The sequence below is a fragment of the Caretta caretta genome, chromosome 2 (assembly GCF_965140235.1).
Source record: "Caretta caretta isolate rCarCar2 chromosome 2, rCarCar1.hap1, whole genome shotgun sequence".
NCBI lineage: Eukaryota > Metazoa > Chordata > Testudines > Cheloniidae > Caretta > Caretta caretta.
Window position 1 is genome coordinate 117,308,616 of NC_134207.1, and position 103,979 is coordinate 117,412,594.

Genomic DNA, 103,979 nt, shown 5'->3' on the forward strand with positions numbered 1-103,979 from the left:
TTTTCCCCTTGCTACTAGGTTATATAGGTATATAGTTATATTTCTATAGTTCTTAATAATATTAACGTAATAATATTCTAAAATATTGAGTCTTATTGTGCATTATTTTGTGAGGTAGGGAAGTATTATTAGCTCCATTTAACAGATAGGCAACTGAGGAAGAGGGAGATTAAAAGTAATTTGCTAAAATTCAGAAAGGAAGTCTTGAACAGAGCTAGGAAATTAACACATCTACTGAGTTCCAGTTCCGTACCTTAACTACAAATTCATTACCCTTCCCTCGCAAGAAATGAAGGGTACATGAACACTGCACAAAAAGACCCACAGGAGCAAGTCTCAGAGCCCAGGTCAGCTCGCTCGGGCTTGCAAGGCTCATGCCATGTAGCTAGAGCCAGGGTTCTGGAACCTGGTGAGAGGGAAGAGGGGAGGGGGTCTTGGACCTCAGGCTCCACCCCAAGCCCAAACATCTACACTGCAGTTTTCACCTTGCAGTGTGAGCGCCACAAGCCCGAGTCAGTGGACCCGAGCCCTGAGACTCACTGCTGTGGGGTTTCTTTGCCATGTAGATGTACCCTAAGTCAGAGGTTCTCAACCTTTTTCTTTCTGAGGCCCCTCCCCCCCCCAAACATGCTATAAAGACTCCATGGCCCACCTGTGCCACAACAATTGTTCTGCATATAGAAGCCTGGGCTGGCATTAGGGGGTAGCAAGCAGGGCAATTGCCCGGGGCCCACGCCACAGAATGCCCTGTAAAGCTAAGTTGCTTGGGCTTTGGCTTCATCCCCACACGGCAGGGCTTGGGCTCAGGCTTGGAATTTCTGCCCTGGGCCCCATGAAGTCTAACGCCAGCCCTGCTTGGCGGACCTCCTGAAACCTGCTCGTGCTCTCCTTAGGGAATCCCAGACTCCTGGTTGAGAACTGCTGCCCTAAGTAATCATGGAGTGAGAGTCAAAGTGCTGCCATGGATAGAAACTTGCTAAGAGAAAGAAAACAAAGAGAAGGTCAGTTTTCAACACGGCAAAAGTTACCCATGTGGGCCCTACAATTCTGTGAGATAACTGGTGTTATAGAAGGTCATTTAATAGTGAAGTGGCAAAATGGGTAGATGACACAAAATTATTTAGATCAGTTAAGATTTGAGAATATTGGGAAATTTCAGAGGTCCCTAACAAAGCTGGGTGAATGGGCAGCACAACAACAGATGAAATTTAGTGTTGTGTGAAGTAGCAACAAGGACAACCCGTATACCTTGCTGCGTTCTGAAGAAACTGTAACCGCTCCAGGAAAAGATCTGGGCATCATTGTGGGCATATATTATATTAAAGTTAAATTAATACTTCTGGCAGAAATATATTGGTAAGAATTTTTGTATAGAGCATTTTTGCATAAATTATTATAATCTTCGCTGTATTATGGTGTTGAATGACCCATTAAATTTTATCTTAATTTATGCTCAGTCATAAATAAGTAAATGCAACTTTTTGGTAAAGTTTCTGTATGTATTGATACATCAGGCAGAAAAAGGCAGACAGAATGACTACTTTTCAGCTGTTATAATCACTTGTCTCAACCTGGTCAGATATGGAGTCTTAGCTGAAGCCATTTTCTATCAGAGATTTTATAAACAATGGCAAATGCAATACTGAGAAATGGATTCGAACTTGTTACATACAGCCACTATACTTACATACACTCACAAAAGCATCCCTGTTCAGGAAGGGCACTTAAGTACTTGCTTAAGTGGTTTCCTGAATCAGGGCCAAAAGCAGCAATGGAAGTAAGCTTTTGCACTTGCCTGTTGGTTTCACAAGCTGGAGTGAGCAAACCACACATCTGTCCAGTCCTTAAAGCAATGAACCCTTCTTTTGTGCAACTGGTGTTTGCAGAAGCCCCTCTGCAATATTTTTTTTCCAGTGTGGAATGTCCAGCTTTGCTGGCAGTTGGTTCTTTTTATTCACACTCCTGACTAGACTCAATGATTAATAATTCTTATAGACTGGGGAAAACTTGCTCATTTCCTCCTCTCCAGTTACATTTCTAGTAGCGCTTTCATTGGAGACACCCGTTTCTTTGGCATTTTTCATAATTGCCATGAAAAATTAACTGGGCAAACACAGGCTTAATCCAAGAGGAAAATTGTGGTGGGCTTTTTAAAAATAAATATTCCAGCTAATTTTTAAAATGACTATTTTTAGACATAACATTAAATAGTGTGAATGTAATGGAATTAAGGTTCTATTTTTTAAATTAAGGCCCCAGTTCTGCCAATGCTTGGCTTGTGCCAACCCTCCAATCCCTTTGTTGCATGTATTTCTCCCACACAGTAGCTTGCTGGATATGTGATTTTTCATTCACACACTGCGTGGTACAAAATTTCTCAAGCTTTGGCCAAATTCAGGAAAGAATCCCTGTTCAGAAAAGCACTTAGGCATATGCTTAACTTAACATGGGTTGAAGCCCCAGAGCAGGAGAAGGACACTTTCTCTGCAAAGGAGAAATGCATCCTGGTGGTGTAGAGTGAAGCATTTTATGTTTTCTCTGAGGAAGTGTGTGGATTTGGAACAGTGTATAATATCAGGGATGTAAGTAGAACTGGGTGCAAAACACCACGTTTTCTTAATGTGATCAAGTCCTGTCACTGATAATTATGTACAAGTTTATGCACAAAAGGCAAACCATGCTGTATTTTAACAATTCCAATCAGTTAGTTTTATAACAAAGAATTATGTAGTGGTAAATTTATCTTGTAACTAATCTTTTCTTTCTTTCTTTCTTTTACTCTTCACTGCAGTTTGCTATAGTACTATCTTGCCTCGGTTTATAACATAGTCCGCTATGCTGCAATGTAAATTGACAGGCGTAGTGGCTGCAGCATCTCCACAGAGACCCTGTTGTTTTGCCATAAGCTGTGGCTGACTTTTAGTTCTAATCATGTTTCCTGATTCTTTTTGCCAGATTTCATCTGTGCCAAGGAACATAGCTGGGACATGGGTACTTGTCTATGTCTTTCTTGCTATGCAGTCCTTTCTTGTCAATGGACAAGAGCACTCTGGATACCATTCAGGTACAAGCTGATAAATCAATTAACTTCTCCAAAAACAAATATGATAAAAAAGTAAATATTTTACCAGAATGATTGCCAATGACCTCGACGACACCTTTTCATTTGGTTCTTTGATGAGCTATTTGAAATTTAATGATGAGCACAGTGCTGAAAAATTACCATGAGCTGGTGAAGCCAATTATTTAAATACCCGTTGATTAATTGGGAAAAGCACAATAATATCTGTAGATAAAAAGCAATAGAAATGTAGCATGAAAGGGGCTGATGCAACATTCATTTGTGTGACTGAGTCTATGTCTACCCTGTAATTAAACACCTGTGGCTGGCCTGTGTCAGCTGACTCAGGCTTGCTGGGGTTCGGCTGCAAAATTGTGGTGCAGACATTTGGGTTCAGGCTGGAGCCCAGGCTTTGGGACCCTCCCTGCTCATGGTGTTCCAAGATCCTGGGCTTCAGCACAAGCCCACATGTCTACACTGCAGTTTTACAACCTCACAGCCCAAGCTCTGCCAGCCCAAGTCAGCTGACATGGATCAACTACGGGTGTTTAATTGCAGTGTAGACTTCCCCAGTGTGAGCTATGAACCCATTAACAGTTTTCAAGTACATAAAAGGTTGTTACAAGGAGGAGGGAGAAAAATTGTTCTTCTTAACCTCTGAGGTTAGGACAAGAAGCAATGGGCTTAAATTGCAGCAAGGGCGGTTTAGTTGGACATTAGGAAAAACTTCCTAACTGTCAGGGTGGTTAAGCACTGGAATAAATTACCTAGGGAGGTTGTGGAATCTCCATCATTGGGGATTTTTAAGAGCAAGATGGACAAACACCTGTCAGGGATGGTCTAGATAATACTTAGTCCTGCCTTGAGTGCAGGGCACTGGACTAGATGACCTCTCTAGGTCCCTTCCAGTTCTATGATTCTCCTAATCCTGCAGTTCTTGAATACCCATTGGGAAACTGCAGGATTGGGTCTTATAGTAAGACAAGCTATACAGTAGCCCCTATGAGTAAATAAATTCCTATGTCTATGCAACAAAATGCTATTTACATGCAAATATATTAGAAATGAAAATAAAACCACTGCATGGCATGACAGCATTTAGAGTTCATCCAATTTCTAATAGAAGTAATACACAAAAGAACACTGTACACCTAAAAGCGAGACGCAAGCCTTTAGTTTGTTCCCACACCTCATATGCGAACATGTCAATGAAATAGGAACAAGCTGAATACTGAGATGCTGATACTACTTCATGAGTCCAATGTACAGTAGTGTTTAGGCCTAAACCCGAATGCCTGTGTTTGCATACATAAATGTGATTGTCTAATTTTAAAATTCAGGCTCCAAGTGGCTCAGGCTATGTTTACACTTATGAAATTATACCAGCATAATTATGTCGGCATAGCCCAGTCGTGTAGATGCCGCCTACAACAAAGAGATTTTTTCTGTTGGCGTAGGAACACTACCTCCTCGAATGACATTAGCTATGTTGACAGAATTCGTCTTCTATCGACATAGCTGCATCCACACTGGGGGTTATGTCAGAATGGGTCCTTCAGTCAGGCGTGTAGATTTTTCACACCCCTGACTGACAGAGCTATGCCTATAACTTTTTCAGCATAGATCAGGCCTAAGAGAGATTCAGTGTCCTCGGTCATGTTCCAAAATGAGTCAGAAACAGCTATGATAACATCTGTGGTGGCTCAGGTCCCACCTAAGCAGCTCGACAAATAGAAAATAAATATAAACTTGATGGGGTTTTAAAATTTTTGTTATTAGCCTCCCTGTATTTATTCCGATCACTGTTGTTTGCTTTTCAAAAACCTCAGACTGGTGATATGATTGGCTAGACCCATCTTTTTCATTTATGGCATTTATAGTTATGGCTGTACCCAAAAGCACTGGACTGAGAATTTAGGCCCAGATCTTGAGAGAGAGCTAGGTGCCTAATTCCCACTGATACCAATGAGAGCTAGGATCTGGGCCTTAGTATAAAAAGTGCTTTATTGTGCCTGTGTATGTGATTAATGTTTTATTATTATTGGTATCTCAAAAATGTATTAGGTGACGAAGACACCTATAGGAAAATCGCGGCAGAATCATACCCTTATTTGCCTGAATTAGGAAGTATATCTTATGATGGCTATAAATCAGGAGATGATTTCAGGATGCCATCCACAAGCATCCCTTACCTCACAGACTACCCTGGTAGATATTACTCAGAGGAAACCACAGGTGGATATTATGAGTCAACATCTTCAGGTTATTACCCGGACAGAGAGAAACACACTTTCCCAACAGAGTACTATGTTGATGCTAGAGATGATACAACTTTCATTCAGTGGAGAGGAAAATCTTTTCCCAGTTCCTGAAGTCTCAAGAGAAGCACAAGGTATGTATAATCTTTATTCTTCCCTTACTTTTCCCTCTATAACACATAGTATGCTACAGCAGTTGTATACAATATCCATATCGCAGCTGCATGTTCACATACAAACCAGTTTGGAGTGAGAAATGTCTAAGGCTGAACAAGCCAAAGTATATCTTAATTCACCCAATTTCTATCCCAAGCTCATTTCCTTATTATGATGTAATATTTCATTTTCTTCCTATTTTTTTTTCTGCTCACTCTTATGTTACTCCTAGGTAATAGGACATTAGCTGTGGCCAACACTACTTTTTCTCCAGCTCTACTTAGTGAGAAAGGTTGGGAAAATCCCCCTTCCCCTGTTGGGAGCATCACCATCCATTCCATATTTTGGTGGTAGCTCCTTATCCAAACACGTGATGACTTTTTTCACCATTTTCATGTTAGTCATGTTGACCGCTGTTCCATTTTAGTCACTGATCTATTAGAAGAACTAGGAGTACCCAGGGCTTCTGGAGTCAGTATTGTTCCTGGATCACAAAGCAACCTGACAGCTTATCAGCTTGGACCAAGCGTGCAAGTCAGAAGAGAAACCAGGTATGCAAAATGACATCAACAAACTATTAGGCCTTTAAATTGGGATTATGTAAACCCATTAATCCTGTTAACCTCTTAATTTTTTGTTTCAGTGAACTTCAGTATATGCATTGAAGTATACAGTCAATGTGTCAGATGCTCAGTTGGTTTAAATCGGTATAGCTCCATATAAGTTAATGGGCAATGAAGAGTTCCAAGTCTTCCTGAATCCTCATCTACTGTGGCATGAGACTATAACATTGTCCCCTGACTGTCTGTAATACTTCACTCCTCACTTCCAGACATACGGTCTTCTTTAGACAAAAAGGCCCAGTCTGCACTAGAGATACAGCTGTGATTTTGAAACCCCTGCTCTATAGTTAATCCCTTTCCATTGAGAGGGATACATCAGAGGGATAAACCCCTGGGAGAGAAAGGAGTTATTTAAGTTAAGGGACAATGCTGACACAAGAAAAATGGATATAAACTGACCATCAATAAGTTTAGGCTTGAAATTAGATGAAGGTTTCTGACCATCAAAAGAGTGGAGTTCTGGAACAGCCTTCCAAGGGGAGTAGTGAGAGCAAAAAAACCTAACATGTTTTAAGACTTAGCTTGTTATGTTTATGGAGGGGATGGCATGATGAGGTTGCCTACAGTGGTGTGTGGCCCATATGCAACTGTTAGTAGCAAATATTTCCAATGGCCAGAGGTGGGACACTGGATGGGGAGGGTTCTGAGTTACTACAGAGAATTCTTTCCCAGGCTGGTGGGTCTTGCCTCTATGCTCAGGGTCTAATGAATCCCCATAATATTTGGGAGCCATGAAGAATTTTCCCCCAGGTCAAATTGGCGGAGACCCTGGTGGGGTTTCAGCTTTCTCTGCAGTGTGGGGCACAGGTTACTTGCTCGTTTGAACTAGAGTAAATGGTGGATTCACTGTAATTTGAAGTCTTTAAATTAAGACTTGAGGACTTCAGTAACTTAGCCAGAGGTGATGGACCTATTACAGGAGTGGGTGGATGAGGTTCTTTGGCCTGCAATGTGCAGGAGGTCAGACTAGATGATCATGATGGTCCCTTCTGGCTTTAAAGTCTATAAGAGTCAGTATTGCCCATGACAAACGTTGTTAATGGAAAATAAACATTTTCAAGGGGACTTGATGTTGAACATTGATGCTAAGGCGTAGAGTTTCTTAGGTTTTTCATACATTTCTTTTCTAGATTTATTCTCCCATATGGGTTCCCCCAGGAATTCTCTATAGTCTCCACCTTCAGAATGAGAGAGGACACCTCAGAGGTGGTCTGGGATCTGTGGGAGGTGACGGACAGAGAAGGTGCTGATCAGTTCAGGCTGCGTCTGTATGGTGAGAGCTATGCAGTTGACATATATAATGCAGCAGGAGCAGCAACAGGTAGTGAGGTCACCACCTTTGAGAACCTGGAGAAGATTTTTGATGGGGCATGGCACAAGCTCGCTCTGCATGCCAGGAAACACCACATTACTTTGTATGTAGATTGCCAGCAAGTGGGCACAGCCCCTGTCACTCATGATGGAGCAATCAGAACAGATGGAGATAGTGTTTTGGCCAAGAGAGTAAAGGATGATGTTACTCCACTGGCAAGTACCAAGCCATGAAGCTTACTACATATAGATTTATCCTTAACCTAGACTGTTCAGGGACATTCAAAAAAGGGATCATACATAATTCTGACTTACTGGAAATATGGACTCATGTTGGTATATGTGTCTGTGACATGAGCCTTTTACTTCACTAACCTTTCTTCCAATGTGCCCAGCCTGCCTAGGATGCCACTGAAATCAGACTTGCACTCCCCATTCTGAACTGAGGATCAGGAAACAGGGTTTGTTCAATTTCATTTGCACTGTACTGGGGCTGAGGTTCTGGCCTCTACTATCTAGCAATGAAGCCACATGTCCTGGTACAAAATGCTTCAGGCCTTCACCTTAACATGAGAAGTTGCTAAATATATCACTCCCACAATCCACTCTCTGCACTGTTTCCCCGCTGAATAGAGGGTCCACTTCAAAGTCTCTGTCCTGATATTCAAAGTAGTCTATGGGATTCACTCTCACTATCTGAGTTCTCCCTCTGTGACCATTACTGACCATAACAATGACCTACCACTGGAGCAGTGAGACTGTCAGCCCATAGGGGGAGGCTCAGTCGTACAGGAGACAGAACTTTTACAGGGGCTAGAGTTATGGAATTCACTCCCGCAAGAGAGAAGAAGGATTTCAGACCATACCGCTCTCCCAGCTACATCCATACTGCTTCATTATAGTTTTCCCTCAGTAAGTCCTTCACGGACAGACACCACAGCACAACCCAACCACTCACTCACACACAAACACAAATGCAAATTGAAATGCCAATAAACTTATCAAGCTCTCTCTCCCACAGGCTGGGAAGAAAATATTACTGCTGTGCCAACCGTTCAGTATGTGGAAGGTGTTTAGATATTGTGGTGAGGGGGACAGACAGACAGATAGATAGTAATGCAGGTGAAGCTTTACTGGAGTTTCAGAACATTTTTCCATTGATTCAATAGGTTGATGTGCAGCAACTTCAGCTTTACACAGACCATAACCAGGCAGTGGATGAAACCTGTTGTGAAGTACCTGGAGTGGTGAGTTTCGACTTGCAGATAATACACATGCTTTCTCAAATTACAATTAAATTCTTGTCCCCATTTTTCACTTTTTTTTCTTTTTGTCTCTTACAGGAAGATGACCGGGTAAGTTCCCAAAAGCATATTCAATGGATTTATAAATACGGAAATCAGATGTAAATGTTCTCTTCCACCGTAAATGCAGAAGGAAAATACAGTTCAAATGTGCATTTGTGTTTCCCCCCAAGTGTGCTAGTTCAGGACTTATGGAAACGACAAAGGATTGCAACTGCCAGCCTGGAGAACCAGGTTATGCTGGCCTTCCTGGTCCAAAGGTAAGAAGAGAAAATTATTATTAACTAATGTAGAGTTAGCTTTAAATGGAGAGTGAAGTGTAAGGATTTCAGAAAATATAAACAAATGTGTAATGTTGGCTGTGACCAGAGGCCCAGGGGAGCCAGCTGAGGTCACTCGATTAGGATGAACTGCAAAGAATGGGGCAGGCAATCCCCAAAGCTGGTGGATATTCCAATACTTAGATTTACCAAGCCAGAACAAAACAGCCTCTGTTATACCTCACTGGTTACTCAGAAGTCAACAACACAATTCCCTTAAAGTAACCCAGCCTCAGGCCTCCACCTAGACACCCACGTCAAATATGATGAGGATTAAGATTTAGATAAGCTATTACCAGCAGGACAGTGGGGTGGGGGGAGGTATTTTTTCATGCTTTGTGTGTATAAAAAGATCTTCTACACTTTCCACAGTATGCATCCGATGAAGTGAGCTGTAGCTCACGAAAGCTTATGCTCAAATAAATTGGTTAGTCTCTAAGGTGCCACAAGTACTCCTTTTCTATTTCCTAAGCATCACCGGTAATTAGCTACATAAATTAACAGAAGGCAATTGCCTGTTTTTCCACCATTCGCAGATGCTTGGCTATACATTTCAAAGAGAGATGAATACAGCAATATCCTATGTTTACAGTTCATTTAAATGCTAAGATGTTCTTTTGGTCTCTGAATTAACAGAATACAGCATAGACAGGGACTGTTTGATTACATTGTTGACCTCTACCTATATATATAAAACACAAACATTATCTCCCCATATGTTTTTAAGGGTTGAATTTGAGTCATTTATTCTGCAGGATGCTTATCCTTTTCTGGTCATGTGTCACATTGGGCATTTTAGAAAAAGTTTGTTTAAGTTTCTTTTTAAAGCCTTAAAGGCTAGGGGTGAAATCTTGGCCCCATTGGAGTCAATTTGATACCTTCCCACCTCACCAGATTTCAGAGCCTGGGCGCCAACCTGAGAGGGAACACCTAAACTGCAATTTTTAGCCCCACAGCCCAAGCCCAAATCAATCTGAGACTCGGCACTGAGGGTTTTTCTTTGCAATGTAGACATACCCAATGGCAAACTCCCATTCATTTAACTGGAGCCAGAATTTCATAAGTACTTGTACCATTTCTTGCCTTATTTGTTCCTGCCTTTGAATTGTGGTGTAAATTTCAGCCACAGCTCTCTTGCGGGTGTAGCTTTTGCAGGATCAGGTTGTTCCCTGTCCCCACAGTGGCTGGGCCATTTGGAAATCTGAGCCCTAAATTCTGTAGTATTTTCATTTATGCATGTGATTCTAAAGCAAGCATGTATGTTTGCATTTTGGAGTCTGGCACTGATTTCACTGGGTTTTTAGACGATTCATTAAAAAGAATTTTAACATACTGTTGATGTGGGTGCTATTCATATAACAGACTCTGAACTTTCTGATTCATATTTTGGAGCCAAATCTCCCTCTGCTCAGTATAAAGCTGTGTGACATATGCTGCATTGTGCTCCTCTCACTGATCCCATCTCAAGCACTGCAACATGAAACCAAACCTCTACAGGAAACCCAATTTGCTATTAAAATGATTATTTCTGCTTTATGGTCTTTAAAGTTGTGGTGCTGAGGGTGATCATAGGATAGTTCCTCCCTGTGAACCTGACCCTGAGAATAGCTCACTTCCCAGAAAATTCAATGGATGTTAGGGGTGTTCAGCATCTCTCAGGATCATGTCCTATCCTCGGGAAATGTTTGTGCCTTAAATCTAAGACGGGCAAAGGGCGGGCACCTAGATGCTATGAAGACGACAGCCTTTTAAATGCTGCCGTAGCAACAAATAATTATCATTTTATTTTTGGACTTTTTCCATCCTAGGGATTAGTGGCTTGTGACTTTCACTTTAGACATTGAGGCCACTATAAGAGCCACTGTCTCATGTTTGGATTTTGGTAAGCAAAGAGACATCAGACAGTAGGAACTGTTAGCAGAGTGACCATAGAATAATGCAAAGAAACTCCAGTTAGGAAATAAGGAGAGTACCACCCTTCAGTGTTTTTAAAATGTGGTCTCTTTCACCGATTGCAGCTGCCCTCACATAATGCAACATTTTCTGTGCATTTTCTTATGCTTCACTTTGCAGGGTGAAAAAGGTGCTCTAGGCTTCCCAGGATTTCAAGGAAGACAGGTAACTGACCATTATTAATTTGGTGAAGGGATGAGTGGACATGGATGAGAGTAGCAAAGCAAAACATTCTTAAAACTGTAATCTCAGGGCCCAATCCAACTACAGTTAAATCAAGCATAGTCTTTCCATTGGCTTTCATGGGAGTTGGATTAGTTCTGTGTTAGGGAATTAGAGAGTCTTTTGTTCCATTCGTTCCTAACAGGACAAGCTCAAAATCAAAAAACTTTAAACCTGATCCTACCAGGTACTGAGACTCCTCATCCACTATTGAAATTGCAGGAGTTGTTTAACTCATCTCAGAATTGGGCCCATTACTTTGTTTCTTCTGGAAAATATGCTACAGACTATCTACCAATATACTGTGAAATATTCTTACATTATTAACACTAAACTACACCTTTCAAATAAATAAAGTACATCTTGTGATGCTGTGATCCTTTTTAACTGTATGTTGTTCTCTTGCTAATTCACAAACTTCCATAATTCACAAATCCTCTCAGCTTCACTAATAAGAATGAGGGAGGTTCTTCTGCAACCCATTATTCCCCACTATACCCTACATGTTAAGACAGTATCCTTCCTGTATCTCTTTCCCTCTGTTCAGTACACAAGACCTTTAAGGGTAGATGTGGAAGAGTGTGTGTGAAATATTGGTAGGTCAGATCCTGGGTATAGCAGAGACAGCTGTAAAAAAAATAAGAGCATTCTATTTGTCTTTAGAAGTAAAGTCACACAGTGAAATATTTCCATAGGGAGACAAAGGAGCAAAAGGTGCTCCTGGAAGAAGAGGTGATCCTGGACCAAGGGTACAGCCCCTATGAAACTCAATCAATAAATTCGTACAGTTAAAGTCCCAATAACCAGATCAACGCACAGCATTCTTAAATTCTTACAAAGCAATCTCTCTTCTGCCACAGATGGCTAGTACCATCTTGGGGTAGCAGGTGTTTTAAAGCTACATGTGGCAGAAACAGCTTCGTTCTTCATTTATGCATGAACATGGATCACATAAGAGTAATGTCAGCTTGAAAACAGGGTGCCAGTATTGTGTACATTTATCTGTAATGCACTAGAGACTTGTAATAAAATATCTACACAATGTTTGGTAGGGTGAGCCAGGACTACCAGGTTCTGAAGGGTCCTCTGGATATTCAGGAGCTATGGTAAGTGGGCAGAAAGTAAACAAGTCCAATGCATTTTTACATATGCTGTGTGAGGTATTGCAGGGAATGGGCAAGAGTTTGATTAGAATCATCTAAGTATAATAGATTCAGAATAAATACCGATCGGTGTTTTCTTTTGACGTCTATCATTTGTTAACTACTATCTTTTCTGCTATCATATGACAAAATATGCAAATCAGTTGCAGATATTTTTTAACTTCATTCTTATACAGTTCTGAAAAGTGAAAGTAATTTAAAAATTCTGGAAAAGCAAAACATGAAGGTGCAAAACTATACTGCTTTTTCTTCTTTCAAGGGTTAAATGAATAACATTGCATTACTCCCTCAGGGTTTCCTTGGTGTGTCTGGAGAAACAGGTGAACTTGCCCCCCCAGGGAAAAAGGTAACATGGAAATATTATTCTGTTTTTATGCTAAATTTTGCTTGTTTTATTGTTAGTTTGTCCTCCCAGCTCCCTCATCCTTGCTTACCTGTCTTGTCTTACATCTAGATTGTAAACTCTCTGGGGAAAAGACTGTCTTTTGCTATTTGTTTGCTTAGGGCCTAACATAATAGAGCCCTGATCCTTGAGTGGGGTTCCTTGGCACAATAACAATCATCAATGATTTATCATGGGGAAAGGATCTGAGCACAGAAGAGAAAATGAGCCCATCTGTTAATCAGCAGAATGAGTGGTATGTCAACAGCAGTACAGACCCTTTCTAAACAAAGAAGGTAACTTTGTTCCTCTGTCATAGGGTGAGCCTGGTTTGCCTGGACCTCAAGGTGAATCAGGAATAGAAGGAGAAATTGTAAGTGATCAGTCTCTCTCTTTCTGTGCTTGTCTCTGGAAGCTTCTAGATGCTGTAGAGATGCTGAAGCCAGAAGTAGCAGCTGGTTTTGCATTTCAGGGGGATGCTGGTGGGAGTGTGAGGATGGTGGCTCTGGTGATCCAGGGGAGAAGGTATGAAATGGCAATTTATTGCAATCAAGCCGTGTCTGTCAGGCTTTGTCTTTTTGCACTGTCTATATAAGCTGAAAAATGAGGTCCAACAATGTGAATGTTGTAAATAACCACATTCCCATGGTACCAGGTGTTCAAGCATAACTTTTCACTGTGTAATGTTAAGCCAACATTCAGTTCGGTCATCAATGTATTTTCTCTTTTGTCGGAATGACTCTCGTTTCATGTTTAAGTTCCTGTCTTCCCCTGTTTGAATTTCTTTAAAAGCAACAATTAAAATCTAACACTTGTTCTTACTATCCCAAGATTCTTTTGTTTTTCCCATTTTATCATAGAAATGTAGAGCTGGAAGGGACCTGAAGAGGTCATCTAGTCCATCCCCACACATGAAGGCAGGAGTAACTCTACCTAGACCTTTCCTGACAGCTGTTTATCTAACTCTAACCTGTCTTTAAAACCTCCAATTACTCCTTGTCAACCTATTACAGAACTTAACTATCCTTATAGTTAGAAAGTTTTTTCTAATATCTAATTTAAATCTCCCTTGTTATAGATTAAGCCCATTACTTCTGGTCCCACCTTCAGTGAATATGGAGAATAGAAGAACACTGTCCTCTTTGTAACTGCCCTTAACATATGTCAAGATTATCATCAGGTCCCTCCTCATTCTTCTTGTCTCGAGAGTAAACAAGCCCAGTTTTCTTAACCTTTCTTCATATTTTCAGAACTTTTATTGTTTTTGTTGCTCTCCTCTGGACTGTCTCCAATACGTCTGCATCTTTCTTAAGGTGTGGCACACAAAACTCAATGCTGAATAGAGTGGAACAATTACCTCTTGTGTCTTATGTATGACATTCCTGTTAATACACCCCTGGAATGATATGAAGCTTTTACACATCCGCATCACATTGTTGACTCATTCACTTTGTGATCCACTACAACCCGCAGATCCTTTTCAGCAGTACCTCTGCCTAACCAGTTATTCTCCATTTTATAGTTGTGCATTGGATTTTTCCTTCCTAAGTGTAGTACTTTGCCCTGGTCTTTATTGAATTTTATCATTTTCCATTACTCTAATCCAGAATCACAGTAAGCAATATCATGGCACTTGCTTGACTAGTGTGGGGAGAAACAACAATCCTTAGTTCCTGGGATGCTAGTGTATCTTCAGTGTAAGCAACAAGCTTGGGCTAAAATAGGACTTCAGCTTGAATAGACCCCCAAATTCTATTTCCCTCAATTTACTGGGACTTTGATACATCTATAACTGGGACATAACTATGACAGGGCCACAGATGCCTAACAGAGCTCACTATTCCAGGCCTCCTCCACAGAGCAACAGGAGCACCCCACAGGAATGTCCCTGCTTGAAGAACCATTTTGCGTTCGCTGTGCTCAGAGAGCCTGAGTGCCTGAGAGTAGTGGCCCTGTGCTCTATGGTAAAGAATGTCTCACCTCACTACAGCCAGAAAACCTGATCTGAGCCTGCAATAAGCCTTTCCCAATAAGGTTCTTTGATGCAAATAATGCATTAGTGGCCCACTACTTTTAAACCAGAAATAAGCCAGAATAAAAACCTGGTACCAGATAATAATACTCATTGTGGCAGATCTTCAGTTGTCATAGCACCCTTGCCTTGTCACAGAACTCTGATGGTTTACACCAGCTGAGGATCTGGCCCGTTAATACCAAGATGCATATGAGCTCTGGGTGAGTCAAGCTGCCCTGCTGCAATGTCATTCTCAAAAGTAGCATCCTCTGGAAGGCATGTCATAGCTTGAATTGACATCACAATGTTAGCCATTGCTGCATTATTTTCCGGGTACGATATAGAAGGAACCAAGATAAGTGTCTGAACCAATTACTGTGGTACAGTAGTGATGGGGTTAGCAAAATACTCACAGATTTAAGTATTATAGACTCATTATGTAAATTAGAGATGGAAAATACTTAAGTCATGTATTGTAGCTCATCTCCCTTCAGTACAATATACACAGATTCATGCTGTTTTATTCCAGTCTAGTTTTAACAAACCATGAAACTTCTATCACTTACACAGTTTTAAACACCTCACTGTCAGGAAGTTTGCACTGATATTCAGCTTAAAATGTTTCCCCCTCCCTCCTTAATTTCAATCCATTATTCTTAGGGCTCGTCTACAGAGAGTTAGAGCACGGTAAGCCAAGGTGTGAATCAACAGCACATTAGCTTGCCAATCACTAACCGGCTGTTATGAACACTGCTATCATGCACTGTGCTCCATGTTGTACTTTGACATACTCATTTGGAAATCTGGATCAAATTTCAAATTTTATAGCTGGAGCCCATTTCTATCCATGAGTCAATTCCTCAAGTGCCCCAAGTGTTTCTGTTGCTCTTTGAACAACAGAAACACTCGTTTATACAACATGTTTATACAACAATCCACATTTTCCGAAACCCTTTCAAGCAACCTTTCTTTGAAGCACACTGTTCAAAAGACCCCTTCCCTTTCTTTGCTTGATAACTTTTTACAGCTTTCAGAGTAACAGCCGTGTCAGTCTGTATTCGCAAAAAGAAAAGGAGTACTTGTGGCACCTTAGAGACTAACCAATTTATTTGAGCATGAGCTTTCGTGAGCTACAGCTCATTTCATCGGATGCATACCGTGGAAACTGCAGCAGACTTTATATACACACAGAGAATATGAAACAATACCTCCTCCCACCCCACTGTCCTGCTGGTAATAGCTTATCTAAAGTGATCATCAAGTTGGGCCATTTCCAGCACAAACCCAGGTTTTCTCACCCTCCACCCCCCCACACAAATTCACTCTCCTGCTGGTGATAGCCCATCCAAAGTGACAACCCTCTACACAATGTGCATGATAATCAAGTTGGGCCATTTCCTGCACAAATCCAGGTTCTCTCACCCCTGGATTTGTGCAGAAAATGGCCCAACTTGATTATCATGCACACTGTGTAGAGAGTTGTCACTTTGGATGGGCTATCACCAGCAGGAGAGTGAATTTGTGTGGGGGGGTGGAGGGTGAGAAAACCTGGGTTTGTGCTGGAAATGGCCCAACTTGATGATCACTTTAGATAAGCTATTACCAGCAGGACAGTGGGGTGGGAGGAGGTATTGTTTCATATTCTCTGTGTGTATATAAAGTCTGCTGCAGTTTCCACGGTATGCATCCGATGAAGTGAGCTGTAGCTCACGAAAGCTCATGCTCAAATAAATTGGTTAGTCTCTAAGGTGCCACAAGTACTCCTTTTCTTTTTACAGCTGTTATTCCAACTTTAGAGAGTCCAATCTCCAAGCTACTATTTTCTCTATTTATTCTGCTCTCTTTTTTACTGAATATGGCACAGAATTATGCCATGTGCACAGAATTATGAAGTTACACAGGCAAATTTCTACATGTTGAACAATGGCCGTGTCTAACATGCTTCAGCAATTGTGTACAATCGCAATTATCTTTATTACTGAGGACTATATATGTTGATTCCCCCCCAAAACTCCAGACAAATTCAGCATGTAATATTACTTCTAACAAGGTAGTGTTTCCAAAACTGAATGCATGAAAATGTATTTTTAAAACCATACTAGATGCACTCATTGTTCATTGTTATTTTCCTTGTTTATATTAAAATAGCGAGACATTGGCTTTGTTTTGTTTTGTTTTGTTGTGGAGTAAGGTTCCCGAGGAAGACCAGGAAAACAAGGACCTCAGGGGCCTGTGGGACTCAAGGTAATTCCACACTGTGCTGGTGTAGAAAAACCCAAGCAACTCCAACTAGCCATGAATATATTAGGCTTAAAATACCATTTTAAGAAAAAGAGGGAAAGAGAGGGAAGCAAGGATAACTCCCTAAAATGGTTAAAGGCTGGATTAGGAGGGAGCAAGATCCCCATGAAACCCCTGCACCGACTATCTGGACATTGGATTTTGGTGCACTGGGATAAACAGCTAATTTCTCTTTATCCCAGTGTAGATGCAGATGCAGTGTAGTTGCAGCCATGTCGGTCTCAGGATATTAGAGACACAAGGTGGGTGAGGTAATATATTTTATTAGCGATAAGCTTTTACAGAGCTCTTCTTCAGGTCTGGGAAAGGTACTCCCAATCTCACAGCAAAATGCGAGGTGGAACAGATGGTTTAGCAGAAGTAGTTAGCACATATTGTATAGGACCAGTCAAGGTAGAGCAGAGGTGGGCAAACTACAGCCCACAGGCCACATCTGGCCCACGGGACCGTCCTGCCCGGCCACTGAGCTCCTGGCCGGGGAGGCTAGCCCCCGGCCCCTCCCCTGCTGTCCCCCCTCCTCCGCAGTTACGCCACCGCGTGGGCAGTGCAGCTGGCTCCGTCCGGGCAGCAGGGCTGCAAGCTCCTGCCACTCTGAGCGGCATGGTAAGGGGGGCGGTGGTGGCACGGGGCGGTGGGTAGGGGGTCCCGGGGGCAGTCAGGGGACAGGGAGCAGAGGGTGGTTGGATGGGGCAGAGATTCTGGGGGGGGGGGCGGTCAGGGGACAGGGAATGGGGGGGTTGGATAGGGCGTGGGAGTGGATGGGGTCAGGGCAGTCTGGGGACACTGAGCAGGGGAGGTTGGATGGGGGTGGGATCCCAGGGGGCCTGTCAGGGGTTGGGGGTGTGGATAGGGGTCGGGGGAGCAGTCAGGGGACAGGGAGCAGGGGGGTTGTATAGGTGTGGGAGATCCGGGGGGCTTGTCACGGGGCAGGGGTGTGGATAGGGGTTGGGGCAGTCAGAGAACAGGGAATGGTTAGATGGGGGTGGGGTCCCGGGGGGTGGTTAGGGGTGGGGGTGCTGGGAGGGGGCGGTCAGGGGACAAGGAGCAGGGGGGCATTGGATGGGTTGGGGATTTTGAGGGGGGCAGTCAAGGGGTAGGAAGTGGGTGGGTGCGGATAGGGGGCAGAGGCCAGGCTGTTTGGGGAGGCAGAGCCTTCCCTACCTGGGCCTCCATACAGTTTCACACCCTGATGTGTCGGCCAAAAAGTTTGCCTACCCCTGAGATAGAGGATGGTGGGAAGTGGATAGACTGGTCAGGGACAGGGAATGGGCAGGGTTTTTATTCTCCCTGCCCCCTCACTTGCCAGATTAGCTGAGCCAGTGTGTGTGGAAAAGAGAATATAATAATTTACAACTGGTAGAACCCCTGGGAGCAAGGAGGAAGCAGAGGAAGAATTGGGACCCAGAGATGTGTCTGAGTTACAATATTTCCCAGGCTACTCCTGAGTGGTGCTGTTTATGCACCCCCCTTAGCTCAGAGCTGTGCCTACAGTTACCAATCTTTTCCCAATGTGATATGTGAACATCACTGAAAAGGAAAAGAACCAGATTGTGCTTTTAAGCCATTGCCCAAGGTGTGTATGGGGGGAGGTATTGAAGGATACACACTGCAGGGAGGGCCTCTGGAGGAAGTGTAACTGATTTATCCAGAATTCCTCCATGTAGAAGCAGCTTTGTCGCCCAGCTGTAGTATCCACTAGTCCCTGCGGTCAGAGTGACCCAGCTACACAGAGTTGCAGACTTTACATGACTGTGTATTCCCTTCTACTGTATATTGTGCAGTTTAATATATTTTAGAAAACACCACGTTAACATTTCTGCCTTCCGAATCATTAACTAACATGTGGCTTCAACTGTATTTGGATCCAAAATGGAGATTTTCATGGGTCCAATTTTAATTTATCCTTGACTATTTCATTTCCACACTAGGCTGGTTACCAGTTTGAGAGATGGTCATGACTTGGAACTCAGAGAGAGGAATTCTTTGAAGAATGGATTTGGAGGATTTAGAGATAGTTTAGTTAGTGAAGAACAATAAAATGCACTGGAATAACAGCTGTCAAAACTCTATCCTAGGGCTTTGCTGGTGCCAAAGGAAACAAAGGAGATAACGGAGAACAAGGATATAGGGTAAATTTACCAAACCCTACGTCTTATTTCTCTATCCGAGCTGAGGGTAAGGGCCTGATCACACAACTTCTCAGTGCGCATAAGTCCATTAAGGTCCCTGGGAGTTTTATGCACAGAGGTCTTGCAGAACTGAGTCCTAATGTAATAGTGTAGACTTAGCTCATAAAGAGCCTGATTGTTTGGAACTCCTATTTGCATTAGTGAACACTCACACAAGTAGTCCCATTGAAAGCAGCAAGACTGTTGGCAATGAGAAAGTGCTCATCAAGGGACGGGCCCACAATGGGTAGCATATCCGCCAAGTAGTCCTGCTGCAACCAGACTTCAAATACAGGGACAGAGTCTGCTACTTTTACTCACCTAGTGTAATCCCTTACTCCAGAAGCAGTCCTGTTGATTTCAATGGAACTACTCAAGGAGTAAGGTACCACTAAAGATAAGAGTGACAGAATTTGGCCCAGAGCAGTGTTACCATTACTAGAAGTGGTAGGCTGAGCCCATAGAATTGGCCTATGTATTAGTTCCCAAGTGTTGTCTACTATTTAAAGTTGTTACTCCCTCAAAAATGAAAAGGGAATTCAGATAAAAAATGTCTTGAAGCAACCAAACAATCTCTCCTAAACAGCAGAGGGCAGGTCTCTGACTTAGGTCTGCATGATAGATAGACGTGTGTTCAGCCCTCCCCCCATGTGGATTGCATGTCATTATCTACATATAACAGGATTCACTCACGCTGGGTCTGGGGGTCAGCTCTCATCCAGTCTAGTGCCCCCTTCCGTCACTTGCTCCATGGCCCTTCTCGCTCTCCAGGACTCACAGTGCTTTCCTTGTGACTCAGCCCTCCAGCCAGGTCATTATATAGTTTTCCCCCTTCTGGGGTATCAAAGTCTCTCTGGACCAGGGGTGGCCAACCTGTGGCTCCAGAGCCGCATGCACCTCTTCAGAAGTTAATATGCGGCTCCTTGTACAGGTGCCGCCTCCGGGGCTGGAGCTACAGGCGCCAACTTTCCAATGTGCTGGGGGTGCTCGGTGCTCACTGCTCAACCCCAGGCTCTGCCACAGGCCCTGCCCCCACTCCACCCCTCCCCTGAGCCTGCCGTGCCCTTGCTCCCCCCCACAAGAGCCTCCTCCATGCCACAGAACAGCTGATCGGGAGGTGCGGAGAGGGAGAGGGAGGGGCTGATGGGCGGGGCTGCTGGTGGGTGGGAGGTGCTGGGGGCGGGGGAACTGATGGGGGCTGCTGCTTATTGTGGCTCTTTGGCAACGTACATTGGTAAATTCTGGCTCCTTCTCAGGCTCAGGTTGGCCACCCCTGCTCTGGACCAACTGTCCATTCACAGTCCCTGGCAGTCCTCTGTGCCAACTCCCAGTCTGTACCACTTCCCCAGTGGCCGATAGGGGAACTTGGCCCCACCCACTACTCTGGGTTCCAGCCCAGGAACCCTATCACCAGCAACCAAGGTCTTCACAGTCTCAACCCTTGCAGCATTTTCCCTGGGCTTCTTCCTACTCAGTCTTCTACAGGCTTTCTTCCCCTCAACTACTCTAGGTAAACCTTTCCCACAGAGCTAGGATCCCAGGGCTGTTACTGTCCCCTGGCTTTATTCCTACCCACTCTCTAGAGAGTGACTGTAGACTCATCCTGCAGCTTTATTTGGCTTGCAACTTCCAATCTTTTTATACTAACCAGCCTGCTTTTGCCCAGCTGGGCTTCATGTTGAGTTAAGCGTGGCTCTCCTCCAGGTGCAGCCGGATACCCTAATTGGCCCTTCAGGCCCACACTAACCCTTCCAGGGCTGTGTGGGGTGCATATCCTATGACACTGCTGTAGGTTTTTAATTCTTTTCTTAAAATGATTATAAAGAGCTGCCATTCAGGAAGGGCCTTATAAAAGAATCAAAGTGTAATGGAATTGTAATTATTAAAGGAAATTACATCTGACTGTATGTTTTTCAAGAAGCCAACCGCATGGTCTATGTCTAATTTGAAGCAATGACTGATCAGAGGTGAAGGCTATAATGTCTGTCAATCAAAGAATCATGATCTTACTGATGTCCTTCACTTTACATAACATAAATGTTTGTATAACTCTATTATACGACCATTCCTTTAATTTTCCTTCCACTCAGGGTTATCCAGGAGCCCCAGGAGAGACTGGAGAAGATGGGCCAAAGGTATGAAAAAGGTCTATTTTGCTTGGATTAAGTGCTTGATCCTGTACTACAGAAGTCAATGGGAGTTTTGCCATTGCTGTCAGTGAGCACGGGACCAGATATTAACTGAACACCTATGCATTAAAAAGTTTGAACAGTAAAGAAGGTACAGGATTTTAGGAATGCATAGTGCAAATGGTTTATTGTGCCCTATCCGAAGGATGCACATTTTGGAAGCCACCAGTATCTCACCTACAAAACATTACTTTATTCCTACTATCAAAATGATTTCACTCTATGTTATTCTTTAGCTATATTATTTCAAACTATGTATGAACTTCCCCAACCACAGCGTCACTGTTTGTTGAAATGTTAGCAAACCTTTCCTTTGCTGGATGAGCTGGAGGAACACTGGGAATGTAACAATTCCACTCTCCTTGGAATGGGCGTGGAAACTCAGTGATTCTCTCGACCTCGGAGATGGTCACACTGAAATTAGGGCATTATATGGATACTTGAACGTCCAATGTCCATGCTGTGCCTGCTCTGCGGTTCGATAAAGGCTACAGGGCTGTCAAGCCAGACTCTTTCATGAGTACTAAATTCAGTCAAACATACAGACAAAACCAGAAAACTAGATCTTTTGTAATATCGCTGGGAAGAGTAATGGGACTTAACCACCATCACCTACAAGACATGGGAAAGAACTCCAGTTAGTCATGTTTCTCACCTGGGGGGTGATTAACTAATTCCCTCCTGGCTAGATAATTTATAATCTGACTGAGGCAACTCACTTGGAGGGAGGGATTGCAGAGGATGCAAGTCTCTCTGGTAGGGTGAAGCTCTGGGATAGGGTTTAACAGACAGGAAATAACAGAGGAGGAACACTGAAGGAGTGAGTTAGACTCCTGTAGGGGTAGCCCTGAGGTAGAGACAACAAGGGAACTACAGTGAAGCCTGAGAGTGGTGGAAGGGTTATTAATTTAAAGGTTTGTTTGGACTTTTATTTGGATTTGGTCATGCTATGCCAGAAGAGTTCTAGAATTTTATGTGACTTGGCCAGAAGGCCTAGTCACAGAACACTCAAAGGAAGAATCGGGAGAAGATGCAGGCAGTAAAAGGCCATTGAAGGTCCAAGGGAGAGCCCAATGTAGGTTGGGGGAAGAGGGAAGCAGAGAAAAGGATGCTGTGCAATACTGCAACTGGAGATGAGGGGTACCCATGAGGTGAGGGTGTGCTTATAGGGAGTTATGAGGTAGTGTTGCTATTTTGATTATATTAATATTATAATTTTCAGGGCAATGAAGGATCTCCAGGAATACCAGGCAGTGATGGCATTCCAGGAATGGATGTAAGATCTAGTTCATAATGCTAAACAAATCCATTTTCAGGCAATAAAGCCATATCCTAAGAGAGATTCCGTTGTCTCCTAGGGCCCTCTGGGAATACCAGGATTAGAAGGCAAGATTGGACTCATGGGACCAAAGGTAAAAAAAAACTTGATAATTAAATGAAAACAAGAAAGCCATGAGCTGATCATTTGCAAATGGTCTAGAAATTTATGAAGTGAAGATGACAGCAAAAAAAGAGGCTTGATCCTCCAGCACTACAAGACCCCATGCTGTCTTAACTCACAGATGAAAGTTTGTCGAAGCAAAATGACACTGCAGGCTCAGTAGAGTGTTATTATGTGTAATGACGTTAAGGTTATTGACCAACGTAGCAGTGTTCCAAGCTCTAGCTTTCCTATTGGTTGTGTGCTCTGTTTAAAAAAAAAAAAAAAGAAAAAAAGAAAAAAAAATTATCATTTAGAAAAATGAGGATTACTGGTTTTTTTCACCACTAAAAAAACGCTCCCATGTGTTGCAACATGGGTAAATTAAAAGCCCTCTTTTGGAAAGGATCATCTTAACTGTGGGATAAGGGTACTAAACTAGATCAAAGTCTGCCACCAATTCCACTTTGAAAAAGGTCATTGAAAGAGGCTTTCAACTGTCTTTGCAGGGAGCTAAAGGCGAGCGAGGTCCAAGAGGCCCACCTGGAAGGCCAGGTTCCATGGTAAGGCATATGCTAAAGTATCCCCAAGAGCTGCCCTATTCAGAAAACTACGTATGAAAAAAATCCTTCTGTAAGCAGATGTGATCCTTTTGGGCTCAGTCAGGCCTAGGAGGTGCATCACTAGAAAGCATAAGAGAACTTGCGGAAAGCTGGTAAGGATTTTTCTCTTTTCCATACAGGGCACCAAAGGTGAAATGGGGGATCCTGGCCTACCAGGTAACCCTGGCTCTAAGGGAATAAAAGGCCAAAAGGTAAAGTCCCATGTTAAAGGTGAATAAGTAAAATGGTCACTTCAGTCTTCTATGTGAGTCATGTCAGTCCCTCTCCTGTCTTTCCCACAGGGGGCTCAAGGTGAGACTGGAGATGACGGCCCAAAGGTATGGCTTGTTATTTGCTTTTGAAGTGCATACTTGGGAAAGGAGATTATAAATCTCCTAATGCAGAGCTGCATTGTAATGACTTTATAATGGGACTGGTGTGCATCTCTGGCCTATGAATGGGATTTACCACACACAGATCTTCCTGAGTGTTCCAAGAATGAGTGATTTCAGTTGCGATTCGTATGGTAATGGAGCTTATGGCTAAGAGGTTCTGAGAATGACTCGGATGTCCTTATATTCTCCACAAACCTGACTCACATATTTAAAACCACCAGGCTGCTTCTACTGCCACACAGCAGGTCAGAGTTCATGTCCCAGCCTTGGGTCTGTATTCCCTGAGGTGGGAAGGAATGGAAGGAAGTACTGTGGAGGCACTAACATCAGTCTTTGGAGAGGAGGGACATCTTGTGTCTCACCTGACTACCCTCTGTGGCCAATGAAGGACCAGTACTGGTGGACTCTGAAGGGATCTGTTTTGAGCCCTTCTTGGCTGCAAGAAGGGCTGTCATGACACAGGCTCCTAAGGTTGGCGGCGGGGTGTGTGTGTGTGTGTGTGCAGGAAGTGATGGTGGAGAACAATGTGTTTTATCCACGGATCTCAAAACACTTTAACAAATAATACCCCTACACTGCTGTGTGATAGGAATTCCCAGTGTACAGTTCAGGAAAATGAGAAACAGAGAGGTTGTGCCTTTCCCTAGGCCACATAGCAAGGTAGTGGCAGAACAAGGAATAGGGCACAGGAGTCCTGATTCCCAGTCCCCTTTTGCCCTCTAACCACTAGGTCATACTTCCTACAAGAGTCCCCGTTCTTTCCTAGCACTCCTTCCAGGGCAGGTAGCGATGAACATCCTCCCCACCCGCAGGGCTGAGCCTAAGGGTTCAATAGGGCCCTTAGTGTTTTAGTCAGAGGGAGCAGGAAATGCAAACAATAAACACAGGAAATATTTCTCTAATGAGAGACTGTGCAAAGCTATAAACTGTATTTCTCCTCTACAGGGTGATGTGGGAAGAAAAGGAAGCCGTGGGGATGCTGGACCCCAGGTACAGCCCATGCCCTTTGAAATTAAAGATGATGTCTAAGTACTTGGTGAATGCTGAGCTTCATAAACCTGAATTTTTAACCTATTTTCAATTACTCTCTGACAGGGGGATGATGGAGACAGAGGAGACAAAGGACAAGTATGTTTGTTTGTTTGTCCATTGTGGGGGGGGGGGGCAGGATTAGGAGAGTTCATGGCTGGACCTGCACACCGCATAGGCCATGTAGCTCTGCCCCATGCCCCAGCACATAATGTGTTTGGAGTGGGCTGTGGGTAGCATGAGCCAAGACAGGTGGGCTCCATGACTTTGTGGCCATTGACTTCTGAGCAGCAGACCAACCATCCAGATTCCTGCAGCCCTGAGATTGCAGCAGCAGCAGTCACAGAGCATCAAGGTTGCTGCCCACAAACTGGGCAGGTTGTTCCTTCACAACTGAGCAGCCACAGTGAAGTCCAGTTACTCATGCTGTGTGCTGGGCAGAAGCGTTTCCCGTTCAGGAGAGCAACCTAGAGTGTTAACCTTCATTAGAACTATCTGATTACTACTTCAACCCCCTACTTAAAACTCGCTCCGAACCGACTTGTTCTCTGTATATTTAGAGAGGCTTTCCTGCCTGTCTCCGGAATCAGAAAATAAACTCAGGCACTGGTTGGGTGATACCAAGTTCTGTGAACATTCAAGTAGGTGGAGTCTGTTGGACAGGGAGGGGGAGATGCACAAAGGCCAGAGAAGTGGGGACTGTTGGAATGTCAAGGGGGTTGGTGTCTCTCGTGTTCTGATAAGCTTTGGCTCGCCACCCAGACTGGTGAAAGCTTATCTGAAATGAACCATCTCCCTATGAAGAAAAGGAGGACTTGTGGCACCTTAGAGACTAACCAATTTATCTGAGCATAAGCTTTCGTGAGCTGTAGCTCACGAAAGCTTATGATCCGATGAAGTGAGCTGTAGCTCACGAAAGCTTATGATCCGATGAAGTGAGCTGTAGCTCACGAAAGCTTATGCTCAAATAAATTGGTTAGTCTCTAAGGTGCCACAAGTACTCCTTTTCTTTTTGCAAATACAGACTAACACGGCTGTTACTCTGAAACATCTCCCTATGAAAACCCTTCCTTTGAGAGTCAGAAAGGCCAAACAGGATGAATAAATGTGTCCACAAAGAATTAATACATGTGCCATGCAGTAAAACTCCTCTAATGGTAAGCCACCATGGTGCATATAATTGATAAAGAAGTTGAATGGCTGAACTGAATGGAATCTGCTACTCAACCTTCCCTGATGCTCTGGACTCAAAACGTCACACAGCAGAGAAGACCTGGATTAGGTCTTGGTGGTCCAGGATGTCCAAAGCTAACTATTCATTGTCAGAGTTTAAGCAGCCTCTCTCTCCTGCATGCTGGGGGAGGGTGACATTAAGATTTGGGGCTATCAAGCACAGCCTCCCATAGCTTCTGGGCAAATGATGTTCTACCACAGCCCAACAGGAACCTAAAATCATTCTCTCTTATAATGCTCACCCTGCTAGGTATAGAGTTAGGCCGAATGAAAAGGACCTACACAAACCCCAAGGAGAAGTAAGAATTGTGCTGCGTGAGCTCAGATATGATGGTGGTGGGCCCTTTTAGACTGATGGGGCTGGACAGAGGGAGGAAGGTAGATGAAGGAACACAGGCGCCTCTTTGTCCATGCTTATTGCTATTTTTCTCCCTTCAAACTTTTCCTTTCATCTCCTCCCATAGCAAGGAGAACGTGGCTTTCCTGGCCCTGCTGGTCCAAAGGGACAAAGAGGGGTCCCCGGATTACCTGGTCCAAGAGGCTTCCCTGGCCCCACTGGAGAGGATGGAGCAACTGGACCCCCTGGCTCTCCAGGGTCCTGGGGACCTGAAGTATGTTCCAGCTCCTTCTTTTTCTTTGCATTTTCCTTATTTGGTTATTGGAGTGCTGGTGGTTTTGCTTGTGAATATCCACATATTCTCTCGCTGCTGCTGCTTACAGATCTTCAGGGACAGCTGTTGACTATGCACCCCCCTTATTTCTCAGTCATCGCACCAAATGTATTGTGTAAACGTTAAAGAAGTTAATCCTGTGGGGTGGTAATGGGATAAAGAGCTTTTCATCCTTAGGTCACTAGTTCAAATCCAGCTCAGACTGGTGGGTACTGAAAGCTTTTTCTATGTGATGGCTATATAAATGCTTGTCCAGAATGAGTTTGTTTATCAAAGTTCAGTTTTGCTTGGGGACACATCACAAATCATCCTCAGATCTGGCACAAAGTGATGTCTTTGCTGTTGTCTAATCGATGAGACTGTACAATACTATGTGACTTAGGTGACCTATCGCACACGGAGCACAGTTAAATCAAACAGTTCATGAGCAACCCATAGGTGGTAAATTGTTCCTCCAAACTATGTGGTGAATGTATATAGCCTAATGAATACCCTTGGGAGATATACAGACAGAATCCCAATGCTATTTCTGTTGTGTTTATAAATTCATACTTGCATCCTAGGGTCCAGGGATGCCTGAGGAGCAGGTGTATGAACTGTGTCGTAATGTGGTCATAGCTCAGATTGCCCAATATGCAACTGCTATCAGATACAGATGTGCCAGCACCTGTCCTATTGCTAACATGACACTAATTGGCCCCCCAGGGCCTCATGGAATGGCAGGACCACCAGGGAAAAAGGTGAGAACTCTCTGATACAGAGATAGTGTGCATGTGAATATGTATGCAGGCGTCAGTGGAAGTATGGCCATTCACTTCAGTGGGGCCAGGATTTCAACCAGAGTGTGTATGTACACTCTGTGTCAGGTCCTTCTTTGTTTGTACCCCAGTGTCATGACTGATCGTGACATAAAATAGTGTGCTCTTCCCTTCAAATTACACACACCAGGTATTTGTCCATGTCAGTCATTACTTGTATGACATCTAACGTGGATGCCTGATAAGCATTGATACCAGCAGAAACTGCCAGCCAGGAAAACCACTCTGGCACTCACAGGCATGTGTGACCGGGTGCCCGGAATGCCACACTGAGAATGCCACCTTCAAGGCAGACTGAAAGAAGGCTGTATTAAAAGTGCTTCTGGTTAACCGAAGCCAAACACAGTCCGCTCTGGGCATTCCAGCCCTTGGCTCCTACCCAGACAACCAAGCCTATATAGTGAGAGGGTTACTGAAAACCCATTTCACCATATGTGAGGTTTTTTCTAATCCCAAAGGACAAGACACATTGCGTCACCAGGTCAATATGAATCTCAGATCTTACCCAAATATCATGCTATCAGCCAATCCTCAGTAAGATAACTAAAGATTTATTAATAAAAGGGGGGGAAAAGAGAAAGTTATAAATGGCTAAGGAATCATATACATACAAGTGATTGCAAAGACCTTATATCAGGTTTGCAAAAGTCTCTGTAGAATCACCCAAACAGTTTGGGGGTCATCAATCCTTGTTTAAATCTCCCTTGTTAGAAATCCAGTCCAGAGAAATGAAACAGGAAATGAAGACAAAATGGAGATGTTTCGGGGTCTTTTATATCCTCTGCCATGTGCATGGGAAAGTTACAGTCCCAGACAAAGCCCACAGTCCCTGTTTGTGGAAAGGTACTGGCTCAAGATGGAGTCCAGGGTCACATGAGCATATTACATGTCCTTACCTGGCTTGCTGCAGCACAGGGGGTGGTCATTGGTTCCTTGACATCTGAGGAGGACCTGTTGGGCAGAATGAGTTTCGTCTATGGCCCACTGTGAGAATTGAATGTCCTTGATGGGCCATCAACACAACTGTCTAGCCTTGATGTAAATCTATTTGAGAGGTTTCACACAGGAACAAACATGTTTGAGATACAAATACATATCTAGTGTTCATAACGTCATATCCAGAGATGATACTTGGATTTTACCAAGATAATCCTACTCAACACATTGTAACTTTTCCATTGACACCTTACATGATCCATTTTGTATAAGACTAATGGAAATTGTATAACAGTGATATAAATGGTCACCTTTCTTATACACAACATTGCACCCTGGAGAGCCTTCAATAAGAAGAGATGGCAACAGCTGGAATAAGTTTGCACTGTGCCTTCAGTTCCCAGCAGTGCTTTTCTAGCTGACTGGAGCAGAGCTGATGCAAAGCATAAGTATACTCAGCTCAGGGCTAGACCTGGACAATTTGATCCTGAATTTCTATGGTGACGCCTGGAGACTTCCATTAAGAATAAGCATAGGAGAGTGGGGTAGGAAAAATGTATAATCAATTATTTGATAGCTCTGGTTGGGTCCCTACTGGACATGTAATGAGAAACTCTGCTCTCATTGTATCTCAGAACTGCTGCTTTCAGGTGAAATTCTGAAGTCCTGAGATTCCTTGGCCTGCTTGTTTTCATTTTCTTAGAGAACAGATTTCTCAAAATTGCCATTTTTTATGATGATGGCAAACCCCCTGGTTTGTGCCTTTAAAAATTAAAATCACTTATATCATTTTAATAGGGAAAAACAGGTCTTGATGGATTTAAAGGTGAGCCTGGTCCAAAAGGATCTATTGGATTTCCTGGAGCTAAAGGAGCAGCTGGGGAACAAGGTAGGGACATACACACTCCTAGATTAAGAAAAGGAGTACTTGTGGCACCTTAGAGACTAACCAATTTATTTGAGCATGAGCTTTCGTGAGCTACACAAGTGCCACAAGTACTCCTTTTCTTTTTGCGAATACAGACTAACACGGCTGTTCCTCTGAAATCTGACTCCTAGATTAATTCACAAGCAATGTTCCCCTATAGCCAAATCCAATGCGCAAGCTGGTTTCTTTATGTGCTTTGTGCCATGTAGGAGACAGAGGCCAGAAAGGTGAGAGAGGAGATTCAGGCATGGGACTCCCTGGCTCAGATGGACCTCAAGGCTTTAGAGGTAAAGAGAATTTCAAGGGATGTTTTATCTGAGGTTTTAACTTCCTTGCTCTATATTTTTTAATTATTCACCATAAAACTGTTTATAGACTCAGCTATGAAACACATATGTGCAATTTATTTAATAAAGTCGTTATTTTTGGTACAATGATTGCCACTGAAATATTTACAACTCTCTGTGAAAATACTGAACTTTGTTCATGAGCTTCACAGTTTTCCTACATAATCGCTATTGTAAGTATGGGGGAGGCCACACTGCTAGTTTGATCACTGTGCAAACCTGTAAAGATTTTAATGGCACCTGATGTGTACACTGACAGTGGTGTGTGTCAGCAGGATCTTTGTAAAAGAAATGTCGAGAGAGAATCACTGGTTGGGAATTCAAAGAAAGGGTCACAGAGAGGACCCCCCCCCCACTATTTTTTCCTGACCTTGATGAAGGAAAGAAATCAGATTTCCTACCCCTAAAATGGTGTGCTAATAATATTGGAATAGTTAATGCTAGATCTGGCTGGAGGATGATAATTCTCACAACAACTTTCAAGGTTTCAGAATTTGTTTTCATTCTTCACTAGAACAAACCCAAAACCTTTTGAATGTTTTTGTGAAACAGAAGTGTGGAAACATCCGTTTTTAGATTGAAAACATTGGTGTGTCTCTCTCTCTGGTCAGAAGTGACCAAGGAACCATGGACTTCAGAAACCTTCTCATCAACATTGATATGGCTCCATAAAACACTCCAGTTTCAGCAAAGCATCATATGTCAACAAAAATATATTAAATTTAAAATGTTCCAATCAGCTCTAGTTAGCATCTAGTGTCAGGATGACCCTGGCACAATTTTTACTGTGTTAAAATGCACTTGCCCTTATCAAGTATCTAGATTACACTGAGACTGAGGTCCTTTGTACAGGTTTAGCAAGGTCCTGTGAAGGGGATTTATTTCATGTAGATTCATTCCGTACAGGGGGAGGGGAAGAACACATGCAGAGGAATTTAACAGAGATGGTACGTGCCCCTAGACTAATTCACTAGATAGCTCCCTGTTGACCTTTTTCACCCTCACAATTTGCTCATGTTCTTGAATTTCTACAAGCCATGAGCCTAATTCTGACCTCTCTTAGATCAGTTTTGCATCAGTGTAATTCCAACAGCAATAGTGGAGCTATGACTGATTTACACCAGTATGAATAAAAGGAAAAATCAGGCCCCGTTTTGGGGCAAGAGGACTCAGCTCCATCGAGTCTCCCCTTTTCTTTATATAATTTCCTTGTTTCGTTCTTCTTCTAGGATTCCATAGACATGCTGCTGTTGCCAAAGATGGTCAGCCAGGCACAGTAGGTCCCCCTGGCTACCATGGTCCTCCAGGTCAGCCAGGGTTTCCTGGCCCTTCGGGTGTCCCTGGACTTTGTGAAGCAGCAGACTGCAGGATCTATGCTCCTAACTCTCTGTCAGAACAGGGATTAGTAAAGGGGCCATCTGTTTAATTATAAAATAATAATGATGCCAGGATAGATGTGGAAAAATATCCTGATGGCACTCATTTCCTGTTGGAATAACACCACTGCCTGATTCTTCATTGGTGGCCTAGTAATGTTATAGTGGGCTAATGGGACACTGATTTTAGGCATTAAACCCCAAATGTTGTGATTTCTTTATTACATTCCCCAGTTATATTTATGCAAACCTGTGCAACTGGTGTATTGTGGAAGTACCCTTTCAGCCTCAAATCATTGGTGCACGAACATTAAACAGCAGATAAGTAAACATCACAATGAGTCCAGCTAAAAGAATAAATTTTTAGCCATCAAGTACTACCCCATTTTAATGGTTCTGGTTAAAGTTCTTGAGTGTTTGATTATCCATTGAGAAACAAAGCTGCTTGACTTTTACTTAAAATGTATTCTGGGTCTCTTATAAACCAAGTGAATGTTGAATCTTGCAGATAAACAAGAAAGGACAAATTCTGCTCTCAGTTATAATGGGCTAAACCCAGAGCAACTTCAGCCAAGTAAATTGTTTTTCTGGATCTACCCGAGACAGATGAGCTGAATTTATCTATCAGATTGAAAAAGTCTGTATGTCAGGATGCGTTTTTAAAAGAAATCTCTACATAGGCAGCCACAGTCTATTAATTCAGCCTGTTTTATACTGAACTGTACACTGGCTATTTTATAGTATTCCTGCACCTCATTTTGTAATTCACAAAGCTGGCTGACTAATCAGACCTTGGCATGTTTATATTATCAAACAGACGACGACAGACAAAATCCTTGTTTGAACTTGGCTGTTGTTGTGGAAACAACACAGTGCTCTATGGACATAGAGCCAAAAGCTGTAATCCTTTCTCAAGCCATTGCCTTCAATAGGTGTCTTGTCTGATTAAGGCTGGCAGGATTCATGCCACTGTTTGTATCTCTAGATGACTAGTTCAGTAAAGAAAGGTTTCAGCAGTTATTCCCAATTCCCCTATTAGCAGAAGCCTGTTCTCTATGGCAGTGGTTCTCAACCAGGAGTCTGGGGCCATCTGTCGGGGCCGTGAGCAGGTTTCAAGGGGTCCACCAAAATAAACCAGAGAGCAGGGCTGGTGTTAGACTTGCTGAAGCCCAAGGCAGAAAGCCAAAGCCGAAGCTCCGCTGCCAGGGCTGAAAGCCGAAGCCTGAGCAACCTATTGTTGTGGGTCCCTGGGCAATCACCCGCCTTGCTACCCCCTAATGCCAGCTCTGGCTTTTAATTTACTGGATATGCAGAAAACCAGGTGTTGTGGCACAGGTGGGCCATGGAATTTTTATAGCCTGTTGGGGGGGGGGGGGGAACAACATCAGAAAGAAAAAAGGTGGAAGTGGCTACCTTTAGTGCTCATAACTAAAGACACAATTCTGCTTTCACTGAGGCGATGGCAAAACTCCCGTTGGTTTCAGTGGTGCAGAACTGAACCTTAAAGGCCAGATTCAAAGCCCATTAAAGTCTATGGAAAGTCTCCCACTTGATTTCAGTGATCTTTGTATCAAGCCCTATGTGTATTCAACAGCTGACCCACCACTCTTCACCATTTTGTGGGTTTGGCTTTTCACTGGGAAAGGCTGTGGCACCCCATTCAAAGCTTTCTATGTTTTTATTTATCAGCTACTGCTGTTAACAGTTCAGAAGCTGCTTGTGGGGTTCCCAGCCTGTGTTCTGTCCCATGCTATGTACTGTAAACTGTCTTGGGCTTGTCTGTAAGGTGCCTAGCACACATCCAACGGAACTCACATGGATAGAGATACTTGTCAGGACTGAGGGGGAGAGGAGGGTGTTAACAGTGGGGCAGGGTTTCATGTTTGAAGTTTTACATTTTCTGCACAACTGTTGGTTATTTGCAATTCACTCATACTTCCCTGGATCTTGTAGCCTCCTGTCAGCTCGACTAAAATGACAGGCTGAAATGCTACGTTTGGACTCTGTCACGTTGAGCTACTGCTTTGAGCATTTTGGTTTCTGCATGTTTTGCTGCTGCCACCAGCAAATCTTTGTCTGACAAAAAAAATTAAGGGCTAAATGTGACCAAGGCTACAAGACATCAGAGGGGACTAATAACCCCACCATATACCTAGACTTGTGCAACCTGGATACCGGGTTTGGATGTGCAGGAGTGAGTGGGACTATTTCCTATTTACTCCCTCCCCAGAGCACGGGGTGGGAAGGAGCAGAAACTGGCCCCATCCTGCCTTACTCACTGGCCAAAGTAACTGAGCCAGTGTGGGAGGTAGTAACCTCCTGGTGGTGTAGGCCACCCCCATTTCCTACCCACCCTAAGAAGCAAGCAGGGGGGGAGTTATAACTGACAGGTACCACAGTGTCTCCTAGAGATATTCCTGGGTTGGTGCAGACCTTGTCAGGGATGTGCCTAAAGTCTCAATCTAGCTCTGAAGGTTTACTCTGGATTCCTAATGGTAACAGTGTCTGTGGACCAAGAATCAGTTTGATGGGTTCCTTTCTATAAATAAATTTCCCTTCACATTCTTCTTTCCAGAAGGGAATCAAATAATACATATGCAGATTTGTTTTTCAAATTACAAATCTTTTCTTGCTTAAAAAATAATGGATTTATCTTTCACCCCTCCCTCCACTAAATCCAACCAAGACCACTTTTTCCTGGTTCTCTCTCTCGTGGGGGGTGGTGGTGGTGAATAAGTGGTGATTAAAATAAAAGTACACAAAAATTAATGCATTGAGGGCTTAGCCTATGCATCCACACTAAAATGTTGCTTCATAGTTAAAGTGTTTTTAAATACTCAAAGTTCTAGTTGGGGGTGTGGTTGCACTGAGGTACGGAGTACAGGGAGTGTGTATATACAGAACCAGGCCAAATCTGCAGTTGTGCCTTGATTCTACCAGTCCTTGAGACTGTAGAAAGGGGTGCAGGGCTGCTGTGATCTCAGGCAACTGTGAGAAGAGATTATTGCAGAAATTTTCAAAAGGTGGTCTCTCTCTAGGTAGTGAGAAGGCTTCCCACTACCGTGGTACCTGATGCAAATAGTCTGTTGCATGCTCCAGCTGCAACTTAGAGCATGTTTGTGTGCTCAAGAGATTTTCAGAAGTTTAACTGCACCCAATGTGCCCTGGGCCTGAGCTCTCCCCCTCCCTTCTCTGTCTTTCCACTCTAGTCTGTTCCCCTCCTCTCCATGCCCATGACACTAAGCATGACAGAGGGATCCATCTCTCGCCCCTGATTGTGAGGGTCACGCCTATTCTGAGTTCAGCAAGGGAGCTCCTGAAGAGCACTGCCACCAGCGAGATGTGTTAGTCCATTCATTCTCTCAGTTGTCCTACCCATGCTCCACCTGAGGGCTGGATTTTAATACCCAACAGCCTCCACAGAGCAGAATCGTTTTGACAAAAGCAAAACAAAATCTCCGCTTGTATATACTCTTCCAACGCTTCAAAACCAGAGCCATGTCTCACATGGCACAGCTCAGTACAACTTTAGCTGCCAGGCAATATCAAAGGAGGATTCACAGCTTGGCTAGAGTCTTTAGCTATCCAGGTAAAATGTGCAGAATGCCATTCTAATGCCTGGTGTACAGGATTGCCCATCAAAGCCAGGTTCCATTTGACAGCATTATTATAAAACTCTACTGATCTGCAGGGAGTATAAGAGGGGCTCTAACCAGCCGCAGGGGAAAAGGAGCTTTAAGCAGCCCCACAGACGCTTGCCTGACAAAGAGAACCCACAATGCCTAGAACTGCTCCTGCAAAAGTGTACTTACAGTACAGGGGCAATTCTGCCTCAGCAAGTGCACATACAGCTCCCCTTGATTCCAATAGGCATTGCTCACACACACCCCATGGCAAAATTTCACTGTGTTTACTGAATTCAGGAACCCCTCTCCTGTAGCCAAAAAGATTGAAATCCACTTAAAACAGGGGATTCTGAACCATTTCTCATGTCTCAGTAAATGTTACAAAGCTGCATCTCTCTAGTGGATGGCAAATGTCAGTAGAAGCTATTTTGACATTGGATCATCCCTTCAGCTTAGGGCACAGCTGATGAGTTTCATTTATAGAGTCCAAGTTACAAAACTCTGGTCTCTCCCAGGGGATTCTTCTGTGCAGGGTTCACCTTCTCAGCTACTTGAACCTTTCACCACTGGTGCCTGGGGTCAGGATGGAACCACTCAATTTATCTTCCTAGGTCTCAGTTGAACAGAGCATGATAATTTGGATTGTGCGCGCCTGGTGATTTTATATGTGGATTTTTATCTCCCGATAACATATGAACTCTTGAAAAGGTTACAGGCTAAACTCCAGCTGGGGCCAAAGATACGAAAGTCCATTTGTGATGCATGGCTAGAAAGGGTTAAACATCCTGCAAAATAAATAACCCTCAAAAGACATGTGGGGAGATAATGTTTGTGTTTTTGTGTATTTACATATGTATGAGTAGGGTCAACAATGTAATCAACAGTCCCTGTCTATGCTGTATTCTGATAGTTCAGAGATCAAAAAGACATCCTATCATTTAAATGAATTAAATACCGAGATATCCTGTGTTTACATCTCTCTTTGAAATGTACTGTGAATGGTGGAGGAAAAAGCAAATAGCTATACGAATTAACATAAGGCTAAGTACCCTGATGGATCTCTTTCAAAGTCATGCTAATCACTTTTATCAGAAGATCCCCTTGTGCTGGGTCATCATCCTGTGTTTGGCTAAACTGGTCTTTGGTGTGCTGGCTGAAGGCTACCCTCAGGCAGGGGAGAATCTGATCCAGAGTCTTCTGCTTGTAGTTGCAAACAGGTGTTGGATCACTAGTGGGAGAAAAAAATTCTTCTGTCCTTAACTGCAATCAGATGTGAAAAGTGGCCTTCTGCTTATGGGGCCATAGTTCACGTTGTCTCTATTTTCTTTTGGAAAATGCAGGCTTAGTTTTCTATGCTCATGAAGATAATAGGACTGACATAAACAAGTTCCTGAGACTCAGAGTTAACGTCATGAGTTTGTACAGTAACTGTGGCACTGGAAACATTTGTTCATTTTTGGCAAAGAAAGGCTCTTTCTATTTCCCTTCCTTCCAAGGCTGTGTTCATGTCTAAATTTTAAAATAAACCACAAATACTTTAAAAGTTTAAAAGTTTATTGCCAGAATGCAGCAGTCAGCCTTTTTTGATGTTACATGGAAAATGAACAAGCAAAATGAGTAAAAAATATAGAGTATGGTGAAAGAAAAGTACATGCTAATAATATCCCCCAATAATGAAGTTATAATTGAACAGTCAACCAAGTACATTATCTGTGGAAGAGGATACAGCTTCTCATGTTACAGTACAGTATCCAGATTGATAAGGAAATGCGTTTTCCATCCACAATGTAACTACTTTTCTTAAAATAAAATAAAAAATAAAATAAAAGTGGCTAGGCTGGGGAAAAAAGGAAACTATTACAATATTTGCAGATCTTGGTTATCAGCTTACAATTTTGAGGGTATGGAAATGGGAGAAGCAAACAATAGCCCATGCAAAATATACAGGAAGAGATTAATCAAAAATCCAAACATTAAAAAAATATGAAACTCATAACTGTTGCATTTTGCTGTCCTGCAATCTTCTCTTCAAAAGTCTACACCCAAAACATTTTACAGATTTTTTAAGAGTAGAGAAGTTAATCACACCCAGAAAAGACTTTATGATTTATTTTGGGCATGACTTTATTTTCCAGCAAGGTCACTGCACCCAAGCAAATAATAATATGACCACCAGTTTGTTTTGTTTTTAAGTGAAAGTAATACAGATTCATCTAAATGAAATTAAAATTCAGATACACTTGTTAACTGACTACTAACGCCCAATAGAGCTGCTGCTGAAGGTTGAATAGGAATAAGAATATGAAGCATTTGCTGATGCATCTAAACTTCCTCTCCTGGATCCACTTTGTGAGCCTGAGCGGGAGCCTGAGCGGGAGCCTGAGCGGGAGCCAGGGGCAGAGGAGACATTATAGGGACTAGAGATGCCTTTGGACGAAACAGAAGCAGCTTCCAACAGTCTCAGCCCAGTGACGTCCTCCACCATTGATCGACTCATTGCATCTTTGTAGGATATTTTCAGCTTGGTCTTGGGGCAGGTCAGAATTTTGGTATAGCTGTTAGTGTCTTGCAATCTCTGAGCATTCCGCCCATCAATCAATCCTTTCCTAATGGCTTCCTCCGTACTTATTCTTCCACGCACTTCTGGATCGACGAGGCCTCCAGTGAGGTACTGGAATTCAAGAAAGCGCTGACCAGCCTCATAAGGCAGCCACTTTTCCTTCACGGCCTCTGCTGCTGACATTCTACTGCCACCCTTTAAGCCTTCAAACCCTAAGAAGGCCTTCTGAGCTGGCTTGAGCCGTGTGGCCATATCGTGATCAATGATGCCTTGAGCAACTGCATCCTGAAGTGAAAGCCTTTGGCCTGTGGTAGGGCACATTATGCCTCCTGTGCAAGCCTGAGCTTCGAGCAACCGCTGTCCTGTAATGCTGTCAACAATGCCCCGTTGTATAGCTTCTGAAATGGAGATTCTTTCTAAGTTTTCAGTATCAAATATGGCTGCAATGGGGCTGCATTCCTCCAGGGGTGCTGAAAAAGAACCACTCTTTCTCACTGAAGAACTCCTGACACTCAGCACTGTGGGAGATTTAGTTACTGACTCATGCTTAAATACTTCATCGCCACCATTCTTGTAGGAAATCATGTCTGCAAACTGCGTAAGGCTCAAGTTTCCAGAACGGTACTGGTCAAAAAATTTCCTTTCGACAAGACCCGTATCAATAGCCTCCTGAATGTCATACTGATTGCCTGTTTTCCTGTCCACAAGGACCACTCTTGTGCTTCCATCTGACCCTGTAATAGTTATTTCTTCCCACTCACACTCCTGTTCAGAAAGTTCCAGGTAGGTGTCATAATCTATGAGGCCTTTATTGTATGCCTCCTGCACGGACATTTCCCGGTCTGTTTCTGGATCTACGATGACAACCCTGCGTTTCCTAAGTGTGTTCTTCTGTGAAGTTTGCACCATCTTTTTCTTGTCTCTCAGGGGGAGAAGACAGAGCCCTGTTGCATCATCCTTTATGCACCTTTCTTTCAGCTGCAGGTAGGTCAGATTTTCTTCGGTGTTAGGATCGAAAAAACCCTTTGTATCATCACTCGGGTCTGAGAGAATTAAGCTGAGCTCTTCATTGAAGTAACCACGTGTATATGCCATGTCAACCGGCAAACGGTGGCTTTTTTGGGGGTCAATGATTCCCCCAGTGGCAATCTGAGCCTCTAGCAAACGAATGCCATGGCCTCTCTCAATGAGCTCCTTATTCATTGCCTGGAACAAGGAGATGATATTTCCTGTTTCGGGGTCTTTGTACCCTGTGACCGCTCTTTCAGCGGAGAGAAGTTTGTCTTTAAATTCAATTCCAACAAGGCCTCTTTTGTAAGCTTCCTCAACCGGTAGCCTTGCATTGCTGACAGGATCCACTATGAAACCAGTGGCTGCTTGGGCTTCTAGAAGTTCAAGGGCTGTACCCGGTCTAACCAGGCCTATTTTCATGGCCTGGTAAATGCCAAGCTTCTCTTTAGTGGCCTCATTGTAGATCCCTGCTATGCAACTAGAGCCCTGGAGGAAATCCTTAATTCTGTCACTGACTTCTTCCACACTAATTGTGCCTGCTTCGAGATCACAGGCTGTTGATTCCTGAATAATTCCAGAGCTGACCAGTTCACTTATGGGGACGGGCTGCCTAATCCCTTGAAATGACATGCTTCTCTTATGCACGGGAAGGAGAAGTAAACCAGTGTGAGGTTCAATCCTGCATTTTTCCCTCAGCTGGATGTAACTGACCGCCTTCTTGGTTGCAGGGTCAATAAAATTCTTTGAAGCACCTTGAGGGTTATTCAGGACTCTGTACAGGTCTTTGTCAATCAACCCACGAGACAAAGCAACATCTTTTGGCAAGAAAACACTGTTGACAGGGTCAACAATGCCTCCTGCAGACATCTGGACTTCGAGCAGGCGAATACCAGTTTCCCTGTCAATCAGATTTTTCTTGATGGCATCAGACACTGGCACTGTTTTTCCTGAGAATGGATCTTTAAATCCCGTAACAGCCTTCTCTGCTGTATAGATTTGTTCTCGGTCATCAAAATCAATCAGGTCTCTCGCAATCGCACTGTCCACAGTCAACAACTCATTTCTGTGCAGGTCAATCACGCCTCCTGTAGCTGCCTGGGCTTCTAAAAGCAGGACTGTGTTTTCTGGGGTAAGAAGCTGCTTCCGTTTGGCCTCCAACAAAGTGTACTTCTCCTTTGGAGTAAGAGATGCTCCAGCAATAGCCCCTGCCCCTCTAAGATAAGGTTCAATGTCAGCAGCAACTTCTTCCACTGACCTTTGCCCCTTCAGGAGCTTATCTAGGGTGCTTTTGTCTATCAACTGACATTCATAGAGCTGAATTGCTGTAATTTTCTTACGCAGCCCATTAAACAGCAATTTGGAAGGATCAATGGCAAAGTCCTCTTCCGTCTGAGTACATCTGTGGGACCCACATGGGCGATACTTAAATTTCTCAATCTCCCTTTGCATTCTGAGGCGCTCGGCATCCATCTCCGATTGGCTTTTGCAGCTGATCTCTTCCAATCTGCACTTGTATCGGTCTTCAATCCTCTTGATCTCCATCTGTAACCTTTCAATCTCAATCCTCAGGGCATTCTTCTCCCTCTCGCTCTTTTCCCTCTCAGATTCAAACTTTCTAATGGTCTCTTCATTTCGGGAATACTGGCTCTTCCACTGATTTAAGTCATTCAGGATTTGTTGTTTCTCACTTTCCAGCCGTTGTTTCAAACGAGACTCTGATTCCAGTGTAACCTTTGCACGGTTCAGCTCTTCTTCTAATCTCTGCAGTCTTGCCCTGTCTTGTTCTAAGGTACTTATTTTTATCAGCAGGGTCTCCCTTTCTTGCATAATGTGAGTATACTGACTTTGGGATTCTTGAATCCTGTTGGATGCCTAAAATTTAAAAAGCAAAAAATTGAGAGAGAAAAATGTTATAATTCCCACTTACAATGTTCTTTATCCTCTTCCATAATTTAATCTATCATATATTGGCACTGGAAAACCTTCGGAATATCCCTATGCTGTATCCAAGACTATGAATATGTTTTAATATACATGGATACCTTCTCTGAAAACATTCCTGTTACCACCTAGCACATAGTGCCTCATACCTACTTTTCGCTTATAGACTGTACTGCATCCCCTCTTAACCGTCTTGTTTTTAATTCTGTCTGTGGGTTAGGGAAGCCTTGGTTTTATGGTGATCAGTTACCTTCTGACTACATTTTTACGGCTACTCATACTATATATGTACAGTGTACACAGACACATCAAGGGCCTGATCCTCAGCTGGTGAAAATGGGCATAGCTCCATTTACTTATGCCTCCTCTTCTTGTCCATATTTTTTATTTTCTTCAGTTCCAAATATTTTTACTTGAATTTCTTTAAATTTTAATGCATTTAATGCCACTTAACATATGCGTACACACATGCACAGATATATAGAATGCATACCCTATATGCATCAACTGTATTAAATTAAATAAACTATGTATGTAATAAATATGTGTGTGTGTGTGTGTGTGTTTCTGTCTAGAGAGAGACAGACAGATCGATAGATACAGAGACTCTATTAAAAAAAAGAGAGAAACAATATTATCAGTTTAAGAGAAAAACAAAGGGAAAGAACGATGCTGAGAACAGAATCAAAAGACAAATACCGAGGATGGTAATAGTAAAAGATTACAGAAAGTAAGCATAGGGAAAATCATGGAAGTAATAGAAAAATATTTTGAAGTAAGCACAGAAATAAAACTGCAAAGTGGCAGAGTTATGAAGGATGTTTTTATTTTGACAGATAGCATAGCATAACTATGTATTTCATAGTTACATATGCATGCATAAATATATCATGTAATATAGTGGTGTATACATAATATATTTATTTACACAGATATTCAACCATATACATAAAAAACACACAGATTGTAAGGAAGAATTACTTTCTGGAAAACAAAGTAAAACAGATGTGGATTTGTTCTGTTATATATATATATATATTATATATATAGTAATGTAACATATGTAGATTCAAACCTGCTCAGTAGATAGGGTTTCATAAATGCTCACTTGTACACATAATAAATATAAACTGCTCTTTGGCAAGTGACAAAGCAAACGAATGAAGGATAAAATCAGATCTTTTAAAATTTTCTCTGTAATCAAATATCATTGATATTTTGGGGAATATGGGCTCAGAATAAAATTTTCAGAAGAGCCTAAGTGGCTTAGTACCAAGTCCCATTGAAAGGCAATGACACTTAAGCTTCTAAGTCACATAAGCACTTTTGAAGATTTTACCCTTAATCCTTAGCTGCAGCCAAAGATATACTCAACCCACTTGAGAAGAGGGGGAAAAGTCTCTTAAGCCACTTTTGCAGCTCCTCAATTCTGGGGCTAGCAGCTGGTTCAGCACCTGCTGCAATTTACAACAGTCTCTGGACTGCTTTCACTTGTGCTGGATGAAACAGTCCCCAAGGAGTAAACAGCCTACAGGGCAGAGTTGAAACACAGTTGCAATCCAGGTACTCCCTCTTCCCCTGTGGCTGTAAAATGGGGGGATTAGTAGGGAGCTAGAGTTTCCCTCACCCTGGGGGAAATCCTCAGCTGGACAAGTAAGACTGCTTTATAGCCCATTGACACTGCTTCAGGGGTGCAGAGGAGCTAGAAAAGGGGCCAGGATCTGACCATTTTAAAAATCAAATGTAAAAGGGAAATTAATCTCCATTATAATTAAACGGCAAAGAGTAAATTAAATGGATTCAAAAAGCCATTGGAGTCAATTAGAACATTGGAGAAACAGTAAAGTCGTGATCAAATATTTGTGAATACCTCTAGAGCCTGCTTTTGGAATTTTTCAATTTCCTGTCTCAAATTTTCCCTTTCTCTGTGTAAATCAGTAATCAGCCCCTGAAGTTCCAGGGTTTGCTTGCTGCTTGTTTGGAGCTGATTCTTTAGTTCAGCAATAGTAGCATTTTTTTCACCATCAGCTTCACTTTTGTCCCTTCTTACATCGTCATATTCCAATCTTAAATTGCGCAACTCTTCCTCTAACATCAAGTGCTCCTTGGTAAGATTCTCAGTGAGAGACTGAAGTCTTTCAATTTCTATTTTGCACTCATTCAGGCTCCTGCTTTTGTCCTCAGTAGCTTTCTGTAAGTGCTCATTTCGGAGGTGAGCCTGTTTTAAGTGTTCCTGCTCTTGAACCAACTGGTGGCTTAAAGTTTCAAGCTCAGATGTGTATTTTCTTATCTCCTCCATGAATCTCTGCTTTTCTCTTACTTGACCATCTAGTAACTCTCTCTGGTGCTTAAGGTCATCCTCACTCCTTTTCTTTACAATGGACACTTCCTCTATCTGCTGAGTGAGATTGGTGATTTTAACTGACTGCTCTCTGAAAGATCTCCTCATACTTTCTAATTCCTCTTCTACGTGCTTCCTCTTGGAAGAATCCTCCATTGCATTTTTATTCAGCCTACAAAGTTCCTCTTCCAGTTTATGTTTCTGGAGCTGCAAGTCTTTTACAGTGCTTTGGAACTTTGCACTTTCTTGATCCTTCCCTTTTTTCTCATGTGAAATTCTTTCATATTCAATTTTCAGTCGTGTCAGTTCCTGTTCCTGGATCCTCAGTTTGTTGATCGTCTCTGTCGCACTGATGTTAGTTTTCTGCAGATCAAACTGAACTCTTTGTAATTGTTTATTTTCCTCCTCTAAGTCTTTCCTTTTACTTGTTTCCACTTCAAACAACTTTCTCAGTCTTTCAATCTCTTTGTTTCTCTCCTGAATGGTCTTTGCAGCATCATCAAGTGACTGCTTGTATCGCATGCTTTCTTCAGAGTGCATCTGAATGACCTGTTTTAGCTCAACCTCCACTTGATGTTTCTTCTGGGAGATCTCCGAGCTAGTTGCTTTCTGCTGTTGAGCACTTTCCTCTATTTTTCTAAGGTTCTCTGTTGTCTGACTTATTGTGTTTTTCAGTCTCCTAATTTCCTCACACAAATTCCTATTTTCTCGCATGGCATTGTCAAGCTGTGTTCGGTAACTATTTGTGTCCTCTTCTTTTTGCACAGTAATCTGGTGAATTGTAGTCTTGGTGATATTAATTTCGGTCTCGTACTTGTTTTTTAAACTAATAATTTCCTCATCAAAATTGTTCCTTACCTTAGCCAGTTCATTTTCAAGTTGCCATTGGCTTTTAGCCTCTTCCTGAAGCTGAATCTTTAATCTTTCTAGCTCCTTAGTTTTTTCCTGAATGGTTAATGCAGCCTCCTCAAGAGCCTGCTTGTACCTTGAGTTGTCTTCATTACGCAGCTGAATTATCTGCTTCAGCTCCAGCTCCAGCTGTTGCTTCTGCTGTGACACTTCAGAACCACAGGCCTTCTGCTGAAGAGCGTTTTCTTCTGCCCTCCTTCGTTGCTCTGTTGTTTGCAAAATGGTATCATTGAGTCTCACAATCTCATCTTTAAGGTCTCGGTTCTCCCTTGCCAGTCTATCCAACTGGTTTCTGAGACTTTTTGTATCATCTTCTTTTTGGGAAGCTAGCTGATGGATTGTGGTTGTCTTAATATTAATTTCAGTCTCATACTTGTTCTTTAAATTACTCATCTCCTCGTTAAACTGGTTCCTTACCTTAGCCAGCTCATTTTCATATTCCCTCTTCCGTACGCCTTCATCCTGGAGAAGAACCCTTAACTTTTCTATCTCGTACTCCTTCTCCTTGATGAACTTCTCAGACTCTAACTTTTGCCAGCTCAGGCTATCTTTCTCATTTTGTCTTGTTTTCTGCAGTTGGTCATAGTCATTTTTCTGCTGCTCGTATCTATCCTCCATCTGCTTCCTTTTCCTTTTCTCATCTTCAATCTCATAAGTCAGTCTTGTTATCCTGTCATTGAGATCCTTTATCTGACCATAGCATTTGTCCAGATTTTGCTTAGCAGAACTGCCATCCATCTCAGCTTGTCTCTTCAACTCCTCCAGACTCATGAGCTTTGCTTTGAGCTGGGAACAGTCCACCTGGAACTTCTGCAGATTCTGTTCCAGAAATTTATACTTGTTGCTATTATCGGAATTTGCATCTCTGGCAAGCCTGAGCTCTTCTTCTAACATTTCAATTTTAGTTGTTTTCATCTGTGGGATCAAAATTGAAAAAATGGGCTGTGATAACTAGTTTGAACCCATCCCATGAATTACACCTTAAAAAACCAACAACAACTGTAAGGGACATGCCCAACAATTCACAAGACTTTTATTTAATCACATCAGGACAGATTCAGATACCCATCTTCACACCGAGTAGTACCTTACTCTGTAAAATCAATAGGATGATTTCCAGAATAAGATTCTACCTGATGTGAGTATGGGTGGCAAAATTTGGCTTTTTGTTTTGGCAACATCAAAGCTCCCAATGCTACATGCTGTTGGGAATGAATGAAATATCTTAGCTTCAAACACATTTAAATTCCCCTCTACCCGGAATTTACTAGCTATTGACATTGTTCATACCTAAGGCTACAATTCTTTCATGGAGATCACGGAATCCGTCACTTCCAGCGACCTCCATGAATTCAGACCGCGGCGACCAGGAGCTGCAGGGTCCCCTCTGCCACCTGGCAGAGATACCCCAGAGCTGCCAGGGGCAGTGGGGGTACCCCAGAGCTTCCTGCTGCAGGCGTCAGCGGGGGGACCCTGGAGCTCCGAGCCCGCACAGGGAATGGGAGCCCCTGGAGCTCCGAGCAGGCCCGTACAGCTGTCTAGCCACTGGGGGTGATGTGGGAACCCCACACCTGATTTTGCCACGGATATTTTCAGTAAAAAAAAAAAAGTCACTAACAGATCACGGGCTTCCATGAATTTTTCTTTATTGCCCATAACCAGTCTGACTTTTACTAAAAATATCCATGACAAAATCTTAGCCTGATTCATACCCCCCTCTCCCGGAGGTGCACAGTGCCCCAAAAGAGGGGTAGGGTGGAGGTAGGATCCCAGCTGTCTGCACGGCCTGTAGAACAGGATTAGTATAGCAGAGTGAGTGGATTACATGCCGTTAAAGAAGCGTAGAAGTGGGCACATTCCCCGTGCTCCAGGGAGCTCCTTCAGAGATGGTGTACCCAAAAAGCACACGTGCCCTTAAATAAGCTCACTTTAATGGGCTCACTATATTTGCAACCAATCACTTTCCTACATATATCTTACAATCCTCACACGTGACCTCTGAATTGGGCCTGATTCTGGTCTCACCATGATGCATCACATCAGCAGTAAAGCCACTAAAAATCAGTGGAATCACAACACTGCAAAAAGGACATAAAATCAGACTCAGGCCCACAGAATGGGTGTGAGGTTTGCAGAAGTAGTCAGGGTTGACCTAATAGGCCAATGCTGGGTACTTTTGATATTACCACCTCACGTGTAAGTCTAATATACACCAGTTTCTACATCACCTCAAAATTGGCCCTGCAAGTCACTACCCCAAGTTGAAAACGGGGAGAATGGAATTTATTTACCTACTTCAGAAGTGTGTTGTGAGGATTAATTAGCTTGCTGTTGATATAATCCAGGATGCTTTTTCCTTTTCAATACTTTGTTTTGCATTTCACTAAGGGAAAAAGCTTTTGACCAGTGATACCTTGCTGTCGGATACTGTGGTGACAATGTAAAAGTACCAGAAATAAAACAAACAGGTTACCTTCAAATCCTCCATGCTCTTTAATATTTCACTTAAGAATTTATAATAATCCCCTGATCTTGTAAGAAGCTCTATGTACCGCGACTGAATTTCTGAAGCCTGGAAAATAAAAATAAAACTATGGTCAGTCTATATTAGAAAGCTGTATGAGACCAGAGAGGAGCTCGTGATTTTTTTTAAATGGTTTGAATATATTACAAGAAACATTGATTTAGAGAGTGTGGAGATAATTCTCTGCCTTCAAATTCCTCCCAATTACCCTAGGAGACTTTGGGAAGTGAAAATGCCCCTTTCTGAGAAGGCTATGCCTCTTTTTTCCAAGATCCATTTGCCCCACTGCAGATGTGGTGTGAAATCCTGGGTTCAGTTCCCCACATCACCATTTATTTCTTGTGTGACTGCGGCAAGTCACTTCAGGTAAAAAAGTGTCAAAAGCACCTAAGTGACTAATGAACCTAAGTTCCATTTTGAAAAGTGACTTAGGCACTTTTGAAAATTTTACCCTTAACCTCTCTGTGCCCCACCTGTAAAATGGAGAGGATATCCCTATCCTGCCCTAAGACCTGATTAGGGAGATTTAATGAAACAATACTTCTATATTTCAGCCACTGATCTCAGCTCTGCTCCTAGGATAAGAGAGGAAGGTTTCACACTTCTAATTTTATTTTAAAAAGCACGGATTCAAAAATGCTTTGTGACCACATTATCTATTCAGTGGTGACGTGCTGAAGTTAAACATTACAAACAGAACATCTTGGCGGCTTCTAACTTTTTTTGATGTATAATGGAATGTAACATTTCTTACAGTGAAGCAGTAATGATGTCAAAGAACTTGTCTCTCTCATTTTCTGCATCCAAAAGGGGGATTTGGACACAGTGAAACCGGTGCAGTTCCACGGCACAGGGGGTTCTCTACACAAGGGTGTGAAAGGAGATTTGGGGATTCCAGAAGGAAGAATTGGGATGTTGGCTCCATGACAATGTGGATCCATCAGCTACACAGACATGTGTGAGAGCAGCTCTGTTGCTGCTCCACAGGGGGATCCATCCACTCAACCCCCTGGAACGTTCCGGCACAAAGTTTGGCAAGTCAGGCATGGCATGATGGAAAGGATTTTCCCTTCAGAGTCTAGACTGGCTTAACAGAAATGCTTATAGACCCTAAACAACAGTAGTGCTAGTGATTAGGATTCAGCAGCGTATCTAGCAGGATAGTTTCAGCCGAAACAGCTCATGTGAATAAACAGAGTTTACAAGGATCTTGGGGGAAAAGGCAATGTACCTCTTGAAGAATCAACCCTGCAGGTGACTGAATTATAGTCTTCTTGATAGGTATGTTGAGCAACGTTTCCAGTCCTGAACCGTAGGAAGCAGCCAGTAATTCATAATCCTGTAAGGATGGGAACAGAATACAATGCATCTTTAATGAATGCCGAGAAACCTCTCCTGGTCCAGATTTTCAGAACTGTACACAAAGTATTTATTGCTGTAAAAGGCCACATGCTCTCCTCTGTTTATGGAGTATGGGGGAATCTGATCAGCCTGAATGCTGCAGAGGAGACTCAGATGAGCGTGTGCGCGTACTGCGCAGAGGGGAAAGGTGTTTGTCGCTCTGTGACTGAGGTGGCATGGTTAGTTAGGTGACGTGGAAGGACTCCTGGGCGTAATTGTTCTGTCACCTTGTCCCCTAGAACAGCAGTTCTCAACCAGGGGTCCAAGGCCCCCAGTGGGGCCATGAGCAGATTTCAGGGGGTCCTCGAAGCAGGGCCAGCATTAGACTCACTGTGGTCCAGGACAGAAAGCTGAAGCCCCGCCGCTCCAAGCTCTGCCACCTGGGGCTGAAGCTGAAGCCTGAGCAACTTAGCTTCACTGGGCCCTGTGTGGAGTTGGGCCACAGGCGTCTGCCCTGCTTGCTACCCCCTAATGCTGGCCCTGGCTTTCGCATGCAGAAAAACAGTTGTGGCACAGCTGGGCTGTGGAGTTTGCATAGCCTGGTGGGGGGACCGCAGAAAGAAAAAGGTTGAGAACATTAGAACACTGCCTTAGAACATTAACAGAACAACCTCCTCTGTGTCTTTCTTACAGCACAGAAAGGATGTGAACACTTGCCAGATGCAACAGAGCTACTACTGCACAACTGGAGATGGGGCTGGGAGAAACATGGAGACAAGGGCAAGCCACATAGAAAGATCACCAAAATTGTCCCCTGTGGACCTTTCTTGACCTCTGTGGCTATTCTATACTCCTCCTCCTCCCTGATCTGCACTGCCATTGGCCCTGCCTCCCAAAGCAACCCAGGAGCCCCAGATTTCTCATCCATTCCCACCCTTTTAATGTGTGACGTGGAAGGTCTGTATATATAGTGCCTTTGATCCTCCTTCAGAAATCCAGCAGACATCAGTGGGAGCTGCATGCCGGGATGAAAGGAAGGGATGGCCCTAAATATACAAACTGCTTTCAGGAAGCTCTGCTTCCCCCAAGTGCTTTACACAAGCAATTTCTTCACATACAGTCCAGTATAAAAGGAGCGAGTGTGGAAGTTTTGCCTGAGTAAGAGCTAAGTGAAAACTGCAGAAGGGGGTCCACATAGTGAAAAGCCATTCCTTGTTGAAGTGCTGGAGTAAGTGTACCTTAATTGCAGCTGCACACAGATCCGCTTGCTTGAGAACCTCCTCCACTTTGTCTCGTTTTCCTGTTATTTCACTATGCAAGTTCTGTCCAGGAAACAATAAAATAGATTTTAAAAAACTTACTGCACTTCCACTTGCCAAGAGTCTCCCTTGTTGAAGAGAGCAGCAGGTGCCTGTCACTTTCTTGAAAGGGTGACTGCAATATAATATGTTGGAAACATAAACGGCTTAAGCCTAAAATCTTCACTCTGATACTCAGGCCTTCCACGGACTAACTCCCATTGCCTAAGGACTTAGTAACAACTGAGTAAGGACCTCAGGATTTGGGAAGTGCCTGACTTTAGTTTACACCCATTAAAAACCCTCTTTTTACTTGATTTTCCAGCTGTACTTATCACGTAACTTCCATCAATTCGACTCCCTTGGACTACATTCAAAGGTGATGTGTAAGGAAGTGTCAGAAGGTGGGTGGGAGTCTAAGAGGGTCTGTGCTCAATCCTTGGCTGTGTGCTGCACAATTGTAGGGATGGCAATACTGCCTTGCGCCCTCCATTTATACAGAACTGAGGGCAAGTCAACACTACAGCGCTACGTCAGCGCAGCTGCACTGCTGTAAAGCATCTGGTGAAGACACACTATGCTGACAGGAGAACACTCTCCCGTCAGCATAATTACAGACACTCCCCGGTCTACGCAAGACCCAACTTATGCAAATCCGCACTCACAGAAAAAGTTCCGTAAACTAGAAATAGGGGGGTATTTTCTGTGTGGTTGGGTGGGTTTTTTTGTTTTGTTTTTTTGCATAATGGTCGTGTATACGTTTCCGCAAAATTCGAGTTATGCAAGGCGTTCCGGAACGGAACGATTGCGTAAGTCGGGGAGCATCTGTACTCCACTTCGGTGGGAAGCGGAAGCTATGTCAGCAGGAGAGCGTCTCCCACCAACATAGCGCCAGTGTGGACAGTGCAAAACTTGTGTCACTTAGGGGGAGGGGCTTTTTCATACCCCTAAGCAATGTACATTAGATCAACGTAGGCTGTAGCATAGACCTGCCCTGAGGCACAGATAGACTGGCGGTCAAACTGTGAAACCCTACACACAATGGTGAGCAGCTACTCACGAGTAGTACTGTGGATTTCAATGGGACTACTTGTGACAGTAAGTGCTCACCAGTATGAGGAAGAGCTTCATAGTCTGGCTGTAGGTGACTTGATCAAAGTCACATAGAAAATCAGTGGCAGAGACAGGAATTGAACCTAGCCTTTCTGAGTCCCAGTTGAATGCTTTAAGGACAAAACCATTCCTGACCCTGAATTCTATGAGGCACACTGGGCTCCAGGCTTCCCCCCACCCCCGAAAATAGGCTGGAAATTTTGAGAGAGCAAAATTAGACTCTACTTGAGCAGGGATGAGTTGGCACAGAAATACCTGGTATTTCTAAACACTCAACTCACCAGCGAGGACTCAGGTTGTGGCAATCACCGTATTTTAAGAGCTGGAGGACAGTACTTCCAGAATGGATTTCTGACCAATCTATATGTTCTAATGTCCTTTCTGATGGTCAGTTATCTACCTTATTTATAGGATGACAGTTACCATAAAAGTAACAACCCTAACAATGTCATACTTATGAATAATGCCAAGAAAATACACAGGTCAGTCTGATTCCCATGTTAGGACCTAAGAGTTATAGTGGTAGGATGGCCCTTGCAATAATCGCACATGGAAGACAACAGAGTGGGAGGCCAAAGACCCGGTACATGGACTGGATATCAGTAGACCATAGAGAGACCAACTTGCATGACAGCCGTGCATACAATCGCGAGTTTTGAAAGAAAGCTTTTGAAGTCACCGTCCCAAAGAGGGAAGTGGCAAGAGTTTGTTTTCCATATTTAGGTATAACACCATTTCAGAATAGTAATAAGTCACTTATGGGGAGCGTTTCAGGATGGTTGCTGCATTTCTCAAGTGGCTAAGTTTAATCAACTTTTCAACTAATGCCATACATACCCTGAGGCACCCTTTTGCCTGCGGCTTGTTTTTGGTTTTTTGCTGGTGCAAATATTTTCTAACTCAAAACAGGCTATTACTATGAAGACAACACTGCTGCACAATTATACATTTTAAAAATCTGGTTCACTGAAAACACTGCAGTAAGGTGCCACGTACCTTCTGCTCATGTGAATATCTCATGATGGCATTGCAATCTCCTAATTTCACAGATTCAATAGCACCTTGCCTACGCTTCGCATCACAGATCCATTTGTTCAGAGCCTGGTATAAATCACGGTAAGTTTTCAGCTGTTTGACCTGTCTTTCTAGATCCCATGATCTAGAAAAAACAAAGAAAAACCATCAATGTGAAGAGTACAGTCTCATTTTTTGCAAATTTTCAAATGTTTAAAACAATCCCATCTCTGTGTGCTCATTATTACAAGAGGTAAAACAACAGCAGCTGCAGAAAGAAGATTTAAGGTCAAAATATTCAAATTTGTATGCTGAAATTCACATCTAAACCCATATTTAGGTAACTAAATAACTGCTCTTATTTTCAGATGTCACTGCAAATTGTGAGTTCTCAGCACCTCTAAAAATCAGACCACTTATTTAGTTGCTCCATATGGATTTTGCTGCCTAACTGTTGTGCGAGGATACCATATAAGTGCCTGATCTAATTCCCACTAAAGTCACTGGAGAGACTCCTATTAATTTTTTTTGGGGGGGGGGGGGCGCCACGGGGAGGAAGCAAGGGTTTGATCAGACCTTCAGTATGACAAGAATCAGGACCACTGATGCAGTTACCTAGATTTACATCAGCATAAGCTTGTTTACTGTAATCGAGAGCAGAATTTGGCCTGAAGTCATCGGTGCTGGAACTAGGAGTGCTGGAAGTGCTACCGCACCCCCTGGCTTGAAGTAGTAACAACCACCACCCAAATACACGGTTTCCACCTTCAGTACCCCCACTGTAAAAATGGTTCCAGCACCACTGCCTGAAGTAACAACTTCAGGATTTGCAAAAAGAAAAGGAGTACTTGTGGCACCTTAGAGAAAAGGAGAACTTGTGGCACCTTAGAGAAAAGGAGTACTTGTGGCACCTTAGAGAGCTTTCGTGAGCTGTAGCTCACGAAAGCTCATGCTCAAATAAATTGGTTAGTCTCTAAGGTGCCACAAGTACTCCTTTTCTTTTTGCGAATACAGACTAACACGGCTGTTCCTCTGAAACTTCAGGATTTGACTCTAATATATTAAAAGTGAAATATTATTTTAAAAAAATGTAATTTCCTTTTTACTCCTTATGCTGTTCAATTTTTTTTTTCAATTTAATCAACCTAAACAATGAATACAGATTAATCAGTTTCATTTTTTCTAGTCAGTGTCATTTTCTGGCTCTCACACACTAGCACAGTGTTGCAGTATTCAAGTGGCAAAACACTATATGGGAATGTTTTAAATCCAAACAGTCAACTATTTTTAGTGACATTAAAAAAAAAATTCTAAAAACATTTATTTCCTTATTAGGTTATATAAAGTCTTTCCCTTCCCGCAACGAAACTCGACATTTTGGGCCTGTTCTACCCAGCAGTGTCCTTTAAAGTGTGCTTAGCCTATTATTTTGACAATTCTCCCATTGCCAAAAAACCAAGCTCTACGCAGAGACCACCAAAATTCCCAGAATGCTGGTTACATCAGCTCAGTGTTTTCCTTCTAACTACAACATGATGATTATCACAGTATCAAGGACGGGGGGGGGGGGGGGAGAAGAAGGAAAGAGAACCATTAGGAAATATAGACAAACCTGTGGTCTATCTATCTGTTTCTCAAGGACGGGGGGGGGGGGGGGGGGAGTGGGGAAGAGAGAAGAAGGAAAGAGAACCATTAGGAAATATAGACAAACCTGTGGTCTATCTGTTTCTCTACCCTGTGCCAACGGTCTGTTAGCTGGTTGACTTTGTCAGTGTACTTTGTCAGGTCCAAATCATAGAGGACATAAGCCTGGCTAGACTGCGAGTGGATTTGCATTGTTTTCTGCAGCTCAGATTCCAGGGCGTTCAGCAATGACTTTTTCTGGTTTAGGTCTATTTTCATTTTCTGGATGTGAGAGAAAACAATGAAACATTTAGTTCCCCACCAGGTCTTGACCTTCTATAGTATGTATACTGCGTTATAAGGGTTGGTTTTGGCATTTCGGCCCTGATTCAGCAAAGCACTGAACCATATGGATGTCAACAGGACTTCAGAATGTGCTTAAAAATAAGCATGTTCACAAGTACTTTCTTGAATTGAGCTCTCATTGTCTGTGACTACCATCTCGGCTCCTTTAAATGGTAAAGGGTGGATTTTAAATGTGAAGGGTCTGGCCTGCTCTTCCAATTATTCTACATCTGAAAGTCTCATTTAATTTCAGAGGACTTATCTGTACATGGAACCTCTGCAGGATCAGGTCACAATACCGTCAAATTTTTTCTTTTTTTTTTAAATACAGTTAGATAAAAAGTAACAACCTCTTTGCGGATCTTTAAAACAATGACCAGACTTTTTTCTTTAATTAGTTTTATAGTAGACTTTTGAAAAACCACTACAGAAGATCATGCATTAAAAATAAAAATCTAATAACAATAAATTTGAGGTGTCACCAAACTGCATATTGTTGCACTCCCCCAATCCTAGGGTTGCTCTATTCAATGGTGGTCTCTGGGTGAAAGTGCAAGTAGCCTTGGGGCTGCTCTAAATTACAACGGCTGCAAATGGCTGAAACTACAGCTGTGGATCGGTGTGGTGTAAGGGTACCCCAACTATGCCCCCTTTGCTCTGACCACAGCCTCTTTTTCCCACTACACCAGCAGTGGGACGGAAGAGCAGCATAGGAATGTATACTCTACTAGAAGATGACCTTACTGCGGGGTGATCATCCCAATGCCAGGTAAATTGGCTCTATAGCCAGATTCTACCCACAGTGAAGCGCAAAGCAGTTGCTCCACTTATGGACCTGGTCCACTGCGAGTAACTTAAACCTACAAAAGATATCAAATCCAAATAAATTCATAATAAAGGCTGCCGCTCCGTCCCTAGTTTGCACAATCATGTCTCAGAAGCGTAGCTCATCAGCTATGGACAAACATGCACTCTTCAGACATCTTCAGTTAGAAGACTGATTAAGAAGAGGTATTTGGGGAGTAAATCTAGGAGACCCTAACCCTGTTACTCAGTGAACCATCGGAGTCCCCTCTCACCCCACGCCCCCACAGGGTTTATTCCTGAAAGTCACCAGGAATCTAAAATAGAATTTCAGTGTGTGAAAAACATCCCTAACAGATACACCAGGATCCATACATATTCATAATCTCTAGCTGTAAAAGCATTTAATCAAACTATTTTCTGTCAAAGCCAACGATACCTATTCATTTAGGATCCAACCCTGCAGCTGAGGGGTTGCATGTGCCTAACTCTCAGTGGAAGAACTGAGGTAAGCGCCGTCGCAGGACCAGGTCACAGGCTAACACAACACTATGATTTAACTGGTCACATCTGAGATGTCAGGAAAGCTAAAATATCACCCTGTGAAGCTTTCTAAACACCACAGGACCAGAACCTCAGCTGGCATAAATCAGCATAGTTCCACTGAAAGTCAACAGAGCTATGCCGATTTACACCAGCTGAGGATCTCTCCTCTCCAGCGTCTTTGGAATTTCAGGAAATACAGCACTTCAGCAGGCATTTAACCTCTCACCTTCAGACAGGCTCGGTAAGCCTCCACTTTGTCAAGGTCCAAAGAAACCGTTTCCTCCTCGGTAAGTCTGACTTCAAAAACTTTGATCACATCTTCCGCTTGTAGAAGAACCTGGAGCAGCGATCTCAGTGCATTCAAACTGCAATAAATAAACGTGACCCAAAATAAATCCATTATAACTTACGCAGGAAAATTATGCTGTTTGGTTTTACAGGAGCAGAGTTTAAGGCCAGAAGGAACCACCAGATCATCTAGTCTGATCTACTGGATATCACAGGCCACCAGCATCACCCAGCATCCATGCACTAAACCCAGTATAATTTCACTATATCTTATTAGTCAAAAGGGGGAGCCTGTGACATAAAATAAAACCCTGCTACACCAGACTCTTTCAGAAACAGAGATGGAAGTCCACATAGGCGTATGGGCCAACCCACACAGGCCACTATGCAGGATCAAGACCTAGAATATTAATTCTAGGAAGTGCTTTGTTACATATTCATATGAAAGGCCCTACATAAAACAACTTTTTTACTGATAAACAAAAGCAGATTTCTGGACTAAGGGAATCTGTGGGATTTATGGGACTAGCTAAGAGAAAGAAAAATGTTTAAAGTTCATGATTTGCTGTTATAAAACTTATTTTCTCACCTGTCTAAGTAGCCAGCAGAGACACCATTAATATTTTCCAGTTTCTGAAACAAGTTAGTTATCTCCAACTGCAAATAGACATACTTTTCAGAGCCTCTGAAGTTGGGCAGCAAGTCCTTATGCTTGTTGAGGGTGTCGGCCATTGTTTGTGAATCATTCTGTATACCCTGATGAAAGAGACCGAAATGTCTGTTTTATGCAGATACATTTCTCGTGGCTAGATGAACACTCTGCATTGTATATGCCACTAATCTTCCCTCCAAAATATTTCACTTTATCGAATGGATCTGAGTGAGGACTAAAGTAGTGTCCTCAACCTGCATTAATAATATTCACCTATTACCTCTAGGCAGGGATCTATTCACTTTTATGCACAAGCACAAAGATTGTAGAACCACTGGCCACTCCTCCCCCAAGCCCTTCCTGCTCTACGTTGGGCTACATGAAGTTCATCTCTACAGGGACCAACAACAGTGCCTGCTTCGGCGCTGCCCAACCCTTACAGCAGCACTGCCATGGTCCTGCTTTTCTGGAGGCCTCTGCAGCCTCCATGCCCCTGGGGGATTTCACCCTTGAAAAATGGGTCCGTTCAGAAAAAGAAAACCAGCTTCTTTTCTTATCGCTTTCTGAGCCACTGCGGGATCTTGCATGAAGGGGACTCTGAAGTACAGTCTAGTACAATTAACTGAAGCGGGTCATATTTTTAATCATTACACAATGGGCCCAATTCAGGCTATGAACAGGCACACGACCAAAAAGTCATGGTCAGGAGCGGAACTGCCAGGGGTCGCTTTTCTGATTCATTCTCCCCTTCGGAGTTTGTAGCCCAGAGGTCTGCTGCAGGCAAAGCAATGGAAGGAGAATTCAGGGACAGAGCCTATAAACATGGAGCATGCAGTCTGCATTTCACACAGATTACAGCTGCCTATGGCCGGGATTATCTGTGCAGGAAGATGTTAACATTGCTTTTGCATGTGTGCAAAACATGAACTCCTGCTACGGTCCAGGGGGGCCTGCATCTAGTGCAACAGAGTTTGCTTCTCAGATTGTCATCTCTTTCTGTTTAATCCCGCAAGAGAAGAATGAAAATCCAATCCAGAGAACTATAGTTAGTTCCCACTCGAAAAATGTCTTCTCTCAATTACGCTCACAAACACTCAGAGAAAAGAACAGGATTTAGCTATTTCCTAGCTGATCTGGAATGCAATACAGCAGAGTCTACTGGAAATGTTCACACTGGGACTGAAAGGCTCAGGGAAAAAACATCTACACTTACCTCTAACTCATTTACTTTGACTGAAAAATTGTGGGAAGCCCCCTGATCCACTCTGAGCGGGGTTCGTTGCACCATACGCATCTCACAGATTTCTATTTGCCGACGAAGTTTCTGGAGTTCAGTCAGCAGCCAGGCCTCCTGCTTCTCAAGTTCCCGGTTTCTTTCATTAATTAGAACTTGTTTTGATGCATCCACCTGAGTGACTTCAGTTATCACTGTAGAACATATTGGGAGATAACCATTGGCATAGGAAACCTGTCAAAGAGCTAACATGCAAAGTCAAGGCAATGACAATGTCACCTAACAGTTAATTTGGCTTGTGGAATTAAGATCCCAATCCTTCATCTATTCTTATGCAGCCATAATAAGAACAAACCAAAAAATCAGGGGCCACAAAGAAAAGGCTGTATTAAAAAAAAAAAATGCAAGAACGAGGTTTTACTTTCTGGTCGCTGTAAATCTGCAATATGGGCTAACTTCTGCTCTCCTTTGTGCTGGTGCATACCCACAGCATCTCCACGGACTTTGCCAGGACACGTTCAGATTCACACCAGTGTAACTGAGAACACAATTTGTTCCTCTGTGCAAACTATTGCACATGCAGTTTTGTTTTCTTGGGGTAAGCAATAGAGGTTCTTAGGCACGCATCTTAAGGGGATTTTCTTAAATTACTCCTGTGCCTGTAGGGCCCCAATCCAGTGCCCAGTGAAGTCAACAGGAGTCTTTTTATTGGTTTTAAATGACATTGGATCAGGCCTAGCCAAAGAGGGAGCTTAAACATAATAAATATTTTCATGGAGAAAAAAAAAAAAATTTAATCACTAAAAAAAACCCCAGACAAACCTTGCTGTTGTTGCTGTTGCTGTGGCCGTTGTTGATTTGGCAGTTGTATAACCAAGGTTTGATAGTGCTTCTGAGCATCAGTGAACTGAGTCTGGATTTTCCGTTTGTCATCATCACCAAACATCTCTGAGCCTTGACTGTTCCTCAGGAATTCTTGGTAATGGATCTCCAGATCAGTTATGATTCTCTGATAATCTTCTGTGCGCATTGTTTTCAGCTACAACAAAGATGCAGAAATTGTTAAAAATGGAACCACCGGATCAGGCTAATGAGAAGTTAAATTACCAGGAAATGTTAGCCTAGCTGTGCTATGAAACCATGGCGGATGCACACTTTAGAATGAAGTTCCCCAGCCTCTCTATAATTGAAAGTGAGTGCTCTGTAGAGCAGATACCACCAAACTTTGGCAGCCAGAGAGTGAATGTAACTTAATGGGTCTGCTGTTCACACCTCAGCACCTGTCAGTACCAGCAGTACATAATGGAGAGGGGGCTATGAAAGGATCCACAAGGCAAACTTTCCCACTTGCTAATCTTCCAATATATCCCTTCCACAGTCAAATAGGATTGTGTTTTGCTTCTCCATTAATATAATGAAAGGGTTTCTCTCTATAGTCCCTTGCACAACAAGGTCATAAAGTCTAAGACAGTGGGTCTAGACATGACTACATGTGACACCAGTGCCAAGATAGTATGTGTGGTCAGTGGCAAGACCAGTATTTCAGGCTTCTGGTGACTGATTTTCTGAGCTTTGGCCCACTTTAATGATGAATCGCTGTTCTGGACCCCAGTCCTCCTACCATATGAATGTGCAGCGCTCTACAAATCTGTGTCTATCTGCTTTATATCCAAGGATATCTGTATTGTTTACCACCTTCGCAGTTCATGAATTTGATGTGGATCCAAATTTTTGTATTCATGCAAGGCTCTAACTAATGTGCATGCTGTAACCGGAGATAGAGTTTAGGCTGTTCTAAATCACAGTACTGGGAGTTCAGAGCTCCCCACATTCTAGTGTGTGTTAGAGAGACAGCTGAACCGGACATAGCGAGCACTGCTTGGCCTAGCAAGAAGTCTAGTCAACTGGCATAGCCGTACGGAAAGGCTGAGCACCACTGGTCCGCCACAGTGAAGGCCAGTTGAATACCCACCTTAGCAATAGTCATAGCCCTGATTTTCTCAATGTCAATCATGCAGTAGTGCCAGGACACCAGACTCTTCATGTTGATGTACAGCTGGTTCCACAGAGCCAGAATAGCTTCATAGTACTGCTCAATCCTGAGACGGGAAAAGAGATTTCACCATCAGTTAGAACAGGGGTTCTCAAACTTTTGTACCGGTGACCCCTTTCACAGCAACCCTCTGAGAGCGACCCCCCTTATACATGAAAAACACTTTTTTTAAATACTTAACACCATTATAAATGCTGGAGGCGAAGCGGGGTTTGGGGTGGAGGCTGGCAGCTCGGGACCCCCCATGTAATACCTCGCAACCCCCGGAGGGGTCCCAAACCCCAGTCTGAGAACCCCCACGTTAGAACTTCTAAGCCTCCTGCCCATCACAGAAACATAAGTTTGAGAAACTCCAGTCAGCCTGTCTAGCTGTGTGCTGAGACTGTCATGTTACTAGAAATGATCCCTGTCAATTAGCTTTGGCTTATTTTTAAACCAGAAAATACAAATTAATTTACAGGTAGTATATCAAGTTCTACAATGTATTTTAATCATAAGGACATGTGAAGCTACTAGTGAAAAGGAAGAAGGTTTTTACATATGATGAAGCAGCCAAAAAGGGGCACAATCCATTTTTCCCCCATCTCATGCAGGCCACATTAAAGTGATGTTGTTAGAAGTGTGACACAAACCAGCAAAGGCCACAAAAAGTTTTGGCTGAAGACTATTCAGACTCTCCAGGCCAGATCCACAGGACTACTCACTCCAGGAGTACTCAGTGTGGCTGTCAGAGGGGAAGTTCCCAATCCTACAGCTGCTTCACACCACACCAATCCCCGGCACAAGTTAGAGTAGCTTGTGGTCTACTCTAATCTGTGTCAATTGCCAATGGCTCCAAGGCAGCTGAGATTGTTAGGGAGCAAGGATGTAGACAGACAACATTTCTTTTTCAATTTGATTTTTAAATGGTCTTAGTATGCACCAAGTTTCACCCATGGGGTGAATTTCTACAAATAAGGGGCCTGATCCTTTACTCCTGTGCCTCATCGGGCCCAAATTATAAAGCAGGGCTTTTTAAACAGACTCTTCCCAAACCTAGGCAAAATATTCAGAACCTTGTCAGTAACTCACTTAGTAGCAAGATCCACAGCTAATGGATTAGGAGGAGGAATAATAAGACTGACAGATGGCACCAGCATATCCACTCCTCCTGGGCCAGTCACAAGCCATTTGCTGCGTTCAGTGTTGTCCTTCAGTATGCATTCATCTCCTTTACGCACAGTTTTCTGTAAGTAAAGCAGGAGAATTATTTTTTAAAATATTTTACTTACGTTTAAGCAAAATATGGTTTTCTAGGCAAGACAGACAGACCATTAACCGGGGGGGGGGGGGGGAGGTGGGCAGTGTCTGTGGCTTTAACCCACTTCCTATGGTGGCATAAGGAGACCCGGTGCCTCACTGGCATTTCCCAAAGCACCGTGCTCGTGGGCCATAATTACCCAGATCCACCATCCATGGCGGCCAGGAGCTCCTGCAACCCTGAGGCTGCAGTCATGGCCACAATGCATCTCCACTGCCCTCCATATCCAGGAGGGGAAGATTCCTCCCTCTGTTTGCCCTCAAACACACCTCTCCAATGTACAGCCCAATTACTCAGGCACTGGGCAGTCATGAATACAGGTCTAGGGCTGGTGTGGAGACCCTTTCTACAGCATGCAAGGCTGTTCAGGCACCCCTCGATGGCTGCTACACCTGCAGTTCCCCATCAGCTCCTATCCAGCATTTGAGTGGTGTGGAGAATCATAGAATCATAGAATATCAGGGTTGGAAGGGACCCCAGAAGGTCATCTAGTCCAACCCCCTGCTTGAAGCAGGACCAATTCCCAGTTAAATCATCCCAGCCAGGGCTTTGTCAAGCCTGACCTTAAAAACCTCTAAGGAAGGAGATTCTACCACCTCCCTAGGTAACGCATTCCAGAGTTTCACCACCCTCTTAGTGAAAAAGTTTTTCCTAATATCCAATCTAAACCTCCCCCACTGCAACTTGAGACCATTACTCCTCGTTCTGTCATCTGCTACCATTGAGAACAGTCTAGAGCCATCCTCTTTGGAACCCCCTTTCAGGTAGTTGAAAGCAGCTATCAAATCCCCCCTCATTCTTCTCTTCCGTAGACTAAACAATCCCAGCTCCCTCAGCCTCTCCTCATAACTCATGTGTTCCAGACCCCTAATCATTTTTGTTGCCCTTCGCTGGACTCTCTCCAGTTTCTCCACATCCTTCTTGTAGTGTGGGGCCCAAAACTGGACACAGTACTCCAGATGAGGCCTCACCAATGTCGAATAGAGGGGAACGATCACGTCCCTCGATCTGCTCGCTATGCCCCTACTTATACATCCCAAAATGCCATTGGCCTTCTTGGCAACAAGAACCTTGCGCTGGCCCTCTGATCCACAGAGGAACTTAACATTTGCATGTGCAAATATCTGCTCCAGGACAAATTGTGAATTCATCCAATCAGGGGACAGAAACAAGAGCATGCAATCTCTCTGACCAATAACAACAAAGTGACACGGTACAGTTACGAATATTTGAGCAAACTATTCAGAAAGATTCAAATCCATTCAAATCTTGACCAAGAGAGAATTAAAGGGTTACAATAATCAGATCAGTGAATCATTGGGAATTATTTGGTCAGCTCTACTTTTTATAGTGTTCATTCTCAGTCTGTAATGAGTACTCTACCAGATCCTGTTTGTAGTCACACAGGGCCTTGAGGATAATGGGCTTGTTACTCCTGTAGTCTGGGTTACGAGGCTTCAACTGCACAATCTTCCTGGATTTATTCACCAAGTTCTGCACTTGCCTCTTGTATTCCAAAATTTTCTCTCGTTCATTCTGGAAAGGTAAATTGTATTTTAACACGTCATTAAAAAAAACACTCTTCGCACATCTGTATTAATGTCACAATGGCCCACATCTGGCTCTCCCTGAAGTCAGCAGCAAAACTTCTATTGACCTCAATGGGACCGGGATTTGATCTATGAAAAAACTGTCATTTTTTTTTAAAAAGGCTGTAAGTGAATTCAAGTATTTCTACAGCTCTGCCAGCTACTGAGGCATCCCATAGTGTTTTATCCAGATCTATGACTTGTTTAAAGTGAAGTGCAAAAGCCTGGGGCATAGCACACTATGCATTCTCTCAGAATCAAAACAATAGCACCCTGAATCTTCACCCTCTTCTTGTTCAGGCAAGCGCCCATTAAAATAATTGGCTGTTTTCTCTGAATAAGGAGTAAGTCAGGACTGTATGACCAGCTCCTGATGAACATTTAAGTCAAATATAGATTCAAGTCTTAAGATTTGCCAAGGAGGCTATTATAATATAAAATTATGTGTTAGATGCTTTATTAAGCATATTATACTTCTTTGGGAGGGGAAGGAAGAGAATCCGTTTTAATGCCTACAGATTCATCTGACGTCTGTTCTCTCTATTTTCTAGCATGCCTTACATCTGGAAATGAGCTGGGCCCACACTATATTACATAACGCAATGTTCAGCAAGTTGCCTATGAAGTGTTGAAATACAAATTCAAATGATGCTGACCCACATATGAGATATGACCAGAAAGATCCACCAATGTAGTGTCATTCTGTCTTATATTCTAGAGAACAGCATGCATTAGTACCCAAAATGGGCCCAATCCTGCTTCTGCTGAAATCTATGAGAGTTTTGCTATTGATTTCATTTGGAGCAGGCCCATAATTTGTTAGTGAAATCTGCAAGGTGTGACAGTACCTCAAGTTCTTTGATCTGTTCCAGCAGGTTCTGGAGTGACATGTTCTTATCACATATGTACTTCTTTCTGACAGAGTCCTGTAGGTTCTTCAGGTAGTTTTCAGTTGATTGGGCCTCTTCAAAAAACTACAAAGAAGGATTGTGATTTCAGTTACACAGAACTCTCAAAAACTACTCCTTTAAGAAGGGATGGGTATTTTCACAAGTAAAAGGAATCAGAATCATTATCTAACATGAGAATCCCAATTTACATTATGGAGAAGTGCAGTGTATAAAACAGTAATATAATGTTACTTGGTACTTGATACATAACTATATGAATATATGAAGATTTGGACGTAGGAAAAATGGCTTTCAGGTACCTAGGGACAAAGTTCATGCTTTTAATCAACTACAGAAGTAAGGGAAATGCCAGACTTCCCATGAATTGTTGGTCAAATCAACAGGCCTAATTCTGCAGTTCTTACTTGAGCCAAACTCACACTGAAATCAATGGGAATTTTACTCCAGGAAGGGCCAGAGAACAGAGTCTTATGTTACTCAAAGTTGGTAGTAATCTAACTGAGTTTTTGAAATGTGACATTTTCAAAAAATGTTATACAAAGCTTGAAGTATAAATGAAGAGGAATAAAACTTCTGATTCACAAAGAGCATTATTACTGCAAACACCAGAACTCACCTGAAAGTATGTTGCGTTCTCCTTCAGATGCACATCAATGCATTTGGTGATCTGAAGAATCCAGCTCCACTGAGTTTGCAGCGTGTCCATATATGCCTAAAAAAATTAATTTTAAAAAACCATGATTCATTGCACCAATCTTCCACTCACCTCAAGCCTAGAACAGGATTCTTTTTCTTTAAGCTACCTACAAAGGCAGGGTCTGCTACTGCAAATACATGCAACCGTGAGTGACTTGACTCATGCAAATAATTTCACTTTTCCGCAAGGCAGCAACTGACCAGCTAACTGACTATAGAGAGGAAACTGTGAATATTGACTTTACACAAAGCACTGTCAAATGCACAAAGTAAGCAATCTTTTTTTCCCCCAGTAACTTTTCAGTTACAGTGTTCTTAGATGTTACTTGTAACTATAGTAGTTCTAATGTTTTCAGACAGAAAGGTTATTTTCAAATTGATGGAGTCTCTTTAAATGTTAGATAAGACAAAACAACGTATTCCAAATTGTGAAAACAAAAATTTCTTGGCCTAGCTATTGATTTACATTCTAAATTTCAGTTGGAGAAAGCGTGGCTACCTTCAAAACCTCGGCAGCTAAACAATCCGAGCAACAAGAATGAGATGCCTAGCTACAATTAACTATGTTTCATATAAATCAATCCATGCGAGATGAAGGAATTTAGGATACACCTAAATATTGCCTTAAGACCAACCATGAATTTTCTGAACACACACACTTTCCTTCCTTTAGGAAAATGATCAGTTTTGCCAATAAAACGGGTCTCCTTGAGCTGCCATACAAATATGGAATTTAATTTACAGACCTTCCACTTCACTGGGAATTTCACTCAGAGAAGAACTATGGGATCGGGTTTAATCCCAGACAGCCTAACCTACCTCAATTTTGTCAGAAGCAGGGTGCTGATTGAGCACTAGTTGGTCACTTTCTTGCTTAAGTTTGTTGAGCTCTTTTTCTTTAAGCTCCAACTGGCTCATGCGTTTCTGTGAATACAAAGCACAGCATTAAACAACACTTCAAAGGCAAATTAACAATCACGTCATTATCTTGTTTAATAAGAGAGTTTCCCAAAAATGTTAAAGGCTGAAAAGTACTGCAGAAAACTACTAGCTTATAAAAATTAAATAATTATATGTAATGTATTCAAAGTGATACATTAATATAGTCCATAAAAAACTGTTAAAAGAACAACCTCTCCAATGCTACTCCTGGGGCTGTCGAGCTCTGTACTGCTCCCTTTGCAGGGCAACAAACCCACCCTCTAGCTCTTACAGTCTACGTGCAGTGCTCAAAGGAAAAAACTTGCAGCACCTTGCAAAAATCTAACATAACATGACTAAAAGTATCTGCTTAGAACTGTAAATTTTGTTTTCTTCTTTAAATGAATGTAGTGCTTGGGAAAGATGCTGCATTTAGACATCTAGACAGTGAATAATGCGAGCTCTCTCTCCCAACACTCCTTGTGTGTCGAGAGACAATTAATAGAGGTGAGACAGTTTCTTCTCTATGTCCATGTGATCATTGGTCTCTGCACAGTTTGCCAACAGAAGTGTTAATGGAAATAATGGGGCTTTTAGATGTGGCTATCAGTCCATAAGGAACTGGCCTGAGGTCACCAAGCCATACCACAGAAGGCACCAGAGAGTCACAGATTTTAAAGCCAGAAAAGACCATTATGGCTATCTAGTCCGACCTCCTGCTTAGCACAATGTATAGAATATCTACCAGCGGTTCCCGCAGCAAGCCCATGACTTCTAGTTTAGCTACAGCCTCTCTTTTAAAAAGACATCCAATCCTGATTTAAATACCCACTACACAGTAACTACCCAACTGGGATAGATACAAACTAGCAACCCGGAAAGTGAAGGAATTCAGACACAGTACCAGTCTCCTAAGCAGTGCAGTGCCCGGTCATCAGGATTTATTATGAAAAGTCCACAGGGAGGGGTTTTTTTTGGCACTAACTTACAGAAAAGGCCTCCTGCTTCCTGGCAATATCTGTGTTCCTGTCACTCCAGTCATACAGAAGCTCCTCTTCCTCACAGTCATTGATCCACATGATCTCTCTGCTAGTGGCTTGGATGAGGTTCTGAAACTGACGCAGTTGATCCATTCTCTCAAAGGAGGATCTCTACAAGGAAAAACAACAAGAAACAATATAACCAAAAGGTTAAAAAAAAATCAGAATCACAAAATGCATCTTCTTTTACAATTAATACAAAAAAATTATTGCAAGACAACTGTTGAAAATAGACAAAGTGTCTGGATTTATTAAGTAGTGGGATCCAGAAGTCATCAGCCTCTGAAAACATTCGGTTCAAGCATAAATATAACACCATGACTCAGTATTTGTATATGTTTTGTTGAGCGGGTTTGGGTTGTTAAAGAGGTGCATCTATTTACTTCCAAAAGGAGGAAATAGTTCAAGGAAGTCCCACTGATCTAAGGAGAAACACAATGTGAGATTGTTACTGGTACAACCATTAGCAGAGCCCAGCAAGGGATAAAACTGCTGTAGACCAGAGAGTAGTGAACTTCAGGTACCAAATAGTAGGGACTAAATTGCACAGGCAAGAAAGATACCAAAATATATATATAAAGAGAGAGACTAAAAATGAAGGGGTCCTTTTTTGCTGCTCCCCCTGCTAAGTCCCATTACTACTAGTGCCAACAGCAGAACAGTCCCCTAGAAGTGGAACTCAGGTCAACAAGATGCATAAAAGAGTATGATACAAAAGTGCAAATTAAGACACTGTCAGCATCTATGTTTTAAAATCCAACCTTCAGTGAAGACGAAATTCACCCCTCTGCAGACTGGGCTGAAGTGGGACTGGCAAGGTGCACAAGCTGTGGGCTGGGCCTCTACACAGGAGACTAATTGCTTACATTTGATACATTAAGGATAAAATAATCAAACAGAGCACGCATTCCAAACATGTCAGAGGTAAACAAATGTGCTTACCAGCAGGGTTTCATATTCTTCTTCTAGCTGATGAACTGCAGCCTTCTCACGCTGAAACAAAGACAATAATTATTTAGTGTGCTTTGCCTACTGACAAACCTAGAGATGAGAGATCTGTGCCTACTCTAGGATGCTTACCATACTATAGTGATGGGTGCCACAGACAATCCTAAATCAGATCAATATTAGGGCTGAATGAACTCACACTCTGTCTCATGAACTGATGTCAGATAGGCTCAGTTGTCTGCTCGTATTTCCGTTACAGGAACTAAAAAATCGTGCTCTTATGACCCAATTAACTAAGCCCCAGACTGCACACTTTGGCAAAGCTTTCCGCAGGGGGTGGAGCAGAGCTCCAGCACCCTTTGGGCAGCACCAGGACAGTCTGACCATGCTTTGGATGAGCAATCTCCCCAGTGCTGTTTGGTACGCACATTGTCTCTGTAATACACAGAACTGCTCCTGAAAGTGGGTGTCCCATGCAATTACATGGAACAGACACATTTTTAGAACTAGTGGATAGCCTTACAATTTTACAATGCTATGCACACACAGCACACCCCTGGCAGCAGCGTGTAGGGTCTGTCTAGATACATGCTGCAATGAAAAGCAATTTGCATCCACGCTGCAGCGTGTAGCTACATACATCAGTGAACGGCTCTGGCAGAGGGGAGGTAGCGGGGAAAGGCTAGGCAGCATCCAGCGACAGGCAAAGGCTCTAGGAGCAAGGAGGCAGTGGGACCCTACATTGCTAAACATAGCAGTGTAGATGGGCGAGACATTGCTTGGGCGTATAGAGAGCTGTGTAGGGTATATACCCAAGGGTTCAGGTGTGTCTTTCTTCACCTAAGCAGTGCTTCACCATCAACGCTGCTATTTATAGCCATGCTAGGGAAGAGAGTAGTGTATGTACCCCACACGCCGCTGTAAGGAATGTGCACTGTAGACATATACCCAGAGACAACACAATCTCGTGGTTTGGAGCATGGAGCTGCAAGTTCTTGTTTTTAATCTCAGGTCCGCCGCTGACTCCTTGCGGAACGTCAGGTAAATCACATAGGGCTAGATTGTGCCCCTTCTTACTTGTCCAAGCAGGGGAGTAAAAAGGAGTATGCTCCCCCCAAACCACCCCCCCCCCCGACCCGACCCCATTCTGCTTGGCCGAGAAAGACACACTTAGGTCTTGGCTCCAGGTCTGTAGCACACAGCCCTTGAGCTCCCATGTGACCAAGTGCATGGGAAAGGAATAAAGAAGGGTGGACCTTTGGCTCCCCCATTCCTCCCACTTGTGGCCAAGTATCAGGCGGATGTAAGCACCACCTTTTAAAGGCCTGCCCCAGTCCCCACCCTAGAACCAAAGGGGAACAGGGAAGGTGTTGTGCCTCAGAGAGGTCAGACAAAATACCTGCCTGGTCTGCTCCTGGGGTGGAGCTGTCTTCACAGCACCCCTTGCTCACGGCTGTACTTACAGGGCACAATCTAGCCCTTAATCTCTGTGTATCAGACTCCCCTAGCTATAAAATGGGAACAACAATGCTGACCTACCCTCCTGAAGTGTTGTAAGGATTCATTTGTTAAGGTTTGTACAAAATTATGCAATTCCACATCATTGCTCAATATCGTTATCTTCATGGAGATATTGGAAAAAGAAGGGAACAGCAAAAAGGGCAGGGGGGATTTCAAGCATCCGGGCCTAAAGCTGCTGCAATCTTGACAGCCAGGCCTTTTGAACAGAAGACACCTGGCTATCCTCACTGCTGCAGTAATTTTAGCAACCTGTGGATATGAACTTAGAAGGGTGGAGAAAGTCTATTACCAGATCTGTTTTCAATTTGTCCAGATGCCATCGATAGTCCCCAATGGCATTGTGAAATCTCCTGTGGTCATTAATTTGTTGCTCAATAGCTGCTGCATCAAAACCCCATTTCACTAACTCCATTTCAGCCTAAAGAAAAAAGGGAAAGCATGTCTCGTCATTTGCAATAAGGCACATATTACCCAAAACAAAGCACCAGCGAAACACACACACAGGGAAATCTCACTCTAGGAGGTAAAGTGTACAATGGAGCAAAAGGAAGCTCAGAATAGGAGTTTAAAAGTTTCTTAAAAGTGAGATCTATTAGATGGTGTAACAGGCTTCTAACATAGTGGTTGAGGAACCATCACTTGAGTCACTTAAAACTGGACTAGAGAAGGTATATTTTCATCTCTAGTGGGTCTGAGCTAAACTGTTCCTTTATGTTTCCCAGCGTAACTTAATTGACATCACAGGAGCTGCTCTGATGTTTCTGGAAACAGAATCTGGCCCTGTGACTCTATGAGATTCAGGTAGCTTGTAAAAGCACACGGAGCCAAATTCTACTCTCAGTTACACATCACATTTCCATCAAGATAAATTACAGTAACTTACAGACTTCAATAAGGGGCAGCACAGGTATATCTAAGAGTGGAATCTGGATTATAGTTTTAAGATGGGAATGGCTCTGGAACACATTGTCCGTCTGGCCTGTTGATACAGTATATGCAGTTGTAGCTGTATTGGTCCCAGGATATGAGAGAGAGAAGGTGGGTGAGGTATGTCTTTTATTGGGCCAACTTCTGTTGGTGAGACACACAAGTTTTCCAGCCACACACAGCTCTTCTTCAGGTCTGGGAAAGATACTCCTAGCCTCAGAGCAAAATGTGAAGCGGAACCATTGTTTAGCATAAGTAGTTAGCACATATGGTAAGGGACCATTCAAGACACAGTGGCTTATTGGTAGGGCCCTACCAAATTCACAGTCCATTTTGGTCAATTTCACAGTCATGGGATTTTAAAAATCGTAAATTTCATGATTTCAGCTATTTAACTCTGAAATTTCACTGTGTAATTGCAGGGGTCCTGACCCAAAAAGGAGTTGGGGGGGAAGGGGGAATCACAAGGTTATTGTAGCCGAGGTTGCAGTACTCCTACCCTTACTTCTGCGCTGCTGCTGGCGGCGGCGCTGCCTTCGGAGCTGGGCAGCTGGAGAGTGGCGGCTGCTGGCTGGGAGCCCAGCTCTGAAGGCAGAGCTGCGGCCAGCAGCAGCGCAGAAGTAAAGATGGCATGGTATGGTATTGCCTCTCTTACTTCTGCGCTGCTGCTGGTGGGGAGCTACCTTCCGAGCCACTCTCCATTTGCCCACCTTTGAAGGCAGGGCAGAAGTAAGGGTGGCAATAGCGTGACCCCCCTCAAATAACCTCGCAACCCCCCACTGCAATTCCCTTTTGGGTCAGGACCCCCAATTTGAGAAATGCTGGTCTCCTCACGATATCTGTATAGTATCGGGTAAAAGCACACAAAAGACCCAGATTTCATGGGAGGAGACCAGATTTCACGGTCCGTGACGCATTTTTCATGGCCGTGAATTTGGTGGGGCCTTACCAATTGGTAACATTTCTATTTGGGAAGCTTGCAATGTTGAGGGAAAATCTCTAGAAATGTTCTTTGAAAAACGTTGAACCCAGGCAAAAGCTGACAGCAAGGATCACAATTCCTTGTTTTAATATTTTTAAATACCAAAGTCCATTAAATCCATTACAAGGATGATCAAAATCTTTATGCTTCCAACTGTAAAAACACAGCCAAATCACTTCTTTTGATACTTGGCTTCTTCTATATTATATATAGAGATTTGGTTCCACGCTGATAATTGCCAAATATTATCTCAGTCTGAGAGAGATATCGATATGTATATACGTAGTGTCTGTGCATACAAATACATACCCATATCACTCTTGGGCGGAGATCACATCAGGTAATTATTAGTCTGGAACCAAATCGCTATGACTCAGCATTGCAATACAATTACTACTACAGTACCTGTTATCCTGAGCCACACCCATGGTTAGGCAGAGCTGGAAAGATTCCAACAAAGGAAGCCATTTTCTACAGTCGGCCATCTAGAAGTTACACAGGACTTTGACCCTTTTCATTTCAGCTAAAGCCCAAAGTGTTTGAAGCAGCAGCAACCGTATGTGATTGCCTGTGTGTAAATAAGGGGTGGCTGAATTCCAGCTCACTGCCCCTCTGTTCACCATGGAAAGTCAGTTGGGATATTTAGCATCTGATTCTCCTACCAACAAACCACCATGAAAGAAAAATAAAGCACAGGCAGAAAGCAGCAGCTGCTGTGAATGATTTCCCATGTATCATATTACTAGGGGAAACATGACCTTGGTCCTGTAGCTGGGCTCTGCATAATAGATCCTAGACTCCAGGGGAGTGAAATACAGTATGTATTGTGCAGTACAGGGAGCAGGGAAGAGTTCAAAACTAATGTGAACTGTCAAACAAAAAAAAAAGTGCTAAGGGGCCAAATGATGGCCGCCCCAGCCTGGGTAAGCTAAGGGAACTGGCATGGGGAGTGAACCCTCTTCTTCCTCTACAGGTTCTATGCAGGATGCAGCCAGAAAGCCTGTGCTCTCTGTATACAGGTAAGCCTGTCTGAATGGGGTGTCCCGTGTTAAGTACGATGGCTGGTGGGTGAGCTCTGGTCTTCACACTGGCTTGAAGCTGGAAGTCCCCCCGTGCAAGCTACACCATTTCCTAAACTGTAACAAGGGCTAGCAGTGAGTGTGCTCCTCCCACAGCATGTTTGGAGGAATCATACCTACTCCTGGCCTCTGCAGGCACAATGCTAGTGCATCTCCACTTCCCCACCCACCCCTACAACATGCCTCTGTCTGTGTACTAGAGCTATTACAGAACCCACAGCACTGGAGAGTGACTGGTATTCACACAGGTGTGAAGGATTGAAGGGTGTGTGCAAGAAGCTTATCTTTCCTCATGTGGTTTGCAAAAAAGCCACCTGGCAAACACTAAACAGAAGCTAGGAAGAGGGGGCCGTAGCCGTAAGTATTATCATAAAAGCAGATTAAATAGTTCTTGGTTTTGGAAAAGAAAGATAGAAATCCAAATTTCAAGGCTGGATTGGTGCAAATTCCAATTGCAGCCATTTTCTCCCACACCTCCCACCATCCAGATAATGGGTGCACTCAAAGGGATATATCAAGTCATAAAAATAGGGTAACCACCTCATCAGCACAGAACCAGACTACGAGGTTATAACAGGTGTTTTTAGCAACTTGTGTACACAGCTACCTGGTTATACAGACAAATGTGAATATTGCACATGCAGCCGGGGTACATTTTGAACATTTGTCACATCTGAAATGCTGCTATTTAGGGAATCATTTTTGAAAACTTAGTCCTCTAACTAGCAATGCTATTTTCCTACTCTAGCTGGGATGTAGATACAGGAGTGGGGTACTAGCTACAGCATGCTGGCCAAAAGGATAAAACCATGGCAGATGGTCTTCACTGGACAGTGGGTAAATACGGTACAAATCAGAGGCATTGAGGTATATGTGAAGGCAAAAAGGCAGGCAGGCAGAGTGCAAATGCTGAGCACTAATCTGAAATAAATAAATTGTTATACCATCTGGGAGCCACCTTTTCTCCCTGTTACATAGGGTTCTGGATCCTAGTCTTTATTTCAATGAAAATACATATATATAATGAACTGCAATTAAAAGAAAAAAGAAAGACAAGACAACGCAACATTGTCTCACAAGTGGTTTTTAAAATGTTTTGATGGTTCCCACAACACCACTGAGTGTGAAGTGAGGTTCAACGCTACACCATTTTTGACCACCCTATTTGTGCTTAGGATAGATTTACCTTCTGCTGCCTCATCCAGCCCAAACATTCACTGGTGATGCGTTTGGTGTACTCATCCCAGCCTGAGCCGCTCTGAGAGGAATAGCAGCCACCACCCTTAGAGCTGGCCCTCCGGACACGAGGACCACTGATGGCTTTATAAAGGGCACGCATTTGCTCTTGAAGCTGAAGAAGCCTGAAAAGGGAAAGGAAATAGTTAGCATAAACCAGGAAAATAACCAGAAGAGATGTAAATAAAGCAATTCCCATCTCCTACTGAACCAGTAAGTGTGCAAGAAAATCCCCCAAATGAGCCGACTGAGGAACAGAACCTTGACAAAAATCTCAGAATAGCAACTGAGACATATATCATAAGAAGTATAATGCTACCAGGCCCATTGAGTGGTATTGCCCTGCCCTAGCATGAAGGGAACTGGAGTTTAGTTCCATCTTCTGATCTCTTGCTTTTCTAGCAGCAGGAACTGTCAGCATTTCAGAGGCAGCAAATTTGTGTCTGGTGAGAAGGACAGTCAGTCCCGGATATCACTCCTTACTCGTTCCTCTGACTGAATGGGGAGTGACGACGACAGGTTCAGAAGGAAATCCTTGCAATCCTCAAATGAAGGATCATTACTGTAGGTCAAACAGACAGAGCTAAATCCTGTTTGCTAACGCTTCACACTAAAAAAACCCCAGTGGTGTCCACATGCAGCAGCAAGTCTCATATACGTACACGGAAAGTAATTATTTCTGCTGGCCTCTGCTGCAGAAATGCCTGTGTACACAGCACACAAATCTCATGAAAGCTATCTTTTCTGACAGCTTAGGTGGCTTGGTTTTCCCCCAGCTTTATATGCACAAGGTGTGACACAATTCACATACAAAAAGGAATAAAATGGTATGTGCTTTCATGTGCCAAAGATTCCGTACTATAAGGACAGCATGCTGGACCAGATTCTGATCTCAGTTACAGCATAAAAGCAGGGTAATTTCACCGACTTCAGTGGAGTTACTCCAGATTTACACTTTTGTGTAAACAAGATCACAATCATTTGTCCCATTGCTAGTTGGGTTTTTAAAGCTCTGAAGGCATAATGAGAAGGCTGTTTATTTACAATGTGATGGGACCACATTCCTCTTGTAATTCACCAATGGCAGTACCTTTTCTGATACAAATCACAGGGCTGGCCCATTTGCCTCATCTCTCTGATCAGTCCATCGAGGATATCCATATTTTCATTAGTCTGCGCAAAACATTCTTCCAGTTCTCTGTTCCTGCTTATTTGAATGCCATCCCCATATTTCAATTCCTAAAAGAAACAGAAGAAAAAAAAAATCATAAATTGTACAAATTCCAGCTCAGTAATTTATTTACAGAGAGACAATGCTTTGATCTGTTATCAGGAGCAATTACATTTAAAAGGTATGACACACTGCACTCAGACAGCTGGTGAACTTTTTGCTTTCAGTTCTGTCAACAATCAATAAATAAGAAATTAATATTAATGAACATTATGATTTGAAATGTGACTATTTCGGAATTCCTTCTGAATCTCCTCTTCTGTGATTATACTTTTAAATAATAATTAATGTCTCTGTTTTTGTTTTATTTCCCACTATACCAAAATGCCAGCACTGAAGATACAAATCAAATCCTTCCAAAAAAAAAATTATAGGCTCTTAGTACACATAGCTTGGGTTTCCTTGAATCCAGCATTGGTACCACCATACTAACCCTCAAAATGAAAAATGTCTCCATACTTGTCCACAATGATCACATTTCCCACGTTGTTGTGTTAAGAACTGTGCCTAAGTCCATTGACAATTTCACTGAAAAGACTTGGATGCATATGGTCTTTATAAACACCAGAGATGAAATCCTAGCTTCATGGAAGTCAATGGCAAAACTCCCATTTACCTAAATAGAGCCAATATTTCACCCCAGGAATCAAATCCCAATGACCTTATGGAGGGATGCTTTGCACTTTCAAGGGAGTAATAAGTAAGTGCTGTGCCCCAGTGGGAATTGCTAGACATTGTCCTGATTCAAGCGAAATACCTTCTGAAAATCACAGAATGCACTCACCCTCCATGGGGCCAGTGCTATTAACTTGGGATAGAGCAAGGATAGGCCATGGCCAGCCCCTCTCACATTCCTCCCTACCAACTTGTGGAGGCTGACACTAATTGCTACCTCAGAGGCACAAACCAGAATGCGGACAGCTGCTGCACAAGGGGTAAAGGATCCCTGACCTGTCTCCCTACATGGGACCAGTCACAATTGAACATGCATTTTTTCCCCTCCACCTTTAGGCAGGCAAAATTCTTATGGACTTCACACTCTTTGGCCCCAAAAGAATAAAAATTAAACAGTGCAACAAGTGGCACAGAGCCAGAACGAAGCACTTCTTTGTTTTAACTCCACTGAAATAATATTCGGTGAAAGAGACAGTATTTGCTTTGGCACTGACATTTCCAAAAGCATGGACACATGTGCAACGACTCAGAAAAGGAAACAAAACTCTGAACCAGAGAGTTCATTCCTGGAAGAGATTAGTGCCCCCAACGGGCCCTAAAATGTAAATTTAATTACATCCTCTGCAGAGATTGTGGGTTTAATTCAGATCTCCGTGACCTCAATCTCATCATCTGCTCAGCATCCTGAATTCCCTTTGATTTCAATCAGAGTTCAGGGTGCTCAACACCTGGCAGGACCGAACCCAGTTACTCCAGTGTAAATCCAGAATAACTCCACTGCACATCACTGACCAACTCTGCATTTACACTGGGGGAGAGCAGAACTGGAATGGATACATTTAAGAAGAGACAGCTAAGGGGACCTCAGCCTAGTTTTATACCCTTCCTTACCAGTCAAGATATAGCAGTTTTGCACAGGGCTGGTTCAATTTCAGGGCAACTGCAGCTCAGAACACTTTGCTGAACAAATACAGCAAAGTTTGGGGGAGCATATAAGTGGCCACGCCATTTAGGGGGATGGTTTGCCCTGACAGTGGTCTCAGTCGAACATTGAAAATTAAAGCTGGTGTGATTAATGTTCCATGGCAATTTTCACAGAAAGTGTGTTCCTTTTTCTTAATCAGAAAATCTTGGAATTAATTTTTTTTTCTAATCAGCTCTAATGAAAAGTCAATCGGAAGTGAAAGGTACATGTTTCAAGAGTGAGATCTGAAAAGGATACATAGTATTTCAGGACAATAGACAAAAGGCAAGCTTTCCTTTGCAGAACAAGTGAAAGGATCAGTGAGAAGAGGGAAAGTGGGATTTCAACTTTGAACCAAAGTTAATTGTGTGAAAGTTCTGAAGTACCATTACCTACAGTGTTAATATTCATTTAGGATAAGCAAAATAAAGGGGACTCACAGGCTGCACTATAAGTTCAGCACGCATCAGGCAATCCGCACAATTCTGCAAAAGATCCTGAATGGTGTTCTGACGTCTTGACATGGTACCGGTACCATTTTGACTGGGAGGGAAAAAGAGGAATAGTAGAATGAAATTTGAAGTACGAATTAGGTTTTAATTTAAATACATTTTTCAAAGGAAGTAAGAAATTCATATTCCCAACAATTAAGGACAGTGATATGAAACAATAAATTTAGTCAGACTTCCCAGAGATCAATATGCTGCATCTGCCCCTCCTATTTTATCCTGCAGAGAAGTCAGAATGCTGACTCTGCCCCTCCTATTTTATCCTGCAGTGAAGTCAGAATGCTGACTCTGCAACATCATAACAATCTCTGTGGGAACAGGCTGTAATTCTAGAAGCACAGGCTTGATGACAACTTCAAGATAGGACCAAGCAGAAGGGAGGAGCTGGCACCTGGTAAAGGAGAAAGTTCTTCTTCTAGCACAGATCTGTGACCGTAGCAGGGGAACATACCCATCATACAAGAGTAACAAATTCCTTAAATTCTTCATAGTCTATACCAAATAGTAGCACATAAATCTGTATACATTATGAGCCTGATCCTGAACTTTGGAGTGCAAAAGGAATGCAGGATCGGGCCTTCTACACTCTCCTATGGAACAGCATACATTAGAGCTAGGAAGATGTGTGTCACAACTGCCTGTGTGAAGTATTATTGAATTTAACGTAATCATGAGGCTAGGTGCATCAAGTATCCTTGTATCAGAGGTAATATTTGAAGCTACCACAATGTCTTAAAGGCATTACAGTAAGGGAACTGCATGAGCACTTGTTCTACCAAATAATAATAGTAATAAAAAAAATTCAGGGCTCTAAGCAAAAACCTGCTACTAGATTTATCTGAGGTGTTAAATATGGGTGCCCAAGTTAAGTAGATGGGTCGGAGTGGAATTCCTTTTTGGGTGATTATTTGCATATGATCTACTGTATATTGCCATTCACCTATAGATCAAATGACCAGATAGTGCCCATGTACAGGTTTTTTTTTTTGTCAGTATTTGCCTATCTTTCGATTCAGCCACCAAAGCGAAGCAGTGGTAGTTGAACATGGGTGAGGTGCTTCAAACTGGGAACCACCCCTTGCAGATGGAATCACAGCTCCCAGACAAACTCAGACTGTTCCTAGGTTTATATTTCCAACATATCCTGCCACTGAAAAAGAAATAAACGACTGCCAGGAGACGGTAAGAAACGTATATGCTTCCTGTACTAACCCAGCTCTCTGTGTACCATGCTCACTGTATATAGAATTTTCCCATTACAAATTGCTAAAGACCCAAATCTTCATCCCAAGTAATTCCACTGACATCTAATGAGCGAGAACCTCCTCTGAAGTCAACAGGAATCTTTCCATTGGACTTTGGATTAGGCCCTATAACAACAGGTTTTCAGAACTGGGCCTTAAGATACTAACTCTAAGGATACAGGCCTGGATTCTCCCCTGCTTTGTGCCACCAGCACAAAAAGGCACTAAATCCTTTGCTGTAGCTGGACACACGAGGATCACTCTAGCGCAGGAAAATCCTTTAGTGGTGAAGAGCTGCTGTAACGGCTCCTATTGCACCTACCTCCCTGCAGCTAGCCAAGGAGGGGTGGTTGGGGCAAAGAGGTACGATTGGGGCTTCTCTGTGCCCCAGCAATAAGCATCTGCTGGAACAGCCAATGGCAGCCAGCACAATTCAGAGCAACGCCTAAGCGGCTTTAGGTTATTCCAGGAGACCAGAACTGGAGTACAAACAACCCAAGACTGGAGAAGCACAAAGGTGACATAAAGCTAACTTTCCACGCTACAGCATGCACTGCTCGGCAGCAGCACAGGATCTGGGCCATATGCACTCCTGGGTATTTCAAACCAGACTGAAGAAAAGCCAAACAGCATGGACTCGATTTTAACCCAAGCTCCTTTTCTACAGCCATAATTCTTTGTGGGCTCAGCTGATGTCTTTGGATCTCCAAGTACCTGTCTCCCCCTAAAATCTACATTACAACAATTGCACCTGCAATTATTTGCACTCAAAAGACAAAACATAAAAAGGGAGGATTCTTGTTAAGTGGCCTACATTTTTCAAGTTTTGGTTTTTTGTTTTTTTTTTTTAAACTAGCATATAAGAACAGTATTTTTGCCTACTGATTTTTAGGTGCCCTCTCTGAAAGTAAAATGCCTTACATTCACAGGAGTTTTATGTAAGGACCAGATCTTCAGCTGGGGCTAAGGAGCATAGCTTCTTTGACTTCAGTGGAGCTCTGTGGATGCATACCAACTGAGGTAAGGCACAAAGAATGTATGAAAATTCCAAATGGTCCATTATATCAGTCTAATTATCTCCAAAGATGATGAAGAAAATCCTTTCCAAATAAACTAACCTACTACAACCATTTAAAAGACTGAAGAACAAGTATAAATCCAGGAAGTCTACACGTATGTGTGCATTAACTGTGGCATGCACTGACTAGAGAAAAAGATCCCTGTATCTGAAAGTACGAGCTTCTGTACTTCAGCATCAGTTTCACTTTAAAAATTTAGAAAGACTAACTCCAGAAATAAAAACTTTGCTTTGGTGAAGTGCAACAAAAATAGCTCTGCATAGAATCGCCAGGCAGGTGTAGCTATTTGGTGCAACAGCCCCAGCTGGTGTAAGACAGGGTAGCTCCAAGAAGTTAATGGAGCTATGCCGATTTACACTAGCCAAGGAGCTGGCCTTTGCAGAGGATTTTTCTGCACAAACATGCACTCACATTCAAAAATGTCCCTCCTGTTTTAAAACTAAAAGAATATGGAAGTGAACTTTCAACTGAGAACTCGTTAGAAATATTAGCTAATATAATGCCTAAACCCACTTTGATTGACACAGAAACTCTACAACAGTGGCAGCAAGCAAATCTAACCGGTTGTTGAAATGTATACCACCTCTTATGATATCAAGGATTAAATATCACTATGATTTTTCATCAACATGTTGCAATCTCTTACATTAATACACCATAATATTTTTCACTCTCTAGAACTGTAAAGTACTTTATAAGCAATACAGGGTAGCATTTTCAAAAAACCATCAGCCATGACCTAACTCTTTGCTCCTACTTAAGTTAGAGGAGTTTATTCCTGTTGAAGTCAATGGTAAAACTCCTCTTGACTTCAATAGGAACAGTTAGGACAAGGCTGCATTCCTTCGAAAATCCCAATCATGCTGCCTAGCAATCATATAGCCAATCTTGTGATGGAGGCAACAGACAAGTGGATGAACAGCTGGGAAGAGAAGCTTGGGCCAGAGAAATCAGGGCAAAATCCCACTTCTTGTAAAATGTGATATGACATCTTTAATATTCATGCATGGAAGACAGAACCTTGATTTTTAAAGGCTCATCCAAATGACCAATACACTCCGCACTCAACTCCATTTATCCGATGCCTCCGACGAAGTGAACTGTAGCTCACGAAAGCTTATGCTCAAATAAATTTGTTAGTCTCCAAGGTACCACAAGTCCTCCTTTTCTTTTTGCGGATACAGACAAACACGGCTGCTCCTCAAACTCCATTTATGTTCCTCACAAGGATGTAGGATCTAGTTAACCCTGATGTGATTCAAACCAAGCGAGCTGCTACAGAAGCATCATTTTGACACACACATCTTCAGAGACTGTTTGAGATGAAACAGACTTCCAGATATGAAAATAAAGGATTGTTGTTGTTATTTTGTACTGAGATAGCACACAGAGTCCCCAGTTAGGGATCAAGGTCCCGTTCCACGAGACATTGTACACACACACAGTACGAAGATGGTCCCTATCACATATGGAGTCATTCTTTCACTTAGTCTAGATGAACCTGTGATTCACAATGTCAAAATCAAATAACCTGTCTATTTAGATAGAGGGAAAAATCAGAGATGAGGTCTTTTGCCTGGACTTCCAAAACAAGAGTGCACTGACTTTTACTAAATATGCATTTGGGACCTGATTCACCATTCCATTATTCTAGTTTTACATTGTTTAAGTTAATGGAAACCCATGGAATTACACTGGCATAAGAACAGAGTCTGGCAATGGCGAATCAGGCCTTAGGTCTAGAATGATTTATAAATCCATATTTTTAATTACATCTCAAAGCCTTAAAGAAGAATATTTATTCTGATGCGAATTCATGACTTCCAAAAGCATGTTATTAAAATATCCTAAAGCAGCAAAGGAGCATTTTGCGCTTTTATGTAAAAGTATTGTGTATAGCAGAACAATTTGATTTGGGGGCAGAGATGCAGCTTTTAAAACATAGGGCAGGGTTGTGTATTTTGCAAAAAGTCTAGCAAGTACCATTCCAGGAGGAGCACCAGAAGGGAATGAGGCAGAATCCCTCAAAGTTCTCCTTGTGCATTGAAGGCATGCACTTTGCTCCATTCATTAGGATCATCACTACTACATTAGTCCTTGGTTCTCCATGAGGGAGCAAGGCCGCAGCTCCTCAGGGATTGCTGTTGTGATCCTTGCTTTGTTCAGGAGCAGGAGATTTCATGAGCAGCTCCCCACACCCACAGAAGGGTGGGTCTCAATCTGGTCCTAACTAATTATCCTTAGATTTTAAACCATGTTTTCAATTGTGCACGTACAGGACCTCCCACACCCAATCCTATATATGCCTGTTAACTAGCAACAATCCTCACAACTCCCAGGGGAGGAAAAAAGAAAACATTACTTTTTAAATGAGAAAGAGACACTTTCCCAAGGCCATGCAAGGAGTCAGCAACAGAGCTGCACTAAGCAAGAACTCGCTTACAGTTCTGAGCCTCTTCTCCAGCATCCAGTGTTGCTCATTGTTAGTGTTATTAGAAACATTTAAATAGTCTAAAGATTTCTTACATTATAGGTTTTGAAAAGAAGTGATTTCTCCTTTGTAAACACTTAAGCCCTGATCCTCAAGGGCAGCTGAGCTGTTCTCAGTACAGAACCCAAGGGGTCAGCAGCACAGAAGGGATGCAAAAAGGCCAAACCTGTGTGTAAAAGGCTACACATCAAAGGGCCAAAGACACCTAAAGAAGGCATTCAATGGTTGGCCCCCCAGAGAAACAATTTTTCCTGTTTTCACAATTAAAACAAGTTTTTAAAATGATCTTTATGCTCAGGTTCAAAGACCCAAGCAATTGCTATATGCAACAAGCCAACACTTGAGAAAAAAAAAATCATGTTTTTTTCCCCACTCTCTCAAACTTGTCTGAACAAGCAACAGATTCATCAAGGTATTATTTGATATGCTCACTCAGCAGTAGTTAATAAAAACCTGAACTGGATTCTAAATTCTAAGAGCAAGTGATGTATACATCATTGTTTAAACAACTGCTGAACAGCTTTATATTTGCTGCCTGCTAGTCACAGGTGGTCCTGAACTTGGACACAAAAGCACTCCAATCAAATACTAACAAAAGCTGTAACTTGCGTGTTATAAATTTTATATGCTCACAGGAAAATACAAATGAGAGATATTTTGAAGAGGAGCATATAAAAAAGTAGCTACATATCTAGTCACAATATTCAAACAGATGTAACCAAAAATTAAAATACCATAAAACAAGATTTGTTTCCCAAGGCGAATGCATGAAAAATCAGGAATATTATAACTGAGTTTTCAATATATCACTTTTGTTACAAATGCTAATTTTGCATATTGAAGCCTCACCAGACAGACTCATCTTGTGAGGTGCTGAACAACTTCTGAGAGATGGTAAGCATCCTCCACTCAAGAGAAGTTAAGGGAGCACAGCTCAGGAGGCTCAGTACCTTGCTAGATAAAGCTCTTAATCCTGTAATAGAAAGAAAGACTTGGGTGAAATCCTGGCTCCAGTGAAGTCAATGGAAAAATTCCCACTAACTTCAATGGACCCAGGATTTCACCCAAGTTGCAGACCTTACGTATGCAAAACTCCCACTGACTTCAATGGGAGTTTCTTCACTGTTAAAACATACAGGATTAAGCCTTAGAAACAACAACATTTTCTTAAACACATTATTTATCTGCTAAGTAGAATATGCTTCACTAACACTTACCCACATAACTTTGTCTTTCCCATTCTTAAATCTCAAGGAGCATGGAATTGGGCCCAAAGGCTGTAGCTTAGTGTGCAGATCCAGGAAATATACTTCTTCTAGCAGAAGCCTCACTTGAAAGAGAGGCCAACACAGCTACAACTACACTAAATACATCACTTGAAAAAGGCTTCTTTCCTAGGAAGACAGCTTGTAAGGAAGTGGTCTCACCCACTCTCCTGTAAAGAGCGAGTTATGAAAAGTGACAACCTGTTTTTCTTCCTTATTTCCCAAACAATTCCCAATTGCCCACCCCATTTCTTGCTGTGGGTTTTCTTTTGCTGACCTACAGACAGTAATTAGCTTTGTTAGTTTGATGTGCACTTGGCAAATTGATAGAAAGCAAAGAACACAATCGTCTGATCTTTTTATTGGTCACAGCAACGGCCCACCTCACTCACAGCTTGAGACTGTGAAGGGGTAGCAATATTATCAGTGAAGGGGAAGCAATCTTATCAGTGTATAGCAAATGCCCTGTAAACCACAGCAATGCTCGATAGGCAGGAACAAAGGAAACTCCAGACTTTTCTTCCCAGTGTACTGTTTGTTATTCTGCCAGACCCTACAAGTTACTTCAGGTCTGGTATGTGGATTTCCCACTCCCTTGCAACTTGCTGGGCGTGTGAGCTACAGTACTTTCAAAATAGCTCATGTATTTAAGTGAATTTGGATTTGTAGCCAAGTATTATCTGCCTGATAATTAGCTATAGAGTGAACTTTTATCTGATCTTCGAAATGACAGGTGAAATTGCAGAATTTGACACTGTCTTTTTTTCCCTTCATAATATATTGGATTTTATCCCTAGATAGCAAAGGGTTAGATAGTCAATTGCCCGATGAACTGGCAACTGGTGAGAAGTTTTGTCAAACAGTATCTACATTCAGGACTCAAGCTCATCCAGAGTTCCCAGGCTAGCAGAAGCTGGGAATACAGCAGAGACAGCATACTCAGCCCTAAGGGTAGGGAGTGCCTAACACTGCTCTGTGAGTAAGATGTTACTCAATGCAAATAAGAGGGGGAGGGGTGTAGTCCCCAAAGCAGCAGGATGAGGCCCCAAATGTAACCCTACTGATTTTAAGATTAAGCTACAGTAGCTTTTGCATTTTAAAAAAATCCCAGTTTTGGAGGTTTAACATCTCCACTGAAATCTGGCATACAAACTGCCAGCCTGAATGCCATTTATAAGATTGACTGAATAGATTATGGCCCCGATCCTGCAGACCTGCTACAGGCAGAACTCTCAATTTCAATGGGAGCTCTGCAAACAGCACAGCTGCAGGATCAGGTGCTAATTATTTTCTAGTTATACAGTAATAAAAATGTCCTTATATCTTTTGGACACATCCCAGCTAAACACCTAACTGATTTTAGAAACATCAACCTTTGCAAAGAATTATTCCTCAGACTGGGGTAAAGATGTTCAATGTTTTGAAGAGAAAAGTTTCAAACATTTTGGACAAATGCATTTCATCTCTCTGTTTATAACATTAATTTCTCATTCACACAAAGGTGCTGGAACTACGGGTGCTGCCGCACCCCCTGGTTAGAAGTGGTTTCCATTATATACAGGGTTTACAGTTTGGTTCAATGGCTCTCAGCACCCCCACTGTACAAATTGTTCCAGCACCCCTGCATTCACATGAAGTTTTGACACAAAATCTTATGAAAATGGGACCAAATCTAAGGTTCCATGGGGAGATCTCCCAATGGAGTCAAGAGGATTTTTAGTCTGAACTCCTGGCAAGATTTGGCCTTGTCAGTAAAAAGATGAAAACAAAGGATAGGCTGTCAAGAAGAAATGAAAGGATGTTGATGCTAGACCTTTAACGACAGCACTCTCAATCAAGTCCAGATTGAAATGTTATACCACTATTAAAAAAATAAAGAAAAGCTTAATTAAAATGAGTGTTAAACAAAAATAAATTAAAGGAACCTCATATCTGTCAATTATTCTGGTTCAAATCAGGAGAAATTTAGGAATAATTCCAATGAAGCCAATGTAGTTACACTGGGGTAAAACCCATAAAGGACAGACTAGAGTAGAGGAGGAGTGTATTCTTCCATTAATTTACATGCATAGCTTATATTAAATGTTATTAACTGGATTTGTGGGTGAGCTCTTGATGGCAGAATAAGCCTTAAGAATGTAACACAGCCTGTGTATCTCGGAGTTAAAGTATAGGAGATCTCCATCAAAAGATTCCACAACTGAGTGATGCTACACACCACTGGTAAAACATCGTATTATTACAGTTATACAGCAATTTAGAGTTCAAACATGAGTAGATATTATAATTTATATTATTACAATATGTGTAATAATAATATATTGGTTTGTAATAACAATTATCTTTAATTATGACGTGAGGGCACCTTATCAGAAATAAACTAAACTAAGAACCAGAAGATTGGGCATCTAATTCACAATAAACAAACATGTAATGTTTGCTGTTGTGTGGCCCACTAATAAAGGATTGTATGTACCTAAGCAGAGTTGCAAGTTGCAAAATGTATTTTATGGAGGTATTTGATTCAATACAGTTTGTTTATACTCGTCTAGTTCCTTTCACGCATTCCCGGGAAGAAATGAGACAATGTGCCATCAAAAAAATCACAGGGTCAAATTCTACTGTAAGTCAGGGTTGCACCATTGTATAGCCAAAGAACTCAGCTGAAGTCAATAACTTTAATAGAGGTACTCCAGATTTACCAAAGTATAATTGAGAGCAGGATTTGACTTAGAGGGTTTATCTTTCATGCAGGCAATATCAATGTATGATTGAAGTAAAATATATATGCTACTTTTCAGCCATGTGAATCACGAACCAAAAGGATTAACTGAAAAGCTCTTTTCTATATACACCTTGACCAGACTACAAATATTTGGTAGGGCCAAGTTCTAGCCCATAGTTTCTCAAAGTCTTCAGTAAATCAGAATTTGACAACTAGGACCAAGACTCACAAACTGAACTATGTAGAGAAATTCTTCTTGGGAGTACAGGGGTCTAATCTGATGAAATCCATTACAGGGTCATGGCCTTAGATTGTAATGGCTGGCAGAGATTAGAAACAAATGCAAGAATTAATAAAAAGCGATTTCACAATTTATGGTCTGGTCTACATATAAAAAGTTTTACTGGCATGACGTCAGTAAGAGCTGTAATTTTTCACTTTCATAGTTATGACAGTAAAAGCCCTAATATGCACACAGCATTATATCAGTATAATGTGCTTTGTACCAGCATAGTTTATTTCACTTCAGCAAACCAGAACAGACTGTACAAGTATATGGCACTTTTATACTGGTATAATTGCATCTACACTAGGGGGATTTTCCTGCTTTCACTATCCAATATTGTAGTGGCTCTAACTAGTACCTAAGTCCTGCAGAGAAAGCCCCTCTATGAAGTAGAAAAGTGATCCAAGTAATAATTAAAATTATTCTTTGCTTGCTCTCAAAGGACTCACAAAAATTAGCTTACTTAGAAAACAGTAGCAAACTCCAATACAATAAGCTGTAAATAGTACTAATCTCTGAGTTGACTTCAAACCTGGTTCACAGCAGTTACAATAAACCAGAAATGTTTATGAAAATATTCTGTTATTGGACTGCCTCCACCAACCCTAAGGCCAACTAATTATTTTAAAGGATTTTCTTCAAAGAATTTGACGGGTGGGGGAAAGGAGATAAAAGGTTCTGAATTACACAACATGCAGTTTTCAAAAAAGTGTCCTGTATTACAAGCTGCACGCACTCACAAAAAGTGGACCCGGATTTTGAAAAGTAAAGGTGAACTCCAAACTAGTTCTCTTTTTGTCCACCTAGACAATCCACTCGAATTTGCTTTTCCTAACTACTTAAAAGCACCTGACAGAATGCTAAGAGCAACAGTGATTGATGTCTCCCGTTAATAAGCAACACCGACGCCATTACAGGAGTCTTTATACGGCCGAAAGTGGAAACTTCTACACAAGCTGTCAACCCTGCCACGTCCCTGCTCTGGATACGAACTCAGAGTTAGAACCCCATAACGTCAAGCCGGGCTTTGTTACAGAAACAGAATAAATAGCACTTGGTAACCTTCGATATTTTTTTTTAAAGCAATGCATCCAAACAGCAACAAAGACAATAAGGCAGCTTGATCCCTTCCAGGGTACTGAACAGCAACAACCCCCAACAAAATCACTTCCCTATTATAGGTTTCAGAGTAGCAGCTGTGTCAGTCTGTATCCGCAAAAAAGAAAAGGAGGACTTGTAGCACCTTAGAGACTAACTCACAAAAGCTTATGCTCAAATAAATTTGTTAGTTTCTAAGGTGCCACGAGTCCTCCTTTTCTTTTTCCCTATTATAGTGTTTGCACAGTCTTTCAATGGTTCTTTTTATTTTCATTCCATTTTGAGATGGCTAGAGGCTGCTGAACCTTCTCTTTGTGTTATGGTTAATTTTGCTTCGCCCACAGGCAATAAAATACCATGGGCGTAGATGAGTTGCAAAGAGCTTTATGACAGGTTTCAGAGTAACAGCCGTGTTAACAGTCTGTATTCGCAAAAAGAAAGGGAGGACTTGTGGCACCTTAGAGACTAACCAATTTATTTAAGCATAAGCTTTCGTGAGCTACAGCTCACTTCATCGGATGCCTACTGTGAGCTGTAGCTCACGAAAGCTTATGCTCAAATAAATTGGTTAGTCTCTAAGGTGCCACAAGTACTCCTTTTTTTAAAGAGCTTTATCTAACAGCTTCTGAAGAGGCCCAGATCTCCACTCCAAGGGAGAGTAAAAAGAAAGTCTGCAGAGCCAGAGAGGATAACAACCAAAAATGTTCTTGTATTTCACAGGAAGGGAAATCAAAGAGCACTGGCAAGGTAACGGTTTCATATTTTAACAGATAAACGTCCAGGACACAGACCTTGTTCGGCACATGGAATAAGTAACTTATAAATAACTCCCTCTTCGTGCAGGGAGTATTCTCCTTTCTTCCTGCCCAAATGTACCAAACAAACAAACAAACAAGGAACTACTGAGGCGAAATGAATCGCCTGCAGAAAACCAGCATGCAAAAGTAGCAGTAAGTTACAAACTTCAAGGCTCACTCGCGTTAGAAAGGCGTTTGGGTGGAATAACTCGTCCCCTACACAGTGTGCATCAAGAGTACCTGAAGGGGAACAGGAAGAGGTATGTCTGCAGGTTCTCCACTCATTTGCAGCGCCTGATCTCTTCTGGGACTGAGTCGCGACCCCCCCACTCTGCCTAGCAAGGTTTCCTTTTTCTTTTCGCCCGCGATCCCGTTGGGGGACACACGGCCGGCCCTCGGCTGCACCTACCCGTATCCCTCCGAGCTGAAGTCCTGTGCGTAGCTTTTCTGGATGGTGTACATTTTGTGGGTAGCATGGCTGCTGCCGCCGCCGCCGCCGACCACATGGGAGTTCATCTCGTAGTGCATATCCGGGCCGGATTCGGCTCCGACCATCCGGGACATGGTGTTGAGCCGCGGGTGGGACTCGCCGTTCATGCTCATCGCGGCGGCGGGCAGGGGCTCAGCGAACGCACCGGGGCGGACAAAGCGATCGGGGCAGAGTCATTCAGGGCCAGGCCGGCTCCCAGGGATCGGGGCTGCGAGCACCAGGACGAAAAAGGGACGGGGGGGCGGGACCGACAGGTGGGGAGGAGAAGGGGGGAAATGCCAGCGCCCCTAGCTGGAGCGTCTGCCCAGGAAGGGTAGGAGGGGGACAGACTTACAGAATGGGGGGGGGGGTTGCAAAGGCACAGGTGTGCAAAGGGGGGGGTTGCAAAGGCACAGGTGTGCAAAGGGGGGGGGGCGGATCGGCTGTCCTCAGCGGGAGGGGAAGAAGAGGGGCCTGCCAAGCAGAGTAGCGAGGGGAGCAGGAGAAATGGCACCGGCCGGGTATAAAACTAAGCAGAGCGTGGTAGGGGCGCAGGCGTCTGTCTCCGCGGTGCCCAGGTAGGAGCAGCAGTGGCAGGAAAGCCGGGCTGCTGCAGGTGGTAGAGGAGGAGGAGGTGGTGAGGTCTAGTCCCTCCCAGCTGGCGCAGGACAGGCGCAGCCACACCTTTTGGGTGCTTTTTTAAACAATAACAAGCCTGGGCGTGGAGTCACCGCCGCTCCCATCCCTCCCCCGTCCGGTTCTGTCCTGTCCTCGCCTCCTGTGTCTGGCTCAGGTTCACACGGCATCTGACTCCCGCCCCCAGCCCAGCCGCTTGCTCTCAGGGCGCGGGGCCCCTGGCCAACACACACACACACGAGCTCGGCTGGGCTCTTCCTTTACAGAGGCCCCCAGCTCCACCCAACCACCGGGAGGCAGGGAGACGATCAGAGGCAGCGCATGGGAGTGTCTCCACGCAGGGGAAGCGGAGCGCGCTGTTCCCAGCTGCGCAGCGGTGCGTCCGAATGACCGGCTCATTGCAGATCCCCCTCCCAGCGAGTTGCCGCCTTGTGCAACTGTGTGGCTGTTTTTATTAACAGCTGGGAGCCACGGCTAGCTATTTGCATTTCTATGGATGGTTTCTCTCTGTTGTCCGCTCCACACTGCTCGTCCCCAGAGTCAGCAGCGGGCTTCTCGGGTGTGGATGACCTACGCGCTCACCCCCACCCACCATGCGCAGCGTGCAGGGAGCCTCCCCTCGCGTGCACTCACGGGTTAGGCACGACTATCGCTGCAAACTTTCCTGCTCGGAGGGACTGAGGCCTGGTGGCTTCCCCTCGGGCAATGCGAGGAAGTAAGGCTGAGGTGTGGTCACACCCCCTTCTAAGCCAGCAGGGGCAGAACTAGGCAGCCATAGAGGGAAGGCCAGACTGCACAAGTACTGCTCCTACCGGAGGGTAATTTTCCTAGAGCTTCTACTAAGATAGTAGAGAGCTGCGCTGCACCCAAAGCTGGCACCAGTGCCTAATAGGTACAGTCTGTTATAAATGGCAGAACCAATACAGGCACAAAGAGACAAAAGAATCTGCATTAATAGAGCCATAGCAGGGATTGATTTGGACCACCATGCATGCCCCCAGAAGGGTTTGCATTGTGTATTAGTAAATCACCATCTCATCACCACTGTCAATAAAGTCGTGATTCTGGGAACATTTTTCTGTTTATGTGGAAAAGATTCCTACCGTCCAAATCAAATGCATCGCTGAAGTAGCGCTGCATTTCCTGTGTCAGCAAAGGAAACGTCTGAGTTGAGTAATTTGCGGACTTTGTGTGTCTCTCTCTTGTATGGGGAGCTGGAGCATGTGTGTGTGAGAGAATCTCTTGTATGGCGCACAGCGGGAAGAGGGTGTCTGTGACTTTTGTATTGGGGAGCAGGGGTATCTTTATCAGGAACCAGGGGTCTAACTGGGCTGACTCACCCATTGCTAGTTTTCATTGGTGGCTGCCCTCTTGTGCTCCAGAATCTATGCGGTGTTGTTTTAATTAACAGCTGGATTCTAGGGTTGGGCTGGTCTGTTCTCAGTAAAATGTGGAGTCAGCAAAGATATCTATAAGATGCATTATGGCTTCTTTATCCTCAGGCCCCTAGGCTAGTCTTGAGGATCAATTTAGAACAACCTCAGGGTCATTATAAAATTGTGCTGACTTCAGTTTCCAAGGAGCCATTCTAGCTCCTAGGAATAGCCTGCATGGGAAGGGCATGTTGGGGGCATGCCTGGAGAAAAGAGGAATGGACATGGCCTGATTTTTAGAAGTGTTGGGTACGCATTGATCTCACTGAAGTCGAAGGAGTTACTCTGGGAAGACACCAGTGTAAATTAGATCAGAATGTAGCCCTAAGTACACAGGACATTTTAGAGGAGGAGAACTGTTCTAAACAAATACAGGTTCCTTCTCTCAGTAGGCAATCTAAAGGCTATATATAATGTAAACAATTTAAAATGCTAACTGCAACTCTGTGTTTGTATGGTATCTACTTTGTCAGAGAACAGATGGGTTTTCAGTGATGGGTTATTTGAAGGAAGAGGGTGACTGAGTTTTATGCACATGACTTGGGTGTTTTTTGCAGGCATAAGGGAACAGTGCAGAAAAACACCAAGGATGAGCAAATAAGAACAAGTGAGCACTTAAACTTGATGATTCAGCGAAGTTAGGAAAACAGGAAGGAGTATGGAAGGAAATAAGGGCAGAGGCAGGAGCTAAGTTAAGGACACCTATTAGAGGGATGAGAAGATGGTTGAGTTTTATGCCTCAGACCCTCTAGTCTAAAATCTGATTAAAGGATTTATTTAAATGCAGATTACTGAATTATTGGCATAGTTCTGCCTAGGATCAAGATTTTCAAACATAGGTTCATAAAGTTAGGCACCTACATCTGTAGTTAGGCATCCAAACAAGAGGCCTAACATCCCCAGCTCCCATTGACTTCAGGGGGTTTCTCACATATAAACATGAGTAGTTTAGCCCAATGTCCTATCTAGTAAGCAGTGTCAACTGCTTTCTTAGCACAGCATTAGGAACATGAGTTACAACCTTAACTGACATAAATCAGCATAATTCTATTGATTTCTCCGGAGCATTGCCAGTTACACCTGCTGAGGATGTGGCCTATGCATTTTTATAAACATTTAAAATCTGCTAACTGGGTTAATATATCTCAGAAATTGTTTTTATGTTTAGTTTTAAAAGAAGCCCTGTTCTGCCCCACCTTTCAGCTCACACTGGCTTACAGCTTAGTGAGACATTCCATTATTTTTAATGGACATGCAGCATGTTTGTGATACATCCCAAAGGCTGTATGAGTCATTTTTTCCTGGACATGTACATCATGCTTTATAGCAAAAGGGCTAGATTTCACTTGTCCTACTCTATGCAGATAGCTCCATATCCACGGGACTGAGTAAAGTAAGAAGGGTTTGACCTGTAAAATGGTTAATTCTCCATATAATTATAAAATATAACTATTTTTACCCTATAAAAAACAAACTTTGTTTTGAATATTTCATTTGATAGAACAGGGACAGTTGATAGAACAGGGACTGACAATAACAAGTCATTGCAAGTTTATCTTAAAATTCCATTTACTAGTGGAAAATGTCAGTGTCCCAATTAGAAATAGGAAAACATTGCTTAGACCAGAGGTGGGCAAAGTACGGCCCACGGGACCATCCTGCCAGGCCCTTGAGCTCCGGCTAGCCTCTGGCCCCTCCCCTGCTGTCCCCCCTCCCCCCGCAATCACACCACCACGGAGGCAGCGGGGCTGCGAGCGCTTGCCGCTCTGAGCAGCATGGTAAGGGGGCAGTGGCGGCACGCGTGGCAGTGGGGGGGGTGGGTAGGAGGTCCCGGGGGGCAGTCAGGGGACAGGGAGCGGTTGGATGGAGGTTCTGGAGCTGTTGGGGATGGGGAACAGGGGGGGTAGGATGGCAGTCCCAGGGGGCCTGTCAGAGGGCGGGGAGGTGGATAGGGGCTGGGGGCAGTCAGGGAGCAAGGGGGGGTTGGATAGGAGGTGCAGTCCTGGGGGGGGTGGTTTGGGGCAGGGGGTCCTGGGAGGGGGCGGTCAGTGGATGAGGGGCAGGGGGGGTTGGATGGGTCAGAAGTTCTGAGGGGGTCAGTCAGGGGGCGGGAAGTGGGAGGGGTAGATAGGAGGCAGGGGCCAGGCTGTTTGGGGAGCACAGCCTTCCCTGCCTGGCCCTCCATACAGTTTCGCACTCTGATGTGGCCCTTGGGCCAAAAAGTTTGCCCACCTCTGCTGTAGTCCTTAACACTCTTTGGCTTCAAAAAGAGTTTGCTGGAGTAAGGATTGAGTAATCCCCACTTGAAGTAAAGTCTGTGGGTGTCATTCTCCCTCCACATAGAAGAGATTAAAATCTACTAATTTCAACATGTGGAGTTTCTTACTCATTGTTCCACCAAGGGGGACATGTTTTGTCCCCCTGGGAATGAAGCCAAGGGTTCCATTCCTTTAACCCATGAAGCCCCAAGAACCACACAGATCTTTAGAGGATCCACATCAGGTGTGGGTATAACATTTCTCTCCCCTACACATCAAATCAGCTTTGCTGGCCAGTGTAGAGTGGGGCTGAGCCAGGGCCCACCTTCTTCCTCTCCACCCATCTCCATCCTTTTTGGGGTGGCTTGTACCAAGAGGACACTAGCAAGGCATAATCTGTGAATTTATGCCTGAACTCTGTGCAGAGAAGTGGGAGGCTCCTCTATGCATTACACAAGGGGTAGGCACAATCTATCCTATCAGCTTTTGTAAAACTTTCCCCTCCCCTGCCCTCCAAAAACCCCCAAACAAGCAAAGTTTTGGGCCTGAACTACTGGTCCGGGTCCTTTTCATTATTAATTAATTATGTGAGTATGACTAGCTGAATTTGTCTCTATCTCAGCTGGGTGCCTGTCATAGAACCATAGCGTTAGAAGGGACCGCAAGGGTCATCTAGTCTAACCCCCTGCCAAGATCCAGGATTTGTTGTGTCTAAACCATCCAAGACAGATGGCTATCCAGTCTCTTTTGAAAAACCTCCAGTGAAGGAGATCTCACAACTTCCCTAGGCAGTTGTTCCATTGTCCTACTTTTCTCACAGGTAAGAAGTTTTTCCTGAAATTTAATATAAATCTGCTTTGCTGTAGTTTTCACTCATTGTCTCTTGTCCTACCTTCTTTGGCAAGAGAGAACATTTTTTCTCCATCTTTCATATGGCAGCCTTTCAAGTACATGCTGAAATCCTTGTTAATTACCAGCTATCATCCCAACCTAGCAGGTTTTGTTCATGTACAATCACCTGAGTATATCTAAAGACACTCCCTCGACATCTCTGTGAACAAGAAACTACTAAATGAGAATATCATAGCTGAAAAAACAAGTTGTTAACCCAACATGTCTGCTAAGAGGCCTGATTATTGACTTTCATTATTGTTGGTTAGAAAAACTCAATGTTATGACTTCAAATGTCAGTTGAATTGTAAGCAAAATTAGAATTTGATTTCTGTTTATCAAACTTCCCCCACTTTTGGATATTGAGGCCAAGTCTACACAGGCAAGCCATTAATATAACTATGTATCTTGCTAGTATATCACTACTCTGCATCAGCATTCTTACACAGTGGTCTCCCTGTCTTTGGCTAAATGGTAGCAGCGAGAAATTCAGTGATTCTTAGGCAATAAAGGTGAACCCAGGAATTTCTACTCCTTATTCAGCGTATCAGGCTTCTCACATCTTCTCTGTGTTATCTCAAAAGATTTCACAACCTAAATGGGGTCACATTTGGTCAGTTCATGACAGACTCTGCTGTTATAGAGTTCGTTTTCCATGGAGGGTCAGATCATCAGCTGGTGTAAATCAGTGTAGCACCACTGATTTCAGTACAGCTACAGAGAGTTTTTTAAACTCTACAGCAGCTCAGAAAGTGACCTGGAATTTCATTAGTAACAGAACTGTAGGGCTCAGACAATTCCTCTAAATGCATCAACAATGCCCTTTTACAGGGGACTGACCTATCCCAGACCAACTTATGTGGTTTCTAATTATTTTGGCCAGCTCTATAACCCCTTGTAGCCCAATCCACTTGAACGTTTAGATGGGCTACAGCCAGTGCTGTGATAAATGAAAGACCGCCTAACTCTTCTAGGGACTCAAGTGATGACTACAGAGCTGTCACTCAGTACAAAGCAGCTCCTACTCTGTACCAAAAAGCAGTGGGACCAGGGATGCAAAGCTCACAGTATCATTCATGGGCTGCCTTTCCCCTGAGCACTGGCTGTACTCCTTGTAGATATTCTGCACTGTAGCCTTTACATTACCGGTAAGTGGTATAACAAACGACCCTTTAAATTCAAGAAAAAAAAAGTCATGGTGGGACTGTATCTTTGTTTCCATAAAATGAAGAAATTAAACTTCCAAAGAAGGGTGAGGTGAGAGATGTGTCAGTCGCATCAAACCTGACTGACCGCTCAGATAAAAAACTTCCGATGCCTCGCAGTTTTGCTTCAAGTGGCAAAAGCCATTGCAGCTAAAACATCCTTTGTCCCACTGTGGACAGCAGAGAGAGTGCACTGTAATTCTTCAGAGCTTTTTGTTTCATGTTATTTTTCACAGGGTAATTTCCCAGAGAAAGCGCAGAGCCAATTGTTTACTGTTATATTACCACCTTGAAATTAATTTAACAATTCTGTTTAATGAATGGCTGATGAAACATAAGAGCTTGAAAAGATTATATGTGAAAAGAAAGTGGATGATGTCGAGAGCCACAGAAGGGCTACTTTTTATTGTTATTTTTATTAATAGCCTGAAACCTTTTTGATCTCCATAGAAAGTATACATGCTATACATACTAATTTATGTGGGCTAATGATTGAAAATAAATGTGAGCTGCTTGAAAAAGCAAATTCACTCTCATTATGTGGACAGTTACACATGCAGGCTTAGATGCTGAAGGCCAGGTGAGCTACACTTGGCACAAAACTAGAGGTGGGGCAATGATGGCTTTAAGACACCTTTACTCTCCCCTGATACTGGGGATACCCCTGGGGCTCCTCTAATTTACACCCAGATCAGTGAAACACAAGGGATTGATCCTGCTGCTGCGGATCAACAGGACATAGTCATGCTCTGGTCACCAGTTCCTATAGGAGTTCACAGAGTTTGCCATTTCGTATTCGATCTGTAGGTCAGATCGAATATGAAATGATAGCTGTTTGGATAATGATATGATAGCTGTTTGGATAATTAACAGAGAAAAAGATAAAGGTCCAGTTCTTTGCTGTGCCAAAACTCTGAGTCTCACAGCTGAAGAGAAAAGGTGCCATCTTTGTGTTCTCCCAATCGCTGGGGAATTGAAGGTTGGTTTGTCTTCTAGGTCTGCTGTAAATTATGTCACTTTTAATGGCCCCCCTATTGCTCAAAGGACATTATCCCAGCCAGATTTGCCAGACGGCAGTGTGTTCTGGCCATGCCCCCTCACACCCGCATCTCACCCCAATATACCACCACCTCTTTGGGGAGCCAGCTGAGGTGGCACAGAGCCAAATACATGGATTTATAGCTGCCAGGGATTTCACTGCACCAAGGAAATCTCTTGCTGCCTATCTAGAGCAGCTTTAAGGGTGCTTTGGGTCAGAGAAGTGCAAAAAAGTCTTATCAGAGGCCAGAATCTTGCCCTGAATGTTTTCAGAGCATCTTCTTCCTGAACATCTTTAAACAGGCACTTTAGTTACTATAGCATGTGAGCTACAAAACAGGAAAGGAAGAGATAAAACAAAAAAATACCCTCAATTCTAACATCAGAGGTGATAGGGTGAAGCCAGTCCTACTGCACCATTCTTTTGAGCCATGGTAGTTAAAAAGAAAAACAAATGGCAGGCTTTAGGGTCTTGTATATTAAAAGCTTATTTTCTCCATCTCCCACAACAAGACACTACCATTTCTTAAGATTAATAGCTACTGTTGCAGTGGTATTGGCAGTAGGATCACACAACAACTGAGATTATTAAAAATGTCATGATACTTTGAGCAAGCGTAGGGTGGGGGTTAACCAAGTTGATCTGACCAAATTCCAGTGTTTACCTAAATTTCACCTGCAGTTTCTACTTAGTATATTTTTCTTCTTCATTCCCAATCCTAAATTGTTGCATAATTTTGCTGTTTGTTATTAAACAGCTTGCTACATTTCAGTTTCCTTCTCAGAGACAGCTGCAGTTCAGTGGTAGGTGAAGGAGCAGAATCATTACCATTTCTTTCCTTTAACCTTTCCATCCTCCACGCCATTTTTTTCCAAGTATAATAAATGACAAGAGGTTAGGATCTGAAATCATAGAAATGTTGGACTGCAAGGGACTTTATAGATCATCTAGTCCAGTCCCATGCACAGAATTTACCCCTTTGTTATTTCTATATCTGTGTGTTATTTTGTATACCATACTAGTGTGTGGTATATATTTATATATAAAATGGGCAAAAATCTGCTGTCAGCAACAACAGTTATAGTATTAATAATCTACCTACAATGCTGTAGGTATATATAGTGTTTTAAAGACATATAAGAAGCCAAAGTCCCTGCCCCAAGGAGTTTACACTCCAAACACCTGAACAAGGATTTGAAGCAGGACAAAATTAAGGCATAGGCACTATGGGTGTGTACCTAGGGCCCTTACTTTTGGACCTACGTGACAACATCAGAATCTCAGGTTTTATTTTTTTGAGTTATGTTTTTTACTCTCAGTTTTGAAGAATAGCTTGAAACTATGAACCAAGGGTAGCTGATGCAGAAATGTCTGCCTAAGTCATAGGGCTCCAGTCTGCCTTAGTCCAGCCCCGGATGACAGCTTCTGTTAAATAGCAGAAATTCAATCCAGTTAAAACAGAATTAATCTGGTTGGCTGGGGAAAAAAGTGGATGAGATGTCAGAGATAATTTCTGTCATTATTTCTGGAGCATCCTTTTGTTACTAAGATTCAGAGTCTAAAAGTACCACTGAATTCTTTCTCAGCACAATGGGGCTACATGTCTGTTACTGTGGGCGGAAATTAGCCTGCTATTGGATTCACAATCACAGTCCAGTTTGCTTTCAGGGTATTATACCAGCTAAAGTAATTTTGTACTGTTGTTTGAAAAATAGCTATTGACCTGTCAACAATTGGATGAAGTCATCATATGACTTTGTCTCAACCAACTGAATTACGGTTAGCAATCTGAAGTGTCAGGCCCATTGCATCTTCCTTCCACCTTTCAATTCTTTCTCAGCTGCTGTCAGCTGGGCTCCTATCTGTCAGAATGCTGATTGCTCCTCAAACAACTGGGTGAGCTTTTTTTCAGCTCAGCCATGTGCAGTCTGTTCCTATGAGTGTCAGATGTGCCTCTTTGGCACTGGGAGTTGTGTGCCCGTGGACTGAGGACAGTCTATAGTTTCATGAAAGGCACTGAAACCAACTGCCCCCACTCAATGCTTTATGCCATTTGTTCTAAGCAACCATTAGTGGACCGAATTACACACTGGCATAAGTGGGTGCAACTCCTCCCCTTGACTTTCACCCACACATGCCAGCGCTGAATTTGGTCTACTCTGCTGGATATAGTAGGAGTTTAAGTTAAGACCAGGCTAAATCATGATACTACTGGTTGTATGGAAAATGGACCACCTCTTAAAATTTCCAGTGATGTTTTCAATGAAACACATATAGCCCCTACAAAATCAAATTGAAGGGAAACTTGGGACGATTTCCTGATTCTAGTGGAATTTACTCCCTCTCTGGACATTATAAATCATCCCTGAGGTGCATAAAAACCACTTCTTAAAAGCAATCTTGTTTTTGCTTTTTGGAATAAACCAGATTGCATCAAATAGAAAGTATTTAAAAAACAAGAAATCCCCAGGGAAGGAGCTTCATGGCCTAAAGCACTTACAATCTGACACAAACAGCTTCGCCAAATTTTCAAACCTGGCTGCCTAACATTAGCCTCATAAATCCATATTTAGGCCCCAAAATAAAAAGTAAGTGCTCAGTCCCCACAAATTCTACTGAAGTCAATGGGAGCTGCTGAGCACTTTGAAAAATCAGGCCATTTTATGTAGGGGTGGAAATATGGATTTAGTAGCCTAATGTTAGGCACCCAAGTTTGAAAATTTGGCTTTTGTATTTAAATAGGACAATGAACAGGTTTTTCTTTCCTTCATCCCTCCTCCAATGATCAGTTGGCAAGAGCAAACAGGACAAATGCCCAGTTTTGCCACACACAAAAAAAGAAATTGGGTTGCTCAGGATAGGGCTTAAAAAGGGGACTGTCTGGGCCAAAACGGGACGTAGGGTCACTCTACTAACAAGCAACCACTACTGTGGTTGATTTTGTGATGTAGAATTCTGTCCAATAGCTACTGAACCAAAATGCCTGACTCATTTCACATCAACACCCATTAAATGGTAACAACACTGGGATATGTCATCGGGGGCCAGATTCAAACCATCATCTAGAAAACTTCATAGCTTGTTACAGTTACCAGCCCCCTACCCCATTCTTTCTCCATGTTATTCAGCAATTCTGTTATCTAAAATGAGCCATATTCTGTCCTCAGTTACACTGGTGAAATTAATGAGGTTCCAGTAGCGTAAGTGAGGCCAGATTTTGGCCCCTAGCAGTGAGCTGGAATTGTAATCATGATCTATATTCATATTACTTCATATTTTGCAATACACACTGAAGCAAGAGCTTGCTGAGAGAAATGGAGATGCTCTAATGTGACTTATTCTTATCTCTTGGGAAGAACCCAGAAGATAGTGTTGGACAATTGCTCCTCCAATCCAACGGTATATTCCTGTGGAGTTCTGCAGGGCTCCATTTTGTCCTCTCTCTTGTTCAGTCTGTATATGTAGCTGTTAAGAAGGTTGGCGAGGAAGCAAGGGCTGCAATATATCACTAAGCTGATGGCACTCAGCTACATGTTCCTTTCCCAGTCTCTGGGTGAGCTTGGGACATGGATGAGGCCAAGATGGCTGAGGATCAATCCAGATAAAAGGGAGATGATGTTGGTAGGCTGCAGAAAGCAGTCAAAAGATGTGGCAAAAATTAGATCTGTCCCTCTGCCAATGGGAGTTTCTCTGCCATGTGTCACTTAACCTAGGAGTCTAGTTAGATTCCCAATCATTGCTAAATGGTAGCCAAAACCATTGTTTTTTTCATTTTTTGTCATTCTAGTGGGTTGTGACAATTTCTTTCCAGCCTGGACCTCACCACTGTGATGCATACCTTTGTCACCTCCAGACTGAACTATTGTAATCTGCTCTATTTGAGATTGCACCTTACAGCCGTTCACAAACTAAGTTAGTGCAGAATCTCTTTCTCTAAGTTCTTCTATGGCCCTTGTCACCATAGTATTTTAGCACTAGCCATCTTGCTCAGTGGAGCATTACACTGCAAACAATTTAAATCAGTGTTTTGTGAAATGATTGGCTGCCAGTGGGTTGCTGCAGTGATCTATAAAGCATGGTATGATGGCCTAGAACCTGCCTACATAAGAGAATGCCTCTTTACCCATGTCATACTGCTGCAGCTGAGATCCACAGAACTGGACCCTCCAATCCTGCAAATGAGAAGGGTCTATTGGCATATCTTTTCCAGCCACAATGGTCCCGTTCCCGTGGAGCACTCCCCTCCTTTAATTTGAAATACAACAGATCCGATCTTCAGAGCATGCTGCAAATTTCATCTTTAAGAGAGTTGTTGAGCAGGGAAATGCTGGTTAAGGAATGACAGCGGGGTATTAGTTTATTTATTGTTGTTGTTTTTATAGTTTGTAGGGTTACTGCTGCTTTTTTGTTTGTTTATGGTGATTGTGGCTGAAAATTTTCCAAGTAGTTGAGGAGATTCAAACAAGTCTGCTATTAAAAAAATCATTAGAGAGACAAGGTGAGTGAGGTAATATCTTTTAGAGACAAGCTCTCTCACCGAGAGAAGTTGGTTCAGGAAAAGCTATTACCTCACCCATCTTCTCTCTCTAATATCCTGGGACTCACACAGCTACAACTACACTGCATACTACAGTCACTAGCAGATACGTGTCTCAGTGCCCTTGACTACTTTGAAAATCGCCACTTGTACTTTTAACAAATCATCATGGGTCCTGGCCTGTGGCATTACATAGAGGCCCTTTGTGGCTTCATAGATCTAAACGCACACCATGAATGAAATTCTCCCTTCACTTGTACTCTGCAACCGTGTTGACTTCAGTGGGGATGCAAGGGTCTGACTGAGGCTGCCTGAGTAGAGTGTCCACCCCCCTAATTACATACCAGTATCTTAACCATTGCAATTAAGGGCTCAGAGCAAATGCACCATTCCCCACACAGGCAAACCCTGGCAGGAGAATGCTAGAGGAAGCAGGGGCACGTACACATTATTGAAAGGGAAGCAAGGCCCACTGCAGATTATTTTCATTATGCTCCTCATAGTGCCATTGTGCCTCACAAAAGCATAGTGTTTCCTGGCATGACTCCTTATGTGCTGCACCCCTCCCATCGTTCCCAAAGTGACTCTGTAACATAAGATTTCATCTGCTATTATTCTCATGGCAAGGAGTGCTCTCTCTGCCCCTTTCTAGGCCTTGCCCATCACCACAGTATCTGTGTGCCTGTTCCCTGTTCTTCCGCTAATCTACCATGTCTCTGGGGCAAGTTAGTCAGCCATGCTGTACCTTAGCTGCCTCATCTTCCCATTTTAAAGAACAATACTCACCTCCCGGGGGTGTTGTGCAATTCAATGTTTGTAAATTCATTAAGGCTGGTAACACACTCGAAGATCCTCAGATGAAAGGTGCACTAGAAGTGTAAATTATCAGTACTATTATTATTAGCCCGGGAGTGGGCAGATTCAACTTGCCTCAACTGGCTCTTCAGCCTCATTTACACAGAAGAGCATCCCAACTTGTGTTTAAGCAGCACTGCCAACACAGGCTGCTCTGAAGGAAGGAAATCACACCTCCTCACCTGGTGGCCTCACTCTGTGTCACGTGCACTGACAAAAACATGAGAAAGGGCTGGGTTGGCCTGCTGAGTAGAATTTTTTTTTAAGGCTTCATCTACACACACCAGTGCAATACCCCTAGTGTGGACACAGTTGTACATGGTACAGCTCTCTCTCATAAGGGAAGGGGAATAAGCTATCCCAATATAAGGTACCCTTCTCTGGGATAACTGTGTCAAACCCCTCAATGAAATAGTCAAATCAGTGCAAAAATTTGGCACTGCTCAGGCCTGATAGATACAAGGAAGCAAAGTGATGACTGTCAGATGGGATACTTTTGTTCCCATGAGTAATATGTTACTGCTCTAGTGGTCCCATTGGTTTCAATTAGGTCATTTGATGAGTAAAGTACCACTAAAAGGGATCAAGGTTATCACAACCTTGATTTCTGAAAACAGCCCGAATCAGTACTTCTCACAAAATCTTGGTTGTTCAGTTCTCCGCGTGGTTAGGCGAGACTCACCGCACAGGGCCTGATCCTACACTCTTTATTGACACAAAACTCCCACTGACTTCAGCCTGGAGCTTTGCCTGAGCAAAGGAGAGACGAATCATGTACATAAGCTTGAAAATAAATAAATAAATCAGTTACTGCACAGGTAGCAGCAGATTTTCCAGATCTGTGGTGATGCACAGATATCTAGCCCATTGCTATATTTCTTACAGGCAAGCTCAGTGAAAGTGCTTCAGACTTCTGCTCGTAGTACAAAATATTATTACACCAAAGATCAATGTATCCTAATGGATTTAACTCAGAAGGACAAAATTTTCTTCTTTTCAACTATCCTGACTTCAACAAAGGTTTTTCCTTGTACACCAATGAATAATATGGCCACCAACTTCTCATTTATACATGTATTTCAAGGACATGAGGTAAAAACTAGTGGTGACAAATCTCAGTAGGACTCAGGGGTCGGCTCTGAATTCATTCATCAATATGGACTTGGTGCTCTGGTATCTACTATTCTTATAGACAATAGGTTTCACCATTTCCCCTCACCTCTTAAGTATTAAGAAAACTTGGTTGAAATCTTTATTCTTTCCTTGGATAAAGCTCGCAGTGAGGAGGCACGGTGGGTTTTGCCTGGATCAGAGCTTGGCTCCTTAATTGTTGCCACTTTTTCCGAACACAGTTGAATTAGGGAAATGTCGAGCTTGCTATGTTATCTCAATTGTTGCTCTAGATAACAATTCTGTTCCTTGTCAGATACTTAAGATGAGAGGATTCTGTTTGTTCCTTTGCTTATTAGGACACTTAGGTCTGCAAAAAGAACTGTAGTAATAAAATAGTATGAATTGTGCCCATGTTTATACTGAAACTGTGTGCTCTTGGTTACAGACAGATTTCATATTCATTTGTTCTGTCAGCGACAGGATAACTATGATCTGGGTCCTCTAGGAGAGGAAGGAGCAGAGGTGCTTAAGGGTGACTCTATCTATCTCTGCCAGGGTCTGCAAAAGCATCATCACCTCATGGTCACTGGGATCAAATGCAGTGAATAGCAGTCAGGGCCTGTGGAGGTCAATGGAAAGACTCCTATTGACTTTAATAGGTTTGGGTCAGGCCCCAAAAGAACCATCATGGATGTGATCTTGTCCATCACTATGGGAAGATCACTGAGACGAGGGCTATGTCTGCTCCATAAACAGCAACAAAACCAGTCTTCCTGGATCCCACAAATCTAAGGATTCCAGGTGGAGCCAAGGCTGTTTTACCAAAAAACTAGGAAGATAGGAGCCAAGGGGACAACAGGAGATCTTCAGCAAAAGCCTAAAATCTACTTGTTTGACAGATGCGAGCACCCTGTCCTCAGCAGTGAGGCCTTGGTTTTCTCCATCTTTTAGGGACTCCACATCTCCGTACAGGATTTAACCAGCGATGAGGTACATGGACATGAAGTTCCCTGAGCATTTCCAGAACTTGAGAGAGTGGAACCTGCTGAAACTTGAGGAAGGAGGTGTGCCTCCCTCTGCCAGCAGTGGTGGTTTTTCTTTGTGTGTGTATGTGGGAGCGGGGTGGGGAAGAGGGTCCCCTGTCTCATGAAAGATTATGTGGCAAAACTAAAAACCACCAGGCATTAGTCTCTTGTCATATTCAGTTCTTTTGGTAAACATGTACGTTTATCAAGGGATTCTAGTACACAGATGGCAGTCACCAAGAGCTTTGGAGACACAATAAGATCACCATTGAAAGACAAAGTGAATATCCAGCCAGACTACTTTAAAGACCTAGCTAGAGATTGATCCCTGTGGCACTTGATCTGCAAGGAGGCTACATCCCTTTGAGATTTGCTTTGATGATAATGATACTCAGGTCTCTGTCTCCCCATGTCATAAAGCGACCTTCAAATGAACACTTTTTTGAAAAGGAACATAGAAAGGTAGGCCTTGGCATGTTACCTAGAAAAACTCAGGAGCATTCCACTGTTAAAATGAAGTAAGAGATTGCATGCCAAGCTCCAGATGAGTGCACTGTATCGTAACACTGCTGATTATTTCTTGGGAAGGCAAAAGGATGTGATCAGGAAGACTGAAATTGTAAATGACCAGTTTGTATATTTGATTTATTTATTTATTTTAAGGAAAAAGTAGGCAGAGAAGCCTTGTCTAAACTTAGGGCTAGATTTGTCACTTTACAATCTTCCCTGGGTAAGGGATAATATATACTTGCACGGTCCTAGGAGCAGCCCAGGGTGCAGATTGTGAGTCACTCGTTGGTAGGCCTGTACGAATCAGCTAGTGCGCTAACTCAGTGGAGGCAAGGGGACAAGGCTCTGCCCAGCTGTCTATAAAGGCTCTGTGGAATCAGCGTCCCTTCTTGCATTGCAACCTGTGGTATGGGCATTCAGTGCAAGAGAAGACGGAGGGCACCTTACCTCTCAGTGCGGGTGATGACATAGGCCTGAAGGTTTTAGTGAAATGTGTCCCACCGCCCCCGCCCTATTGTTCTAGCATCATAACATCCCCACAGGTGCTAGCAATGATGTGAGCACTGGCATAGGCAGGGTACTAATGGGGTTAACCACCGTCTGAGCGAGGCTGCACCCTTCTGTGGTAAAAGCACTGCCTGCACTAGCAGTCTCGCCATCTCCTATTGCTGAGGCTGGCCTGGTGCTCAAGCAACGACGAGAAATTTCTCTGCAATCCAGTGTAGACTCTGCCGCACAGCCTCACTTTCAGTGAGTTTGTGGGCTTGTTCTTGCATGCATGCAGGTGCTTTTCTGCCTGACTCCTCTTCTGTCAGAGATTCATGCAATGCACATGACTAGAGAAGAGTCTGTCTAGCCAAGTTTGTATACAAATCAGGGATTTGTAGGAGGACATTCAGTAGTGCGTGCACAAGTGATCACCTACAGATGTGCAGAAAAACCAAGTGTCACTGTCATGTCCATATTCTTCACTATTGTTAATCACATCCTGTTAAGTGTCTTGGAGGAGACAACCAGATTTTTTGCCTGACAGGCTGATGGGTTTGCTTCATGCCTTTTACCAACAGAAAGATCATCTCCTGCTTCACTGGGGGCTTTTTCGCTTGCATCCTCTTCCCCTTCTCTTACAGGATGTCCCCAAGCACATCCACCTGTAAAAGCCAGTGTTCGTGTTGCATTGAGAAGGCGATTAACACCAAAAATGGACCTTGCTCTTTATATTGGGAATAGCCCTTTGAGAAACTTGTTCCAACATGAACTATAGGATTTTTGCTCAGGCAAACAGTTTTCCATCTGGCACACAAAACTTATTTGAGAGGTGTGGCTTCTGCTGGGACTATAGGCATCAATGAGTCACACCTATTTAGTACTGATGCAGTGCCCTACCTTAAGGAGTGTCTGTTTTTCTCTCCTCTCTGTCTCTCTGTCAGCCATTAATGGTCTTTAGTTAAGGTGCTTTGAGAAATCACTTGAACTCATCAATGCTGTTCCTGTTAGATATTCACTCTGGCCAGTGGAGTGGCAGGGACTTCAAAATTGGTATAGTTTAAAGTACTAAGATTCCCAAAACATAGGCCCTCGCTATGTTTCAAAGCTGTTTGTTTCAAGTTCAAAGGACATGCTGCACAAGAGGGAGTGATAACTCATTCTCAAGAGATGCCAGCTTCAGTCAGCGTGCCAATAGGTTTATGGCATTAGCTCTGCTTTAATTAGGGTTGGGGTGTGTCTTTTCATATTGATAAACATCACAACGCGTAGGAAGCAAAGTCTGAAGCAGTCATCCTGCCACACCTCACCTGTGGGGTATTCTCTGTATGGCCTTCAGCACATTTCAGAGCCCCAGTTTCCTAAAGCACCATTACACCAAGAAAAATTTGATGCTGCCCCTTCCTTCCCCCTGGCATAAACCTACTCAAAGAAATTCCAGAAAGGTGAATGGATTCTGAACAGAGTTGTTACCATGCCAGTTTGGAAGGGCAAGAAGGAAAACTGGATGTGATAATACTTTGTGTGTGCTAACTATGACAGGATAGAATGCCTTTAAAGAAACCGTCTGTAGATTACTTGGTAAGTAGAATAAGCGGGGCACTG

The 103,979-nt window shown here is 43.0% G+C and overlaps 1 protein-coding gene across 3 annotated transcripts; it reads right to left on the minus strand.

The window, feature by feature from the left end:
* Positions 1 to 36,342: 36,342 nt before the first annotated feature.
* DSP (desmoplakin) lies at positions 36,343 to 87,104 on the minus strand. 3 transcript variants are annotated; one of them, XM_048839802.2, is made up of 24 exons: positions 86,327 to 87,104; positions 74,864 to 74,966; positions 72,644 to 72,792; positions 71,504 to 71,678; positions 67,619 to 67,747; positions 65,803 to 65,853; positions 64,810 to 64,971; positions 63,719 to 63,823; positions 62,820 to 62,915; positions 62,141 to 62,266; positions 61,087 to 61,239; positions 59,475 to 59,629; positions 58,323 to 58,449; positions 57,173 to 57,389; positions 56,330 to 56,544; positions 55,054 to 55,220; positions 54,403 to 54,541; positions 52,570 to 52,763; positions 50,841 to 51,003; positions 48,672 to 48,755; positions 47,324 to 47,431; positions 46,042 to 46,140; positions 42,189 to 44,483; positions 36,343 to 40,249 (listed from the first exon to the last, which is right to left on the minus strand). In XM_048839802.2, exons 1-24 carry the CDS (start codon positions 86,518 to 86,520, stop codon positions 37,061 to 37,063), a joined length of 8,595 nt encoding a protein of 2,864 aa, XP_048695759.1. In that variant the 5' UTR covers positions 86,521 to 87,104; the 3' UTR covers positions 36,343 to 37,060. The 3 variants fall into 3 exon arrangements, with proteins under 3 accessions (XP_048695759.1, XP_048695760.1, XP_074981487.1); XM_048839803.2 differs by having other exon boundaries at positions 43,986 to 44,483; positions 86,327 to 87,102; XM_075125386.1 differs by lacking the exon at positions 86,327 to 87,104 and adding an exon at positions 86,158 to 86,240.
* Between the last annotated feature and the right edge of the window lie 16,875 nt (positions 87,105 to 103,979).

Bases quoted from the DNA above. Each gene is read 5' to 3' on its own strand.
- DSP (XM_048839802.2), bottom strand. From the start codon at position 86,520: ATGAGCATGAACGGCGAGTCCCACCCGCGGCTCAACACCATGTCCCGG. The intron at 55,221-56,329 runs GTAAGTGTAGAT...CTCTTTCATCAG, and splicing joins TCAAAGTAAATGAGTTAGAG to GGTATACAGAATGATTCACA. The intron at 51,004-52,569 runs GTTTGTCTATAT...TGTTTTTTCTAG, and splicing joins GAGAAACAGATAGACCACAG to ATCATGGGATCTAGAAAGAC.